Source organism: Dipodomys merriami, unplaced genomic scaffold (genome assembly GCF_024711535.1).
Source record: "Dipodomys merriami isolate MVZ:Mamm:240054 unplaced genomic scaffold, mDipMer1.0.p SCAF_158, whole genome shotgun sequence".
Lineage (NCBI taxonomy): Eukaryota > Metazoa > Chordata > Mammalia > Rodentia > Heteromyidae > Dipodomys > Dipodomys merriami.
The window spans coordinates 1,868,137-2,006,719 of NW_027202915.1; the positions used below are offsets into that span (position 1 = coordinate 1,868,137).

The following is a 138,583-nucleotide window of genomic DNA, read 5'->3' on the forward strand; positions in this document are numbered from 1 at the left end:
CGAGGGTCCGAGTGAGACACTTTGGGAGAAATCAGAGGTAAAGTCTTCAATTCTTCTAAGCTCCCGGGTCCAGGAAACATCCAGAAATCTTTCTTTAAAGACAGGCAGGTGCACATCATGTGTGTGCCCCATCTGACTCCTTCCACGTCCCCATCTTCGTTCCCACGCTGGCCGGCCACCTCTATCCCCTGCGAGGGGTTTCCAAGGTGCTCTCAGAAAACGCAGGCGACGCTGAAGCCACGGAAACGGGGTTTGCTTCTCTCTGCAGCCACTCAAGACCTGCTGAAAATTCAGCAGGACGGAAGCTTTTGCCACTCCAGCCTTCAGGGCCCAGGGAGATGGGGTGGCAGGTTGAGGGTCAGACGGAAGGCTCAGGATGGAGTCTAGGAGTTCTGCTTGGGTGGCAACAACGATTTCAGAGTAGGTGCTGGCCTGGAGGCCCAGCCAGTGGGGCTGGGGGGGCGGTGGCAGAGATCCAGGCCTGGAAGCCCAGCCAGTGGGGCTGGGGGGCGGTGGCAGAGATCCAGGCCTGGAAGCCCAGCCAGTGGGGCTGGGGGGGGGGCAGAGATCCAGGCCTGGAGGCCCAGCCAGTGGGCTGGGAGGGGGCAGAGATCCAGGCCTGGAGGCCCAGCCAGTGGGGCTGGGGGGGGGCAGAGATCCAGGCGTGGGAGCAGCCCAGGAGCCCCCCACGCCACCCTTCCCCGACCTGCACCCGTCTCCCCAGCACGGCTAAACCCTTGCCAGCTGAGATTGGCCTCTGCATCTTTTTCTTTACATATCAATACTCAAAGGAAATAATTCATACTTTCTAAACATGTTTGACCACCAATTAGATATTACTTGAAAGAATAACTACTTCATGAAATAGCTATGTTAAAAATTTTCAATAATTGTTACTGACAATAGCTCATTATTGATAACCAATCTTAGTTTAATATTCTTCAATGCGAATGAAATTCAACCATGTTATGTTTAAAGAACATTGCTGTAACCCTCCACCCATGCACCCTCCCCTACTCATACACCCACCCCTTTCCACTCCCACCTCTCCTCCCTTCCCCCATCCATCCATACCCCCACTCATACCTACCTATCTACCTGCTCACTCACCCATCCATCCATCCATCCATCCACCCCTCATCCATCCATCCACCCACCCCTCATCCATCTATCCACCCACCCACCCACCCACCTACTCACCCATCCATCCACCCACCCACTCATCTACCCACCCATCCACCCATTCATCCATCCATCCATCCATCCACCCACCCACCCACTCATCCATCCATCCACCCATCCACCCACCCACTCATCCATCCATCCACCCATCCACCCACCCACCCACTCATCCACCCATCCACCCACCCACTCATCCATCTATCCATTCATCTATCCACCCACCCACCCACTCATCCACCCATCCACCCACCCACTCATCCATCCATCCATCCATCCACCCACCCACCCACTCATCCATCCATCCATCCATCCATCCATCTACCACTCTCCCTCTCCATACCCATGCACCTATCCATCCTTCCACTTCCCATTCACCCTTCTACTGACCCACCCACTCATCTGTCCATCCACCATCCACACACATCTATCCTATTTACCCAACCACCCACCCATCCACCTACCCATTTATCTATCCACCACCCACCCTTCCATTTACTTATTTGTTTTTTTTTGGGGGGGGTCCGGTCGTGGGGCCTGAACTCTGGGCCTGGGCACTGTCCCTCTTCAGCTCTAGGCTAGTGCTCTACCATTTGAGCCACAGCACCACTTCTGGCTTTTTTTTTTCTTATGTGGTGCTGAGGAATCGAACCCAGGGCCTCAGGCATGCAAGGCAAGCGCGCTACCACCTTCCTAGCCCCCTTTTACTTATTCCTATAGCAAGTATTGAAGTCCTCGTCCTGTGTGCTGGGTTACTGGTGGCCCTGAGGATGTGACATGCAGCGATGTCCTCCTGTCCATAGGGTAAGGGACTCTGGACTCTGCAGTCAGGACGCCGGACTCACCTGTAACTTTGGCTTCTTCACAGCTTTAGGCAAAGCCTTCCACTTCTCTGAGACTTCATTCTGAGCCCTGAGTGGTTATACAACTGGAGCACAGAGCTCACCTAGTCATTATCCCACCCTCAAAGGAAACGTATTCTCCAGGGCACCCCAGCACGGGCAAATTCATTTTCTTTTTTTTTTTTTTTTTGTCGGTCGTGGGGCTTGAACTCTGGGCCTGGGCGCTGTCCCTCAGCTCTTCAGCTCAAGGCGAGCGCTCTACCACTTGAGCTACAGCGCCACTTCCGGTTTTCTGGTGGTTTATTGGAGATAGGAGTCTCACGGTCTCTCCTGCCCGGGCTGGCTTTGAACCGCGATCCTCAGATCTCAGCCTCCTGAGTAGCTAGGATTACAGGCGTGAGCCACCAGCGCCCGGCTGCAAATTCATTTTCTATGATAAGTTCCTTCAATGTATACAAACACGGGATTGTGCATAAACACCGTGTTATGAGGTGTCAACTGTAACTACAAAACCAAAACTGGTTTTGAAATGAAATCTCTTCAACTGCCTCTCACTCCCCCAACAAATGGCCGACTCACTTCCAAGCAACGGAGAGGCAGAGGTGGCCGGCGTGGCCCCGACTCCTCAGCCTCCAGGGGTCTAATGCTATCCCCACTGCGCAGCCGCCCACTTTCCATCCTCAACTCTGACCCGCCCTGGGCCAGGACCCTGCACACACTGTGTCTCTACCTGGACAGCTCTCCTCTTTCTCTGCCTGGTAAACTCCTACTCAACCTACCCAGCCCAGTGAAATCACACCTTCTCCAGATCGCTCCCGGCCCTGTCTGTCTCATAGCCCAAGGCAGCCCACCACTGCAAGTCCTTGGTACTTTGAGACTTAGAATAGCATGGCTCTCCTTGAATTACAGCTCCATTTAAGCTTGACTCCCAGTCTGTGGGCACTCTGAAGACAAGTACGCTCTCTCTCCATTTCCTTGTCTCCCGCTCCGGCTGCTGGGACAAGCCAGCGAGGGGTGGATGAGTGAAGACCTGGCCTTCACGATAATGCCGGGAGCTGGAATGGGGCTCATAAATTAAGCAGTGGCTCAGTGGGCTGCGTGGTGGAAGCAGGGGCCCCACACAGCCTGCACGGTCCTTGTGAGGAGCAGGAAGCTCCGCTCTGCTCCCTCCCCGCGGGAGCCGGCCCAGCAGCCCCAGACGGCTCTGGGATGGGGAGGGGGGGCTCAGGGGCTTTCCTTGCTGAGCTAACCGGGATCTGCTGGGAGGCGCCACCTGTGCGTCTCACGCCGCTCGCCTGTCCCCACGCTGGCTTTCGCCACCCCAGTTTGTCCTACAGGGTCCCTGGGCGTCACACAGCCCAGTGATCCAGAGAAGGGTCTCCCGAGCTGGACAGCTTTCAACCGAGGCTGGGTTGGAGGTAGCACAGCGGCAGAGTCTGCCCAGCAGGCGCAAGGTCCTGAGGTCCATTGCAGCACCGCTCAGACCCCCAAGACAACATCAGAAAAATGGGAACAGACTTATAGTCCCAGGCAGGCCCCGCACAGGGAGGGGACCCACGGCGTCTGCGGTGTCCACCCTCAGCAGACCACTGGCAAATACAAAGATCTGCCACAGCCTTGCGTGTGAGTATAGGTTTTAAGTCGTCTAGGGTCACATCTTGGGATGAAAAGCAATCACGCGCCGGGCGCTGGTGGCTCACGCCTGTCATCCTAGCTACTCAGGAGGCTGAGATCTGAGGATCGCGGTTCAAAGCCAGCCCGGGCTGGAGAGACTGTGAGACTCCTATCTCCAATAAACCACCAGAAAACCAGAAGTGGCGCTGTAGCTCAAGTGGTAGAGTGCTTGCCTTGAGCTGAAGAGCTGAGGGACAGCGCTCAGGCCCAGAGTTCAAGCCCCACGACCGACAAAAAAAAAAAAAAGAAAAGAAAAGCAATCACGCCTTTTCAATCCATCTGTCACCAGTCCATGGTTGTTTCCAGACAGTGAAAAATGTGTATTTATAAACCGCTGCTCAGACAGTGGCTTGGCCCAGGCTCAGGCCCAGACTCTTGCTTAGTAGGAGTTGCAGCAAGCATCCAGCTGCGGGACCTGTGTTTACTAAGGTTGAAAAGCGGTTTGGAACAGGGTCCTTGTTCCCAGCCCATGGGGAAACAGATCAACCTGACAGTTCCTTAGGTTTCACTGCAGAAGTATTTCCAGCGTGGATTACCATATTGGATGAAGGAAGGAACGATAGTCCATTATAATACAGCTTGCGCAGGAAGAGGTCGAACTCAGACTGGGGATGGAGCAGGGAGAGCTCAGAGGGGACTTGCTCTTCCTCACAGTCTAGAATCCAAACATTTGCAGCTTATATTTGCTCTCCAGAGATGAACACAACTGAGTGTGTGCATAAGTCCACCTGTCTTCTCAAGATGCAGCCCAGGCTGGTCTTGACTTTGAGACCCTCCTGCCTCCCCCTCCCAAGTTCCGGGATTAGAGGAATAGTCATGGCTTTAAAGCAAGCCATCGCGCTGAGCACTGGTGACTCGTGCCTATAACGCTAGCTGCTCAGGAGGCCACCCCCCGGTGTGCAAGCCAGGGGTCCCCCCACCCCTGGTGTGTAAGCCAGGGGTCCCCCCACCCCAGGTGTGTAAGCCAGGGGTCCCCCCACCCCTGGTGTGCAAGCCAGGGGTCCCCCCACCCCAGGTGTGTAAGCCAGGGGTCCCCCCACCCCTGGTGTGCAAGCCAGGGGTCCACCCCCCCCCCCCGGCCATGAGCCAGAGGTCTGAGCAGCAGCAGCACTGGGAGCAGGACCCCGGGCGGCCTCTCTCCAGCCCCCTGGGGAAGGGCTGTGGGGCATGGATGTTGTTTAGGACCAGGAAGGCTGGGGAGCCGGAGCCGCAGACCCCCGCCTCAGGACTGGACAGATTGGCCGCTGTCCGGGCTCTCCGCTCTGTGGACTTGTCCTTTTGCACAGTGATGTGATCCATTGCTCGACTGAAAGTCCGTTTTTACAGTTATGACGTAGGTAAGTTGCACGTATTTAACATTTTGTAATTGGGGAAGTTTCCACACACACACATGCGCGCACACACACACGCGTGAACTCATCTTCATAATCATGATGGTGAGCACCATCATCACCTCCCAAAGCATCCCTCTACCCTTCCCTGGCCCCCCCATTTCCATCCAGCTACCAATCCACTTTCGGTTACTATAGTTTGTGTTTTCTAGAATTTTCTTAAATGAAATTATCTTTTTTGGTGTGTTTCTTTCAAGAAGCTTGATGACCTCTGCACCCAGCCTTGGAGAACAGCCACTGTTAGAAATGAAATCTTGCCTACTTCTCTCTGCCTGGGCCGACCTTGAACCATGATCCTCTGGTCTCTGTTTCCCAGGTAGCTAAAATTATAGGCTTGGGCCACCATGCCCAGCACTACCTAGCCTCCATTACTGAAGTTTTATAATAAGACATTTATAAGCCTTTCCACTTTTTAAGTTGTTTTTTGGCTATTTTAGGTTCTTTGCATTTCAGTATGAAGTTTACAAACTAAAAGAAAAATATAATTAAAACCTATGGGAATATTGTGATTACACTGAATCTTCAGATGAATTGGGGAAGACCGGCCTCCTAACAATACTGAGTCTCCGCATCCATGAACATGGTAGATATCTTCATTTATTGAGGTCTTCTTTTTCTCAATAATTCTTTGTCATTTTCATATTGAAGATCTTGAACATGTTTTGTCCTATTTATTCCTAAGCATTCCATGAATTTTGACATTATTATAAAGGTATTATTTCAATTTTTTATTACTCTGTGAGTACATTAACACACAACTAATTTTGGTGTATTGGTTTTTGCATCCTGTAATCTTGATGCTATGGGGTGAGTTAGAAATTCTAACCCTAGTACCTCAGAATGTGACTGTATTTTGAAATAGCATCTTTAAAATGGTAATTCAGGAGCCAGTGCTGGTGGCTTATGTCTGTAATTCTAGCTACTCAGGAGGCTGAGATCCAAGGATTGTGGTTCAAAGCCAGCCCAGGTGGGAAAGTCCGTGGGACTCTGATCTCTAATTAACCACCAAAGAGCTGAAGGTGGAGCTGTGTGCCAAGTGATAGAGTACCACCTGTAAGCAAAAACGTTCAGGGACAGCATCTAGGTCCTGAGTTCAAGCTCCGGTTCTAGGACTGGCAACCAAAAACCAAAAAGGTAATTAAGTTTAAATGAAGTCATATAGTGGGCCCTAAGTCATGTGATCAGCATCCTTACAGGAAGAATAGATTACAACATGTAACACATAGAAGAGAGATTATAGATATGTACTGAAGGGAACCATGTGGAGGTATTAGGAGGAGACGGCCCAGGTTAAAGACAGGCCTCATCTGAGTCAGCAGTCATTCTGGAGAGCACTTACCAGGCATTTGGATCTCTTTCTTCTTCCTCCTCCTCCTCTTCTTCCTCTTCCTCCTCCTCTCTTTTGGTTGTTGTTGTTGGTTGTGGGCTTGAACTCTGGGCCTGGGCGCTGTCCCTCAGCTCTTCAGCTCAAGGCGAGTGCTCTACCTCTTGAGCCACAGTGCCACTTTCAGTTTTTCTGGTGGTTTATTGAAGAGTCTTATAGACTTTCTTGACTGGGCTGGCTTTGAACTGTGATCCTCAGATCTCAGGCTCCTGAGTAGTTAGGATTACAGGCGTGAGCCACTGATGCCCTGCTTTCTACCAGGCATTTATAAGGCCTTGGGTTCAGTTCTAGCACAGAAGGAAGGAGGGAGGGAAAAAGAGAGGGAGGGAAGAAGAAAGCATGAAGGAAGGAAAAAGAAAAAGAGGGAAGGAGGGGGGAGGGAAGAAGGAAGGAACTCCAACATCTTTTTTTTTGGGGGGGGTCCGGTTGTGGGGCCTGAATTCTGGGCCTGGGAGCTGTCCCTCAGCTCTTCAGCTCAAGGCTAGCACTCTACCACTTGAGCCACAGCACCACTACCTGCTTTTTCTGCTTAAGTGGTGCTGAGGAATCAAACTCAGGGCCTCATGCATGCAAGGTGAATACTCTACCACTGAGCCACCTTCCCAGCCCAGAAATTTAGTTTTTAAAAGTTAATCAGGTTGTATAGTTTCCTATGGCAACTCTAGGAAAAAATTAACACTTACTAAAATTACTGATGACTTCTAATAGCTTTTTAAAGATAGATACCATACTATTTTCCAGAGACAATCATATCATTTAAATGAAGATGATTTTACTTCTTCACTTTCAATTTGGATATCTGTGACTTCTTTTACTCGTCTTGTCACCGGCTAGCACTTCAAATACGACATGAATGAATGTCCACAGCAGACATCCTGCCCTTGTCCCCGGGCAGAGGGCAAGCCCTCTGTTCCCCACCGCTAAGGAGGAGGCTGCCACCGCTTGCCGGAGCTGCGCTTGTCCAGTCTGGCCTGTATTCTTGGATTCATAGCCTCGATCTTCGCAGTTCTGTCTGGCAAACCTCTGCACGGTGTGGGAAAGCAGCCCGAGACAAAGAGTGACCAGCATGGACTCTTGTCTCCAGACTGCACTGGCGTTACCCAGCACATGCCAGGGGCCTCTCTGGACTTCAATTTCTTCCTCTAGAAAATGGGGCTCGTAAACCCTCCCTGGTAGGATTGTGAAGAGGACAAGATGGATATTTATAATGCACCTAAGATAGTGTCTGGCCAATAACAAATGCTAGGTAAAATTTCTACAATTTTGCCATTCTGGAAGCAACTAGATTCTGTGGCACGGTGCCAGCCCGGCAAGCTGGCTCCCAGCATTAGCTTTGATCTCTTTCCCTCAACCCCTGCTGCTCTTGGCCACAATTAAAATTTCACACTAGTAAAATGTTTTCTCACCTAGGCCTACCTGCATGCAAAGCCAGCAGTCTCTTCTGAGCCACACCTGCCTCTGTTGGGGGGGCCGGGGGGCTGGCTGCCAGGTGACAGGCTGGCAAACAGCTGGGGGGGCGGGGGAGGCCGAAGCTGAGCTTCTGAGGTCGGTGCCCACCACTAGGTTCTTTATCTGCTTCTAGGTGACACTGGCATTGGCATTTCCGGGGACCACAGCTGTCAGAGGAGCTCCAGTGTCTGGTGGGGTCCGGCAGTTTCTCTTTTTTGCCACTAGGGAATCAAAGTGGGGCCCGGACTGGGCTGATTTCTTAGCCTTAGTTTAAAGCCTGAATTCACTCTGGGCTCTTGTATTCAGCCTCACTGAGAGGAAGAAGGGTACTCTGTGTGTGTGGGTGGGGGGAGGTGGCAGAGATTAAATACAACCCTTTCATGGCACGTTTTAAGAAAATGAGAAAAGAATTGCCAGTATCTGACTCCCAGGAATTTCTGGCTAGAAGATCTCTTGTTCCAGATTTGCATTTTCCATGAGAAGTTTCTGGACTGAGAAGACCTGCTTTGCTTGCTTACACAGCATGGCTACACAAGCGACCAAGAGATCCGTGTGCTACAGGCAAAGTCAGACTTTCCCTCTAGTTTCAGCTGGTCAGGACGTCCGGGCTGACTCAGGCTCTGGATTTTTAAATCTCCTGAGCCTGGCAGCTGTTTGCCCTACTTCCACTAAATGCTGTAGTTTAAGAGCTGCGAGCTCTGCAAAACATACTTGCAGTGCCAAGGCTTAAAGGGGGGTGTGATCCCCTGGTCAGCTGGTGTTCCTGAGGGGGGCGGCGAGGCGGCTCCACACACTGCCCAGGCCATGCTGGGTCTCAAACTAACGTTTGAGGAGTAAATGCAACAGCATGCGAGTGCCTCCGCCGCTGTGCGCGTGTGCGGGTGAGATGCGCACACTAGGCGTGTTGCACACCCGGCCAGCACACCTCCAGCCGGCCGCCCGCTCGGCTTCCACGCCCCAGCTCGCGCGGCCCGAGGGGCCGCCCGGTGCCTTTGATCTGCGGCTCTGGGAGGCGCAGCTGTCTTTTAGGACAGGATCGAACCCACTCTGAAGGCCGAAAAAGGTCCCGCGCACTGTGTTGTTTGGCACTCAGAGCTAGTGTTCGGATTTCAGGACGTTTCTAGCCCATCCCGGCCGCCCGCTGCCAGCCCTGGCCGAGGTGGAGGGGCGCCGCCGTCGGGCAGGGGCGAGGCGGGCCGCGGTGGAGCCGCCGTCGGGCAGGGGCGAGGCGGGCCGCGGTGGAGCCGCCGTCGGGCAGGGGCGAGGCGGGCCGCGGTGGAGCCGCCGTCGGGCAGGGGCGAGGCGGGCCGCGCCGTCGGGAACAATGGAAACTTCAGCCGCCCGCCCCGCTCTCGCCAAGCAGCAGAAGTAAAAAAAAAAAAAGAAGAAAAGAAAAACTTGTTCCGCTGAGTTCACCGCCGCGCGGACTTCCTTCCTGCCCGCCCCTCCCGCCCCTCCCCGCCCGCCGCCGCCGCCGCCGCCCGCCGCGCGCTCCGAACAAACCCCCCGCGCCGAGCCGAGCGGACGCGGGCGAGCGGCGTCCGGGCCTCCCCGGCCCCCTGCCCGCCGCCCCGGCCCCCTGCCCCGGCCCCCTCCTCCCCTCGCCCTCCTTTCCGCTCCCGGGCCGCGGCCGCCTTCCCGCTCCACCTCGGCCATCCGGTCCTCCGAGCCCCGCGCCTGGGGATGTAGCCGCGGATCCGGAGCCGGGGACCTCGCGGGTAAGCTCGGCCCGGCCCCGCGCGGGGCGCCGGGGTCCGCGGACCGCGCCCGGGCCGCGGGCTCCTCCTCGGGCGGCGGGCGGCGGGCGGCGGGCGGCGGGCGGCGGGCGGCGGGGGAGCTCGGGCGGTTCTCCTCCGCCTTCCGGGCGCTCGGCAGCGGCTCGGCCCGGGCCCCGGCCCGGGGAGGCTGCGGATCCCCGGCCGGCGCACCTGGGCCGCCGCGGGCCGGGACTGCGCGGCGCGGGCGGGGGGCGCTCGTACAGACACACAGACACCGGGCGAGCACACGGACACGCACGGACACGGGAGACGGTACAGACGCGCACACGGGCTGCACACACGCACACACACACGCGCACACGGGCTGCACACACGCACACGGGCTGCACACACGCGCACACACACGCGCACACGGGCTGCACACACGCACACACACGCACACACACGCACACGGGCTGCACACGCGCACACACACGCACAGGGCTGCACACGCGCACAGGGCTGCACACGCGCACTGGGCTGCACACGCGCACAGGGCTGCACACGCGCACAGGGCTGCACACACACGCACAGGGCTGCACACGCGCACACGAGCTGCACACAGGCTGCACACGCGCGCACACGCACAAGAGCTGCACACACGTACACGGGCTGCACACGCGCACACGGGCTGCACACGCGCATACACACGCACACGAGCTGCACACGCGCACACGGGCTGCACACGCGCACACGGGCTGCACACGCGCATACACATGCACACGGGCTGCACACGCGCGCACACACGCACACGCGCACGCGGGCTGCACACCCGTAGACGTGCACCCGGGCTGCACACACGCAGACTGCACGGGGCGTGCACACGCGTACAGACGCGCACCCGGGCTGCACACACGCGTGCGCACACATCGCTGTGGGGCCACGGCAGGGGCCGACCGCTCAGCCTCCCGGGCGTGGGGCGGGGAGCCGGCGCCCGGGGAAGGCGGCGCCGGCCGAGGGTCCCGGGGCGTCCCCGAGGGCGGAGCCGGGCGGAGGCGGGCGCCCGGCCCGCAGGCCGGTCCTGACGCCTCTCCCTCCTTGTGTCTTCACAGCGCGCCGCGGCCGTTCATGGAGCTCCGGACGGGGCCCGCGCGCGCGGCGCCCCCGGCCGGCCCGGGCCCCGCTCCGCCCCGGGCGGCCTGAGGCGGGCGGCGGGCGGCGGGCGGCGCCGCGCCCCACTACTATGGCCGTGTGCTGCTGCGCGCTCAGCAGCCTGGTGGTCATGAACAGCGCGGACCAGGGCCAGGGCGGCGGCCCGGGGCCCGGCGCCCGCGCCGCCGCCCCGCCGCCCGCCGGCCCCGGGACAGGCTCCGCGTTCCTCTTCCCCCCCGGCCCGGCGCGGCCGCCCGGGGAGCCCTCGAGCCCCGCGGGCTGGCGCGGCGCCCGGCGCAGGCCGAGAGGCCCGGGCTGGGCCGGCGGCGCGCGGGGCGACCCGCCGCCGCCGGGGGCCGAGGAGGCCCGGCGGAAGCTGCGGGTGCTGCAGCGCGAGCTGCAGCACGTGCGGGTGGGCCGCGCCGTGGGCCTGTTCGAGGCGCACATCCAGGCAGGCCGGGCGCGCTCGCCCTCGCCGAGCCCGCTCCGCAGCCGCAGCCAGCCCCCCGGCCGCGGCCCGGAGCCCGGCGCCCCCGCCGAGGAGCGGAGGACCCGGTCCTGGGGCGAGCCGTGCCCGGAGGCCCCGACGGCAGGCCCGGGGCCGCAGGGGCCCACGGCCCCCGCGGGAGGACGGGGCCCCCGCGCGCCCTCCCTGGACCGGGGCGGAGCGGGCTGGACAGTGGCCGGCGGAGAGGCCGCGAACCCGCAGAGCCCCGCGCCGTCCGAGGCCCCGAGCCGGCCCAGGCCGCGGGAGGACGCGGGCGCCGCCCGTCCCGGGAAGGCCGGCAGCGGAGCCCCGGCCCCCGGCCTGCTCGGGGGCAGCGAGGCGGTGGCCGCGGGAAGCCCTTGTGGCAGGATGCCCGAGCCTCTGCCCTGCCGGGCCGCAGCGGACCCTGTGCGGCGGCCACCCCCGTGCCTTCCCGCGCCGCCTCTGAGCCCCGGGACTGCGCTGGGCCCCGCGGAGGACACTGGCCCGGCCCGGACGTGCGGCACAGGGCCGAGTGCGGACACTTGGGAAAGCCCTGCGTGTGACAGAGAGGCCGGGGACCCGGACACGACGTCCCCCAGAGACAGCGGCGGCCTCCCTGCCATCCCCGCCGTCATCATCACCGACCTGGGCGCCCAGGAGGACGGCGCCTTGGAGGAGCCCCAGGGGAGCCCCCGCGGCAGCCTGCCCCTGAGGAAGCTGTCCTCTTCCTCTGCCTCCTCCACCGGCTTCTCCTCCTCCTATGAGGACTCAGAGGAGGACATCTCCAGTGACCCCGAACGCACCCTGGACCCCAACGCAGCCTTCCTGCACACCCTGGACCAGCAGAAGCCCAGAGTGGTAAGTGGGGTCCTCGGGTTTTGTGGAATCCATGCTGCTATCAGCAGACCATGACTGCTCCAGTCTACCCCACCCCCAGTTTTCTTGCTTTCCACTGCGTTGTGGAGACTTGAGCAGGGCTCTGTGGAAGGCACAGCTCCCAGCATGTTCTCCGGCGTGTGCGTGTGTGCTGTGGCGCTGAGGTTCTGATCATACCCTCTGTAGTGGGGACAGTAGTGTGGTTTTAAAGGCACTCCCTACGGGATACCCTCTCCCTGGGAATATGAGTGTCACGCGGAACTTCCCGGTGAGTCCCCACAGTGAGCAGAGCTGCCTGATCGAGTGAAACACTTAAGCTGGGATTCGTTCAGGCTGACAAAGATGTCATCAAACTAACCTGGCCTTTCCTAGTAGGCCAGACGGGCGGGTGGTGATGGGAGGACAGGCCTGGCCCTGAAGATGCATTTGTGGTAGTCCATGAGAGAGCAGCCACAGGGCCTCGGTAGGGCTGGCCAGGACACGGCCGAATCCTGTGGTCAGTGTAACTGAGGTACAGCTTGATGTGTGAACTGAAGTGAAAACGATGCTGTAAGCCACGTGGTTTCCTTGGTAACAGTGTTGTTTGAAGTTGAATTGCCTGCAGCGGGCACCTTGGAGGTGACTCCTAAGGGGTACGCACCAGCAGGTCCCCTGCAGGTGTGTTTTCTAGTGCGTCTGTAGGCCTGTCTGTGTGGTGGATCATCATGGCCTGCTTGCTGTCTCAGGGGTCTGCTCCTTTCAGAAGAACATAAGACATGAAGTTTCTACCCAGTCTGGCCTTTCTCTTGGCCGAGTGTGGGGATTCCTTGCTCCCAGTATGAGGGCTTGCGCTGCCCGGAGGTGGCCTGTGGTAGTAGCCTTGGGATTTGGGCTTGGCTGACGTGGTCCACAGCACCTCAGTAACTTCCTCCTCCACAGATGAGGGCTTTGGGTGGCTGCTCGGCACCCTTTGTTCAGGGTTTTGGACTCCCAAAGCATGTTTCTCTCCTGCTTCAGCTTCAGAAATCTGAGTTCTTTTCTGGGAACTCTGGTTTCCGCTGGTGGTCTGGACCCAAGGATGAACTTGGTGTCAGGACAGAGCGCAGGCCCCCTGCACCTGTAGAGAGGCAGAGGAAAGCGCCCTGTGGCCAGGTGCCGCCCCTGCCCCCCAGCAGTCGAGGGCCCAGAGAATGAGGACAGCTGTGCGCCGCTCTTCGCTGCCCTTGCTTCTGGAACCCTGAAGCTTGGCTGCATGTCTGCGGCGCTGCAACTTGTTCTCCACCTTCCCGTTTGCCCTTTCTTGTGGTGGATCAGCAGCTCTCATTGGCTGGTTATCAAAACAGTTTGTATAGCCTGATGTTGGAAATGAGGTCTTGTCTGCAAATACACTGAAGATGAGATACACGATGACAGCTGATTTTTTTTTCCATTTGCTAGAGAGATTCCAAGTGGGAACCCAGAAGGGTAAGTGATGCTTTCAAGCCAGGTGAGACGTTGAGAGGAAGCAGTGAGGCTACCGTCATCTACCTCCCACCTGTAAATAGAGTTTTAGATGCCCACAATGTAGAACTAGGGGGAAAAAAACCTCTCACTGTCTGTCTGTCTGTCTGTCTGTCTGTCTGTCTAGGGGTAGGTAGCCAACTGGAAATTATGGCAGATAGAGGCTTTCGAGCTGTGGCTGCGGGCTTCTACCGTAAACAGACTTTTCTTGAATTGTGACGCTGGAGTTTACTTGTGAACGTGTGAACAGGTGTTCTTCTCTTTGGGTCACAAAGCACTTCTTGCTCAAGACCCACACTTTGTCTGCAAAAGGGCCAGACCCGGATGGATGGGCCCCTCAGGGCTTCTCGGTGTGCCATGGATTAAAGCTGAGCCCCCGTTCTCTGAGTTCTTCCTGAACCAGGTTGCTTTTGTCTATAACACTGCGGCATGGGCACGGCACGGCTCTGCCGCCGAGCACGCACATGCTCACTCTCAGGTGCGGCAGAGCCGGCGGTGTCCAGGGCCCCCGGTGGTATGTCCCATGTTCCTCTAAAGAATGGCTTTGTGTGATGCTGTGTGCCCCAGCCAGTGTGGCGGGAGGTCTCCCACAGGATCAGACTCACAGCTTGCTCAGCTGTGATGGTGCCACATGCCTGCCTACAGTGAGTGGCTTACATTTGGACGCGTGGACACTCTTCTGTGAGATTGAGTAATATGCCAAACTCGGGTGGTGTTCTCTCTCTTTCTAGACAAGGCAGATTCCCTCAGTTCTCCATGTTCCTCTGCTGGTCTACTTAGGAAGACCTGGGCCTCAGGAGGAAAGTACCTAGCTTGTATCGATTTTTCCAAAATTGTGCTATCAATTATATGTACACAAACAAAGCTGAGCACTGTAGCTCAAGCCTATAATCCTAGCTACTCAGGAGTGTGAGATCAGGAAGACCAACGTTCAAGGTCAGTCCTGGCAGAAAAGTGTGTGCGACTCCATCTCCAAAATAACAAGTCAAGGCTGGATGCTTGGGTTCAAGTGGTAGAGCCAGTTCAAAGACTGTCAAAGAAAATGAAAGTATTTGTCCACCATAAAATCCTTTCACATAAATAAGAAGCAAAACTGAGGTTGATTGTCAACATCGCTTGTCATGCAAATATTTAGGCTTTGCCGGAAGACTGCTGGACAGTTACCCAGCCTTTCGACTTACAAGAAAGCCTAATAAAGTAATGCTGCTTTCAGAGGCTGGGTTCACAGTTGCCATAAACCATCCTCAGAATGAGCCAAGAAGTCTACCTGCTACTGCGTTGCTTTTCTGATCTTGTTGGCACAGTTGTGAAATGTCGTGACAGATTAGATTAGTTTTATGTAGTTTATTTCTATTCCTAGGAGCGTTGATAACATTGCTTAGGCTTATTTTGTCAGGTGTCAACTTCAGCTTAGTTACTGAAAGAAAAAATTTTGAAGGATTTTGTACATAGTGGGGAAGTCTTAAGACTTCGGATAGTCAACAAGTGATTCACAATTAGCTCAGGAATTGTTCGCTTTAACCTGTGTTGACAGGACAGGAGACTGTGGCCTTGGATCCTGTGATGTGCTCTCAATCCCGACAAGTGTGAGCCTTACAAGGAAATTTCCCCCCTTACTAGGTAGAATTGGCATTGCGATTCAGGAGGAGTTCATTGCTTACAAAAGCACCCACTGAACGCTTCCACCATAGGGAAAGTCCCCTGGAGTGCCAGCTATTTCTTGGGGATTTTACACGACCAGTTGCCAGAGTGTCTCTTGGCTATCCATCGTTCACTGAACAGTGGAGGGTCACCTTGGAGACCTGGGGAAAGCGACCCTCTTGTTCTCTGCATTTCTCCCCATGTGCTCCTCCGTCTCAGGCCTGGTACTTCTCTGTGTGCAGTTTTGGAACTGGGGATTGTTTGAAGGCTCTATGAGACCTGGACGAAGAGCAGGTAGCAGAAGTGCCTGTTGTGTTCAAGTCTCAAGGGAAGAGGACAAGCGCGACCCCTGTTTGTAGAGTTTGTGTGCTGGGCTCAGGACAGACCCCAAGGCGGGGCTCCAGGCTCTGTGTCCTGAGGGCTGGATTCAGATAGTCATTTCATCCAACATTCCCAACTTGTCTGGTATGTTTCTCAACAGTTCTATGAAGAGTGCACTGTTAGAGGGCTGGAAGTATGGCTCAAGTGGTAGAGCAGCCCAGCAAGCATGGGTATCCTGAGTTCACGCTCTAGTACCACCAAGGAGGAAAAGAGTTCAGTGCTGGAAATCTGATCTTCTCCCTTTGATGAGTTTCACTTGGACCTTTTATTGCCTTGATAGCACGCAACAGAAACCCATCCAACAAAAGTCAGAGCACTACGTGTTTATATGCTGTCAAGGTTTTGATTCTCTTGTTTCACATTTCACATCAGCTGCTATGCTTTGTAACTAACCAGGGCTGGGGACACATCTCTGTTAGAACACTCGTGTAACACCTGTGAAGCCCTGGGTTTGTTTCTAGCAGTCTAAAATAGAATGTTTTATAAGGAATGAAAATAAGAGCACCGGGTGATGAGGTAGAATGAACCTGTGCACTTGTTATTTCTTGGGAGAGGGGGGCTAGATACTGTTTATCTCCCCATCTATGAGAATGTAGAAAAACGGCGCAGGGAGCCGGGCAGTCTGGCTAGTGTGGCTGGGGAGTGCATCCATAGTCCACTCTCTGTGAGCCTGGTGGCCTTGCGTTTTATTTTATAATCAGGTTCCGTGTGGAAAGGGAAAATGAAATGATCCAGACCCGCAGCTCCTCTGATGGGCGACAGGACCAGGGCGCACCTGTCCCAGCAGTGACGCACGATGCAAGGCTGGGCCCTTCCTCCCTGGTACCCTGCCTTTCTCAGTCAAGTTGGTCCCGGTGCATCCTGGGAGGGGACAGCTTAGATGTTTTGCCCTTGGCCTTTGGGCATTGATAGAAGTTTCTTTCATTACCTCTTCTGAGGGGTTGTCTATACTCAACCTCCTCCTACCCTCATCCATTTAAGCAGAATGAATAAATCCATTGTACTGTTTTCCAAGAAGCAGCTGTGATACGTTTTCTATTACCAGTGCTTAACATTTGCCTTCGCTGTGGGGTGTGTTCAGCTTGCGTTAGCAGGCCGAGTGGGGTTCCCTGATGCCTGGCGGTGCAGCCTACACTCCACTCAACCTGCCATCTCTGTAATTACTGCTGCAACTAGAGCTGGGGCAGGGCCCAACCCGGCCGGGGGACCCGGACCATTACGAGAGAGGTCACTTCCCCCCACAGTTCCCAGCAAGTGTTTTTCCAATTTCACCAACATTCTTTCCAGGCTCAGCTCAATTTGTTTTCCTCTTCACTATGGCAATTGATGACTAGGTTGTAAAACGTATAATTGGGCAGGATCTCCTGCTGAGTGCCCCAGTGGGTAGGAGCCCTGTTTGTCTACTCTCCTGCTTATGCACACAAGTGTAATATTTTCTTTATACACGTCGGTGATTGAAGCTGTAGGTTCGGTGAGACCCGCCTCCGCGCGGTGGGGCAGGGGAGGGGTGGGGCGGGACTCCTGTAATCCTTATCACACCTGAATCTGTGAGCAGGAAACTGGAAAGGCCGAGTCCACCAGAGATAAACAGTTTAATCTCCTGACAATGTCAAGTGGAAAATCCAACCAACTGCCAGGAGTCTGAGCAACGGCTGGGAGATTTTGTCAGGGCCAAATAATCCCAAGAAGCAGATTACTGAGTGGAGGGCGGGGAAGCTGGGGGCCGGGAGGTGGGGTGGGCGCAGGTGGGGTTTGTGAAGCCTTAACTAAGAAGCCCTTGGAGATGCAGCTTGCTGGTGTGGGTGCTTTAGGAGCATTATTATTGGTGTTTTAGTCTTGATGGGGCCCTGAGGCCTTCAGCGTATTCACCCTCAATCGTGCAGGACACCCCCGTTCTGGAACTTAAGTCGGTGACCCTAAGTGTCACACTAGTGGCCCTGGGCTGGGCAGCTGGCCTCTTTGGGCTTGGTGTCCTCATCTGTGGAGAGGGCAGGCGGCTAGCCCTCCACCTCCCGGGTCTTCACAGAGCGCTGCGTGGGAGAGCCAGCTCCTCCTGCCTGCGTTAGTTTTCATCACAAAACTATGATGTTCCTTTGGAAGTTTTCTCACCACGAGTTGCACCAGGGCACTAGGTCAGAAATAAGCTGTCTGCCCGGCACAGGCGGCTCAGGCCTGTACTCCTAGCTACTCGGGAGGCTGAGATCTGAGGATTGTGGTTTGCAACCAGCCTGGGCAGGAAAGTCCACGAGACTCTTCACTCCAGTTAATTGCTAAATGCTGGAAGTGGAGCTGTGGCTCAAGTGGTGGAGTACTGGCCTTGAGCAGAAGAGCCGAGGAAGCGCATCCAGGCAGGCCCTGAGTTCAAGTCCCCAAACTGACGCATACATAAATAAGTAAAAAATAAATAAATGAAGACAGAAAGCAGAACTAAGCTACACAAGCCTTCTGCCATGGCCGAGCCAGCTCTGACACGGGTGCGCGCGTGCACACTGGGCAGCAGGGAGGAGAGGGGCAGGCGTCTCCTTGTCTCGGGACCCTGGGGATGCCTCCTCCACCTGAGTGGCCTCCCTGGCCAGCGTGACCCTGAAAGCACACCGGTGGTGTGAGAGGCTCACGGCTTGAGCCCACGGGGGTCTGCGTGCCCCTCTCCTGGGAGGAACAGGAGGCTGCGCGCTGCTTGGGAGTTGAAGTATGGTATTGGGCACTGATTTCCCACCTGCCTCCTGCTGGGCCTCTCAGCTGGGTCCTGGAAAGGGAAGAAAAGGTTTCAGCCAAGTCTTCAGTTTTTAACATTAAACAAATCTGTGCTGAGTGCCCCTGGCCTGGCCCCAGGATAGGTCTAGAAACTCAGGGACTGGGTCTCCCTTGCAGTGGCTCTTCTTGCTGAGATGTGCAAGTTGCATCCCACAGAGGGCACCTGTGTGGCATTGGTGCAAGAAGATGCCGGTTGTTCCAAAGGCGAAGGGCCTGTCAGCAGGCACAGGGCGTTGGCAAAGCTCAGGGAGCCGTGGATCACTGCCGGGCAGGACACTCATCTAGTCCACATGTGGTGAGACGTAGAAGGCCACCGCACCCGCGGCAGAACTGGAGTAGATGAGTTGGGGAGTGAGCAGTGCTAAGGAGGCAGCCTGGGTTACGGGCCTGGGAGACATGCTCCTGCCGCCAGACGCGGTCGAGAAACAGGACTGTTTAAAGACTTCTGGCTTTGGGAGGCAACCTTGCCCACCCCAGGGACCTCAGACCCTACACAGACTGACGCCCAGCGCCTAGCATGCACATGCGCACGCGTGTGCACACACACACACACACTCACACTCCATCATCCAGGGCTGCTGCTGACAAGGTACTTCTCAGCCTGAGCCTGTCTGCCTACCTTGCACTCAAGCTCCGCCTCAGACTCCCAAACCTCCCTCTCTTCCGCAGCCTCCAGCGGGAGGCTCTTGCCCCAGCTGCTGTGAAATGACGGGAGTCAGTGTGGCTCGGGGACCAGGCCGAGGATAAAGGAGCGGCTCTTCCCTTCTCTCCTCTGGACCTGGAGCTTTCCTGAGGCCTGTCTACCCTGTGAGCTGCGTTCCAGACCTTTTGCTTTGGTTTGTCTTTTCCCATAGCGTCTTTTGTTTTTGCCCAGGTCTGGCCTAGGTCCTGAATCCTCTTATCTCCGCTTCCTGAGTCACTGGGGACCACAGGCCTGTGCTGCTCTGCCCAGCACTCAGTAGAGCTTTGAAGTGGGTCTCCAACTTGCTTCCACCGAGCATCCTGCCTGGCCATCCTAAGTGCCGCAGGCGCCCGGGGCGGGGAGGCCGGGGCAGCAGAACGTTTCTTCCCGAAGCCCTTGGTGGCAGGAAAGTCCTCTTTTTGTTACCAAGGCTCTGAGCGTGAAAAAGTTTCCAAAACAGTCCGCTGTTGGCACAGGGTGACAGGCCTCCTTTTATTCTGTTTTCGAGGTGAAAACTGGCAGAGGTCTGCTGGGCACGGAAGGCCCAGCGCTTGGCCAGGGAGGCTCGTCCCCTGCCCCCACCCCTTCTGCCCGCTTTCTGGTGCATCTTGTGGTGGAGGAGGTGCGCTGGAGACCCAGTGTTGCTGTGTAGCCCGGGCTTGCCTCGAACTCAAAAGCCTCCTGCCTCTGCTTTCTGAGTGCTGGGATTATAGGTGTGTACCACCATGCCTGGCACATGGGGTATCCTTTCGTTATTTGTAGCTTCTGAGGGGAAATGACTGGGATGGGACTCGTGTGTTTGTGTGTGTGCACACACGTGTGTGCACGTATGCCACTCTGGCACCGGCAGCGCCTGTGGACGAGGAGGCCTTCCTGAGAGGGCTGCCGTGGCAGGGGCCCTGGGGTCTGTGCAGCCCACTTTGCCCGCCCTGGCCGTGTTGGCCCTGTCTTTACGGGTCTCCCAGGGCAGGTCTTTGCCAGTGTAGAGACACCGGGCTGATGGGACGTAAGGAAAGCCTGGAGGAGTGGCTGGATGGAGCCCGCCAGGCCCAGGCGGCCGGCTCGGCGCTAGGCAGCCTTGCAGGGACACTTAGTGGAGATGCACTGCGCCCGAGCAGCCTAGACTGGCAGCGCATGGCCCGGGCACCCCTGCCTGCCACCCCAGCCCTTCTCTGCTGTGCAGGGGATGCAGGGGAGGGGGGTCCTCTGCCCGATGGACTGCGGTGTTTGTGCTTGGAGTTCCCTCTTTCCCGCCCCGTGGCAGGCCACTTCAGGCCTGTAGACCCTGACATGCTGCTGGGGGACTGCGCCCTCTGGAGTGCTACGTCTGCAGGGCTTGAAGGGCCTCCGGGAGGCAGGAGGAGGAGGCGCAGGGACCTCACAGGCAGACTGTGGCCAGTGTGCTAGACAGATGCTCCCTTCCTGCCCGGCTGGAAAGGTACACAGGACCGTGATTAGTTTTGATTTCCAGCAACAGCCATATGGAGCAGCGTCTGAGGTGCTGTTTACCTTGTGATATCATACTATATATTAAAAATCAGCACCCCCTGCCCCCAGCTGGCTAACGCAGAGGAGCCGTACCTAGTCCCGCTGGGCTGGGTGTGACCAGAGCCAGCGCACCTGCGGGGAGGAGGTCCGCCACGCCCCCCGGGCCTCGGGAGGTCCCGCAGGTCCGCCTGGCATCCTTCCCTTGGCATCGGGGCCTAGATTTTCTGGTCTGTCACCATCGGCCCCCAGGGCCACAGCCTGTGGGGGCTACGGTGGTGGAGAGCCCGTGGGCCACGCGGGCCACGCCAGCCAGCCGGGAGGACTGGGGGCACCGAAGGCTCTGGGTGGCCCGAGGCTGGGCCTTGTTCTGTGAGAGGCCTGGGCCTGCCCAGGGGATGGGCAGAGTCCTGGGCTCCATCCCACGCCTCGAGAGGTGAGGGCTGGTCACCGCTTCAGACACTGGCCCAGGGGGAGATGGTGTGTCTGGAAGCTGTCTGTCCCCGGCGGCCCTCACAGAGGTGGAACTAAAAAGAGACTCTTCCTTCTAAGAGAATGCACGTTTGCCCAGACACGGGGACCAATGGAGGCCTCTGTAGCAGCAGTACTTTTCTGGAGCTGCTCTACAGTCCTCAGGCTGGACTCTTCAGGCTAAAGGGCAGGGAAGTTCCAGCCCCAGGGTGCGGGGCGTCCACGGGGGGGGGGCGGGGTGCACAGCCTGTCACCCGCGTTTTCCCAGGGAGCTCTCGCAGAATGGGCCGAGTCCCAGCAGATAGGAGCCAGTTCTGCACGCGCCAGGGGCCTCCCGGCCTTGGCACGGCCGCGCCCACCGGACCCTGCACACACGCCCAGGCATCGGGAGCTGGTGGCCCAGGCTCCCATCCGTAGACCCCGCACAGGAAGACAAACCTGCACGCCAACTGAACTGAGCTACCCCACGTCCACAGGCCTCTCCCTGTCAGGAAACTTGGGTGATAAGAGGGAGGGGTTGCCAGGCCTTCCTGATGGGCGGTCTCGGGGTCACCGTCTCCAGGGGCCACTGCCCCTGGAGCCACAGAGTATTCTCCACGTAAGTGGGACCCCCATGGAGCATTGCATGGACTGCGTGGGCAGAGAGTGGCTGGGCTGGGGCAGGCCCAGGGCTCAGGGACTCCTGACCGGCCTGGCTGCCCCCTCTGCTGGGCATCCCTCAGGTTGGATTGGCGGTAGATAGGCTGTCACTTCCAGGAGGCACGCCTGTTACCTCCAGCTGTTGGAAGTAAAGCTGGTGTGACCGTCATCCCCACAAGCACAGCTCTGGGTTGGACGTGCCCCCGGTGTGTATTGACTTCATTTTATTTTTAAGTCGTCATGAGGCCTGAACTTGGCCTGGGCGCTGTCCCTCAGCTCCTAGCTCAAGGCTAACACCCTACCACTTGAGCCACAGCGACACTCACTTTCAGCCTTCTTGGAGCTTAGTTGGAGGGAGGAGTCTCACTTGGTACACTTTAGTTTTAGGCTCTCTGACTGGTATTCAGGGATTGAACTCGGAACCCCTCAGGCAAGATTCTACCATCGAACCCAGCCTTTAACATAAAGCTGCTCTGACTCAGTGCTCCCTAACAGCCCATCCCGGCACATGTGGGTTTATGCGCTTCTTTGCTATCCCTCCCCATGAAGGATCTGGCTTTCGACCAGAGTAGGAGGTGCGGGAGAGTGGGCAGAGCATCCGAAGGCCCAGCCTGGGGAGAGGGTGAGGGGGTCTGGTCCGGCTCTCCACATCCTCCGTCCCTCAGGAGCCAGTCTTAGAGGGAGCTGCGGTGTGCGGCAGCCCGGACGGCGGCTGGCCCAGGCACCATCACTCCCACGGCTCCAAGGACCCCGCCCAGCCCCGGGCGACTCAGGTGCTGTATTTAGGGAACATTGTCCAGAGGATTGGTGGGCCTGAAAAGAAAAAGAAAAACAAATGAATGCACAGTGTCCCTTCACCCCTTGCCTCTGCTTTCCTCTGGGCTTCTCGGAAAGAAATCAGCAGAGGAGAAGGAAAGGCCCGGATAGCCCCGCACCCTGTGGTCCCGAGCCTGCTGGCTCCTCGCTTCCCGGGACCTGTGCGTGTCTTCAGGAAGAATATTCCCCTGCACGTCTTTTGAAGGAGACCTGAGTCTGGGGACCAGAATGGGGCTCGTGGGACAGGAGCACTGACCTTCCACGCTTCCCCACTGCCCAGAATTGTCCAGCATACCCGTGGTCAGCTGATGGCCTAAGACCAGTGATGGAGTAGAGTCAGCCGTTGGGTTCTGATTCTTCTTCTTGTTCAATGTGTATCTTAAGGATTCATTTGAGATGCTGGTTTGAAGTTGCTCAATAGAGTTGGTTACATTCCTGATTCAGATCAAGATGTGCTGTTCGCGCTTGGTCTTTGAATCCATCATGCATAAAATGCCTGTGGTCATTTTCTGTTTTGATTCCCATCACTCCTCCGGGATAACATCTTCGTTGTAAAGTTTATTTGCTCTGAACTTGCATTCTTCCAGGATGGTTGTGTGTGTTTGTCTCCTGGTGTATTCTAAGAGTTCCTGTACTTGAATTAGTGCTTTGCAATAGTGGGCTTTGTAATCAGCAGAGGTCCTACAGAGCAGAATGCAGGCGTTTGTGTTTCTGGTACCTGGCAGAGGGTTTGGCCTGCTCCCTGTTGCCAGCAAGCTCTGCGGGCAGGCGGGGAGGGACACAGGCAGAGGTGAAGGTTAGGCGGCCTTCATTTCACTAGAGGAGACCATGGCAATACTTGACATCTGTCAGGTGTCCATGCTGTAGCTGGAGAGAGGTCACGTGAGGTGGCATGCGTGACGTCCCAATCATCAAGAGTCAGGCTGTGACTCAGACAGGCCCCTGTGGAGCAGGCTTTCCAGCCGTGGCACCCGGCTGCGTTTTGCTGTGGGAGTTTCTGTGCACTGAGGGTGCTGAGCGCTGTCCGGCCCAGAAGCGCCCTCCACAGCTGTGACACCAAGGCTGCTCACCCATCATCCAACAACGCAGGGGGCCCAGACAGGAGGTCTGCCCGAGGGCAGCCTGGGCCCCACCCACAGGGAGACCAGGGGTGTCTCCTGAGGGGCCATGCCTGGGCCGGAGCGTGCCCTTACTGCTGCTCTCCCAGCCCTCCCGGATGGGTGAGAGCGGTGCGTGTCTGCAGGGTCCAGGACAGAGGAGGTCAGTGCTCCAGGCGCAGAACACGAGGGTCGCTCTCAGAGATGGTGCTGTCGCATCCACCTGGTCAAGGGTGGGGAAGATGATTGAAAACAGAAGGCCTCCCGGGTGCCGGAGCACGCACGCAGGCGTGGCTGGCGAGTCTGCTGACTCCTCTTCCTCCCCTCAGGCAGCAAGCCAGGTTCTCAGTAGCAGTTATCATTCTCACGTCAAGTCTTGTACAATAGTCAGGATCAGTTAGTAGTATCAACCCCAGGAGCCTGGACTCCACCTGCCCTGCTGGCTCTAGGAAGATGCTGCTCACGGTAGAGGCCGAGGAATGGACGGACGATAAGTCACACGTCCAGTCTGCTTGCGTTCGATCAACAAGCAAGTGTCCAGTCCCACCTTTGGGGCCCAGTGTGGGGGTCGAGTGTGGTGAACGCACGAGGCCTTGTCTCCCCAGAGCCTGCGTGTCTCGTAAGGAGAGAACACTGGACCGTCAAGTGTCCAAAGATTCGTCTGGATCACGTCTAGGCCTCGTTTCTGTGTGCGTGAGGACCGTGGAGTGGGAGAGGGGAAGTTCTGAAGATGAGCGCTGTCTGCGCGTGGTGCCGCGTCTGGCGCAGGGCGGAGGGTCGCGTTGCTCAGGACACGGGCAGGCAGCTCACGGTTAACGTGGGAGGAGGTAGAAATGGCATCCCTGGGAATTGCCAGTTGAGTAGATGTGCCAGCAGTGGTGCCACAATGGTTCTAGGACACCTAAACAAACCCCTCTTGGAGCAAGGCGCCTTCCCTTTCGAGAAGCAACTCCAGCCCCAGGCTCTGGGATGAGAAGATAGGGAGCCAGCTACAGCCAGTCTAAAACGGGATGAGACCGGAAATGGGGAGGGCACCCCGACACAGGGCACCGAGGTCTTAGAAAACAGATAAAAATAGCCGTTGCTTGCCACTTCCCTTCCCACGAAGCGTCTGCTCCTGACCTGAGCTGTTTCTCCCATGATGTGTGGTGGACAGTGAGCCTGCCGGCGTCCACTCGAAGGGATACTGAGGCAGGCAGTCTGGCCCTCGGGGAGGGCCAGGCCCAGTGCTTCCTCCCTTCTGGGGCTTCCTCAGAGCCGGTGTGTGTGTGTGGCGTGTTAGTGAATGTGTGTGGATACACACGTGAGGAGTTGGTGTGTAGGTGTGCATTGCATGCTGTGTGGGTTTGCAGGTGTCTGTGTGTGTGTCTGGTATGGACTTGTGGAGCAGCTGCTGTGTGTGCATGCATGTGTGCAGGGGCAGGGGCATGGCTGTATCCGCACATGTGTCCCAGAGCCGTGGAGGCTGTGGGTGAGATGAGAGCACACCAACCTGGTTTGCTGACAGCCGGCTGCTCGTGTGGTGTTTGTCTTCTCCCTCCTCGCTCGCTTCTCCTTCCCTCTCCTCCCTCCTCCCTCCTCCCTCCTCCCTCCTCTAGCAGACACCCTGGATTCCGGATGCTGCTTCTGTGGCTCTCTGGTGTTTTCATACCTTGGCCTGTATGGTTTATTTCTCAGAGGGAGCCTCGACTCACAGAGGACAGGACCAGGGAATGGGGTGGGGGTGGGGGCGTGGAAAGCCTCCCCGGCGCTGGGGACAGGGACAGGCAGTGTGTGCAGATAGGTGTGTAGTGGCCTGCTCAGAGACAAGCCGGTGTGTGGGCCGCAGGCTGGGGTGCAGGCCCCCCCCCAGCCCAGCTCCCTCCTCCCAGTAAGTGCTCCGTGCTCCCTTTGTTTTCTCGGAAGCCTGGGGTGGGTCTGCGCTGGGAGCCGGCCGGGGAGGGGGATGCTGGGCCTTCTTCTTCAGTCTGGCTTAGGGGCCCCTTGTGGATGCACCACGCCCTGTGCCGTGGGGCCCCGTTTCTGTGGGACAGGAAGGCGGCTCCGCCCCTCCTCCCCTGAGCTGAGGTCTCCGGAAGGCGCAGGTGCTATATATAAAACCACCACCATGACCTCAGTCCTGAGAAGTTTCCACCCTCACGGGCCTTGCTGTGTGCTGTGGGGAGGAGACTTCCTGGAGCCCCTCTCCTGCGGCTTGGGGGGCCCCGGGGAGGCCTGGTACAGAGGTGCCCTGAAAACTGCCTGCTTCCTTCTGGCGAGCTCCCCGGCTGTGTGGGGCTGCCCGGAGCCAGCCCTGCCTGGGGCTGCCCGGCTGCGTGGGACTGCCCGGAGCCAGCCCTGCGTGGGGCTCCCCGGCTGCGTGGGGCTGCCCGGAGCCAGACCTGCGTGAGGTGCCCGGAGCCAGCCCGCCGCACTCTGCGGGAGCAGGGTGTGGACAGTGCTCCCAAGGAATGCCACCCTCCATGTGTCACCTCCTTGACAACACCGAAGCCTCCCGGCCCCTGCCTTCCCAACCACCTCTGCCCCAGGGGCGCTCTGGCGTCCGGGAGCGGCCTGGCCTCCCCACCTGGGACCCGCAGGCCGCGCATCCATCCCTGGAACTGACATCTGGCAGACATCTCAGGCAGACACAGCAGGCGCAGAGGGGGAGAGAGGGAGAGGACAGGCCAGAAATGTTCTGGAAGCCTGGGCAGGGTGTTAGCCTGGCTTTTACAGAGATGAAGTTTCATTTCCCTCCTGCTTGGGAGCACAGGGCCTCGTGGGTGAGCCGGCGGAGCCCGGCGGGCACTGGGTTTATCTGCGCCCTTCTGGTGTCATTAGTATTTCTCCCCCTGGGCATTCTGGGGTGAGGATGGTCACCCGGACCTCCAGCACACAAGGCAAGGCTTCCCTCGGGCCCTGGTGGGCGGGAGTGGTCAGCGGAGAAGGCTGCTGGCCCCCGGCCCCCCCCCGCCAGGAGCTCCAGTGTCAAAGGGCAAAGAAGCACCTGGCGGAGCGAGGAGGCGCTGCAGGCCATGCTCAGGCCTTCGCGACAAGGCGTCCTGCTGTCTGAACACCAGAAACATCTGCAGATGACGCGGCCCTGCTGATGTTCCCTTGTACCCGAAGCTTCCCCGTGGTCCCCCCATTCCTAGAAAGAAGCAGGGAGTGAGGAGAGGTCCTGGGGCGCACAGGTGCTCCCTAAAAGATCATGAGGATAGCCACTCTCCTCCAAACTTCTCAAGTCAGCGCCCGGAGGAGGTGGGGATGGAGGCGGAGGCGACAAGCGCGCCTGTGGCCGGCTGCTCCGTCCCGTGTCCAGGGGCGCTGTCCTGGTCCTGGGCTGGTGCTGGGCTGGGTCAGGACACGGGACACCAGGCTCAGAGCTCTGAGGGTTGTCTGGAAGCAGGTGACCCTGCTGCTCAGAGCTGGTTCACCCAGGGAATCAGCCGTAGAAGGCGGCCTGATGGGGAAGGGCCACCGTCCCCCGCAGTCTTGGGCATTCTGTGTCGGATGTGTGGTCTGGGCGCTAGCTCTGTGCTGCAGCTGAAGTCCTCGCAGCAGCAGCAGCAGCAGCAGCAGCAGCAGCAGCAGCAGCAGCGTGTGTCCCGCCGCCATGCTGCCCAGGCCCCCGCCACAGCCACTCTCAGAGGTCAGCCGCCTCCACCGCGTGACCCTCCACCCTCGCTCACATCTTCTCAGACTTAGTTTTGGATGATTCAATTCTCTCAACTAGTCCTTTACACCAGCAGGTTATTAAAACTCACTTGTCGTGTTAAAGTGAAAAGTAGCAGATTTTATGACCAAAAGGGTCACTTTAAAAGAACCTTGATTGCTATTATGAAGGTGATGGACAGGGCCCTCCCTACCTTTCCAGTGCCATCCTCTGTACATCACGCTTCCCCGGCCAGCGAGGCCGTCGGTGGCCAGGCCGGGGCCAGCTGTCCTCTCAGCCCACAGCATGGGGGGCAGGGCGCACCTCTGTGGTTGGCATGAATGCAGAGGTCCCTGCCCATAGCCAAGTGCCTGGCGGACATACCTGTGCTTGAAGCCATTCTCCAGCCGTCTGACATGCAGGAGAGCGGCACCCTGAGCGGCCTCCGGCCACCCACCCCGTAGGGCACTGTCGTGCGCAGATCCGGAAATAACAGCGCTGGTCGGAGGAGGCTTCGGAAGGCCCCCAGAGAACAGGCCGTGGTGAGGTCCGCGGCCCTGTGCGGCCTGCCGTGCCCCACACACACTCCGGAGCCCAGGACACACCAGGACCTTGCCTCCCCTGCGTTCTCCCCGAGGATGAGGTCCTGGCCGGGGTGGCCTGGGCCGTGGGGCTCCCTGCGGAGCCAGCTCCCTGCCTTCTAGGTGCAGCTGTGTGTAAGAGGAAGCGGGGCACGGTCACTGGGTGTCGGCTGAGTCCCAGGGTCCGCTGGGAACATGGAGGGAGAGGTGGCTCTTCCTGGTGGCTCCCAGCAGCCTCTCTGTCCTCTTGGACAGAACATGTTACATGCTTGGTTTTGATGCTTAGTGTTTACCCTTAAGAGTTTCTGGGAGGAGAATCAGGTGCACAAACAACTGCCATCCCTACCTTGCTCATTTTGGTTAGCCATAAAACCTTGAGCATTGCACAGTAAGGTGCTAATGAGAATCATTCCTAAATGACTTAATTCATTCTTAGCGTCATTCATTCACTTTCTGTACCAGGGCTTGAACGCAGGGCCTCAACTCTTGCCTTGCTTACTTGATTGTGGCTGGTACTCTACCACTTGAGCCATAGCTCTCTAGTCTGGTTAAGTGGAGATGGAGTTTCTAAGGCTTTTTTGCCTGGGCTGGCTTCAAATCTAGACCGTCCAGATCTCAGCCTCCCGAGTTGCGAGGCTTACTGGTGTAGACCACAGGTGCCTGGCTCAGCTTGGTCTTTTTTATAAATTAAATTTGTTTTCCATAGCTATAATCTGATCTACTTTTTTATCTCTTGATTTTATCATTTGTCCATTTCTCATTTTCTTTTTTTCCAGTATTGGGGTTTGTACTCAGGGCCTTGTGATTGCTAGGCGGGTTGAGCCACGTTTCCAGCTTTTGTTGCTTCGTGTGTGTGTGTGTGTGTGTGTGTGTGTGTGCGCGCGCGCATGTGTGCTGGTGCTGGGACTCAAACTCAGGGCCTAGGTGCTGTCTCTGAGTTTTTTTGTTCAGGTTTAGTTTCTACTACTTAAGCCAAAGCTCCATGTCTGGCTTTTTGGTGATTAGAGATAAGAGTCTCATGGACTTTCCTTCCCAGGCTGGCTTCAAACTGCAATCCTCAGATCTCAGCCTCCTGAGTAGCTAGGATTACAGATGCGCCACAGGTGCCCACTTTTGGTTGTTTTTTGAATAGGGCTCGTATGTGTGCCTGGGCCAGCCCTGGACCTCGATCCTCCTATTTTTACCTCTTTCATAATTAGTATGATAGGCACATCCCACCAGGCCCAGCTTAGTGTTTGTGAATGAGGTCTTTTGAACTTTTTGCCCGGGCTGTCCTCAAACAAACCTTCATTCTCCAGATCCCTGCTTCCTGAGCAGCTAGGATTACAGATAGGAGCCACTGTGCTTTGACATTTCACACTTTCTTTTTATTATTGACATAGATCATTTGCCTGTGGCTTAAATGAACACAGAATAATAACATCTCAGATTCATGGATTATCTCACTGAGACCTCATGTTCAATGGTGTGCAGTGAGCCCTAGGGTGAGCTGCACTCTGACCTCTGCCTCGCTGATGTCACCTACATTTACCACCAGTGGGCAGTTTCATCCTCGATGACAGATCGGCGGCGACGGGCTTGCTCCTCTCCGTTCAGTCACTTCCTTGGGAAATGTTCCTCTCTGGGGTAGTTCAGGGTCAGAGGGCAAGGGCAAGGCCAGGGGTGGCTTGCTTGCTTCCTTTTCCCACACTGCTCTCTGGGAAGGCCGGACAGTTTCAGGGCCACCTGCAGAGTGCGTTCTCCCTTTCTCCACAACCCCTGGGCTTTCTTTGTGGTTTGCCCGTGTCCAATTGTCCCTTAAAGTTTGAATTTGAAATTCTTCTGTTATCAAGAGCAGCTGGGCACGCTTCTTTGTGGGACGTTCTTTCAACGTACTCTTACAAGTTCCTGTCCCTCTGGGTGGAGGAGCCGCTGGCCGCAGGCTAGTGGGTTTTTTTTAATGGAGTAAGTTACAGGTTATGTTATTTACAGATGCATTCCATCCACTGCCTCACTTTGCAACAAAGCTTTGTTCCAAACTAGCCTAGTAGGTCCTTTTGGATTCCTTGTGAAATTGGTCTTAGTTAGCCTGGCCTGGACATGGAGACCAACTGGAGGCTGGTTTTTACTGACTTTTTTCCTCGGCAATCAGAAGCACTGAACTGTTTCCCACCTTGAGAAGACTAGGCTTCTCAGAAACTCCTTTTTGTGCCCCCAGAAGCAATTTGTCTGACAGCTGGTGTCTGGGTGCCACCTGGCTGGGTACATCCACCCACCTGAGCGAGTCCCTGGCCATCTGTACACCTCGGCTACAGAATCACACCGGACACGCCCAGGCCCAGAAAGCCAGACAGAGTGGCGCTGGAGCCTGCCCCCAATCCTTGTAATTAGAAGTGGAAACGGCGGTGTGAGCCCCTGTGGTTGGTGTCCTGCGCTCACAGGTCCCAACCAGCTTTAGAAGCTGATGTATAATTTGCTCTGCTCCCTGGAGTCCGTGCTGAGTTTTCTGGGTCTTATCTGTGATAATCCAGAAGCTGGACCAGATCAGAGTTGTTTTGTTTATTATTGTTGTTTTGCCAGTACCTGGACTTGAACTCAAAGCCCTGAGCTCTCAGTCAGCTTTTTTTGATCATGGCTTTTTGCTGTCTAGTTGGAGCTAAATACGAGTCTCAGAGACTGTTCTGCCCAGGCTGATTCTGAACCTTGATTCTCAGATCTCAGCTCTTGAGTAGCTAGGCTTATAGGCATGAGCCATCTGTATCCAGCTCAGATAAGAGTTTTTCATCTATTTGGGGTCTGGTATCATTTTAAAAAGCCATTGAAAGCTGGAACCCCTTTTCCTAGAGAAAGGCCATTTCACGGGCCGTTCAACCCTCCAGGAGCTTTGAAACTTGAATCCTGTCTCAACCTGGTTTTAGAACTCAAGACTTGTTGATCTGTGATGTTCCTTTCTACTTACAAAACTGACTTCTAGAAGGTTCCCAGCGGTGGAGCTGAGCCAAATGGTGGCCTCTTAGACTAACTTGTAGGAAACGACTGTTCAGTCCAGAGAGTTTCACGACCAGGTGTTTCCATGGATTACTTTGGCATTTGTTGCTTTTCAGAGTTCACTTTCGTGGTACCTTGTTCGTTTTAAGTTGTTTATGCCTCTGATGGGAACTATGCTGGAGTCCTCCTCGGTGTGGTGTGGGAATGGGCCCTGTGGTCTTTGACCTTTGCCTCCTGGGAAGGAGGCTCATCTGGTAACTCCCAGCAGCTCTTGGAACTCCACCTCTGCTTCCTGTCAAAGCCCTTCAGCAGCCTGGAACGAGGCGAGGAGGCTGGTGGGTTGATGTTTATGTGAGCCGAGGAGTGCTTGCGAGTTAGAAAGTGGGAGAAACATCTTTTCCAGCTTCTCCATGACTGCCTTCCTAGCACTCCAGGTTTGCTTATTTAAGTTGACTGCCTTCCCTAGCCCACTAGGCTTGCTTGTTTTAAGAGGCTTTGCTTCATTTCCCAGAGCCTGGTGTTTCTAATTCCTCAGATGACCTCTCTGTCTAACAGGGAAGTCCAAGGAGTGATTTCAGCCTCAATGATCCGCTCTCAGACGTCAGAAGAAAACGTGCAGTGTCAGCTGGTGTAGCTAGCCTTTAGCTGTGGAGGCCAGCCAACCTCTGGAATGGGGAGGAGGCAGTTGCAGTCAGGAGTCTTCCAGGTGAAGGCCAGAGATGGGAATATCTGTACACATGTAAAGGCATTTTGTATATTTTGGTTTAGCCCAAGAAGCCAGTTAGTTGGTTTGTTGTTGGGTGTGAGGCAGGAGAGGGGGGTCTCTGAGCCTCAACTCCAGTGTTATATTTCTGGAATCTCTTTTATCCTCCTGTCCACTAGATTTAAAAAACAAAGCAAAACAAAACGAAATTTTAGGATGATTTTCCAGTGTGAGAGACTGGCCTTGAGTATGAAGAGCCCGTAGGTTGCTGACCTTGAACTTCTTTTTAGACCTTTTTGGTCTCTCATAGTTGCTGATGTTCTTTTCATCTGCTCCCTGTCTTGGAATTCATCTCAAAACGTTTGGCCAAACAAGAGCAATGCTGTGGCTCTTTAAAGCTCATACTCTCAGTAACTTTCCTTGAGGAATTTGTTCTGAAGAGGCAGTAGAGAGTTTGTTTAGGCTGGGAAGGTGGCTCAGTGGTAGAGCGCTTGCCTTGCATGCCTGAGGCCCTGGGTTCGATTCCTCAGCACCACATAAGCAAAAAGAAAAAAGCCGGAAGTGGCACTGTGGCTCTAGTGGTAGAGTGCTTGCTTTGAGCTGAAGAGCTGAGGGACAGTGTCCAGGCCCAGAGTTCAGGCCCCACAAGCGGACCCCAAAAACAAAAAAACAAAGAGTTTGTTTAAACTCACGGGAAGCTAGGTGAAGGGCGGGTTTTCTCACCAGCTGTGAAGGTGGAGACCTGTTGCTCCTAGACAGGGCATGCTTTGGGGACCATCCCTCCTGGACTGTGTAAGTAGCTGATGAGCTCAGAAATGCCTGCGTCAGGTGCCAAAGGACCGGCTGTTTGACCCCAGGCCCCACCACCTTTCTTCCCTGTTGGATTTATCTGCAGGTGTTCACATCTTTCTGTTCATTGCCCACTCTGTTCATTGCCCACTGAGAAAGGGCCTCAACCCATTGACAGTGCTGTGGCTGCCTGTGCAGTCTGTGCAGTGGGGGTCTTCCCCAGTGACAGCTGTGGCTGCCTGTGCAGTCTGCAGTGGGGGGGTCTCATCCCCAGTGACAGCCGTGGCCGCCTGTGCAGTCTGCAGTGGGGGGTCTCATCCCCAGTGACAGCCGTGGCCGCCTGTGCAGTCTGTGCAGTGGGGGGGGGTCATCCCCAGTGACAGCCGTGGCCGCCTGTGCAGTCTGTGCAGTGGGGTCTCATCCCCAGTGACAGCCGTGGCCGCCTGTGCAGTCTGTGCAGTGGGGGGTCTCATCCCCAGTGACAGCCGTGGCCGCCTGTGCAGTCTGTGCAGTGGGGTCTCATCCCCAGTGACAGCCGTGGCCGCCTGTGCAGTCTGTGCAGTGGGGGGGGGTCATCCCCAGTGACAGCCGTGGCCGCCTGTGCAGTCTGTGCAGTGGGGGGTCTCATCCCCAGTGACAGCCGTGGCCGCCTGTGCAGTCTGTGCAGTGGGGGGTCATCCCCAGTGACAGCCGTGGCCGCCTGTGCAGTCTGCAGTGGGGGTCTCATCCCCAGTGACAGCCGTGGCCGCCTGTGCAGTCTGCAGTGGGGGGTCTCATCCCCAGTGACAGCCGTGGCCGCCTGTGCAGTCTGTGCAGTGGGGGGTCTCATCCCCAGTGACAGCCGTGGCCGCCTGTGCAGCCTGTGCAGTGGGGGGTCTCATCCCCAGTGACAGCCGTGGCCGCCTGTGCAGTCCTTACAGTGACCCCGGAGGGGAGAGCCGGGTCCTGCGTGCGCCCTATGCGTGTTCTTCAAGCACAAGTTCTAATCAGGAGTCCTCAGTGACCAGCTCTGTTGGCTTTGGGGTGTGACCAGCCTTGGCGGTGCGGGCCTGGGCGGTGCGGGCCGGGGCCTGGGAGGTGCGGGCCGGGGCCTGGGCGGTGCGGGCCGGGGCCTGGGAGGTGCGGGCCGGGGCCTGGGAGGTGCGGGCCGGGGCCTGGGAGGTGCGGGCCGGGGCCTGGGAGGTGCGGGCCGGGGCCTGGGCCTGGGCGGTGCGGGCCGGGCCTGGGCAGTGCGGGCCGGGGCCGGGGCCGGGGCCTGGGCGGTGCGGGCCTGGGCGGTGCGGGCCGGGGCCGGGGCCTGGGCGGTGCGGGCCGGGGCCGGGGCCGGGGCCGGGGCCGGGGCGGTGCGGGCCGTGGCCGGGCCTGGGCGGTGCGGGCCGGGGCCGTGGCCGGGCCTGGGCGGTGCGGGCCGGGGCCGGGGCCGGGCCTGGGCGGTGCGGGCCGGGGCCGGGGCGGTGCGGGCCGGGGCCGTGGCCGGGCCTGGGCGGTGCGGGCCGGGGCCGGGGCCGGGCCTGGGCGGTGCGGGCCTGGGCGGTGCGGGCCGGGGCCCCTTTTGGTTTGCACCAAAAGCGTGGAAAGGCACTGCGTCCATTTTACAAACGGGGAAACCGAGGCAGGAGCGCGCTCAACCCTTGCGCTCCCCGCGTGACTCTGCATCTCGGCCCGGCCCCGCCCCCTGCGGCCCGTTGCCTGGGTAACAGGCCCTCCCCCTCACGGGACAGGCCTGCCGCGGGGCATGCTGGGAGGGGTCGCCGCCTTCGGCCAGGTTTTCCTCGTGGTCAGGCGGGAAGGGGGAGAAGGCGGGGTGCCCTGCCGAGACGGGGGCGGCTGCGCGCGGGTCTGCTGGCCGGGCACCGGACGGACGGACGGACGGACGGAGGGCCTCGGCCCCGCTCCGGGCCGGGATTACCCCCCCTTCCCCGGCCGGGATACCCCCCCTCGTGCCGGCCCCCCCCCCCGCCGGGATCCCCTACCCCCCCGCCGGGATCCCCTACCCCCCCCCCGCCGGGATCCCCTACCCCCCCGCCGGGATCCCCTACCCCCCCGCCGGGATCCCCTACCCCCCCGCCGGGATCCCCTACCCCCCCGCCGGGATCCCCTACCCCCGGGCCAGCCCCCCCGCCGGGATCCCCTACCCCCGGCCCCCCCCTGCCGGGGTCCCCTACCCCCACGCGGGGATCCCCTACCCCCGGGCCCCCCCCCGCCGGGATCCCCTACCCCCACGCCGGGATCCCCTACCCCCGGGCCAGCCCCCCCCCCCCCGCCGGGATCCCCCCCCGCCGGGATCCCCTCCCGCCGGGATCCCCCACCCCCACCGGGATCCCCCCCATCCTCCCCCTCCGCCCAGATCCCCTACCCCCGGGCCAGCCCCCCCGCCGGGATCCCCCCCCGCCGGGATCCCCTACCCCCCGCTGGGATCCTCTACCTCGGGCCAGCCCCCCCCCCCACCGGGATCCCCCACCCCCGCCGGGATCCCCCCCATCCTCCCCCTCCGCCGGAATCCCCCACCCCCGGGCGGTCCCCCCATCCCCCCGAGCCGGACCCCCCTCCCGGGCCGCCCCCCCATCCCCCCCAGCTGGACCCCCCTCCCGGGCCGCCCCCCCATCCCCCCCAGCCGGACCCCCCTCCCGGGCCGCCCCCCCATCCCCCCCAGCCGGACCCCCCTCCCGGGCTGGACCCCCCTCCGGGCCGGGGTGCTCCCCCCTCCCTGACGCGGAGAAGCGGGCTCCTTCGCTCACCTCCGTCGCGGCTGGATTCCAGCCGTGGGTCCCGGGCGTCCGAATCCAGGCGGAGCCTCCCTGCGCAAGGCCAGTCACCCCGGATCGCGGCCCTGTGATGGGTGGCCGGCGCGGCCGGGGGAGGCCCGAGAGAAGCCTGGCAGAGGGGACGCCTCTGCTGCCCTCCTCAGCGCCCCCGACACCCGGTGCTGGTCTCTGTCCCTGGGGGGTGCGTCCTGGTCTTAGACAGGCACTTCCCGCCTTAGCCTGTTGGAGAAGGAGGAGGATCAGGGGGAAATGGCTGTTTGGTACCCTGGTTCTACAAAATCAGGGAGTGCTGATGGTGAGTGTGAGTGGACTGGGGATCCCCACTGAAGCCCCCTGTTCATGGGAGGGGGAAGGAAGGGAGGGGAGGGCCCGAGGCCTCGCCAGCCGCTTAAGAAGCACAAGCACTGGCCTCTGTGGCTCACGCCTGTTAAGCCAAGATACTCAGGAGACAGAGATCTGAGGATCCTGGTTCAAAGCCAGCCCAGGCAGGAATGTCTGTGAGACTCCTATCTCCAATGAAAGCCACCAGAAAAACGGAAGTGGCGCTGTGGCTCAAGTGGTAGAGCACTCGCCTTGAGCTGAAGAGTTGAGGGACAGCGCCCAGGCCCAGAGTTCAGGCCCCACAACCAACCAAAAAGGAAAAGAAAATGAAACACAAACACCCCCTCCCAACCCTGTCCCCCATGTTTTTGAAGTTGAGCTCTTGCAAGCAGTTAAAGCAGGGGGAGCCTTGCAGATACTTCATTGGAATTTCACTTTGTGTTGGCTAGAAAGGACATTTTCTTCTCTCTGACGCAGGAGCTAAGGCTCTGAGGAGTGTGCAGAGCGTTTGAAGTTGGTGGGAGGTGGGCGTGAACGTGAGCCATCCGCGTCCCTGGCAGCCGGCACCTGGGACAAGTCCATGTCCCTGCAGTTGCAGTCCACTCACGCTGTGCCGCCTAGATCAACGCTGCATGTGATGGGAAACGTGCAGACACTGGCTGGCCCGCTGCATATGATGGGAAACGTGCAGACACTGGCTGGCCCGCTGCATGTGATGGGAAACGTGCAGACACTGGCTGGCCCGTGAATGTCTTCACATGTTGCCAGGGCCTCTTGCATTGTCTTCCTCTCTTGCTAGGGTCCTCTGGATGAGACATGCTCACGCAGGGTAGAGGCTGGTTAGCAGTGGCGGCCTACCTGTGGGCAGAGAAAGCAGCTGGCCGGTGAGCAATATCGTCTTAGGCAATATACTTACCTCCTGTGAAAATAATACGCCCCACGTGGGCGGGGGCTGGTGGTGGCGGGGCTGTGTATGCATAGGAACGTGCGTATTGTTTTGACTGTCAAGGCTGTACTACGCTTACTGTGTTGGAGACAGCCCTGTGAGGCCTCTTACCAAAGAGCTGCCAGTGAAGGTGATGCTGGCTGGTGCTTATAGGTGCTTCATGAATGCGGGCATTACTCCACGTGCTCCGCTTGTATTGACTTATTCAATCATCTCTATGGTCTAACGAAGCATGATTAATATATCTTTTTGTCAGATGAGGAAACAGACACAGAAAGGCTAAGTTTCTCAGGGCAAGAGAAAGTTCTAGTGTGAACCTTGGCTTCCTGCTGTAGTCTAGAGTCCCAGGGACTCCCCCACAGCCTACAGGTACCAGGGGGTGCAGAGACCCTGCTGCCGGGGTCTCCAGCTAAGCAGGGCTGGGCCTGCCCTGTGTCCTGCTGTCTGTCACAGGGTTGATAGGACCAGCAGGCCCCTGCTTTGCCATCCTGCCAACTGCACACATGGCCGAGGACTTCCTTCTTGGCTGAAGCCTTCCCTCCCCAGGCCTCCCAGGCCCTTATTATCAGCATGTTAGAAAGCCAGAGCTGTTTCCTCACGGGGGGTGGAGGGTCTAAGAGGAGGCCAGAGGGCCATGCAGAGTTCAAGGCACCCAGGAAAAATGGGCAGCATTGTTCCCAACCCTCAGTTCTTCACTGGGTCCTTCCAGAAGTTGCTAGTGTCCAGATAAGACTGGTTTGAGTCTGGTTTTCCCCCATCTTCTTGGGCCACCACACACAGCCCTCTTGCTTTTCAGCAAGTAGACACAGCAGGTTGGAGAGGGTTGGCTGCGAGATGGGCAGAGCCGAGGAGCTGGCCCTGCCCGGGGTTCTTCCTGGGGACCTGCGGATCTGTGAGTAGCCGTGCCTTCCCCCCCCTCCCCGGGCGGGAGGCCTGCGGGCGGATGACCCCCGCGGCTCGCCTGGCCCCTTCCTGCTCTGGCTCCACACAGCAGCCAACTTAATTTTGGGGTCCCCACCACTCCTCGAGGGACTTCCATTCTCCAGCTTCCCGTATGGGGGGACTCGGGAGCTTTGTCCTTCCCAGCCCTGGCCTGGGCCTCCGCTCTGAGTCTGGGGAGGGGGCGGGTCTGACAGGCCCCCTCTTCTGATGGGCTCTGAGCCCTCTGCCAGGGAGGATTCTTGTCTCGGAGCGTCACTGGCCAGCCTGCCTCTGGCCCCGGGGTCAGCCCTCTCAGTCCAGAGGTGAGCAGCCAAGTTAGGGAGCTCAAGGCATCTGTCACCACGCTCCTCTTCCCTACTAATAGAAATGTCCTGAACACCTGTTCGGAGCCAGGCATATCTGAGGGAGCTTCCCTCCAGGTTTGGTGATTCCCTTGGCGTCTTACCAGTTGCACCTGTGACGTGCATCGGGAAGCAGGCTGGAACCAGTCGCACGGCCACACCCTGCAGGCCTGGGGCGGTGCACGGTCCTCAAACCGTGTTGGGTCTGGTGTCCAGCCAGCCGTGTCTGTGACCGGAGCTGCCCCCTCTTCTCCTGGGGGGCCCCTTAACATCAGGTGTGGCAGCCCGCCCGCCAGGTGAGGCACAGTCCCACGCACAGCCCCCGTCCGGGGCCCAGGAGGCTGAGAACCGGAGGCACAGTCCCACGCACAGTCCCCGTCCGGGGCCCAGGAGGCCGAGAACCGGAGGCACAATCCCACGCACAGCCCCCGTCCGGGGCCCAGGAGGCCGAGAACTGGAGGCACAATCCCACGCATAGTCCCCGTCCGGGGCCCAGGAGGCTGGAGTGTTGTCGCCACATGAATGTCACGTGGGCCCGGCTCTGCGTTTTCACCCTTGCCGTGGCCAGGTGAGGGCCAGGGTCTTCCACGCCTGTCGTGTGACCGGCGCTGTGGAAAGGCAGGGCCTGCCTGCACCACCCGTGCTCAGCGGCGGTGGCCAGGCATTGTTGGCACAGGCCAGGGGCCAGAGCCCTCTCCCGCCGTTGCGCGGTGGGCACAGGAGCTGGGACCCTGCCTTGACCAGGTGTTGTCAGGCATTCCCTTAGGGTGCGGTGGCCCTCAGCAGTGCCGGCGAATGCACTGGAGATGGGCTCCGCTTGCTAATTAGTGGAGAGGGGGGAGAGGCTCCACATCTCTGGAATATTCCTGATTATCTAGTGTCCCCTTAAAAGCAGCATGGCTGAATTACCCCTCCAGACCGCTGTTATTAGCACCTCCATCTGGCAGGTGGTGACACTAATTCAGAGGCAGATCAGGTGGCAACAGGCACGTCATCCGATTCTGGCCCTTTTCCAGACACTTGCTGTGCTGGTTTTGGTCTGTCAGAGGACACAATGTGTCAGCTTGCTCAGATGGACAAGTTTGGTGGCTGGGGTGTACCCGAAAGGCCTGGATACGTGAACTGTGGGTTGAACGGTGTCCCCTCTTAATCAGGGACTGGAACCATCCTTCCTAGAGGGAGCTGACACGGAGTGTGCCTGTGCCCCGTGCACTTTCCCACAGTGGGCAGGTGTCTTGCCAGCATTGCACACCTGGCGGGGGAGGGGGTCAGCCATGTCACCCCCGCAGCCACAGAGAGCATTTGGAGAATGATAGCCTTCAGATGGCCGTTGGTTCCAATAGTCACCAGCATCTGAGGGCCTTTCCAGCGGCACTGGCCGGTGGTGAGGGTCTTCCTGCCACATGCGGTGTGGTGGAGGGCGTCACGAAGTCAGGCATGGTGGGCATTGCAGATTCTGCATGCCCCACCATGCCCTTGGGAGCGGGAGGGGGAGACCCTGGAACCCTGTTTGGTCCCAGCTGCTCTGCGGCAGGGCAGGTGATAAGTGTGCGTGGTGTGAACTCAGGGTGGCAGGCCTGCAGCACCTCTGGAAACTCACCGTTCAAATGGTTTCCTCTGACTGTCTTTAAGGAAGCTTTGGGACTTGTTTTATGGGATCTCTTCTTGCCTTGTCATGTGACTGGGAACAAAGCAACTGAGGTGACACTACTCGATGGAAAGTTGGGCCAGGCTGGGGCCGTGGAAAACTTTTTTTCTTTTTCCTTCTGAGAGGCAGCGGAGAGGAATGGAAAGTGTGAAGTTCAGTCAAATGACTTAGGGTTGACACTTAGGTCTACTCCTTGGGTATGTTGCTGAACTCTTCCATTTTCTCATTGTAACACTTGAACGTTATTTTGAAAACTCAATTAAAAAAAAAAAAAGACACAGCAGCGTGCCCTTGGCAACCGGGCCACGGAAGCCTGAGATCCTGGCAGGCTTCCGCCTTGTTGCCCGGGATGGTTACTTTGCATCCTGGCCCATAGGTCATGCATGTGACTCGGCGCCCGGGCACCAGAACCGAAGGACTGCGGGAAGACTCCAGAGGGTCCTAGCGCTGGAATCTTTGATTGAGATCCCCCCAAACCCGCCTTTTGCAGCCAGGGCTGACATATTGCTGAGGTCGTACAACCAACAGTGTGGCGTGAGAGCCTTTCTTTTTATTAGGAAAGCTTGCAGTTGGGCAGAGCACAGTTTTCCCTAAGACACCAGCCTTAGGACAAGCAGGCTCCCTTCCTTGTTCCGTCGTAAAAGTTTGTTTTCTACTGGGCCAACTGCGCTAGCCACAACTACTACTTTTGTAATTTTCGGGGGGTAGATGCAGATTCAGAGGATTTGGGGGGTCTTCCTGGCCTGCCCTACCCAGCCTGGCTCTGAGCTTGCGCATCCGAAGCCTTCTGACCTGAGCTTGGGATGAGAATGGAGGACGCGCACCGTAAAACGTGCCCATAGTTCCTCTCGGAGAGGTTATGCTTCAGTACCCCCAAATTCAAGAAATCTTTTTTTTTTTTGGTTAGTCATGGGGTTTGAACTCTGGGCCTGGGCGCTGTCCCTCAGCTCTTAAGCTCAAGGTGAGCCCTCTACCACTTGAGCCACAGCGCCACTTCCAGGTTTTGGTAGTGAATTGGAGATAAGAGTCTTAGAGACTTTCCTGCCTAGGCTGGCTTTGAACCACCATCCTCAGATCTCAGCCTCCTGAGTAGCTAGGATTACGGGCAGGAGCCACCGGCACCTGGGAAGAAATCGATTTTTTAATTGTGGAACAAGTTACTTACAATAACTTCACCGTTTTAACTGAGAAGTTAAAAATGTGGCATAAACACATCCACACTGTGGTGCAAGCACAATGAGTTCTCTGGAACTCATTCACTTGCAAAACCATAGACGCTGTGATTCACACAAAGACCTGGGTTCCGTTCCCAGTACCGAAGACCACAATCGCCCTAAGTGAGTCTCTCTTCCTTGTCCCTCCTCCGTCCGGGCAGCCACCATTCTGCTTTCTGCCTCTGAAGCGGGTGGCTCCCGCCTGGGCATCACACAGAAGTGGCCCTTTTGTTTAGCTCCCCTCACTGGGCACACCGTGTGTCCTCCGGCTCATCCATGCCCTCACGTGCGTGAGCACGGTCTCCTTGTAAAAGAGCCAAAGCACGCTCCTTCCTGTGGAGGGCTGTGGCCATGTTCTTATCCACTCACCCCTCTGGGGACCCCGGGTGGTTCCCACCTTTGAACGACGACCGTGGAAGCCAGTCTAGCAGTCTGCTGGTGCTGCCTGTGCAGGCGGTGGGTAGGTTCAACCGACAGGTATCCTCTGCGCGAGCGAGCAAGGGTGTGCAAACGTGCCTGGGCGTCCATCTGTCTTCCTCAGTTGACGTAAACAGTGGGAGCATAAAAGCCCTGTTTTATATCTGAACACGCAGCATGTGCCTGCTGGGTTTGTCTCCTGATGAAAAGGTAAACAGGAGGTGTGGTGCGTGATGTAGGACAGGCATGGCCCGGGGGGTTGTGTTCCCCACTGCCCACCGCCCCCCTCCACCGGCCCTCTGGTTGGCTGCCCTGGGTGGTGGGGGCCAGCAGCCCTCCCCAGGACCAGCCGTGTCATTTCCTGGTTGTGTGATATGTGCTGTCACTTTAACCTCTGTCAGAGTCAGTCTTTGCCATTCAGAGGACTGGGGCACGCTGAAATGAAATGTAACACCAGGAGCGTTGCTGCCCAGGCCCGGCTTAGGGGACTTTGTCCTCTTCATCCCCTTCCCCACCGCACTGACAGTGCACCTAGTCAGGGACAGTCCCGTTTGTTGCCCGCGGGAGCGCCCACCCTGCCCGCCAGCCTCACTCCATCAGCTCTCTCCAGGCCCGGGGACAGACTGCCCCTGACGGTCCTTCCCAAAGGCTTGCTGCAGCAGCAGCAGCAGCAGCCTGAGTGGGCAGCGCTGTGCAGGGAGGGGGGAGGGCAGGGAGCGGGAAGGAGTTTTGCACAGAGCCTTCCTTATTTATTTGGATGGCTAAATTCTGGCTTGTTTGAAAAAACAAAGCCCAATGCTGGCCTCATTACTTTTCTGGTCCTCCGCTGCCTCTTTGTCTGTAGAGGGTTTTTAAGAGCTTGCTAGTTGGGACTTTAAAAATAGGCCAGTTGTCAAATGTCTTGGCAAGAGAAAGGATCCCAGTGGCCTTAGGAATGTTCATAAAGCTAAACATCGCTCCTCGGAGAGAGCAGCCTCAATCGCCAGCCTCTGATGCTCTGAGGAGGTCACAGAACAGACTAGTCCCCACCAGGGCGTGGACAGAGGCTGGACGGCAGGAACGTGGGAGAGAATGTGGCTGCGGGGGGAAATGGAGTGGTTTGGAGTGGGAGCAAAGAAACGTTCCCTTCATTCTTCCCGGACACCACCCCTTCTCCCCTCCCATTCCTGTCTGGGGTGACCCGGTGTGGCACCGGCGCTGTGGGGAGGGGACAGCGCTGGAGGAGAAGGGCGGGACTGTGGGTGGGCCAAGGGCAGGTGGAGGTGCAGAGCATCAGGGCTCTGCCGTAGGGTGTAGAGTGCCAGCTTTGCGTGGAACTGGATAGGCCCAAGTGCAGCCAGTACCGATTACATTAATTAAAACCGCAGAGCTCTGCGCCCCCTGCGTGTGTGTGCACAACACCCAGCACCATACCACAGGCAGTGAGGGAAGTTGCAGAGAGGCCGGTCAGCGGCCCTGGTGATGTCTGCGTGGCCCCCTGGGCTGGAGCAGAAGGCTCGGAGGCACAGAAGTGGCCCCCTTCAAAATGAGGGGTGGTTGTGATGTTGCCCAGCGGGGGACCCAGCCGGCACCTTGTGGCGCGTCCTGGGCAGGGCCTTGGGAGGTGTCTCTGGGTGAGCACCTGCATGTGGAGCTGCTGGCCATCACGGGCAGCACCTCCATGTCTGGCAAGCCAGGCGGACTGCCTTGCGGCATGCAGGCCTGTGTGGTGGCACCAGGGTCTCCATGGGCAAAGCTGTCTGAGGACAGAAGGCCAGATACCATTCCCCAGCTGGCACCAGGCAGAGCAGCCCCGGGACCGGTGTGACAGACCCGCAGCAGAGGGCAGATCAGACTCGGGCCTGCGCCCCCCCCCCCCCCCCCCGCGTGCCATGGCGGCCCTGTGCGGTCCCCTCACCTGGGCGTGAGAGCCACTGGCTGCCCTCCCTCTCCCCTCTCCCCTCACTGCCCTCCCTCTCCCCTCGATACCCTCCTCCTCCTCTCCCCTCCCTCCCCTCCTTCTCCCCTCCCTCTCCCCTTGCTGACCTCCCTCTCCCCTCCCTCCCTCCCCTCTCCCTTCCCTCCTCTCCCTCTCCCCTCCTTCTCCTCCCTCTCCCCTCCCTGCCCTCCCTCTCCCTTCACTCCCCTCCCTCTCCCCTCCCTCTCCCCTTGCTGCCCTCCCTCTCCCCTCCCTCTCCCTTCACTCTCCTCCCTCCCCTCTCTCCCCTCCCTCTCCCCCTCTCCTCCCTCTCCCCTCCCTCTCCTCCCTCTCCCTTCACTCCTCTCCCTCTCCCCTCCCTCTCCCCCCTCTCCCCTCCTCCCCTCCCTGCCCTCCCTCTCCCCCCTCTCCCCTCCCTTCCCTCTCTCCCCTCCCTCTCCTCCCTCTCCCTTCACTCCCTCTCCCCTCCCTCCCCTCCCACTCCTCTCCCTCTCCCCTCGCTGCCCTCCCTCTCTCCTCCCTCTCCCCTTCCTCTCCCCCCTCTCCCCCCTCTCCCCTTCCTCTCCTTCTCCCCTCCCTTTTCCCTCCCTCTCCCTGCTCTCTCCCCTCGCTCCTCTCCCTCTCTTCCCTCTCCCCTCCCTCTCCCCTCGCTCCTCTCCCTCTCCTCCCTCTCCACTCCCTCTCCTCCTCCCCTCCCTCCCCTCCCTCTCCCCTCCCTCTCCCCTCACTCCTCTCCCTCTTCTCCCTCTCCCCTCCCTCTCCCCTCGCTCCCCTCCCTCTCCTCCCTCTCCCTTCACTCCCCCTCCCTCTCCCCCCATTCCTCTCCCTCTCCCCTCGCTGCCCTCCCTCTCCCCTCCCTCCCCTCCCTCTCTTCTCCACCACAGTTTATTTTAGCCAGTGTCAATGACACCATAGAAAGTTTCCTTTTTTAGGCATTCCTTCCTGCTCACTGTCTGCAAGTAAACTAGCAACCCGAAGAGACAAATGACCTGGCCCCTGCCGAGTGACAGGGAGTTGGCCCAAGGGGACAGGCCTCCCGGGGAGTTCAGACAGCAGCCCCTGATTGCTGTTTTTCCCCCTGAAGCTTACTTTCCCTGTCTGCCTGGAGCTTTGGCCATGTTCTAGAGGCCAAGGCGCACGCGGCTCTGAACCTGCCTGGGAGGACGGGGCCTGGTGGCATCTCTGAACCCTCCCGGAATTCCTCCCTCTTTCTTTAGAGATCTCAGTGACCTCCTTTCCAGTCAGTCCCCGTGTCCAGAAACTAGGTGGGACTGGAGACCTTCTCTGGAGCGCGGGCCTGTGGCAGCGCGGGGCAGCTGGTGTGGGTGCCGGCAGGGCTTTCCCCCAGCTCCTGCTGCATTCCCTGCCCGCCCATGCCTGCCCCGCAGCTGTGAGTCCCGGTCTCCTTCCTGTAGCAACTTGCCTCCTTAACTGGGTTTGGTTTCTGTGATAAGACTCCCCGGTTATCTTTGTCCTTCCACCATTTCCATCTCCTTATTCTCAGCCCAGAGGAACACCTGCTCTCTTGCTGGCTTGCAGCCCAGCGGTAGGGAGCACCGGGAGGTGCGCAGCCAGCGGCCCGCACGGTGCTCCATCCCCGGTGCGCCAGGCCCACGCGGCCTAACTCCTTTCCTTCCACAGATGAAGCACCCGTGATCCAAAAATCCAAACCCCAAGACTTTCTGAGCACCGATACATAAGTGGAAAACTATACTCCTTTACGTGACGACGGGTGGCAGTCAACACAGGCACGCTAAAAATACTGTGTAAAATTACTTTCAGGCCATGTAAGAAAGTGTACATGAAACCAAAGAGTTCCACATCAAGACAGGCTCCACTCCCAAGATTTCTCATTATGTGCCTGTAAGTACTCCAGAAGCAGGGGGATCTTAAAATCCAACACATTTCTGGTCTCAAGCATTTGAGTTAGGTTTACTCAACCTGTACGTGTCCTCAGACTTTGCAGTAGTCACTCATGTGTTCATTTTATAAACACTGAACTGAACACCTGTTACATGCTGAGCAGTCCAGCCGAGCAGGCCCCCGGGAGCCGGAGGTGTCGACAGAGCCAAGCAGTCGGATCACTGAGTGTAGGAGCTTCAGGGAGGTCCCAGAGGGCAGGGCCAGCTGGGGCCACTCCTGCCCCAGGAGGGCTGGGAGGCTTTTCAGCCAAAGCTCATCTGTGCAGGTTCCATGGAAGAGGAAACAGTGAAGCCAGGCTTTGCCTGTTGAGTTTGGTGGCACTGAGGAACTCTGATTCCAAATCGGAAGATCAGTGTGAGCAATGGCTAAGAGGCCTGAGAGGACTTGGCAAGACAGGGAGATGGTAAGTGGACCACGTTGCCAACACCTTAGAGCAGGTGGATCTCGGAAGCACCAGGGTCTGTATGGATTGAATCTGTGTGTGTGTCCTGGTCTGGATACAGAGAGAGAGAAAGAGAGTGTGTGTGTGTGTGTCCTGGTCTGGATACAGAGATACAGAGAGAGAGAGAGAGAGAGAGAGTGTGTGTGTGTGTGTGTGTGTGTGTGTGTGTGTGTGTGTGTGTGTGTGTGTGTGTGTGTGTCCTGGTCTAGATACAGATTGTGTGTGTGTGTGTGTGTGTGTATCAGACACAATCTTTACCAATATCACTTGGTACAGATTGAATTTTTGTGTGTATGTCCTGGTCTTGGGGTTTGAACTCAGGGTCTGGGCACTGTGCTGGAGTTTCCTTTGCTCAAGACTAGTACTCTGCCTTCTCAGTTCCATTTTAGGCTTTTTGGTAGTTTAATGGAGGCCATAGTCTCATGGACTTTCCTGCCTGGGCTGGCTTCAAACGACAGTTCTCAGATCTCAGCCTGCTAAGTAGCTAGGATTGCAGGTGTGCGCCACTGGCGCCCAGCTGCACAGATTGAATTTTGAAGTGAGACATTGTAAGGCAGGTAAAACAACCTGTGGACTGCCTGTGGGTGCCCAGATGCTATGTTAGCCGACCGGTTTCGAAAGGGACAGCCAGGCACACAGAAGTAACTCTGGTGACAGACTCTGGATGGAGGTCCCATTGCGTTACTCCCACTGAAGGACTGTTTCCTTGCTGGTGTCAAAAAGGTGACTCCCTCCCTCCCCCCCCTCCCCGCTCTCTCTCCCTTCTTTTCCATCCTAGCTTCACTATCTGCACAGGCTTTAAAGGAAGAAGCTGGGTGAGCTGTGTGTCTATGAGGCTAAGGTCGGAGGTCTGCTCGGGCTTGGGAGATCATGGTCAGTTTGGGCAACAGTGAGACCCTGTTTCTTAATACAAACCAAAAAGACACAAGAGAACGTGGTATGAAGCCCGTTGTTTTTCCTGGCTGTGGACAGGCTGACTCGGCCGATGATGGCCCAGTGTGCAGTACCGTGTCGGGGTGCTGGCCCGTGGGCAATAATGCAGGATCGTGGGGGACACGGAGGCCTGGAGCGCAGCCCGGGCTCTGTCCCCTGCGCATCAGATGCCATGACTGCCTTTGGCACCGGCTGACGAAGGTGTGATGCCAGGTCTGTGTGTATGGAGCCGAGGTACCTACCCTGCCTCCAAGAAGTACATCCTCTCATTGGGGAAGAAGGGAGCTTCGTAAACCTGGGTTGTGGGCATTTCCCACAGCGAGGGTGGCTGTGGGCTGTGCTCCCGGGCTCCCGTCTGTCTGTCTGTCTGTCTGTCTGTCTGTCTGTCTGTCTGTCTGTCAGTCTGAGCCTCCTGGCTGGCCCAGGCTCTGCCGTGGCTGCATTCACCCCCCCCCACCATGTTCCCCTCCTCCGTCTCTCATCCCCTTCTGATGGCTCCGGCATCACCATCCACTCCAAGAGTGGAGAGAATTCCCCTCAGCTTAGAACCTGGTGCTTTTCAAGTTCACCTACATCTTCCTTTTCCCCTTTCAGAACTGGGGAGTCCGGTCGGTGGCCTCTTGCATGCTAATAAGCAAGCACTCGAGCCACACCCCAGCATCATTACTCAGTGGATGGGAAATTTCCTTCCCCCCTCTAGAAAGCCAGATGGTTGGTCCACACATGTGTTTATGTATCTTGGTCTTCTTGGATAGGACCTCAGCAGTGCCCACTGGGGACCAGAAATAAAAATTCAGAACGCCTTGGGACACCCTCCTTCCTTTTGCATTTTAAAAAGCCGTCTGGTAAGATGAGAGGTGCATCTTGTGACAGAGGCCTGGGAGGCGGCTTGGTGGTTGCTTTGGTCCTTCTTCACCCTGCTGTGAGGCAGGTGGCTTTGACACTTCCTGGATGAAGGAAGGAGAGAGGCTAAGGAAAGAGGGAAGGCTGTGTGGCCCACGCTCCATGTTTAGAACTGATGATGTGATGATGTAACCGTGGGTCAGAGCTCAGCGAGAGCTTACATTCATACTCGCACCCCCCCCCGCCCTCCCCCTTACATCACACAGTGACCGAAGGCCTCGGTGTGCAGAGGCCTCTGACATAGGCAGAGGGCTGGAGGACGGGGGAAAGAAGGGGGTTCTTGACTCACAGGCATGAGTTCAAGTCCTGGTCCTGCCTTTGGTAGGTTCTGTAGTCTTGAGACCCGCCTGAGCGCTTGTTTTCTCACTGGTGAATTAAGATGGCCTTGGCCCGTCCCCCAGGGCTGCTCTGCGCCTTACTAGAAGTCATGGTGCACAGAGCTCCCTCTGGGGCGTGGATGTTACCAGACAGGTGACAGGCAGGAGGCTCAGATGGAAGCTTCTGCTTGACTCCTGGACTTTGCTTTGCCGGCCACCATCTATTTCACTACCCAGGGCCTTCGAGCTGTCTTTGTCCTCAAGAGCTAAAGTGGGCGAGATGCCAGTGGCTCACATCTGTAAGCCTAGCTGCCTGGGAGACTGAGGTTTTTGAGGTCATGGTTCAAGACCAGCCTTGGCAGAAAAAACAGTTTTTCAGACCCCTTCTCAAAGTAGAGCTAGATGTGATGGCGCATGCCTATTATCCTAGCTACTAGTAAGGCAAACACAGGTGACACTGGGGCAGGAGCCGACTCTGTCTCAAAGACAGTGAACAAAAACCAGGGCTGGAAATGAGGCTCTGCACTAAGATCAACTGTGCAGTCGGATCGCGGGGCGCGCGGTGCCACGTGCAGGTGGGTGTCCCCTGGGGAACATTCTGGGAGGCTCAGGAGGATCCGCACATCACTGTCAGACTGCATTCCAGGCCGGTTAGGTCAGAGCTGTGGGAGGAGGGGCGGCCACACGGTGCTGCTCCCCGATCTCGGTGCTGCTCCCCGATCCTGGTGCTGCTCCCCGATCCGGGTGCTGCTCCCCGATCCCCGGTGCTGCCTCCCGATCCCGGGTGCTGCTCCCCGATCCCCGGTGCTGCTCCCCGATCCTGGTGCTGCTCCCCGATCCCCGGTGCAGCGCCCCGATCCCGGGTGCTGCTCCCCGATCCCCGGTGCTGCTCCCCGATCCCGGTGCAGCACCCCATCCCCGGTGCTGCTCCCCGATCCCGGTGCTGCTCCCCGATCCCGGTGCTGCTCCCCCATCCCCGGTGCTGCTCCTCCATCCCGGTGCTGCTCCCCGATCCCCGGTGCAGCACCCCATCCCCGGTGCTGCTCCCCGATCCCCGGTGCTGCTCCCCGATCCCGGTGCTGCTCCCTGATCCCGGGTGCTGCTCCCCGATCCCCGGTGCTGCTCCCCGATCCCGGTGCTGCTCCCCGATCCCGGTGCTGCTCCCTGATCCCGGTGCTGCTCCCCGATCCCGGTGCTGCTCCCCGATCCCTGGTGCAGCCCTCCGCCGCCGGGAGCAGGCCGCGGGTGCTGCCCTCCAGATCCTTTGTGACTGACTGTATTGGATGCCGTCTCTCATTCAGGCTTAAGAGTGGCCTGACCTTGAGCTTGGGCTGAGGGACAGGTGCCGGAACAAAGGGTGCACATGCGTGCGCGTGCGCGCTGGGGCGTGCGCGTGGGCCTGGTGCTGCCCCGAGGCCTGCGGCTCCGGCTCAAGGCCAGCGCCACCTCCGGAGCCGCAGCCTCACTTCCCGGGATGAGGCACACGGGCCTTCCTGCCCGGGCTGGCTTCGAACCGCCGTCCTCGGGGCTCAGCCTCCCGAGCAGCCGCCGCGTGGGCCCGGGCCCAGCCGTCCTCCAGGGGAAGGGGCCTCTGGGAAGAGGGGCCCGGCCCCGACCCAGCCCCGGGCCGGCGGGTGACCCCGCGGCCGCTCCGGTCCCGAGGCCCCACAGCCCTCGGCCTTAGGCCTCCCGGCGCAGGGCAGGGGAAGGGCTGAGCGAGAGCGCCACCGGAGCCGCTCCCCAAAAGCCGGAGCCGCTCCCCAAAAGCCGGACGCCAAACTCGGGCTGCTCCCCGCCCGCCGCGCGGCCACGCCCCCGGGCGCCATGCCCCGCCCCCGCGCCTGCCAAGCCCCGCCCCCACATGCCCCGCCCCGGGCGCCCAGTGCCCGCCCCACCCCCGGGCGCCCCGCCCACTTGCCGCTCCCACCCACCCCACCTCCTGAGGCTCCGCCCCAGTCCCACCTTTCCTCCCTTACGTCAAGGGAAAGGGCGGGGCTGCAGTCCTTGGCCCCCTCCAGGCTCCGCCTCCGGACGTGAAGCCCCGCCCCCAGGGCCCCTGAGTCCTCGGCGGGAGTGGGCCCCAGGTCCGCGGTGCCAAGCGCCAGCGAGCAACGCCGGGCCTGGGCCTGGCACCCCGCCTGCCCGCCGGGCCTGGGCCTGGCACCCCCCCCCCCCCCCCCGACCCAGAGCCGGATGTCAGACCGAACATGCCCTGTAGAAATGCGCCGGGAGTTTTCTTTGGAAGTTTGGTACATTTTACTTTTGACAAACAGAAACGGGGGACGTTTGTGAGGTTCTGCATAGGTGACCGGCAGGGAAAGGTGTGGAGGGGCCGGTGGAGTGAGCGTGAGCCCGCGGCCTGCCTCGGACAGCGGCGGGCCGGGCCCTCCCCCGACCCCTCCGTGTGGGTAGACCCCTCTGTGGGTGCTCCCGCCCTCCCCCGACCCTCCGTGTGGGTAGACCCCTCTGTGGGTGCTCCCGCCCTCCCCCGACCCCTCCGTGTTGGTAGACCCCTCTGTGGGTGCTCCCGCCCTCCCCGGGCCCCTCCGTGTGGGTAGACCCCTCTGGGTGCTCGGGCCCTCCCCGGGCCCCTCCGTGTTGGTAGACCCCTCTGTGGGTGCTCCCGCCCTCCCCGGGCCCCTCCGTGTGGGTAGACCCCTCTGTGGGTGCTCCCGCCCTCCCCCGACCCCTCCGTGTGGGTAGACCCCTCTGTGGGTGCTCCCGCCCTCCCCCGACCCCTCCGTGTGGGTAGACCCCTCTGTGGGTGCTCCCGCCCTCCCCGGGCCCCTCCGTGTGGGTAGACCCCTCTGTGGGTGCTCCCGCCCTCCCCCGACCCTCCGTGTGGGTAGACCCCTCTGTGGGTGCTCCCGCCCTCCCCGGGCCCCTCCGTGTGGGTAGACCCCTCTGTGGGTGCTCCCGCCCTCCCCCGACCCTCCGTGTGGGTAGACCCCTCTGTGGGTGCTCCCACCCTCCCCCAACCCCTCCGTGTTGGTAGACCCCTCTGTGGGTGCTCCCGCCCTCCCCGGGCCCCTCCGTGTGGGTAGACCCCTCTGGGTGCTCGGGCCCTCCCCGGGCCCCTCCGTGTGGGTAGACCCCTCTGTGGGTGCTCCCGCCCTCCCCGGGCCCCTCCGTGTGGGTAGACCCCTCTGTGGGTGCTCCCGCCCTCCCCGGACCCCTCCGTGTTGGTAGACCCCTCTGTGGGTGCTCGGGCCTCCCCGGACCCCTCCGTGTGGGTAGACCCCTCTGTGGGTGCTCCCGCCCTCCCCGGGCCCCTCCGTGTGGGTAGACCCCTCTGTGGGTGCTCCCGCCCTCCCCGGGCCCCTCCGTGTGGGTAGACCCCTCTGGGGGTGCTCCCGCCCTCCCCGGGCCCCTCCGTGTTGGTAGACCCCTCTGTGGGTGCTCCTCCTCACACAACCCCTTGCCAGGACAGCTAGGGAAACCCAGGGGGGTCTGCGTGGAAACCCCAGGCCGCAGCCCTGTGGTGACTGACTTGGAATGGGACATTCTTGCTTTCTTCTTCCACAGCCGGGCTGGTGGCCGTGGTGGCCCAGGTGGTGGCGATGCTGATGACACTTGGATTGTGTTTAATGACAGATACCACCTCATAATCGTGTGTAGCACCAGACCGCGCACACATTGCCTGGAGCTGCACTGCGAGGCCACGGCTGGAGGCCACAGGTCCCGGCCCAGAGGCCATCTCCTCCCTGGTGCGCTGTGAGAGGCCCGCAGCCTTTTCAGGGAATCTTACTCTCACCCAGATGTCTCTCTGTGCCCTGCCCTGAATGCGCCAGGCCAGTTGTTGTTTTGGTTTCTGTAGACCGGCTCTGTCTTGGCTGGTAAGTAAATGTCACATACTTACCCGTTCTTTTGTAAAACCTTCTCACATGAATGACCTTCCAAAAAAATAGTGTTTGTTAGCTTTCATATCCTGGTTTGGCATTTGGACAAATGTGGCCAGAGGTGCATTCTGGAGTTGGGTGAATCTGTCTAAATTCATGTTCTACTGTTGACTAGCAACGACTGCTTTCTTTTTAATTCCTTCATTTGTTTGTAGGTAGTTTTGATGATGTTGTTGAGTATTAGAGCCATGCGCACCCAGCCGTGGGAGGTCTGCAGGGGTGAGGGGGGACACCGGGGCCTGCCCTGCAGGTGTGGTGCTCCTCCCCTCCCCTCCAGTCCCCACTCCGGGTCTTCAGGAAGTGTGAGCTGCACATGCTGCCGCAGTCACTGCAAGATTGCCTGTCTGTCGCACTGGACGCTGCTGAAGGGGCTGGGGGACCCGTGCGGCAGTGGAGGCCCCGTCCTGTGCCCCTGGGGTTGCCGCTAGCTGCATCTTTGCCAGGATGGAGGGGTCTTCCGTTTTTTCCACTCTTGCTCATCTCTACAGGTTCCTCCCTACTTGCCACCTCTGGCTTAGCCCAACCCTCCCAGGGATCAGGTGACTCCAGGCTGGGAGCTGAGGGGCAGGGATGTACCTCCTGCCACATTCAGGGTGGGCCAGTTCCTGGCTTCTGAACCCAGGCCGGGCGCATCTGTGGTTCCGTTGAGGTCGGGGAGCTGAGGGGAGGAAGGAGAGGCTGCTGGGAGCTCCACCGACCTTGCCAGGAGGAAACCTCAGCTTCACCTGCTTCTCCCGCACACCTCTTCCTGCCTCCTCCCCTGGCACAAGGGCTGTCCCCAGCCCCGGTGGCATCTTGCCCGGTTGCTAATAATAGAGTGCACCTACAGGGCCATGAAGCAGAAGCCTGCTCAGTGCTGCTCATTCGAACTCGTCCTGGCAAAGCCTCATGGGCTGAGTTGGTAACTATCTCTGAGTAGAATACACCTTTGTGCATCCCGGAAGCCCCCCCCCCCCCCCGCGGCGGGGGAGGTGTCGCATCCTCTGGGAAAGAAGATTGATGATGGTCTGCCTTCACAATCTTAGCTGAGCAACATTTCAAATAGCTCTAGGTTTCCAAGGCAGCCTGGGCTGGTCAGAGAGGCTGGCTCGTTTGAAGGAGCTACCCAAGGAGGAACAGAGAGGCTTCTGGGAAACTACATGCAGTCTGGTTATATTTGCAGGAAAGTAAAAGATGTGTCGTTTTCCTGTTACCTGTAAGCCATCTACCCAGTTCCGTGGCTGTTTGCACAAATTGCTCAGAGAAATAGTTAGAAATTAAGAATACTTCAGGGTAGTTACCCTAAGTTCTCCCTGCCCCCTCCTCCCCCCTTTTCTACTTTTTTTGAAGACAGGGCCTCACTCTAGCCTGTGTGGCCTCTGGATCCTCCTCCATCAGCCTCCAGAGTGCTGGGATTACAGGTGTGTGGCACTGTACCTGGTGCCCCTGAGTTTGCAAATCAAGGTTTCCCTTAGTGAAATAGAGCACAGAAACTGCAGGTCCCTGGGGGGGGGGGTCGGGGGGGCTGCGGGACAGTGCCTGCCCGGGGACAGTGCCTGCCCAGGGGACTGTGCTTTCCCTCGCCACAGCCATGTTTCCTGGTGCAGAGCACTTCCACCTCTGTTTTCTCCCTGGATTGTCATGATAACGTTGGGAGCGGGGCCCAGCATTGTCTTCTGCTTACCCCCAGCTCACGAGGAGGAAGCCAGGGTTGGCAGAAGGTAGTGCCTCTGCTCAAGGTCACCGGGGCAAGGTGGTGGAGAGGGAGACCCAACTGTCTTTGCTTCTCTATCTTGCCTCCTGCTGAGATCAAAGAGCTCGTTGCTGGGGTCTAAGGCCTCTGTGAACTTTTATTAAACAACTCTGGTTAGCTGGGAGCTGGTGGCTCACGCCTGTAATCCTAGCTTACTCAGGAGGCTGAGATCTGAGGATCCTGGTTCAAAGCCAGCCCGGGCAGGAAAGCCCGTGAGACTCTTATCTCCAATAAACCACTAGAAAACTGGAAGTGGTGCTGGGGCTCAAGGGGTAGAGCACTCGCCTTGAGCTGAAGAGCGCAGAGACAGCGCCCATGACCGACCAAAAAAACTCTGGCGCTGTTGGTGAGATGATGTGGGCCTGGTAACAGTGGCTTTTCTGAACTGCGCCTCTTGGTTTGCTTAGAATTGGTGCGGTAACTTTGAAGTGGACATGACCGGCAGTGCCGGACCGCCCCTGGCTTTGTACCGTGTGAAAGAGGCAGGAGGTGGCCTGGGCTCCCACAGGGTGAGTTTCTGCCCCGCTCTGCACACCAGACCTCCCTGCAGATAGCATCCCGTAGAAGACCGTGCAGAAATCGCTTCCCTCGGCAGCCAGCTGTGCATTTTACTCAGTGGAAAATCTGACTCAGAACAAGGCCAGTCTGGGCCTGTGAGCAGGCCGCTGGCCATTGGGGATGCAGGCTGGGCCTCTGGATTGGGAAGAATGTGGGAGGAGGCAGCCTGGGTTCAGGGGTTAGTCTTTCCACTTCTGTTTTTGGTCTTGGCTCATGCCCCTCTCCCAGATGTTAAGAACAGCAGAAGCCGGGCAGGACTGCACAGGGGCCCTGGAAGGTGGGGAGCGGAGGGCTCCAGTGGGGATGTGTGAGGCTGGGTTTGGGGAGTGGCGTCAGGGCAAGGGAAAGCTCCGGGATGTTGGCATTCTCCGTGATGGCTGTGGGATGGGCCCAGGGTCCCCAGCAGGCCAGGGCAGAGCAAGCCCATAGCCCCGCAGGCCAGTGGAGAGCCCCTCCACGCACCATCCGCCCTCCCTGCCGCCTCCTGCAGCACCCCGGGGCCAGGTCTGTGTCCACGGCTGTGTGTTTCTGTGTTTGTGTCCTTGTCCGTGGCTGTCTATGTCTGTGCTCATGTCCTTGTCTTTGTGTCTGTGTCCATGTCTATGTCTGTGCTTGGTTCCATGTCCATGCCCCATGTCTGTGTCTGGTTCCGTGTCCATATGTCTCTCTGGGTCCGTGTCTGTGTTTGGTTCCATGTCCATGTGTCTGTGTTTGTTTCAGTGTCCATGTCTGTGTTTGGTTCTGTGTCCATGTGTCCATGTCTGTCTGTGTCTGGGGCTTGAGTGCTGAGGTTGAGCCTCCAGGTCTGACCTGCTACTCGGACTTGTGCTGTGCTAGTGTTTCCAGTGGGGCTGGCCTGAGGCTGCTCATGGAAAGTACTGCAAGTTCCGTTTTCCTGTCCCCCGCAAGCGTTTCCCCTGGGGTTACTGCACCACTTCCTCCTCCGCACAGGACGCTGGCTGTCAGTAAACACCAGCCAGGCAGCTCAGGACCTCCCTGGCTTCCGCGTTTTGTCCTTTGTCTTTAAACAGCCTCCCCTCCCCCATCCAGTGCGAGTCCTGCCGTGGCCTTGGACGGGCCTTGCACTTCCCTTCACTGCCACCCTCACGGGGAGGGGTCAGTCGGGGTCATTTTGGTGAGAACACAGTCCACAGATTCCAGGGTCCTTTAGAAGGATCCGGAAGTGGGGTGGGGGATGGGAACAGAGCAGGACTTGGGGGGCAGAGGTGAAGAAGGGCGTGGGGTGGTAAAGAGGGTGATTGAAGGGTGTGTAACTCATCCTCTCATACTGTGGGAGATACTTGTCACTGCTGGCTTGCAATGACAAAAATCTGAATCTGCCTCAGTTTCTCTCGGAGCTGCTCCAGTCATAGATACATCCCAGGCCTGGGCCAGAGCCCCTGAATGAGGAGGGGGTGTGAGGCTGGGTGGGTAGTGGGGAGCTTGGGGCAGCTGTGACTACCCTAGCCTCCCAGCCCCGTCCCCAACCATCGCCAGCCCAGCCACAAGAGCTCAGCCATCGTGCATTCTCGAGGACAATGGGACGGAGGCTGTTGCTGGCGGGATCTCCACAGCTCTGGGAAGGCTTCAGGACAGACCAGGTATAGCAGCTTCCCGTGCTGACGTGCAAGGTGCCTGTCTGGTTTCCTACTTTGTGAGGAAAGATCATAAAGTAGGAAGGCCAGGAAAATAAACAAGCAGCCTGCATCTGTCAGGATGTTCGTGTGTGTGCGTCTCTGTGTACTGAAGCTGCGGAGGGGCGGTGTCCCGGCCTGCACCGTGTGCCCCCTCTGCTACAGCCGAGCCCTTCCGCAAACCATCCATGTTTTCCAGGTGGCTAGAGAATGGCCAGGACCCATTACAGGGATGGCGTAGATGGTGGGGACACAGCTCCGCCCAGGAACGGTATCCCTGCCCCCATGTGTTGTCCGCCTCCCCCCTCCTTCCCTTCATGCCTTGTGCGTATTGTGAAGCTGTTCACTGCTGTCTGGGGGCTTCACAGGGAAGGCCTAAGTCCCGGCCTTAGGGAAGGGGCTCCTCAGATCGGGGTCCTTGGAGTGAGCATAGCTCTCAGACCAGACTTGGGAAACTCAGAAGGGCGAGATGAGGTCTAGCACGTTGGTGTCTCCTGTCTGCTTGATGATCTGTGTGTGTGTGTGTGTGTGTACACATATGTATATGTGTGTGTGTGTGTGTGTGTGTGTGTGTGTGTATATATATATACATGTTTCAGAACTGTACGAGCAAGCTGCCCACAGCCCAGAAACTTTGAAACTAAAGAAAAAGAACACGTATCACCATAGCCCTCCTGTACTGATTCTGTGGACTGTCAGTCAGCAGCTCAGCTCAGAAAGAAAGGATTTGCGGACACCCAGAACATGTTGCGTACAGTACAACAGGAGATCTAAATAGAAAGCAGCAGCTGGGTGGTTGATTGAGTCCTACAGTTAACGTGCAGAAATGCCTCCTCACGTTGCCTGTGTGTCTTTCTTTTCAGACTTAAAGTCCGTACGTTGTGGCGACAGTTTAGTGCTTGCTAGACACTTACCTGGCGTGAGTGGGGCCCATCCTGGGCCCGATCCTCAAAATGCATGAACAACTGGATAAATACAAATAAACATGCATGTTTTCCATGGCCTCTCCTCCTCTCTCCCTGCCGATTATAGTAAAAGTCTCCGTGTCTCGTTCTAATCCTTGGCTGGTGGTCTGCTCCATGACCTGACCAGTCCTCTATTGTCCAATGTCCAGTTGTTTTTCAGGGCTATTTTAATGGGAAACAATGGCTTAATTAACATTTTTGTGCGTGTCACTTTTTCCATATCTCAGTGCGCTTCCTTAAGGAGGTTTCCAGAGGCAAAATAAGTAAATGAAAGGTTGAGACATTTTTATGGCCCTGGAAACATTGCCGGGCTGTTTTCCCAAAAGATCACATGCAATTTTGGACAGGTCCCAGAAGTGGGCTGGTGTGCTGCTCCGGCCCTCCCCCGCCCCCCCTCCCCCCTCCCCCTGTTCTCCCCGCCATCTCGGCGATGTGCTCGCCAGTGTGAAAGGCATGGTTTTCAGCGCATGTACACAGGGCTCTGGTTTACACAGGGAGCTGCCATATAGATACCAGCATCCTCACGATTTGCTTGTGCCTTTGACAGAGTTCTGACTATGCAAACCTGTTTAATCCCTCAGCCATATACATTTTATGCAATTGTTTCTCCAGCATACTTGACTTGCTTTTCTTTGTGGGCTTTTTGCTTCTGACGCTGAGGTTTTACATTTTTGATAGTCAGGGGGTTGGCAATTGTTTCCACCATTCCCAGAGTTCATCTGCATGCACAGGAGGCCCTGATGGTCTCTGGTGATCCAGGCTTGGTTATTCCTTCTCTTTTTTTCCCCAGTGCAATCATTTCCCCCAGTGGTTTCTCATAGGTTTGGCACTGGGAGCAGATACTGTTTTCAACAGTCCCCTCTTTGTAATGATGGTATCTTCACTAATTAATGAAGGAATAAAACAAGCAATAGAAAAGAATCATTGAAGTGAAGCTTTTATTCCTGAACCTTGTGTAGAGGGTGGTGGCTGTCATGGATTTGATCCTTGCTGATGACATTCTGCTTACTGAGGAAGTCACCTGCCTGTTTTCACTCCTGTGAGTTGGTGAGACTCCTTGGTCCATCCATGCTGTCTCTCGGGTGCAGGCAGACGTGGGGTGAGCTGGGCTGTCCTCAGGCAGCCTGGCCCCCACTCTGGTCTGTTTGCCCTCTTGAGCAGGCAGGGCAGACCTCGAGGTGGCAGAGCACTGTGTGTTCATCCTGAAGACTTTCTCCTGCTTGACGCAGCGATGTCATAGAGGTGCTGTGGCAGGAGCTCGTGACAGTGGCGCCCTGTGTTCCCTTCGACTAGACCATTCGTCTGTGCCGGTGAAATGGCACAGACTTGGCAGGAGGGCACAGGCTCGGGGGACAGGCCACCCCGACGCTTACTTGGCATTTAAAGAACTCAGACAATGGGCACAAAACTCTAGGAGGTCGATAGACACCTGAGCCCGTGTGTATAACACACACACACACACACATTCACACACACCACACACACACACACACGTTTCAGTATTGAACACACACACACACGCGCGCGCACACACACACATACACACACGTTTCAGTATTGAGTCCCAGGCTGGCCCCCTGGACCGCAGGCTTCTGGGATTGAGGCCTGAACTAGAATAGACTGAGTGGGGACCGGGACAGGTGGGGCTGGACGAGGCCCGGATGGCCCCTCCTCTGGGCTGTGCCCGCTCACGCTCCTCCGCCTGGACTTGGGCGCCCACGCAGGGCTCCCCGGGCTCTGTCCTTCCGCTGCCAGCCCAGCCTGTGTGTCCAGGGAGAATGCAGCCGGCTGTGCGGTCTGCAGCTCCACCGGCACTCATGCTGGAGAGCGCAGTGGCCTGGTGGGGCTCCCGGCCGGCCCAGAGCTGCCTGGCCGGCACTGCCTCTGGGGTTTGCTCTCTGCCCTGTCCCCGGGGACTGCCCTGGTGGTGGCACTCCCACGAGCCTTGGATGCTGTGGCTTCCAGTTCTTGGTTTCCCATCCTGAAGCCAGACCCTGGGTTAGGGCCGGGGATTCTGAGCAGCCTCTGCTACCTTCCTGGGGCCCTAAGCAGCACTCCTGACCCCCGGGGAGAGTCCACACTGGACACCACTGACCCCTGGGGAGAGCCCACACTGGGCCCTGCTGATACCCAGGGAGAGCCCGCACTGGACGCTGCTGACCCCGGGGAGAGCCCGCACTGGACAGTGCTGACCCCCGGGGAGAGCCCACACTGGACGCTGCTGACCCCGGGGAGAGCCCACACTGGACAGTGCTGACCCCAGGGAGAGCCCACACTGGACAATGCTGACCCCCGGGGAGAGCCCGCACTGGACAGTGCTGACCCCCGGGGAGAGCCCACACTGGACGCCGCTGACCCCCGGGGAGAGCCCACACTGGACAGTGCTGACCCCCGGGGAGAGCCCGCACTGGACAGTACTGACCCCAGGGAGAGCCCACACTGGACACCGCTGACCCCCGGGGAGAGCCCACACTGGACACCGCTGACCCCCGGGGAGAGCCCACACTGGACGCTGCTGACCCCGGGGAGAGCCCGCACTGGACAGTGCTGACCCCAGGGAGAGCCCACACTGGACAATGCTGACCCCCGGGGAGAGCCCGCACTGGACAGTGCTGACCCCCGGGGAGAGCCCACACTGGACGCCGCTGACCCCCGGGGAGAGCCCACACTGGACAGTGCTGACCCCCGGGGAGAGCCCGCACTGGACAGTACTGACCCCAGGGAGAGCCCACACTGGACACCGCTGACCCCCGGGGAGAGCCCACACTGGACACCGCTGACCCCCGGGGAGAGCCAGGGCCCTTGTGAGCGGGGCAGCACCGAGGCCCCGTGAGCAGCAGGTGGGCATCTGGGGGCTTGGGGCACTGGGCAGAGGCATGTGGAGGGAGGAGGTGCTGCCTGGCCTGGTTTAGAGCAGGAACTGGAATTCCCTGGCAAGTTCGGGCAGGGGAATTCCAGCCAAGAGGCCAACACAAGCAGCGTGGTGTATCTTGAACACATGTGGGACCGGGAGCTTGGTCTTCGGGGCGTGGAGAAGCTGCTGGAGGCCTCACGGGGGGACCAGCCTGTTGGGATGGGCGCGGCCAGCCGGGGGGCGCAGCGTGGGCTGGCGCTGCACTCGAGAGACGGGATGGCCTGGGGAAGTGGTTAGTCACGTGGCTGTGGTCTGTGGTGTGTTCCCTCCAGAGGCTCCGCTGGGGCCTCCCGTGTCCCCACAGGGGTGAGCGCAGGCCTTAATTCAGTTTGAGGTCATTTGTTCAGTCTGCCCTCATCGGCCCGTGGGGTGAGGCCCCAGGCCCCATTCTCCCGTGGCGGTGGCTCCTGGTGGTGGCAGGTGGCGCCCCATACCAGGTCCTCCTGCGCACCTCCGTGCCCCCGCGCAGCGCCCCCGCGCAGCGCCCCCGCGCAGTGCGGCCGAGGGCTCTGCCCCGCGCTCAGCCTGGAGGAGGCTGCCCAGCCTTCCTTGGGTCATCGCTCTCATTCCTTTCTCTTTGGCCGGCATGGGGGGGGGGGAGGGCCGGCCTTGGTCAGCTCTGAGGTGGCGTCATGGGGGTGGGGGCGTCTATGGCAGTCAGTGCCCCACACTCACAGTGCCCCACACGCCCCTGGCACGTCGAGGGCTGAGTTTCAGCTTCCTTCCTGACCGTGGTCGGGCAGGACTGACGGTCCCATTCCCGGTAAGCAGGCCGCACGAGGTGAGGATGGTTGGGTTTATGAACCGCTGGCTTCTGTGTCAGCTGTCCGAGGCCTCTGGGTGGCCCCTGCCCCTGCCCCTGCCCCTGCCCAGCTGCTGCTTTAGCCCCAGGAGGCTGGTCGTGTGAGCCGCGTTCGTCTCTCATGCTCAGGGCCACCTTTCCCCACTCTCCTGTGAGGGGCAGGGCGGGGGAGCGATACACAGACCGGGACCGCCGACCCCGAAGCCAGCCAACAGCTAGAGCCGTGCGTCAGGGCTCGTCATTTGAGATGCTGCCCACTAATGTAGAAAAGAGAATTACACTGAACAAGTAAGTGCCTTCCATTGGCTGCTGTCACTGACCAGCTTGCCTTCCCGTCCAGCCGCCCTGGGGCCTGGGCGCTGTCCCTCAGCTCTTCAGCTCAAGGCTAGCGCTCTACCACTTGAGGCACAGCGCCACTTCCGGCTTTTTTCTTTTTGCTTATGTGGTGCTGAGGAATCGAACGCAGGGCCTCAGACATGCAAGGCAAGCGCTCTACCACTGAGCCATCTTCCCAGCCCCTTGGTTTTCCCTTTTTATTCAGAAAAGACGTGCCCTAATAATAGCATCGAGAGTTAGGGGATAAATCAGCCCAGCTGCTCTGTTCCCTAGAAATGAAGTGATATTCCCCAGAGACCTCGAGGGGCTGGGCCTCCGGCTGTGGGATGGAGGAGGCTTGAGACGTCAACTTCCTGGTAGTGGGGTGGAATCCTGGGGCATCTACTTGGTCCAGTGCGCTCTCAGGACTCCTCCACATCCCCAGCTCAGAGTCTGCGCTCTGACCTTCAGCATCACCGGCACAGTACCCAGAGAGGGCGGGTGGACTCTGTGCAGTACCCGGAGGAGGGTGGGTGGACCTTGCACAGTACCTGGAGGAGGGAGGGTGGACCTTGCACAGTACCTGGAGGAGGGAGGGTGGACCTTGCACAGTACCTGGAGGAGGGAGGGTGGACTCTGCGCAGTACCTGGAGGAGGGAGGGTGGACCTTGTGCACAGTACCTGGAGGAGGGAGGGTGGACCTTGTGCACAGTACCTGGAGGAGGGAGGGTAGACTTTGCACAGTACCTGGAGGAGGGAGGGTGGACCTTGCACAGTACCTGGAGGAGGGTGGGTGGACTCTGCGCAGTACCTGGAGGGCGGGGGGGTGGACTCTGCGCAGTACCTGGAGGGCAGGGGGGTGGACTCTGCGTAGTACTTGGAGGAGGGCGGTGGACCTTGCCTGGCCCCCTCTCTTTGTGGACTGTCCCCAGCGGTGCCAGGTCAGGCCCTGTGCAGAGTGTCCATTCCTGTCTCCTTGGTCCGGCATCCCTAAGCCTGCCCTCAGCCTCCACCATCCAGAAGTGGTTTCAGATGACACGGTCTGGACCCCCACCCAGTAGGAAGGGGGCAAAATGGTCTCAGAACCTAGAGCCTTGGGTAACTCCTGACACAGGAAGGTAGCCTAACCAGCAGGGCTGAGCCAGCGGTGTGGATGTTGATTTGGTTTTCTTGTAGGTCTGAGAGGCCACAGGGCCTTTGCCAATCCCTAGCAGGAGAGCCGGCCTCAGTGCTGTGTGGCCTGCACAGTATCTCAATGTAAAACGATGCTGAGTCTCTAGAGAAACTTGGACCACTTTCTAATGTATTCTGTTTTTTGCTGTAAAGATTATAGATTGTGTGTGTGCACACACACATGCGCAGATGTGTATATTTTAATACTGGGGTTTGAACTCAGGATGTACCTTACCTTCACTTGGCTTGCTAGCCTGGCTGGTGCTCTACCGTTTGAGCCACGCCTCCAACACTATTTAACACTGGTTATTTTCAGAGACTTTTCTTCCTGGGCTGGCTTCTAATTGGGAACCTCAGAGCCCAGCCTCCTAAATAGCTAGGGTTCAAGGTATGAGCCATAGGCGTCTGGCTTTTATTTTACTCGTGCTCGTTCCTGTACTGATTTGTGAACTTGAAACAGGTACATAGGCGTTTTTTAATTATTAAACTGGGATTTATTAGCAACATCCTCATAATAAATAAGATGCTTTAACTTTTAAAAAGACGCTAAGTCATTGCTACCCAACACAGAAAGCCAAAATAACTGGGCCCCCTGCACCCCTGGCGGGCGGTCCCAGAGCAGCCGTACCCTGTGCCCACTGCTCCCCTGCCTGCCTCGCGGGGGAGGGCGAGGGGAGCCCCCCAGGCTCCCCCCAGCCTCACACTACAGAGAAGGAGTGCTAAGTAAGCACCCAGCCGCTCCTGGGCTCAGATGGCCGGGCAGGAGTGGGGGGACCTGGCGGCCAGGTCTTGCTCGTGTTGGGGTTCGCTGGTGTGCCTTTGTGGCTACCCGTGTGACCCCCCATTTCCTGTGCCCTGGGCAGCCTCCCTGTGAGCGAACAGATGCATGGCTACTGGGCGGAGAGGAGGCCTGGGGGAGAGGGAGGCGGCTGCCTCGTAGTCAGGGTCTGTGTGCCGCCGCTCACCGCAGAAGCAGCTCGGGGTCTCTGGCTCCCGGTGGGCTGCTCACCCACGCGCCGTGCCACCACGTGCCCAGCGTCATAGCCACGGGCAAATCCCTGTCATCTCTCTGAAATGTAAATGGCACCAATGTGCTGTATCTCGCTTGGAAATCACTTCTAAATACAGCTACCCATGTGCTGCTGCGCGCGTGCAATTCGAGGCCTTCCTGAAGCGCTGCCTTGCTGGCGATTCCCTGGGGGGGACTCCGCGGTGGGCGTGGCGTTGGGCCAGGGCAACCCCTACCGGACCCCGGCCGAGTGCCATGTTCCGGGGCCCCGGGCATGGCTGTGGGCCGCACGGTGCCCTGCGAGGTCCTCTCCCCGTGCCAGGTCCGGCGGCGCCGGCGGCCTGGGTGATTGCGTTGGAACCTGAGGGCTTTTCCTCCTGGGCCTGTCTTGGGACACGTCGGGGGCTGGCCCCGCGCAGGGCTCCTCGGGCAGGGCCGGGCTGTGCAGGCTGGGCACAGAGGCGGCATTGCGAAGCCCCCTTCGCTCCTGGGGTGGGGGGGAGTCCTCTCACCTGCCTGGCCTGTAAACGTGGTCCTGCAGCAGGCTGGCTAAGCTGTCTGTGTGGCCGCAGCGGCTCCCGTGTCCTCTGTCCTTGTCCCCGGGGCAGTGGGTGGAGCGGAGGGGAGGCTGGCCCTCCACAGCCCTGCCACAGCCTTCGAGGCTCAGGGCCTCGGGAGCAGAGCTGCGCCGCGCCCGCCTGCCCGCCAGGCCCCTGCCCGCCCGCCCGCCCAGCCCCTGCGTGCCCAGCGTTTCCTGTGCCCTGGCTGGTCCGGCTCCCGCTCTGCCTCTGCCTCTCCCCTCCATTACTTTTAGTTCCCGAGAGGAGGATGGACTCCAGGAGGGAGAAGAGCCAGAGACCAGAGAGGGCAGCCGCTGGGCCCCGAGGGGTCTGGAGGCTGAGGGAGAGGCCGGGAGCCCGGTGCACTGTGTGGTGGAGGGAGCGTCCCGCCTGTCGGGGAGGGAGAGGGGTCAGGACGAGGCCCTCTCCTGAGCCATGTCCCAGCTGCCTTGCTCAGAGACCCGTCACACCGGAAAAAGGCAGCCGAGCAGAGGACAGCTGGGTGGCCCCGCCATGTGTGGTCGAAGGAGGGCGTTGGTCTGCGGGCCACACACAGCCCACCAGGGCCAGCTCCTGCCCACGGGCGGGCCGCCTCCAGCCTGGCCAGTCCCACACGCCGCGCACCCGAGCCCACGCTCTCCAGCTGGTCCCGGAGGAGGCCCAGGCTAAGATGCTCCTCAGATGTCCCAAGGTTGTAAACTCGGCAGCGTGAAGGAGAGGCTGCGGGTGGAAAGGTGCATCTTCGCTGACTCTGGCCCGTGTTGGATGACCTCCGACCTCTGAGCCACGCGCACGGCTCCCGGCGGGGCTGTGGGGACAGGCAGGGAACCGACCCTGCCCCGTCTGTGGTGAGCACCAAAGCTCTGAGCCCCCGCCGTGGGGGGTGGGGAGAACCTCCCTGGAGGTAGGAGGAGATGCGGGACTCATCTCCATGGTTACAGGGGTGGGGCTCATCTCCATGGTTACAGGGGTGGGGCTCATCTCCATGGTTACAGGGGTGGGGCTCATCTCCATGGTTACAGGGGTGGGGCTCATCTCCACATGGTTACAGGGGTGGGGCAGTTGGTCCTCAAGCCCCTTGTCCTTTGAGCCAGAGCTGCTGGCCCTGCCAAGCCCTGGGCATTGTTTTCCCAGTCTCAGTGTCTTCCTTCCTTTGGGGTGGGACGGGGTGGGGGTGTTTCTGAGCCGGATCCAGGGCCTACCTGCTTGGCCTCGGCTCTATGCCCTCCTCTTGGACTGGCCGGGAGAGGCACCAGGCCCCCATGGTGCCCTGCAGTCAGGCCAGGAGAGGAGGAAGGAAAAAAAGCACTGATTCCAAACATGGAAAGCAGGGAGGAGCCCTCTGCTCAGCACACCTCCTCCCAGAGCGCGCCAGCCCGGTGCCGGCTGGGGGCGGTGCTTGTCCCGGCCTCCGCATCTGAAAGGTCGCCAGTGGACAGAGCCCGCGCTGTTCCCTGGCTGGAGGAGCGGCAGGGGCCCTGTTGGCTGGCACAGGTCCTCAGGACGGAAGGCACCCTCCTGGGGGCTGCGTGTGCACGGGCCACTGTGGTCAGGGTGGAGGTGACACTTCCCACCAGACCCCAGCATTGTGCCCGGTGACCCTAGGTCAGTGCAGACGGCCGCACAGCGCAGATGTCGGGCTCGTGGCTGGAAGCCACGGGTACGGGGACCACTTCCCTTCGCGTGTGTTTTAGAGATGTCCCTTCCCCCCTCCAAGTCCTTTAAAAGGTGGAGAATCTTTCTCTCTTCTTTCTTGTGGCTGGTTGTGAGGCCTGGGCGCCGTCCCTGAGCTCTTTTACTCGAGGCGAGCGCTCTCCCGCTTTGAGCCCAGCTTCATGTCCAGTCTTCTGGTGTTTGCTTGGGAGATGAGGGTCTCGGGGACTTTCCTGTGCGGTCTGGCTTTGAGCCGCGATGCTCAGGTCTCTGCCACGCACGTCTCTGGGCACGAGGCTGGGCTGGCTGCAGAGGGGGTGGGGGGCGGGACCCTGTGGGCGGGGTCACCTCCCTGGGCGGAGGGCAGCCGCTGTCAGCCTCCAGAGCTCCAGAGCGTTCTCAGGAAGCCGCCAACAGTTCCAGCGCCCTGGGAGGCCCCCATGGAGCAAGGCCACTCCTGCCAGGGGCTTCCTCTGGCTCCCCGAGCCCACGGTCTGTGGGCGCTGTGCAGCGGGCCGGCCCGCGGCCTGGCAGGGCCTCTGGTGCTCAGTGAGAGCTGGGGTGAAGCCGGTGGGGCTCCCCGACCTCGGCCGCTCCCCACCGCCGGAGGACACCCCCAAAGGCAGCTTCCCGGCGGCCAGGCTGCCCGTCCTGAAGGGGGGCAGGCTGAGTGGGCGGGGCCTGCCGTGGGGCAGCAGCAGCCACCTGCCCCAGCAGGTGCCCGGGAGCCATGCTGACCCGCAGGCGGCGGGCGGCCAGAGGGGCCGGGGCTGAGCCTGGGCCCGGGGCCCGGCCCAGGCGGGAGCCGGCTGGCCCAGGGCGGCCAGAGCCCTTCTGGGGGGCTGGGCTCGTGACGGCTGGCCAGCCGGGCCCCCCTCACCCCAGGCCAGGGGGCGGGAGCATCCCCACGTGAGCAGCCCCGCCCCCCGCCTGCCGCTGTGGAAACACCTCGGGGAGAAGCCCCACGTCGCTGCCAGCCGGCGTGCGGCAATCTGCCGAGCAAAAGCCTGGCCCTTCTCCAGAATATTCCAGAGCCTTCCAGAGGTGGGCGACCCTCTGGCCTTGGCCGAGGGAGTGGGGGGGAGTTCTGGTTGTGAAGGAGCACCTCCAGGTTGGGAGTGTGTGGGGACAGGACTCCCCGTTCCGGGAGTCGGGAGCACTTGGATCCCTTCAACCCATCAGGGGCCCCCAGCTTGGAGCACCCCTTTCTAGTCTCGGACGCCAGAGAAAGATGCTGTTGTGTGGCTTCACATGGTCCCACTGGACGCCAGCCACCGGTCCCGCCACCTCTCCTCCGGGCCTGCTGGGTGTTGGAGCTGGGGAGGGGCTCCTGCCGAGCCCTTCAGTGCCAAGGCTCTGCTGTGCCCGGCCGCCCGCCGCCACGCAGCGTCGCGTGTGCGCAGAGCTGGTGCTGCGGTGCCTGCCCTCCCCAGCCGCCCGGGGCTGGAGCCAGCCTGGCCTGCTCGTGGTCTGCCCTGGCCTCGGACTACACGGCCTGGTGGTAGGATGAGGGGTAGAAGCTGGGGTGTGAGTCAGAGTTGCCAGCTTCTCTCTGGAGAAAATGCCTCTCCTTGGGCAGATTTGAACCTGAGACCTGACGGAGCAGCCAACAGGAGCGGCAGAGATGGAGATCTTGGCTTGAGGCCCTGCGGCCGCCGTGGGCTCCGCAGGGCCTGCTGGGCATTTCCGGGCAGGGTGAGGGGCCCCGTCCTCAGGGGTCCCCAGCAACCAGACCCTGTCCTGTCCTGCAGAGTTCTCCTGGCTTCTTCCCAGGTCTCAGGCTCATTTGTGGCTTTTGCTGCTCAAGAACACACTTTGTTTTTACTTTTGAATTAACATACATTAACAGTATAAGACTGGGCTGGATGCCAGCGTCATCCTAGCTACTCAGGAGGCTGAGACCTGAGGATCACAGTTCAAAGCCAGTCAGGGCAGGAAAGCCCGTGAGACTCTTATTTCCAATGAAACACCTGAAAACGAAGTGGTGCTGTGGCTCAAGTGGTAGAGCGCTCAACTTGAGCTGAAGAGCTGAGGGACAGCGCCCAGGCCCAGAGTTCAACCTCACAACTGACAGAAAAACAACAAATAGTGCATGACTGTTTCACTGTGATAATTCCTATGTCCAGTGTGCTCTGAACAAGTTCTCCCTCCTCAAACCTCCTTCACCCTGCCCGGAGCACCCTGACCTTGGGCAGCCTGTGGGTGAACAGGGCAAGGCCACGTGGCACTGTACCTCTCAGCCGCACGGTGCTCAGAGCACACCCAGGGCCTGGCGGCCACAGGCAGTGAGTTCTCTTGCTTTGAATTCATTCTGCTCAGAAAGCACCAGCTGTCCTCCTAACGTAGCACTCTTGCTTTGCTTGCTTCTAGAGCAAGTCATGGAGGAAAATCAAAAACATGGTGCACTGGTCTCCCTTTGTCATGTCCTTCAAGAAGAAGTACCCATGGATCCAGCTGGCGGGACACGCAGGTAGAGCACCCCCCCCCAAGAGGCACCCAAGGAATGTGGGAGGGCTTGGCCATGGGGGGGTTGGTCACGGGGGAGGGGCTTGCCATGGGGGGGCTTGGCCATGGGGTGGGGGTCCTGGCCTGGATGCTAGGGGAAGAAAAAGTCCCCCACTTCTCTGGGAGGCGTCCTCATCTGAAGGGCAGTGGCCTGGTAGGTGAATGCAGACCCTGCGAACGCCCCGGTACACCCCTGCCTCCCAAAACACACACCCCCTCCAGCCCTCTGCCTGTCTCTTCCTCCTCCCAGTCTTTTCTTTCTGTGGCACTCTTCCAGTTTTACTCCATTCATGAGTGGTGAGGTGGGTAGTGTGTAGCCTGCCCACCGTGGCCACACTGGCAGGGCCGCCTCACTCACGAGCAGCTACTGTGCTGTGTCCCGGGCGGCAGCCGTAGGGGGCGTGGCCTCTGCCCCAGAGGAGCCTGGGGCTGGGAAGCCACCCGTGAGTCCCCCCACATCCCAGAGGAGCCTGGGGCTGGGAAGCCACCCATGAGCCCCCCCACATCCCAGAGGAGCCTGGGGCTGGGAAGCCACCCATGAGTCCCCCCACATCCCACGTCTCTGTGGGGAGGCTGTGGTGGGTGCTGGGTTGGGGGGCGCAGCGTCTTCTCCTGCTGGTGGCACTTGAGTGGCTGCCTGTGCACTTGGCCTGCAGGTTCCATGGCCAGCCCTGGCTCCGTGTTGCTTCTTCTGGGGTGCTGGAACTCGGGGCTTGTGCTTGCTGGGCAGGCCCTTGACGGCTTGAGCTGTGCGGCTGGCCCTCTTCACTTCGGTTGCTTTCCAAATAGGGTCTGACTTGTGCCCACACTGGCGTGGACTGCGGTTCCTCCGTAGGCTTCCTTTACAGTGGGGAGACGAGCGGGCACCGCACCCTGCCCCGCCACACGGCGGCTGGCTGAGACAGGGTCTCGTGACTGCTTACTCAGGCTGTCCTTGAACTACAGTCCTCCGGACCTCCGCTTCCTGCGTAGCTAGGCTCCCCAGGGCTGCCCTCACGTCCCTGGCCGTGTTTGCGACACCCGGACGGGCGTCTGAGGCTCGGGAGTGCCGCGCAGGCCCTGCACCCGACCTCTCAGGCTACCGCCATCCCTTCCCGCCACGGAGTCCCGTCCTCTGCAGCCTCTCCTGAGGAACCTGCGCCTTGGCGCCTGGGGAGCAAGCCTGGGACTAGGCTAGGCTGGGACGAGGCTAGGCTGGGACGAGGCTAGGCTGGGACGAGGCTAGGCTGGGACGAGGCTAGGCTGGGACTAGGCTAGGCTGGGACTAGGTTAGGCCAGACTCTAGTGGTGGCTGAGAGGCGACAATTCCCCCCTGCGGCCTCGGTGAAGAGGGGGGCAGTCGGCGGGTGGGGACAGCAGGATCGGCACTGCCTGGAGGAGGCGGGCCAGCCCCGTGCTGCCCTCCGGGGGCTGCCCAGTGGGTGCTGGGTCCCTGACCACCATGGCTGGGGACTCAGGCCCCCCCTCCCCCCACCCCCCGCCCCCAGGGAGCTTTAAGGCCGCCGCCAACGGTCAGATCCTGAAGAAACACTGTGAGTCGGAGCAGCGCTGCCTGGACCGGCTGATGGTGGACGTGCTGAGACCCTTCGTGCCCGCTTACCATGGGGACGTGGTCAAGGACGGGGAGCGCTACAACCAGATGGAGGACCTGCTGGCCGACTTCGATGCGCCGTGCGTGATGGACTGCAAGATGGGCGTCAGGTGAGCCTGGCGCCTCCTGTGCGGGCGCAGGGGTGCAGCCGGGGCCCGCAGCGCGCCCCCCAGGGGAGCTGGGCGCAGGGGTGCAGCCGGGGCCCGCAGCGCGCCCCCCAGGGGAGCTGGGCGCAGGGGTGCAGCCGGGGCCCGCAGCCACGCCCCCCAGGGGAGCTGGGCGCAGGGGTGCAGCCGGGGCCCGCAGCCACGCCCCCCAGGGGAGCTGGGCGCAGGGGTGCAGCCGGGGCCCGCAGCGCGCCCCCCAGGGGAGCTGGGGCTCTCTGTGGGCGAGGCCAGGGCCCTGCTGCTGAGCACCCCGGCCCTTTGCTAGGCTCCTATTCTGCAAACTCTCCATTTCTCTCTCTCTTCAAGCTGTGGGCCCACTTTTCACAGCAAAACTCTAAGAGAGCTATTTGTATGCTTCAATGTAATTGAACATACATGTGCACACAAACACACACATACACGTCTATGTATAATTGGTTATGTGTTAAATAGAAAAGGAATTGCTGACGGAGGCAGATGGAGTAGCCAGAGGGCAGGAAGCAGGGGTCCCCCATCCGGGGCTGCAGGGAGACGGGGACCGAGGGGGACACAGCTCTAGCCGGTGCTGTACCCTCAGCGCGGCCTGGGTGAGAAGGCCAGGCCGGCCTTGGCATCGTTAACCGGGCCCCTTGGGACCTGGTTTTTGGGTGTTCTTGGGCTGCTGCCCCCAAGGAGCGTTGGGCGCTGGGGTGGCCTCTGCTGCCCCCTGCTGGCTCCCTGTGGCCTTGCTGCCTTCCCACCCAGCCAGGGGCTGTGCCCTGGGGGCCTCTCTCCCAGCTCCCCTCCCCCCACCGTGGGGGATGGGTACGGGGTGGGGGACTCCCCAGACCAGCCCTGGGCCCTTTCTGGAGAAAGGCTGGTGTGAATGGGGCTTGACAGCTTCCTGCTTGAAGAGCCACTGATAGCTCTCTGCGGACGTGCGGCCTCGGCCCACCCCGCAGGAACTGCCTGGGCCCCAAGGTGGAGCCCCTCCCACAGCACACACGGCCCGGCGTCCAGTGCTGCCTGTCAGCATGGCCTGCCCCACGCAGGGCGTGGGGTGTGGGCCTGCCCGCCCTGTGTGGGGCGAGGGCCTGCCCTGCCCGGCACGGCACGCAGACCCCCAGCCAGCCACTGGTACCCGCTGGGTCTGATCTCCTGGAAGGTCAGGTTCACACCCAAGGATTTGGGGTTCTCCTTGCCTTTTTCTTTCAGTACATATGTGAAAACCCGCCATCTGTAAGGTGTAGATTTTGTCCAGCCTGTTCTGGGTCTCAGAGCCGCAGTCTGGAGCGGGTTGGACACGTTTCTGGGGATATGGGGGGCCCAGGGGGCTCTGAGGCACCTCTGCCTGCCCCCCCCCACTGGCCACAGCCGAGACCAGCTGCTCGGGGTGCTCGTTGTGGGTGGAGGGGTTCCCAGGAGTGGGGGCAGGGAGAGTCACCCCTGCGGGTTGGAGGTGAGCGTGGGAGCCCGGCCCTGGCTGCTGGCCGCCTCTCCAGCGCCTCTGGTCCCTGCAGCTCCCAGCTGCCCCCCCATTTGTGCCAGGGAGGAGCATTTCAGGGCGCTGAGCCCCGCCCCAGGCAGGCTCCTCAGCCCCGGGGTCCCTGCCGCTGTCCGGCTCTCAGACGCACTTTGGAGAGGTCCGGAGGCGTCGAAGGCAGGCTCGGGCTCCGGCCACCCGGGGACAGGGAGACGGCGGGAGGACGGACCGGCCTGATGCCCGCGTGCCGCACAGGACATACCTGGAGGAGGAGCTCAGCAAGGCCCGGAAGAAGCCCAGCCTGCGGAAGGACATGTACCAGAAGATGGTGGAGGTGGACCCCGAGGCCCCCACCGAGGAGGAGAAGGCGCAGCGGGCCGTGACCAAGCCCCGCTACATGCAGTGGAGAGAGACCATCAGCTCCACCGCCACCCTGGGCTTCCGGATCGAGGGCATCAAGGTGGGGTTCGGGGAGCGGCGCCAGCCGCCCGCACGCAGCTCCGGGCTGGCCCCGTGAGTGGCCCTGCCCGCGGTCAACCCTGCCCAGGTCCCCGCCTGACCCGGCCTGCGCTGGGCCCAGAGGAGCAGCTCCTTCAGTGGGGTACGCCGAGGGGCGCTCCGCGGCCTGTGGCCCAGGGCTCAGGCTCCCTCCTCTGCCCGTGCGGCTGGCCCCGCCGCCGCACACGTCCCTGGCCGGCACAGGGCCAGAGCCAAGGCCAGGCCCCTCCGCAGGGGCAGGGGCAGCTCCGCAGGCCCTGGGCCTCCGCCCTGCGCACCGGCCTCCGCGTGTGGGTGCAGGGTGGGCGGCGTGGTGTCCCCCTGCAGCCTCTTCTCAGGTGGCATCTAGGCAGGAACTCCGGCGGCCACCGTGCGCCCCACGGCCTGGCCCGGCTCCCGCGGTGCCGGCCGGTCACCGGGGCCCAGAGTCCTGGGGGGGACAGGACAGCACTCAGTGCTGCGGCCACTGCAGGGTGGAGCGTGGGCCCGCCGCTGCCCGCTGCCCGCGCCCGCCCTGGACCCTCTGCTGACGCGGGTGCCTCCCCCACCTGGCAGAAGGAGGACGGCTCTGTGAACCGCGACTTCAAGAAGACCAAAACCAAGGAGCAGGTCACGGAGGCGTTCCGGGAGTTCACACAAGGGGACCACCGCATCCTGGTGAGTGCCCGGGGCCGCTGTCTGCTCTGAGCCCGTGCCGGCCCCGCCCGAGCCGGGCCCCGGGCTGGCCCCGTGCGGGCACCCGCTGGGGTGGGCAGTGCGCTGTGCATGGAGCGCGGTCCCGCTGCCAGGGCTCCAGGAAGTGCTGTCCAGCCCTGCCCAGCTGCTGACCACTGCTGCCCAGCGGGCATCCGGACCCCTGTGGCATGGGCACCCAGCAGCCCCGGCCGGTGACTCGGAGCTGGCGCTGGGGGGACCGTGCTCCCCGGAGCGGTGCCACAGCGCTCGGGCCCCGCGGCCAGGCCGCAGGTCTGCTGGCCTCTAGTGAGACCCCGCCGCTGTGCCTGGCTATCTCCCTGGGAGGAGCCATTCCCAGCCTCTCCGGACGGCCACGGCCTTGTTGGCAGATGAGGCTGGAGCTGGTGGCATGGCGCGAGGTCACGCCCACTTCCGCGCCGCCGTGCGGAGCTGCCTAAGCAGAGCCCCCCTCCGTTCCAGGTCGCCTACCGGGACCGGCTGAAGGCCATTCGAGCAACCCTGGAAATCTCCCCCTTCTTCAAGTGCCACGAGGTAAGCACGCTGCCTTCTCCTGCAGATCCCGGGGACAGCCATGAGCGCACACAGGCCACAGGGCCCTGTCCCTCAGCCCGGGGCTCCCGGGCCTCACGGCCATCGCCCTGTCCTGCCCTTGTCTCCAGCGACTGCACGGGGACCAGGCTGGGAGGCCTGTGGCGCTGTGTGCGGGCCGTGCTGTGTGCGGGCCGTGCTGTGTGCGGGTGGTGCTGTGTGCGGGCCGTGCTTTGTGTGGGTGGTGCTGTGTGCGGGTGGTGCTGTGTGCGGGCCGTGCTTTGTGCGGGTGGTGCTGTGTGCGGGCCGTGCTTTGTGTGGGTGGTGCTGTGTGCGGGTGGTGCTGTGTGTGGGTGGTGCTGTGTGCGGGTGGTGCTGTGTGTGGGTGGTGCTGTGTGCGGGTGGTGCTGTGTGCGGGCGGTGCTGTGTGCGGGCCGTGCTGTGTGCGGGTGGTGCTGTGTGTGGGTGGTGCTGTGTGTGGGTGGTGCTGTGTGTGGGTGGTGCTGTGTGTGGGTGGTGCTGTGTGCGGGCGGTGCTGTGTGCGGGCGGTGCTGTGTGCGGGCGGTGCTGTGTGCGGGCCGTGCTGTGTGCGGGTGGTGCTGTGTGTGGGTGGTGCTGTGTGTGGGTGGTGCTGTGTGCGGGTGGTGCTGTGTGCGGGTGGTGCTGTGTGCGGGTGGTGCTGTGTGCGGGTGGTGCTGTGTGCGGGCCGTGCTGTGTGCGGGCGGCGCTGTGTGCGGGCGGTGCTGTGTGCGGGCGGCGCAGCACAGGGGAGGCCTGGCCTCTTGTTAGCCCTGCAGTCACCCAGCGCTGCGTGGAGCCGGGCATGGAGGGGTGGGGGGTGAGGTCCCAAGGCTCCGTGTGACCTGGAAATAGAAAGGCGCAGGCTGGAGGGGCGGGGTGTGCCACCCCCAGAACCGGGCACCCCACGGCTCACGGCCGCCCGCCTGCAGGTCATCGGCAGCTCCCTGCTCTTCATCCACGACAAGAAGGGGCAGGCGAAGGTGTGGATGATCGACTTCGGGAAGACCACGCCGCTGCCCGAGGGCCAGACCCTGCGGCACGACGTGCCCTGGCAGGAGGGGAACCGGGAGGACGGCTACCTCTCGGGACTGAACAACCTCATCGACATCCTGTCGGAAATGTGCCGGGCCGGCCCGCCGTCCTGAGGCCGCCCCCCTGCCCTCCACCTCCTCTACGCACCCCGCCCAGGCCCGCACCCACCCGAACTGCACTACCAGACACTTTGTTGAAGAGGAGAGAGATTTTCTTGTTCTTTCTCTAATGTGGAGCTTAGAGGTGATGTTTCCTCTTCCTCTCTTTGTAAATAGAACCACCTTCTAGAAGAGATGCTAAAGCCCAGGGTCAGCATCATCCTGGACAAGTCCACTGAGCTCAGAGCTGGGGGGGAGGGGGGGGGAGGGGGGAGGCTGAGGAGGCCGCGGGGCAGCCCGGGCCCTGCAGGCCACTGGTGGAGGCTGCTGCCCACTAGTGGCCAGTTGCCTCCCAACCGGGAAGAATCTCTGTTGGCCAGCAGCATCCTGAGGCATCCTGGGCTTCTTCCAGAAATTCGGAGTTGTCCTGCCGGACAGCTAAGCCAGGACCCCAGCCCTGCCAGCCTCACCGGCCCCGGCCACCTGGTATTAAGCCTCCACCTTCAGGCCGACTCAGATTCCAGGCACTTGTGCAGGCCAGCCTGGCTGGGTGCTGCGGCCCCGGCCCTGGGGGCAGGACCCCAGCCTGTCTGGAGCGTCTGCCCAGACACCATGGGGCGCTGGCCGAGCCGGGCTGAGGGGTGCTTCCCACCGGCCTCACTCACGCCTCCCATTCTCGTGATGAGGCCTGTGGCCTGCTCAGGACGCGGCTCCAGGACCCGTGGCTCTCGACCCCACCCCAGTTGGGCAGGATGCCGGTCCCCCATCGCCCGGCACCCCGCTGCTAAGTGGCCAGGCTGTGCGCCAGGGCCTTGGCGGGGGCCGGGTCTCTAGCTGTTGTGGGGCTGGGGCCGGTCCAGGCCAGCTCTAGCCGGAAGGAATCAGAATTCTGTCTTCTGGCACCATTTCTGAGTCTCCCCAGAATATACCCGAGAGCTTAGATCCCAAGTTCCCCCGCGTCTTGGGTGGGGCTCGGGGGTGGCTGGCGTCCCCAGCCTCCCTCTCTGGAGTCTGTGGGCCGTCCCCTCGGCTGGTCAGCTGTAAAGCAGGCCTTGCTGAGCGGGCGGCGGAGGCTCCACGGGCTCCATCACCGGGCGCTGTGCCCAGGACTGCGCCTCCCGCCCGGCCGCGCTCCCTGACTGCCACCTGGTCAGGAGAGGGGCGCCTGCCGGGCTCCCCGCCCTCGGGTGCTGCTCAGAGGCTGTGGTTTGGGGAGTGAGCACCAGGCCTGACTGCTTCGGGAAGCTGTGCGGGCTGCGGCCGGCGGGGTGGGTCTGCGGGTGATGGGAGCTTCCCGCTTCCCGCCTGAGGCTGAGGGGGGCAGGGCGGGGTGAAGGACACAGCGGAGCTCTCCCGGTCTGGTTCTGACCGTGCTGAGCATCTGCCTGGGTGGACTTGTAAAGGTCAGGCCCCGGCCCGGCCCGCTGGGCGCGAGGTCGTGTAACAGGCGGGATCGGGAAGCAGCGGTGCGTGGCGTGGAGCCTGGGCCGGCTCGGGGGGTTCGGCTGCGTTCACGCCGCACCCCGCCTCACAGGAGAGGCTGTGAACTCCCCGGTGACGGTTCAGTAAGTGCGGGCAGGCCTCGGTTTACCTGGGAAAACCCACTTCCAAAGCCAACTAATTACATGAACAAAACTGCGGGAGCATCGTAACGCAAGCACGGCGGCCAGGCAGCAGCCGTTGGCAGCTGACCCTTACCCTGGCTCCAGCCTGGGGTTCCGTCCCGTGTGAACGCGCGGTTCCTTCCTGCCGGCCTCCTTCGGGCTTTGTGTTTAGGGCGCTGTCTCCGCCCCGCCTGCCGCCGCCTTCTCCCGTGTCTGCGGACGGATGGCCTTGGGTGGCCGAGCCCGGGCGCCCAGCTGCGGCTGCCCACCTGGGTCCCGCCCGCCTGTCCGGCTGCGCCCCGACTTGCCCTTAGTGTCCTCAAGACTCTTTAAGTTATATTTATTTTGTTGGTTTTTAAGTTGCACAGAACACTAAGACCGAAAGGCTGGACTGTTCTCGCGAGCTTTGCCTTGCGAATGCCCGGCCCAGGGCGGAGCCCGGCCCGGCTGGGCCCCTGGGCGCCCTCCCGCCACCGCTGCCCAGGACCCCGCCCCGCCCCGAGTGCTCACCCATCAGTGCCTTTTCTGGGGGAGGAGACACCCCAGGCTCTGCACCCCTCTCCTCCGCTCAGGACCTGGGGTCGTGGAACCGCTGCACCCCTACCCCGTGTGTCTGTCAGACCACTGCTAGGGCCTCCGCCCTCCCCAATAAAGGCTTGGAGACCAGTGCTGGCCGCGTGGTGCTTGGGAGCCCTGGGGGGGGGGCCGAGTTCTCCAACGGTGGCCGTGAGGACCACGGGACTTGCACTGTGATAGCCTGGCCTGGGGAGGAGCTGACTGGGACCGGAGCCACGCGATTCGATGCTGCTGCTGCTGCTGCCATCTTTATCTGGGAACTGTGTGGCGCTGAAAACGCCTCCCGTCCAGGCCCTGGCCTTGAGCACCAAGTACGGGCTCAGCACGTACCAGCCCAGCGACGGCCGCTGGGGAGAAGCCCCACCCCCCAGCGAGGGTGCCCCGCCCCCGCGCCTCAGCATGCCTCCCCCTGCTCAGGCTTGCTGAGCTCCATTTACTTACTGGGGCTGAGGGTGAATCCATTACTTCAGCCTGAGGTGAAATACAGATGCCGAACACCTCAGGGCCTTTGCACCTTCTGCCCTTTGTCAGGTGCGGAACCAAGTTTGCACACAGCAACCATGCGCATTGCACACTTGTGTCGGCCTAACAGTGCTTCTGCACGCTCGGCAGCCAGCTCTGTGTGTTCCCACCAGCGAGGGCGGGGCCGGGCCAACTCAGCCCCAGCCAGGGGGAGCCGCCCACTGCCCAGGCCCCCCCCACTCCGGGAGGGCTCAGCGGCGTGGAGCGCTGGCGTCTGCACACCTCCCAGGAGAGTTTGGCGGGTGAGCTGCTCCCAGGGAGCCCGGGGCTGCCACACGCGCAGATCAGAAACCCCACGAGCTCCGGGGCCCAGGCAGGACGGCACAGCACCAGGTCCGGAGCCGTGTGGACGCAGGCAGAGACCCCTGCACCCCGCGGCTGGTCAGCTGGTGGCCGCTCCAGCCTGGAGCCCGCCAGCCTCCCACCCAACAGCGCTCCGGACGCAGGGCCGCAGGGCAGAGCGGGCCCGACCAGCTGTGCCCCGCAGCCACGCGCGGTCACCGCCACACTCCGCGCCCACCCGCTCCAGCGGCCCAGGCTGCCACCCCGCAGGCTCCACCCGGTCCTGGGGCCAGGGTCCTCCCGGGGCGTGCCGCCTGAGTCTCCCGGCAGAGGGCACTGCGGACTCTGTGCTGGAGAGGACCTAGCCGCCAGACACGGCCCACCCTCCCTGCAGCCCACCCCCTCCCCTCGGCCCACCCTCCCTGCAGCCCATCCCCTCCCCGCGGCCCACCCTCCCTGCAGCCCACCCTGCCCGCAGCCCTCCCTCCCCGCGGCCCACCCTCCCCGCGGCCCACCCTCCCTGCGGCCCTCCCTCCCTGCGGCCCACCCCCTCCCTGCGGCCCACCCTCCCTGCAGCCCACCCCCTCCCTGTGACCCGCCCCCTCCCTGCAGCCCCCCACCCCCTCCCTGCAGCCCACCCTCCCTGCGGCCCACCCTCCCTCCAGCCCCCCCCCCCGTTCTGCACACAGCGCCTGGGCATGGCTGCCCGGTGGATGGGGACACAGATTCCACGCCGCCCATCCCAGCAGCACCGTGGGCCCATCTTCCTCCCCACTTTCCAAACTGCCACCAGGCAGCCGTTTTTTAGGAGAGAAAAAATGAAATGATGTTGATTTCCACCATTCCCAACATGGCAACACACATGTGGGTTGTTTTAAACATCGTTTCTGCAAAGTATAGGTACGCAGTGGCAAGCTGGGCCCTGCGCTGCCGACGCGGCTCTGCTCCGTGATCGTGGGGAGCCGGGCCCTGCGCTGCCTCCGTGATCGTGGGGAGCGGGGCCCTGCGCTGCCTCCGTGATCATGGGGAGCGGGGCCCTGCGCTGCCTCCGTGATCGTGGGGAGCCGGGCCCTGCGCTGCCTCCGTGAAGGGGAGCCGGGCCCTGCGCTGCCTCCGTGATCGTGGGGAGCCGGGCCCTGCACTGCCTCCGTGATCGTGGGGAGCCGGGCCCTGCGCTGCCTCCATGATCGTGGGGAGCCGGGCCCTGCGCTGCCGACGCGGCTCTGCTCCGTGCGCACGGCGAGCCCCAGGTTTCAGCCATGCTGAGGCTCGCTCACCCAGCCTCGCGGGAAGCTGGGCACATCACAAACCCCTCAGACTGACGAGAGGCCCAGAGCCCCGGCCTGGACCCCGGCATCTCCTGGGGAAGACGACTTCCCTGGCTCTGCCGCCCTCTCTCCACCTCCCTGGCCTGCGGGCAGGCAGTGAGGCCACCGAGAGCCCCAGCCACGGGGGGCGCGGTGACAAATACACACAGCCACCACCCACATCCGCCTGTGCCACCGTAACACCCTACAGACCAGGAAACCAGTGCTCAGGGAGGGCGGGTGGCTAACCACAGGTCACACAGCTAGGAAATGCCAGAGCCAGGATTTGGCCCAGACGGCAGGCCTGGCGGGAAGTGTGGTGCGGTAGGAGAAGCACCAAGGCGGAGACCACAGGGGCTCACGTGGGCACAGGAGGCTGGACACCCTGGAACAGGGCCACGGGACCCCTTACCCCCGTGGCGGGTTCTGAGGCCGGTGGGAGCTGCCGGCAGGGGTGGGGTCTGGAGGTGGATGGACAGGACCTGGAAACACGGGCCGATGCCCTGCGGCGTCCCCGGCTGGAGCAGCGGCTCGGGGGTGGCGGGCGGGCAGGGCCGGGTCCCGGCCTGCGGAGCCGGGGTGAGGTGCGCGGGGCTTTCCCGTGAATGGCTGTTGTCCTGGGAGGCTCTGAGGCTGAGGGTCCATGAGTGACCGGCGATGGCCGGGGACGGGCCGGGGCCGCGCGGGGGAGGGGGGAGGGGCGGGGCCTCCGCCCGCAGCTGGGAGTGACGGGCGGCTGGACGGGAGGTGGGTGACGCCCCTCTGTCCAGGGGAGCTGGTGGGTGAGGCGGAGGGGGGGACACTCCGGGGTACCCGGGGGTCATCCGGCAGACTGCCCGGGCCGCGGGGCTCAGGCCTGGAGTCCCGGAGCCGCGGGGTGCGTCTGTCTCTGCGTGGATTGGCCGTGAACCAGGGCGGGATGGGCACCAGACTCCCGCTGAGCGCAGCAGGGCTCAGAAGCCCCGGGCTTGGGGAACAGCGGGTTCTTAGCAGCTGCGGTTTCGGGACCGGCTCCTGAAGGCATGGGGCTCGCTGCCACCACCAACCTGAGACACCATCCAGGGCGCCCCACTGCGGGGGCCACCACCGGGAGGCTCTCCGCACCAGGAAGGGACCAAGCTCCCACAATCCTCCTCAAGGACACGCCTCCAGGACCCAGCGACCCCCCAGACCCCCCCAGCCTGGGCCCCGAGCCCCGTGCAGGAGGCTGAGGGACAGGCAGCGCCAAGCCCAGGCACGGGTTTCCTTCCTCGGAGCTCCGTGTGCTCAGCCGTGCCCGGCCTGCAGGCCTGGCTTTCCTCGCCAGCACTGCCGTGAGTGCTCTATTTTGGTGACTGCTTCTGTGGCTAGGTCGTCTGCACCGCTGCCCGGCTGTGCCCTGCGCCCCTCCCTCAGTGCGCACGGCTACGCGGGGCGCGTCCCCAGGCCCCAGCCGAAGCCCCACTGGCTGCAGACACAGACACAGACACAGACTCAGACACAGACGCCTACAGACACAGACGCAGACACAGACGCCGACAGACACAGACGCAGACGCAGACGCCGACAGACACAGACACAGACGCAGACAGACACAGACACAGACAGACACAGACACAGACAGACACAGACGCCGACAGACACAGACACAGACACCGACAGACACAGACGCAGACAGACACAGACGCAGACACACACAGACAGACACAGACGCCGACAGACACAGACGCAGACGCAGACGGCTGAGGGTTGGCTGAGGGGCTGGGCGTGCAGCTCCGCCGCACAGCATGAACGTAGCCTGCAGGAGGTCCTGAGTTCCAGCCCCGGCTCTACCAAAACACACGTGTGTACACGCCACTGTGTGAAGGCAAAACCCACGCACTCAGCAAGCAGACACAACCCGGGGCCCCGGGACCTGACAGCTGGAGTGGAAACGCGGCGGCTGCCCCGGCTCGGCCAGCCCGGGGCTTGTTCTCTATGGAGCTCACAAATCCTTAGCAAAACCTGTTTATAAAGGAAAAGGGGGGGGGGCTGGGAAGGTGTCTCAGTGGCAGAGCGCTTACCTTGCATGCATGAGGCCCTGGGTTCAATTCCTCAGCACCACATAAGCAAAAAGAAAAAAGCCAGAAGTGGTGCTGTTGCTCAAGTGGTAGAGCGCTAGCCTTGAGCTGAAGAGCTGAGGGACAGCGCCCAGGCCCAGAGTTCAGGCCCCACGACTGGACCCAAAAAAAAAAGGAAAAAGGAAACTATTTGTAAATGCTAAACCTCTAAGCAATAACAAAGAGTCTATCAACACGTAAGTATGTTGTAGCTGTGCTATTTTATCTGGAACCGTTTGGCACTTAGAATTGGACATTTTAAGTGCACATACCCACAGACCCAGTAAAGCTGTCTGGGGTTTTATTTACAGAGACCATGGGTTCAAGGATGATGGTTTCCAGATGGTTCAAGATTGCAAACAGCCTCTTTGTGGTCATGGGGACGGCCCCGCACAGAGACCTTGAGCGGCTGCGGGAGGACGCAGTGCCCTGCCGGGGAGCGGACGGGGCAGAGCCGGTCCCGAGCAGCTGATTTCCCGACCCCTCTGCCGACGCGGCCGCTTCCCGGGAGGACTGTGAGTTGGGAAAGGGGGGGACGTGGGTCCCGCTGCAGTGTCCCCCAAACCAGGCGCTCCCACGCTGGAGACGTGAACAAGGAGACAGATAGCACACCAGCACAGTCCGAGCCGCTCCGGAAGCCCTGGCCACGGGTGGAGCTGGCCCCGAGCCAGGGTCCTCGGGGAGGAGAGCAAGAATGCTTCCCAGCTCAGCCGCTTCACCGCAGGGCTGAGGAGAGCAGCGAATGGGAGCAGCAGGAGGCCAGGCGGCCCCTGGGCCTGGCTCTGCTGGCCGCAGGGGAGGGGGGACGCGGGGGAGGGACACGCGGGGGGGGCACGTGGGGAGGTGGTGCTGGGGCTCAGGCCTGGCCACGGAGCCACTTGGGCTCTTCGGCTTGGGGCTCTAGCCTCCGCCCCATGGCGTGAGGCCACGGGACCCTGCGTCCTCCAGGCCCAGGACCCTCCAGGGGCTTTGCAAGTGGGGGGCCTCAGCCTGGGCCCCTCTGTCTCCTGCCTGAGCCCCAGCACCCCTCCCCCCGCAGCACATGGGGGTCAGGTGACAGCCCCAGGTGACATCAGAGGTGGGGGGAGCGATGGTGTCCGGATGGAGCAGGGACGGCAGCCAGCCAGAGTGAGGGGCGGTGGGGCCGGGCAGGCGGCGTCCTGAAGGCCCGGGGTCACCTCAGTGACAGTGGGACCCCCGTGGCAGGCTCCTCCACGCTCCTGCTCCAGTGCCCGCAGCCCCAGGCTGTCCGCCCAGCTGCCCAGGCCCAGGCTCCAGGCCTCACTGGCACGCCTGGCCCCCAAGCCCTGGTGTCTGGGAACACAGCTTCACCAGTTGACTTTGAGTCTTTTTTTGGGGGGGGGGGTCTGGTCGTGGGGCCTGAACTCTGGGCCTGGGCACTGTCTGTCCCTCAGCTCTTCAGCTCAAGGCTAGCGCTCTACCACTTGAGCCACAGCACCACTTCTGGCTTTTTTCTTTTTTCTTATGTGGTGCTGAGGAATCAAACCCAGGGCCTCAGGCATGCAAGGCAAGCACTCTACCACTGAGCCACCTTCCCAGCACCGACTGAGTCTTCTTATGTCTTCATTTTTCAGCCCAGAGCATCTGCAGGGCTCAGGGGCACAGGGCGTAGGCTCAGGGCTCAGGGCTCAGGGCTTAGTGCTCAGGGCTCAGTGTTCAGGGCTCAGGGCTTAGTCCTCAGGGCTCAGTGCTCAGTGCTCAGGGCTCAGGGCGCAGGGTGCAGGGCGCAGGGCTCAGGGCACAGGGTGCAGGGCTCATGGATTAGTGCTCAGGGCTCAGGGCTTAGTCCTCAGGGCTCAGTGCTCAGGGCGCAGGGTGCAGGGCTCAGGGCTCAGGGCTCAGTGCTCAGGGCTCAGTGCTCAGGGCGCAGGGCGCAGGGCTCATGGATTAGTCCTCAGGGCTCAGGGCGCAGGGCTCAGTGCTCAGGGCTCAGTGCTCAGGGCGCAGGGCGCAGGGCTCAGGGCACAGGGTGCAGGGCTCATGGATTAGTGCTCAGGGCTCAGTGTTCAGGGCTCAGGGCTCAGTGCTCAGGGCTCAGTGCTCAGGGCGCAGGGTGCATGGCGCAGGGCTCAGGGCACAGGGTGCAGGGCTCATGGATTAGTGCTCAGGGCTCAGTGTTCAGGGCTCAGTGCTCAGTGCTCAGGGCTCAGGGCTTAGTCCTCAGGGCTCAGTGCTCAGGGCTCAGTGCTCAGGGCACAGGGCTCAGGGCTTAGTCCTCAGTGCTCAGTGCTCAGGGCGCAGGGCGCAGGGCTCAGTGCTCAGGGCACAGGGCGCAGGGCTCAGTGCTCAGTGCTCAGTGTTCAGGGCGCAGGGCTCAGTGCTCAGTGCTCAGTGTTCAGGGCGCAGGGCGCAGGGCTCAGTGCTCAGGGCGCAGGGCTCAGGGCTCAGGGCTTAGTCCTCAGGGCTCAGGGCTCAGTGCTCAGGGCGCAGGGCTCAGGGCTTAGTCCTCAGTGCTCAGTGCTCAGGGCGCAGGGCGCAGGGCTCAGTGCTCAGTGCTCAGTGTTCAGGGCGCAGGGCGCAGGGCTCAGTGCTCAGTGCTCAGGGCGCAGGGCGCGGGGCTCAGTGCGCAGGGCTCAGGGCGCAGGGCGCAGGCCTGGCGTGGTCTGGGGCCAGGCATGGGTGGCACAGCCTGGCCGGAGCCTGTGCAGGGCTTGTGTCCCCATGTCACTTCGTTCCTTCCTGAAGAAGGCCCTTGTAATCCTCCTGCAAGCCTTCCGTGCTCCAGAATGAGTGCTCCCCATGCCTGGTGCCCAGATCGGACCCGCGCCCGCTGCCGTTTTCATCAGGAGCTCATGCACCCACTGTGAGCAGACAGAGGCACTCGGAGCAGCCCAGCAACCGAGGGGGAGGCTGGGCGGGTCCTCCGCGCTTTGTGGGGAGGAACCACCACTCACGGCGTCCCCCAGGCAGTGTCTTCTTCAGCAGCGCCAAGTAAATCATTTTGATCCACAAGAGCAGAACTCCAAGTAACAGCAACATAAAGAGAGTCGCACTCACAGTTAAAAGCTCAGAGATAAGTAGGAAAGTCTGGAAGGTGATGTGCTGTGTGTTCAGGTGACGGAGGCGCCCGGGGGCAGGGGACAGCATTCCCAGTGCGATGGAGAGAGTCAGACCAGAGTCAGACCGCATGACAGCCCTGGCTGAACAAGCCGGGCAGGGCTGGGACGCGGCTCGGCGGATGCCTGCCCAGCACGGCGGCGTCCGGGGGCTGCGGGAACGACGGCAGAGCCTGTTGGAAGCATTACCACCTCTCCCACAAAACCAAACACCAGGAAGCCGAGAGCTGAGGAAAGATCTCCAGAGGAAGGCAGCTGGCTGCGACGGTGACTTGACCACACACAGAGCTACGAGCACCAGTGGGAAGACAACACAAATGCATATTCCCCTTACCAACTAGCAAAAAAGCAATTGCACAGAACAATATGTAAAAAGCTATGATTAGCTCTGCAAGATACGGCAAAAACAGCTGAAGATGTGTGGGTTGGAGCAAACCCGCATCGCAACAGGAAAACGCCTCCAGGCGGGAGCCCGGCTGCACAGGAACAAATCAAGAGCTGCAAGTGGTAAACAAGAAAGCTAAGGGGGCTGGGAAGAGGGCTCGGTGGTGGAGCGCTTGCCCTGCATGCATGAAGCCCTGGGTTCCATTCCTCAGCACCACATAAGCAGAAAAAGTCAGAAGTGGTGCTGTGGCTCAAGGGGTAGAGCACTCGCCTTGAGCTGAAGAGCTGAGGGACAGTGCCTAGGGCCTGAGTTCAAAAAAAAAATCTATATTAGTTTTCTTCTTTGCTTGTTTAGAATACATTAAATGGACAGATGCCAGTGGCTCATACATGTAATCCGAAGCTGAGGTGTTCAAAGGGTAGAATATCTGTGAGACTCCTATCCTCAACTACCATCAAAAAGCTGGAAGTGGTGGAATGCTCGATGTTGATAGGATGCTAGCCTTAAGCAAAAAAGCTCAGGTCCTGAGTTCAAGCCCCAAAACTCAAACACGTGCGTGCGCACGCGTGCGCGCGCACACACACACACACTTAAAAGACACAAAGTAATAGCTATAATAACACATTCTTGGACACAATAGGCAATTGTCAGATAAATTTTATATATAATCTAAAACAATGAAAGAGGGAAAAGAAATAGGTTATACAGTCATAGTGCGTTGGGCTGATGACAATCTAAAGTAACTCTCCTAAGCTGTCACACACACACACACACACACACACACACACACACACACACACACACACACACACACACACACACACACACACACACGGCCTAAAACAACCCCTAAGAAATAACTGAAAACACATGGTGAAGAAAATCGCTAAGACCACTAAAACGTTCTGCAAGAAAACATCACTTCGTGTAAAAGAAAGTAATAAAGGATGAATAAAATACCATGGGCCATATTTTAAAAAAAGAGTTAACACCACATAAAAATGTAATGACTCCGCAGAGCTCATAGAGAAATTCATAGCTCTAACTGCCTATGTTAATGACGAGGACAATCTCAGCTCAATAATCTCAACTCCTAATTAAGACACTAAACACACAGCCAAGCAACCCCCCAGGAGTCGGGAAGGGATGATAACAATCCAAGAGAAGGAAATGGGGACGGTAGAACAACAGGGAAAGTCCTTTCCACCGTACTCAGCGCAGACCAGTTCAACCTGTGCCTCCTGCCCTGAGACGTGAGAGCAGGAGCAACCGCGGCCTTCCTGTGGACAGAGACAAAGGGCACCGCCCCGCCCCTGCCCAGGCACCGCCCTGTCCTGCCCAGGCACTGCCCCGCCCCTGCCCAGGCACTGCCCCGCCCCTGCCCCAGCCCTGCCCAGGCACCGCCCCGCCCCTGCCCAGGCACCGCCCCGCCCCTGCCCCGCCCCTGCCCAGGCACCGCCCCGCCCCTGCCCCAGCCCTGCCCCGCCCCTGCCCAGGCACCGCCCTGTCCTGCCCAGGAGAAGCCTCTCCCCCTCCTGAGGGAGCTGCAGCTCGGAAGCTTAGAGACTGTCCAGGGTTTGCTCAGCGTCTAAGGTGAGAAAGCAGGGCAGAGCCAGGACGGAGCTGTGGCCTCTTCTAGGCTCTGTGTGTGTGTGGGGGTTATGTCCCCTGAGCCTGTCCGGTGCGCACCCCCCCAGTGCCGCGGGAGCTGCGTGGGGTTCAAGCATCTTGCCGTGGTCTTAGGGGAAGCCTGGGCTCTGCACTTCTGTTTGGCGCTGGACATTTGTCTACTGAAGTTGAAAATGCATGTCGCTATAATGAACTTGAAAGAAATCTTGTATCAGTCATTCTGCAGAGAAAGCTCCGGGCCCCTGTAGCTTTACTGGGGAATCCTAGAAAACACGGAAGGAGAAACTGTAGCTGCTACTAACTTTCCCACACAGTCAAAGCACAGGAGGCTTTCCAACTCATCCAAAGAGGCCAGGACCTCCCAGGACCTAGACCCACACCTCGTGAAAACCACAGGGCCTCCCCACGCCTCCAAGACCACAGGGCCTCCCCACGCCTCCAAGACCACAGGGCCTCCCCACGCCTCCAGCGACCCATATCAACTCCCAGCCAGCGGGGTGCAAGGGCATCTGGGAGGGAGGAGCCCCAGCCTGGCTCACGGTGTCCTTGGATCTGTCCTACAGAGCAGAGAGCAGCACCCAAGCAGCTCCGGTCACGGCTGCCGGGAAGCACAGCCACCGGAGAGAACACGGTCCTGCCCTGGTGACCCATCTCATCCAGCCAGATCCCACCTCTAGTTTCCAGAACCTCCCAAAAACACTGCCAGCTGGAACCACGGGCTCAGTGCAGGAGCCTGCGCAAACATTCACACTGAACCATGACAGCATCCCCACCCTTCCCTAAGGCCTGACTATTCATTCACAGGTTCTGTCTGTCTGCTGGCTGTCTGTCTGGCTAGCTAGTTTCTAGGTCCAGAGGCAATTCTGTGAGTCCCTGGGCCTGTGCTTATTTGCACAACCAAATAATCAATGCTTCAGATGGGCAAAAAGCCAAGGAAAACCTTCTGCTTCAACATTAGGTACAGTCTTTGTACCTAATTCTTTGCACAAAATATTGGGCGGGGGGGTCAGGGTGCAGGTGCAGCCCGACTCCCCCTCTTCTGTAAGGTAATAGCACAGGGCCACGGCTGCTGGAGGAGCGAGCAGCTGAGCTCATCGGACCGGGCAGAGTGTGGGTCTGGAAACCCCTGCGTTGTGGAGAATTTGTGGAGAATGGCCAGTAGGCCACGCTGAGGGCCTGGGACGTCACCCCCGCAGCCCGGGCCCTCCCGAGGCTGCGCCGCCTGCGCTCTGTGCTCCCAACCGAGCCGGGCGATGAACGCCTCTCTGGCCTCCGGAAAAGGGCCACTGAAGGACCACTGCCCCCTTGAAAACCGTGTCTCTACCATTCATTCCGAGGAGCTGGCGGTGCCAGTCTTCAGTGCAGAGATTGAGGAGGGGATGCCATGGATGGATGACAGGTGGATGAAGAGGAAATCTCATTTCTGTGTGTACAGGGAGTGCATCGAAAACGGAAAAGTCAGAGCAGCAAGCCCCCTCCCCCACCCCCCCTAGCCGTCCGCAGTGGGGATAGGAGGGCACGGGTCCCCCCCCCCCCCCGCATCCGCAGCTCTGGGGAGAGGCGGAACGGGAGGTCCTGGGGGCAAATGGGCGTCTGGGGGCTGTTCCAAGTGCCCTGCGCTTTGAGTGAGCCTAAGTCCCATCTCCTGTTGTGGAATCTTCGCCCTCGGGCAGCAGCGCAGCCTGAGTCACGGTCTGGACTTGGGACCTTAGCGAAGGCCGGATGAGCTGGAGAGGCTGGGGCGGCTGGGGGGCGGCTGGGGGGCGGCGCGGGGCAGTGTGGGGCGGCACGGGGCGGCGCGGGGGGCGGGGGGCGGCGCGGGGCAGCGGGGGGGGTGGCACAGGGCAGCGGGGGGCAACGCGGGGCGGCGGGGGGCGGCACGGGGCGGCGCAGGGGGCAGGGGGGCGGCGCGGGGCGGCGGGGGGGTGGCACGGGGCGGCGGGGGGCGGCGGGGGGGTGGCACAGGGCAGCGGGGGGCAGCGCGGGGCGGCGGGGGGGGGGGCGGGGCAGGGCCGTGCTGAGCCCCCGTGTTCCACCTCCCGGTGGGAGACAGACGCGACGCTTCTACACGAAAATCCTTCTCCTCTCCTGCGCTGTGAGCCTGGCCTGTCGTGAGAACCCTGAGCTGCTCGGGTCGGGGTCTGAGTCCCATGACTCGTGGGAGCAGGAAGCAAAGGAAGCTGATCACCGTCCACCATCCTCCCTTCTCTCCCGCGAACACCCTGACTGGCCGAGCTGGCTGAGCGCTCCTGACACGCCGACCAAACCCCCTCAGACCTCAGACGTCCTGCAGGGAACCTCTCCCCCTGGCCGGCCCGGCGGACAAGAAAGTGGGCTCCGTGTCCCCACGTGAAAGCCGGAGCCCCACGCGGAGCACACGCTCCCGGCTGCCAAGGACCCAGTGACGGGGGAGGGAGTGTGTAGGGACCCCCCCCAAAGCCCGGGGAGGGGGAGGACGCTTCCAGCACAGAGGAGGGTCTGTGGCTAAGCGGGGAGGGCTTGCAGCAGCAGTCAGATCGAAGCCAGAACGTCCTGCCAGCCCTGCTTTCCGGTTGCACCTCCCTCGCCCTACGCCGCCATCTCGGGGTATCCCGGCTGGAATGTGGGGAGGCCAGGGCTGGAATGTGGGGAGGCCAGGGCTGGAATGTGGGGAGGCCAGGTCTGGGGAGGGGAGGACAGGGCAGGCCCCCCCCCGCCCTCCCCCCCACCCTCCTCCCCCCCTCCCCCCCCCCCCAGCGCCAGGCGTGGGCCGCAGAGCTGCTCTCCCGTGGGTTTGGGCCTGGGGCTGCCCAGGCGGCATCTGGGCCAGGGCGGGACCGGAAGCTTCCCCAGCCCCTGCCAGGGGCCAAGGCTGTGGCCCTTGGAAGAGGTGGACTGGGGGAGGATGGAAGCGTGGTCTGAGGACCAGAAATCTAAGCAGCTCCGAGCACAGAACAAAGAGAGGCCAAACAAGCCGCTCGCCACACCAGGACGCTCGCCCACCGCAGGGCAGCCTCCGCGCGGGCTCCACGGCGCACCACTCTCATGTTTTACACCCGCCCTTAGGAAAAATGGCACCACACACAGTGGCAGGAACCCAGCCTGGGGAGAGGCGGCCAGTCCCTCGGGGTCCAGCGTGGCCCCTCGGGATTTCTCCCTGTGGAAATGTCCCCCCCCCATGGTTCTGCAGCAGGGCGGAGGTCATAGAGACAGAGGGCTCATAGGGCAGCTGCTGTGGCGCCCAGGGCGGCCCCTCCCCACCCAGCCTTCCCACGGGAGTGACCCAGAGCTGCTCACAACTGAGTCGGGGGATGTGGGGGACACCTGCATGCGTGTGATTCTGTGGGGGGTGCCTGCATGTGTGATTCCGTGTGTGTGCACCTGCATGTGTGCATTTTTCTGTGTACATGCCTGCGTGTATGTGTGATTCAGTGCACGCACATGCATGTGTGATTCAGTGTGAGCACCTGCATGTGTGCATGATTCTGTGTGTGCACCTGCATGTGTGTGATTCTGTGTGCATACATGCATGTATGTGTGATTGTGTGTGCACATGCATGTATGTGTGATTCAGTGTGAGCACCTGCAGGTGTGCATGATCTGTGTGTGCACCTGCGTGTGTGATTCTGTGTGCGTGTACCTGTATGTGCATGATTCTCTGTGTGCATGCCTGCATGTATGTGTGATTGTGTGTGCACATACATGTATGTGATTCAGTGTGAGCACCTGCATGTGTGCATGATTCTGTGTGTACACCTGCATGTGTGATTCTGTGCATGCACATGCATGTGTGCATGGTTCTGTGTGCATACCTGCATGTATGAGTCCACATGTGCATGTACATGCATGTATGTGATTCCATATGTGCGTGTACATGCATGTGATTCTCTGTGTGTACCTGCATGTGTGTGTGATTCTGTGTGTGCATGACTGCATGTATGGTGTTTCCGTGTGTGCACATGCATGTGTGTCTATGTGCTGTGGGCCCATGTCTGTGTTTGTGATTGCATGTGTGTCTAGTGCGTGTGCAGGCATGCGTACGTGGACATCTGCACGTGTGTGTGAAGCCGTGCTCGTGCTGGCGTGACCTCTTCTCCTGTGGATGTCTGGCCGCTTTCCACCCGGAGGAAACGCCCACACGCGGCTGCTTCTCCCTGTCTTCTCTCACAGGGGTCTGAATGCTCCCCGCTGTCCCCAGCCTTGGCTTCCTGCATGGACCCAGAGCCGACTCCCTGCCCCCGCCTGTGTCCAATGCCTGAACGCTGGGCTGGGCGTGGGGACGTGGCTTCCACGCCTTCGCCAAGCCCCTTCCTGGGGCCTTGAGTGAGGGGCACCGGGCAGGGGGGGAGGGCTCCGCTCCCTTCCCAGGAACTTCTTCCTCTGATTGGTTTGTCCCCACTCTCCAGAGCAGGGTCATGCAAGGTGGAGGCCCATGAGCCTCGGGGGTCAAGGCTTACTGGGCGTCAGGCCACGGCACAGGGCCCCTGCAGGCAGGGCCCACTGCTGAGGCAGACCACTGCCAAATCTGGCCGCGGGGGCTGGGCGCACATGGGGGCGGGGCACTCGGGGAGGCAGGGCACTCGGGGGGCCAGGCACGCGGGGGGGGGCCAGGCACACAGGGGGGGCACTCGGGGAGGCAGGGCACTCGGGGGGCCAGGCACACGGGGGGCCAGGCACACGGGGGGGCACTCGGGGAGGCAGGGCACTCGGGGGGCAAGGCACACGGGGGGGGCCAGGCATATGGGTAGGCCGGGCACTCGGGGAGGCCGGGCACACGGGGAAGCCAGCTGGGCACACGGGGAGGCCGGGCACTTGGAAGACTCTGGGCACTCGGGGAAGCAGGGCACGCCGGGAGGCCGGGCACACGGGGAGGCCGGGCACGCGGGGAGGCCGGGTACGCCGGGAGGCCGGGTACGCGGGGAGGCCGGGCACGCGGCGAGGCCGGGCACGCGGCGAGGCCGGGCACGGGGAGGCCGGGCACCGGCTGGGCCCCGCTCGCTGCCTGGGTCCGGCAGCGCACTCGAGTGAGGTGCACAGCTCCAAGCACAGGGAGAGAGCTGGCTGCGGCCACCTCGTCCCTGGCCGTCCCCCCCCCAGCCGCTGTCACCACCACCCCCAGCCGCCGTCCCTCCCCCCGGAGCCGCCGTCCCCCCCCCGAGCCGCCGTCCCCCCCCGAGCCGCCGTCCCCCCCCCCGAGCCGCCGTCCCCCCCCCCCGAGCCGCCGTCCCCCCCCCCGAGCCGCCGTCCCCACCACCCCAGCCGCCGTCCCCCCCCCCCCGAGCCGCCGTCCCCCCCCGGAGCCGCCGTCCCCACCACCCCAGCCGCCGTCCCCCCCCCCCCGAGCCGCCGTCCCCCCCCCCGGAGCCGCCGTCCCCACCACCCCAGCCGCCGTCCCCCCCCCAGCCGCCGTCCCCCCCCCGGGGCCGCCGTACCCCCCCCAGCCGCCGTCCCCACCCCCCCCAGCCGCCATCCCCCCCCAGCCGCCGTCCCCACCCCCCCCAGCCGCCATCCCCCCCCAGCCGCCGTCCCCCCCCCCCAGCCGCCGTCACCACCCCCCAGCCGCCGTCCCGAGCGGCCAGCGGGCACGGGCGGCCCGAGGCTGTGTCCCGGGCTGGAGGCCGGGCGGCCGGGGCCTGGCAGACCCGGTGCGAAGCCGGCCCGCGCCGGCAGTCTCGCCACGTCCCAACTCTGCCGGCCGCGCCCCTCCGGACCTGCGTGGGGGGAGGGGGACACACGGGGGGCTGCGTGGGATGGGGGACCCGCGCCGTGACCGCCGGCCATGGCCCAGGCCGCCCCGCCGCGGCCTGCCACGCAGCCAAGCCCCCGTGGACGGACGGAGATGCCAGGAGCAGCGTCGGGGTGTGAAGACGCAGCAGGTGCCGGACGTGACCCGCCCGCAGCAATGGAGAAAGGACGGGGTGGGGCACGGCGTGTCCTGGTGGGGGGGGGTCTGCCGGTGGCACCCCGCCCCCACCCTGCGGGGGGGCTGTCCCCCACCCCCGCCCCCGCCCCCACCCCCGCCCCCACCCCCGCCCCCACCCTGCGGGGGGCTGTCCCCCACCCCCGCCCCCACCCCCGCCCCCGCCCCCGCCCCCACCCCCGCCCCCACCCCCGCCCCCACCCTGTGGGGGGGCTGTCCCCCACCCCCGCCCCCACCCCCGCCCCCGCCCCCGCCCCCACCCCCGCCCCCACCCCCGCCCCCACCCTGTGGGGGGGCTGTCCCCCACCCCCGCCCCCACCCCTGCTCCCACCCCTGCTCCCACCCCCGCCCCCACCCTGCGGGGGGGCTGTCCCCCACCCCTGCTCCCACCCCTGCTCCCACCCCTGCTCCCACCCCCGCCCCCACCCTGCGGGGGGGCTGTCCCCCACCCCTGCTCCCACCCCCGCCCCCACCCCTGCTCCCACCCCCGCCCCCACCCTGCGGGGGGACTGTCCCCCACCCCTGCCCCCACCCCCACCCCTGCTCCCACCCTGCGGGGGGGGCTGTCCCCCACCCCTGCCCCCACCCCCGCCCCCACCCCCGCCCCCACCCCTGCCCCCACCCCTGCTCCCACCCGCATCCGGCCGGCCGCAGGCCAGCTTCAGCCTCGGCCGCCCGGGCTCGGCCGCCCAGCGCCGCGGCCGTGGCTGGTCCTGACGGAGCCTCAAGGCCGGTGGGGCCGGAGCCGGGCTCCGGGCCAGATCTGCGTGCCGGCCTGCGCGCCCACATTAAAATACAGAGGGGCGAGAACACAGGCCCGCAGCGCCAGCCCGGCTCTCCAGTTCTGGGGTTCCGTCCTCTTCGCTCTGGTCACGGCCCCGCGGCCCCAGGCAAGGGCAGCCCCCGAGGGCCAGCGTCGGGGCGCGGCCGCGGGCCTCTGCCTCAGCGCCGCTCAGGGCCTGGCAGCCCCGCTGGCGTGCGGAGCCGGGCGGTGGGCGGCGCGGGCTGTTGGGCGTCATGGGCTCACGCACGGGCTGTGCACGGTTTTTATTGATCCCAGCCGACCGGGGGGAAGGGGGGGCAGCAAATGGACGCTCTGGCCTCTCTCAGCCAGAGTTGCTGAACTCAGAGAGGAGACGGAGCGGGTGACGGGAGGGCGCCATCCTGGCCCACGCGCCGCATGTGGACATCTGGAGCCCAGGTTTCCGGGCATGGGAGAGGCAACCAAGTTGCACACCCCGCCCCTGCGGGGGGGGGACGCCGTGGGGCCCATGCTGTCCGGGTGACCCCGCCCGGAGCCCTCCCCCACCCCAACTCTGCTGCCGCCCGGGCGTCGTGATTTGAGTCGGGGGTGGGCAGGGAAGTGTCCCTCCTAGGCCCTCCCCCTAGCAAGCCACGCGTGCCCGGGGCACTCTTGGGAGCCCATGGCCGCAGGCGCCCGGTGAGGGGTAACGGCTGCCGCCGGCGGGTGAGCCTGGCAGCCTACGCCTGGCCGCTCACGCCTGGCCGCCCCACGCCTGGCAGCCCATGCCTGGCAGCACCCATGTCTAGGCCTGCGCCGAGCGGCCGCGGCGCCCCAGCCTGCTGAGAAAAGCGGGTGCGTCTTCAAAGAAGTAGATTTGAAATATCCGCGGTCCCTCATCCCGAAAGCAGGGGAGGGCGGTGGAGCCTCCGGCGCCCCCGGGCCTGCGCCGCCGTCCACGCTCACAGCTGCTGCGGGACGCCCTGCTCCTTGTACCCTGGGGAAGGAAGCAGAGGGGAGGCTCAGCCACTTCCCGGCGACTCCGCCCGCCACCCTTCCTGAGGCCGCCCAGCGCCGCCGCGCGTCTCCCAAGGGCCCGGGCTTTGGAACAGAAAATGGAAGGGATTGCGGGATACGGGTTTCCTGGGAACACACAGAAGGGTGTGTGGGTAGAGGCCAGAAGGCTAATGTCGTGGCTGGAAACCCGCACAGGGCCGAGTGGCACCGCCGCACCGGTGGGGATGGCGCCGCACGGCAGAGCGGAGGGGGTGGGTTCGGGAGTGGGCGGCAGGTGCTGGGCTGTGGAGGGGTGGAGACGGCGTCCAGCGTCCGGTCAGTCTGGTCAGCCATCTGGGGCCCGGCCGGGGGTGGGGCCTGCGGTGCGTTGAGCCCTCAGAACAGCATTGCTCAGCCGCGCTGCGCTCGGGGGCTCACGCCTGCCGCCCCAGCTCCTCAAGAGGCTCAGATCTGAAGGTTGAGGTTTGAAGTCTGAACAAACAAACCTCCAGACTCTTACTTCCAATGAAGGAGCAAAAGGCCAGAAGGAGAGGTGAGGTTCAAGTGGTCAAGTGCCAGGCATGAGTGTAAAAGCAGGAGAGGAATCCTGTGTATCCGCACAAAAGCTAAAAACAATAGGAAAAAATAGCCCCTTCCCTACCCCCAAAACCAGCATTGAGAAACAAGGGCTGAGGGCCTTTGGTTGTTTTGGTTTTGTGGGGATCTTGTTTTCGGTTAGATCCTGGGGTTCAAGCCCAGCCCCGAGGCAGGCCAGGCAAGCGCTGCCCCCCGTGGGAGTTTCAGCGTTTGATATTAGGGGCTTGCTGGGTTTGGCCTGTGGCTGCGGGTGCGGGTGTGGGCTTGCTGAGCCTTTTACCCGCCAGCCCCTAGCAGCATGCCGGGGTCCTCCTGGCTCAGCACGGCTGCCACGCACCTGGGGTCCTGTAACCCGGTGCACACGGGTGCTGGACAGCCCTGGGTGGTGGACGCTGGAGAGGGCATTAGGACACGTTGCACTAGGTGCTATTTTGTCTAACATTTTCCAGAATAAACAGGGAAAATTAGAAGTCTATCAATGAGGGAGTGTCTGCGTATCAGAGGTGAGGCTGGGTGGGGGTAGAGGCTGTAGATCTGAGGCTCTGGCCTGGAGGCCACAGCAGGAGGCCCTGTGAGGCTGCACACACACCAGACTCACCTTGGGAAACTGCAGCACAGACAGGAAGGGCAGCAGGGGAGAGAGAGAGAGAGAGAGAGAGAGTCTGCAAGCAGAAGCCAACAGAGGTCTGACATCTGACACCCCAGAGATGCGCCTGCCATGAGCCCTTGTCCTCAGACAAGGGGCTCAGTGCCCCGGGGACCATCCGCCGGCCCCTGGGACTGCCTCACGCCCACGCTTCCTCCAGGGGAGTTCTGTGCTGCAGAGCCCAGGCCTTTCTGTGGTCAGGGAGCCGAGGCCCCAGGGAGAGCAGCTCAGGACCAGGCGGTCACCCGGGAGCAAGTGGGCGTGGCCCGAGGCCCGAGCGCCAGGGTCATGATCACCCAGTGGAGACCGGCGGCAGCACGGAGCTGTGGTGCCAACCTGGGTCCAAGCCCATGCCGCTCTGTGAGACTCAAACCCACACCCTCCCCCGAGACTTCCTCCATCTTCCCAGAAAGGGTCCAGCATGACCCCCGGAGCAAAGCCTTCTCTCTAACCAGGACAGACATGCCACAGTTGCCACAGTGCCCCCGGGACACACACATACACTCGCGTGGCAGTTGCAGGGAGAGCGGAGGTATGTGCTGCTGAGATGGAGGCTGGGCCTGTTGGCTGGGCAGGGCGAGGCGGGGTGGGGGGGGGAATGTGACTCATTTTCTTTTGTGTGGCCCTGAAAAGCATTCTCCAAGGTGAGGTGAAGGCAGCGCCTTCCACCCCTCCCGCCTTGCGGTCCCCACCTGTGTGTCCTCTGACCCCGGTGATTTGCCAGTGGACAGTTTTGCTGGGTATAAAACCAAAGGGAGAGGTGCGGGCAGAGCGCAGGGTGCGGGCAAGGCCTAGAGGACTGTGGCTGAGCCCTGAGAGCCTCAGCCTTGTGGGGTGGGTACCAGGTGGAGATACGGGCTGGGCACCCCTTATTGGAGGCGGGTGGTGCCTCATTTAAGATTTGTGAGGGTCTCTTTTTAGGACAATCAAGTTGTTCTTGGTAAACTTGATCTTATAACTTTACACCCGGTGCCCCGGGTCAAGTGGCTACGCCTTGGGGCGGGACTCACTGGCGAGGATGACCATGTCCATGCCCCAGAAGATGCTCATGATCCAGCCCACCATGACGATGGCTGTGAGGACCTGGATGAGCGCCGCCGCCACGTTCAGACAGAAGACGCAGCACACGTGCCTGTCAGGCAGGTCGGTGCGGGCTCCACACAGCACCGCGAAGGCCGAGAGGAAGGTGCCTGCGGGGGTCAGAGGGCGGATGTCAGAGGGAGGCTGCCCACCCTCCCCCGAGGCAAAGAGGTGGCAGCACCGGCAGCCATGCCCGGCAGCACGCACCGCCTGTCCTGGCCACGCTGGAGGACAGGGCACCACCTGGAGACGCAGCACGGGGCCGCACCGTCCCCGGGCTGGGAGACACCCTGTGACGGGCAGCGGAGGCCAGGAACGACGGCCAGCCCCGCAAAGGCACGTGGTGTGCGGGCATGGGCGTGGCTGGGTGAGTAGGGACCGGCAGGCCCGGGACACGGGCCCCGCACTTGTGTGCACACACACGCACACTGATTGCCGAGACCCAGAAAGGACCCTGGCTCCTCAGCTGCCCCGGTGTGGCCGGCGGGCAGGGCACACACACGGCCCACCACAGAACACTGCACCGTGTGTGATCTCACCCACACGCAGATGCTGAAACATCCAACAGCAGAGCTGAGCCCCCCGAGCCGGGAGCCGGGACACCGGGAGACCCTGGCACCATCCGGGATGAACAGTCTGGCTGTGGAGACCCTGGCACCATCCGGGATGAACAGTCTGGCTGTGGAGACCCTGGCACCATCCGGGATGAACAGTCTGGCTGTGCCGCGCTCATCCCCAGGCTTGCTGGGGGCGTGGTTGCCGAGCTCCCACCACATCACAATGCAAACGGGACCTGCTTCCCAGAGCCTCACTTCACGGGTAAATTTGCATAGTGGGAGTGCTCATTTACATACACAGATGTGCATAACAAAATGAATACTCCAGACAAGTTACTGTGTTGACACAACCTTGTACATCCGCAATCTATACCTTTTTATTTCAAACACTGAAAGATGGGAAAGCCCTCTAGCCGACGGAATTGCTAGTTTAAAAGAAGTCACCATGGGGAGCGGTGCAGCCGCTGTGCAGTCACCCAAATCCTGCGGGAGGGAGGATCAGAAGCAGGCTCAAGAGCCAGAGCAGGGGCGGAGGCTGGAGGGGTTCTTGGGGGACATGGTTCAGCAAGGCCCGAACACCGTCCCCTGGCCTGGACTCTGCTACGAGCAGGTGGATCCCTGCCGTTTAACCCAGCTCGAGTTGGTTTCCTGATACTTTTAACTGAGAGTCGTGACTCATGCAGCACCATCTGGCACGAAAGCTCTGTGTGTCTTTCCCTAGGCAGCAAGCCTGTGGAGATGGCGGCGTGGTGGCATCAGAGACACCGAGACAAGCCTAGGGACATAGCTGGCCTGGCCACGGGCAGGACAGACACCGCCAGCAGGCAGCCTGCCGGCCCTCAGCAAGCCTGTGGAAATGGTGAGTGCCCCTGCCGGATCATCACCGGAGTACCGCCCCTGCCGGATCATCACCAGAGTACCGCCCCTGCAGGATCATCACCAGAGTACCGCCCCTGCCAGATCATCACCAGAGTACCGCCCCTGCCGGATCATCACCGGAGTACCTCCACTACACGGATCATCACCCGAGTACCGCCCCTGCCGGCTGTGGACTGCAGGCCAAGAACAAGCACCCCAAGGGCACCTCTCTCCTCCCGGCCTGGCCTGGGGTCAGGTGTGACCGCCTGGCCACCCTCTGGAGGTGGTGAGGAGGGAAGGGGGATGCCTCCTGCGGCCAGTCAGTGCCAGCCGACTAGGCTGCCGAGCTCTGCGCCTGCCGCCGCGGGCCCCAGCGTCCTTCCTGCATGGCGGGTGGTACCCTGGCATCCTCGGATGTGTGTGCTTTGGATGAGCCCCGGTTGCTAGGAAACCAACTCCAGATGTTCCTCAGCACAGAGTTCCAGAAAAGCACACTCTTCCTCACTCAACCCCACCTTATCTTTCCTGGATTCTTGATCAAGAGCAAGGGCACTCGCCAAAGACCACATCTGGAAAACCCAATGAATGCTCCAGTTACGCAGACAGAGCTTTGACGGCCTGGGACAAAGAAGAATCCATGACGGCACCCACAGCCACCACAAACACCAGGCCAGGCCGCGGAGCAGGGCGGGGAGGAAGGGCTGGGGTGTGGCAGGCAGGGGAGAGGCTCCCCCACCGCGCCCAACCAGCGGGGAACCAGCGAGGAATTCCAGAATACCAAAGCACCAGCCCTGCTCTTCCTGCGGAACGGCTCCAAGTTAAACACAGTTTAGATAAAATGCAACCGCCTCTTGGATCCATCCAGAACATCTGCGTGTGGCACCCCCGTCCTCTCAGGCCGGGCGCTGAGTGGAGGGCAGTGGCAGCTTGCTAACAAGAGCTCCTGCCCTGGTTCTTCTCTGCCTCGATGCCAGGCCGGGGGTCACCGAGCACCAAGGCTCCCAGGAACAGCATCAAAGGAGGGCGTTCCCGGCACCGCCAGCCCCCTGGCCTGCCCACCCCCGCTCTGCTAGAACCCCCAGGGCTCCCAAAGCACCAGGAGGTCACCATGGGGAAAGTCAGCCAGGCCCTGACTTCCTCTTCTTCAAGATAACTGAGCTCGGGCAGTGGGCGTCACGGAGCCAGGCTGGAAAGGGCAGAGCCGAGAGAGAGCCTGTCCTGGACTGGACAGAGCAGCCTGCTGGCCCTGCTGCTGTGGGAGGCACTGGGCCCTACGGAGTGAGCAGAGCACCACAATGAAATGCTGGGGGGGGGGGGTGAAGAGGAGGGGAAGGGGAAGGGAAGGTGGCTCAGGGGTAGAACGCTTGCCTTGCATGCATGAGGCCCTGGGTTAACTCCTCAGTACCACATAAGGAGAAAAGCCGGTAGTGGTCCTGTGGCTCAAGCGGTAGAGCGCTTTCCTTGAGCTGAAGAGCTGAGGGACAGCACCCAGGCCCAGAGTTCAAGCCCCATGACCAACATAAAAAAATGCCAAGGGTAATACTAACTCTATTTAATCCACAGTAGGCCCAATTATGTAATAACTCATCTTCAAGAAAGGCTAACAAGATGAGTGCTATTCTTATCCCCAGTTCCACATGAAGAAACCGAGGCACACAGCTATCAGGGGTGAGACCTGGGAAGTCCCCCTTCAGATGAAATGTGACACCTGGAAAGCGCCAGCATTTCCAGTGTCCTGGCTCCGGGACCGGCCGTCACCCACGCAGCAACCTGTTCTCGAGACCACCCGGGAGCAGGGCAGTTGTCTGCTTTCCGTTGCTTCTCAGAGTGGAGTGAGCTGGCCTCCGTCCTGGCTGGGGGGACAACTGCCCTGGGGTCGCTTCCCAAGGCACTGTCCCTCAGGACCAGGCGCGGGACTCCGCAGGGCAGCGGGAGGCGCACCCGCCACAGGCCCCGGCTGGGCGCTCTGCTGGCCGCCCACGGCGCCCTGCAGGCTTCGAGGCTGAAGAAGCCGGGCTTTGCTGATGTTTTGAGTTAAACTGTCCTGTGGGAAGCAGGGTGCGCTGCCTGTGTGCTGTGCGCCGGTCCCAACCTCCACCCTGGGCATCCAGCAGCGGTCCCTGCCAGATTCCTCCGAGCTATTTTAGAGCAAGCCAAAAATGCCTGGAAGTCCTGGGGAGCCCTGAGCAAGTCCCCCTCCGCCCCGGGCTGAGCCGCCAGGCGCCCCGGCAGGATGAGACCAAGGGGCTCCAGTCAGAGCCTCAGCCGGGGCACCCCGGAGACGAGCCTCAGGCCGGGCCACACGCTCCCCCCCCCAGCACACACGCTGCCCCGCCCCTCCCCTGCGGCTCTCCTTCCTGAAAACTCAAGAGCCACAAATCACAAGCGAGCAGCGGGCAGTGGGGTGGTGTGAGACGCGCCCTGAGGGGCAAATGTGCAAATGTCCCCACGTGCCCCCCCAGCACCTGTGGGACCCCGGCGTGCCTGCGCACATGCCCGCTCTCTCACACACACGCGTGAGCGTGCGCACGTACACACACACACACACACGCACACACACGCCCCTCTCCTGGCATCTCGTGCTTGGCTCCCAAGCCGTGGAAATCCACTCTGGGCCTGTGTGGAGCCTCATCCCCCACAGCCTGCACAGCCCAGCACCACGTAAATGAGATCAGCACGGTGCCAGTCGCTCACAATCCCTCACAGCTCACGAGCCGGTCCGTTCCAACCCTCGGCTCTACACAGGTGCTCAATTAGGCAGTGCCTGGGACCAAATCCTGACCAGCCACGGGAGGCCGGGGCTAGCGAGACCACCTCACCCGCTCCTCTGCCCCTCTTCTCTGAAGACACAGCAGTTATTAGAAAACTCTCCCTCCACCCCCGCCCCGTCTCCCTCTACTTCTTCAAATAGTCCACTCCCTGGGAATCAGAGTAATGGTGAGCCAAACCAGATGCCTGGCATCGCTGATAAAAGATGGTGCTGCTCAGCCCCCTGGGACCATCTGCCTCTTCTGCTAACTCAATCTGCTTTTCCTTAACTGCGTGCTTTCAACATGCACATAAAGCCACTTCTTTTCTCCTTCCTTCCTCCCTTCCTCTCCCGCTCCTCCCTCACCCTCATTTTTTGAGATGGCCTAGAACCCATGATCCTCCTACCTCAGTCTCCCTAGTGCTGAGATTACAGGCATGAGCCACAGCACCCCGCCAAAATAACATACTCGCTGTTTTCCTGCCTTCAACAGCTAATGTATTTGCACTTTTCCTGGTTTTCCATGGCGAGTGTCTGGCACCTTAGCAGTGTCATGTATTCAGTGGCAAATTGGGCTGAAAACGAGAAGGCACCCCCGGCTCCTCACCCCCTGGGCGGCTCCAAGCTTGGAGTCCCAGAGGACATTGAAACCAAGAGACAACGGGCAGCAGAAACTCTGAGACCCACCACCCAAGCAGCTGCATGCCAAGAGCAGGCCGGGGTGCTCTCCTCCCCCGGTCCTCCAGACAGAGCTCCTGCCAACAGCAGCGCGTGGAGACCCAGCCGTCCACCGCCTAGGCTCACGGTGCTCAGCTGCAGCATCTGCAGGGAGCGGCCATGGGCGGCTGCCAAACCCCACCCACTCCCCACCCACAGCTCAGCCTCGCCCTCAGTGTGCAGTCCCCACAAAAACCATGTGTATGGAAATTACATCACCATGGCAACAGTAAAGGTCTCACAAGTATTTTTAAAATAGCAAATTAACAAAACCCACTTCTAAAAATCTGAAATCTGTTCCTTTATGGCCATTAGCGAACAGAGATTCTAAGAACACAAAATGTGTTTGGTTTCGGGAAAAAAAAAGCCAGTAAAAGGACTCTTGACCCAGGACTAATGGAGGGCACAGAGAAGAATCTGTGAAAGGAAAGTTTGAGTTCTGAGAGGAGGCTGCACTCTGGAGGTATTCCGGAAAAATGACACCAAGAGCTTCTGGAGCAGAAAAGTGCGGGGAAAAAGACCTGGACTGCTAAAATTCTATTTTCACATCACCAATATTATTACCTGCTCCGCTCAGAAAGTCGGTTCCATTTTTAACTCAGGTTTTCAGCAGCTGCATAAGCCTCTGCTGCTGTGTTAGCCGGGCTGAAACTGTGACAAACCTGCTCTCAGAAGTCTGCACAGGAATCACACCGCGGGGAAGGCCAGGTTCACAAGCACCCAGCCAGAACCGCTTTGCTTTTGAAATATAGGATGGGTGTGGCCACCAAAGATGATGTTTTTAAGTAGATGATGCACGAAGCTTTGGTGCCTTCGTAAGATGTAAAGTGTAACTGGCATATTTTGATGACTCTTCTCATAACACAGAATCATTGGGGTTTTAACAATGCAAACAGTGGAGGATCTTTTTGTGAGTGAGGAAGAAAAACCAACCCATGCAATTGATTTCTGTCTTGCCTGGCCTCGGTCTCCACAGGAGAGAGGGGAGAGAGAGGAGCAAGAAAGCAAAATGACTGGGCTCAGAGCGGGAAGGATGCAGGCTGAGATGTGCTGCTTCGGACGCTTCTGCTTGTCACAAGGAAACAGAGACAGAATTGCCACTAAGCCAGAGCTCTGACCGGGTAGCAGAGGCCACAGGGCCCCAACAGGGTGGAACAGAACTACGGGTCCTCTGCTGGGGTCCTCAGGGCAGGAGCAGGCTGACAAAGGATCTGGAGCCCAGCCCCAAGGGCCGGAACTGCCGGTGAAGAGCCTGGGCCAGGGGTCCCACCCAGTCCCTGACTAACGCCTTTCCCCGGCCACCTCCTCCAGCCCCCTGGGACGGTGGTAGCGAAGCAGGGGAGTCGTGTGGATGCTGAAAGCACCCAGGCTTCTTCGGCTGCAGGAGGCTCGGGCTCCACCAACAGGCGCTTCCACAGCTTCTGAGAGCAAGACTGTTAGAAACCAACTTCTTCAGGGAAATCGGGGGCAGGGAGTGGCAGGAGGGGGGATGCTTTTCAGGGCTGGGGGTCCCGAATCCCAATCATCTCTATGCTCAGGGGCTCTGGCAGAAGTGAGGGCTCTTGGATGGAATGCCGGGCAGGAGGTGACCACTGTCCCCACCCCGGCCTAAGAGGCAGAGGAAGAGCCGAGCGGAGAGCAGGAGCAGTTGTGGGAGTGACTAGAAGACCCTCCCCCCCATCGCAGACAGTGCCACCCTCTGACGGGTCCTCAGGCCAGAGCAGGACGGGAGAGAGCCTGGCCTCAAGCCACTCAGTAGGGAAGGCAGGGGGTGGCCGGGCTGGCTCTCCGCTCCGGTCAGCGGGATAAGCTGCTTGAACAGAGCTCTGTCCACTTCTTGGGAGCACGGGGCCCAGTTTGATTTCTTCAGCTCTCTCGGCATGAGGAAGGACTGGTAGCCCGCCCCACTTCGATCGGTACAACCCGGGGGGGGGGGCGAATGTTGCCAGGACAAGAGCAGTTATGACCACACCAGAGCGGAGCGCAGAATGCCAGGTCTCAGCCCCAAAGGCGCATCTTCAGCTCAGTGCCAGCCAGCAATGGCTGGCACCCCACTGGGCGCTCAGAAAGTGCCAAACAGCAGAGAGACACATCCACACGATCAGTCAGAAAACCCCGCCAGGGTGACGGTAGACCAGATGTCCGACAGGGCGGCTCCCTAATCCTGGGGTCACCCTGTCTCCTGCCCCCACACTGGCTGCCTCCTGAATGTGGGAATCGCCTGTCTTTTCCCAAAGGTGGGAGGGAGTGAGACTCAGGTGAGGATCCTGGCAAACATGAACAACGAGGCTCTGGAGGAGCCCCGGGGAGATGAGCACACCCCTCCCAGGCCATCTTCCAGGAGCACAGGGGCGGGCGTCCAGCCCCTCCAGACTACCCGCCTTCTGACACAGACAACCTACTCCCAGGGCCGTGGGGACTCTAGAACTATCCGTGGAGTAGGCTGCATGGGACAAAAGAGACCACACTGTGGCCCAGTCGACTGGGCATCTCGCCGGACCCCTGGCTCTCTGACTCCGCTTTGGTGACTTTCCGAGCACCAGGGCTCTGGCCGGGGAGGCCCGGCCTCTGAGTGCCGCCGGGCTTCCTGCCGCTGACCTGTGAGCAGCCTAGCAGGGCTGCTTCCCGCCGGCCTCAGAGCCTCAGCTTTTGGGTCCTAAAATGGTCATGTTTACTTTTTTCTCTGGTGAGTCAGGCCACCGAGGGTTCTGGAAAGACTCCACTTGCATGTTCAACCCCCACAACCCTGCAGAGGAGCCAAGGTCGAGGCCTCTCTCCCACGCCCCCCGCCTACCCCCAGCGGGACAAGCGCGGGCTGCTGGTCTGAGTTGGCTCCCTCAAGGCCTGTGGATGGTCTTGAACTCCAACTGAGGTACTAAAAAGGAACAACGAAGAAAATAAAGACCTCTCCCAAGCAGACCTGCACGGTGCGACATGTTCTGGCTCCAAAGAAAGCACTCAGCACAGTCAGCACCTTCCAGACCCCGGCTTACCCCCAGCACACCCCGCCTCCCAAGGCTCCCCGCACCCCACAGCACCACCGGCTGGTGAGTGTGAGTGAGTGTGAACAAGAAGAGCAGGCAGCCTGGGGAAGGCTGGGGACCAGGAGAGTCTACCCCTCACCCCAAGAAGACGATTTCACACTCAAGGACCTGGACAGCCAAAAGGAACAGTGATCTGAGAGGTCCACAGAGGAGACACCGCGACACAGCAGAGGCGAAGACCAAGGGCCGTGGAGGGCATCTGAGCAGAGCCGGGGGCTGGGCCGGCGCTGGACAGCGAGAGTGAGGGGGTGTGCTGGCAGAAGACTCCGCGCGAGCAGCACCACACGTAGATCAAATGGGGGGCACCGCACTCGGGACGCAGCATGGCTCCGTGGATGGTGGGGTGCTGATGATTTCACAGCGTGCTCTTCGACGGAGCAGATCAACGCCACAGCCCCCGAGATGTCACCCCCCAAGTCCGGTCCCACGGGGACGGCTGCTGGGCCTCCCTGCAGCAGCTCGGCCTCCAGTGACACCCTGCAGACACGCGGGCGGGCACCCATCCGTGCCGGAAGAGGCCGCCCCAACCGAGACCAGCCCCGCGCCGTGCACTCCGTCCCTCCGTGGAGAAAGGCCCTGGGGGAGCGGCTTCTGTTCACCGCGCCGCCAGCCTCCTCTGGGCCGTCCCTCCTCCATGCCAGGGGCCGGCCCTCGGGACCCCAGGGGCGCAGGGCAGGGGAGTCCCCGCCCACCCCTCTTCCTCAAGAGCACTGGGTTCAGGGCTGGACTGGTGAGACTGCGAGCGGGACCAGGAAAGGGCAAGACACCAAGAGAGCAACAGGCCAAGCTTGCTGAAAGTGCGGGGGGGGGGGGGGGGGGGGCTCATGACACAGTGTCACACACGCCACGTGGCTTTACAGCTCCACAGCGGAGCTACCAACTCTACCAACTCGTCTGGTACAGGGAACAGCTTCCAGCGGGGCTGAGCGGGGATGGGGGGGGCCTGAGTGGGGGGGGGCAGGGGGTGGGGGGCAGGGGGACGGGGCTGAGCAGGGGCAGGGGGGAGGGCAGTGGGGGGCAGGGCTGAGCAGGGGCAGGGGGGAGGGCAGTGGGGGGCAGGGCTGAGCAGGGGCGGGGGGAGGGCAGTGGGGGGGCGGGGCTGAGCAGGGGCAGGGGGGAGGGCAGTGGGGGGCAGGGCTGAGCAGGGGCAGGGGGGAGGGCAGTGGGGGGCAGGGCTGAGCAGGGGCAGGGGGGAGGGCAGTGGGGGGCAGGGCTGAGCAGGGGCGGGGGGAGGGCAGTGGGGGGGCGGGGCTGAGCAGGGGCGGGGGGGGCAGTGGAGGGGGGCTGAGGGGGGGCAGGGGGCAGGGCTGAGCAGGGGCAGGGGGAGGGCAGTGGGGGGCGGGGCTGAGCGGGGGCGGGGGGACAGTGGGCGGGGCTGAGTGGGGGTGGGGGGCAGGGGGGGGCTCTGGTGTGGAGCTCTCCGGGCTGCAGACTTACTGCGATGGAAGTGAGTGCCGCTCTACTTGGTTCACCAGGGGTGCCTTCATCCTCAGGTTGTTCCCGAGTCTTTCTCGGAGTGACTCGGGCTGGCCGCAGCATTCAACAAGCACCTCCCTCTCTTCCAACATCCTGATGCCATGTGAGTATCTTCGTCCTGTGTGTCTCCAGCCTCCGAGCGAGTCCCGTAAGTATCCATCATCCTGGTCCCCTGTGTCTCCAGCCTCCTGGTCTCAAGAGTATCCAACATTCTGGTCCCATGTCCCTCCAGCATCCCGGTCCCATGTGCTTTCATTCTCCTGGTCCCATGTGTCTCCATCATCCTGGCTCCATGCATCTCCATCATCCTGGCTCCATGCATCTCCGTCATCCTGGCCTCATGCATCTCCATCATCCTGGTCCCGTGTATCTCCAGAATCCTGGCCCCATGCACCTCCAGCATTTTGGTCCCATGAGTCTCCAGCATTCTGGTCTCATGCCTCTCATCTTCACTCTTTATAAGTTGGTCATCTCAGGTGCCCAGAAGGAATCCCCAGGCAAAGGAGATGATGTCACTAGCATGGACAGGTTTGGCAGCCCTTACAGGTGTGGCGGCCACGCTGCCTTGCGACCCAGGGAGGGAGGTGAGGCCGCCGTGCGGCTGAGACCACTCCATCCATCTGACACAGCTCAGAGGGCTGAAGGCCATCAGGCCACAGTGCTGAGAAGCAAGCACCATAATGCCTTGAGGCATCACGACTCTGGCGTGGAACTGGAAACACTGAGTACCCCGCAGCATCCTGCTCATCCTGTTGCTCGTTCACTGCGTGTGAGATAGCTCCTACAACATAGCCCAGGCTGGCCTCAGCCCAGCTGGTCTGGAACTCTCCACCCTTCTCCCCCGGCCTTTCAGCACAGGGGTTACAGAAAGTACCACCATGCCCAGCTCTTTCCCAAGTCACCAAGTTTGCCAGGAAAGCATTTCTCCACTGCCACAGACCAGACCAAAAGCGCACACCCGACCACCTCTGTGTCCACCTGCCCTGCAGGCCGCGAGCTCCGTGCCCTCTGACCCGGTCCCCTGCTCCTGCGCAGCCCCGGCACAGAGCAGGTGTGGCGTTCATATGCCGAGAGGGAAAGGCAGCTGGTGGCACCCAGCTAGGCTGCCGCACCAGCGAGGAGCCGGCTCCGCACCTTGCAGGAGAAACGCCGGTGCGATCGGCGCGTCCGCGCGAACCGGCGCTGGAGCTGCAACCAGGAAACACGCCGGACTACTACCGGCGCTGGAGCTGCAACCAGGAAACACGCCGGACTACTACACGAGGTAAGTGAAGGGTCATCTTACTCATTCCTTTTGTACATCTCACAATACAGCAACAAGATTTAAACTTCCATACAGGATGGCACTATAACTACGACATGGAAGCCCGGTGAGCGTTTCAAAGTAAAAAATGACAAGGCCTGACTCACTCGAGTTGTTTTAGTTGTGTGTGTGCGCACGTGTATGCACGTGCACGTGTGCGCACATCAATACAAGGCTTGAATCAGAGCCTCACGCGCTTCCTTGCCTTTTTCACTCAAGGTTAGCGCTCTCCACTTGAGCCACTCTACACTTCCAGACTCTCAGATCCATCTGCCCAGGCGGATCCTCAGATCTCAGCCTCCCAAGTAGCTACGATTCCAGGTGTGAGCCACACCCAGGTTTCAAAGGATTGCTGTGGCTGCCCCCACAGAGAACAGACTGCAGGAGACACGGCACTAAGGAAACAACTCAGGAGAAACGGAGGCTCGGGCCAGGAGCAGTGGAGAGCAGTCAGCTGCTGGACAGGTTTGAAAGTGCAGTGGAGGTGTTTCTTGACTGGCCACGGGGTGTGAGGCGTCACAGATGAGTCTGTGTTTGGTCTGAGCACGGGGAAGGCTGCGGTTTGCTGAGGGCAGGTGTGGAAAGACCAGCCTTGGGGTAGGAACATCGTGTCTACAAGCTTCTGGTCCACAGCGGAGCTAGGAGACAACTGGACGGACGACTCCTATCCAGGGCTGAGGGCGTGAGCCACAGCAGAAGGTGAGGAGGAATGGGGCAGAGATCCAAGTCAGGGGTGCCCGGGGGTACCCAGAGAAGCCATAAGAAACATGGAGGCAGAAGCCAAGTGAAGACCATGTTTCACCATGAGCAACGGTGCCGGGCGCTCCTGAGAGGCCCAGGAGGAAGACAGACCGGCCCGGGGTGGGTGCCTGACAGCAGGAGCCCCAGCGCAGCCGGACCAGAGGCGCCACACACCGAGTTCTCAGGGTGACCAGAGCAGGAGAGGCCACGGCGCCACACACCGAGTTCTCAGGGTGACCAGAGCAGGAGAGGCCACGGCGCCACACACCGAGTTCTCGGGAACTGCCATAAGAGGGCAAGGAAACGTCAGGGTGGGGGTCGGGACCGAGAGGCTACTCTGAAGACAGAGACGGCTTGGGTGTGCAGACACTGCTGGGCACGGCTCGGAGAAAGAAAAGCGGGTGACGCCAATCAACCACGGCTCCTTCCCTTCCCGTCTGTTCACCTTCAGACCTCCTCCATGGCCGCCCCTCCGCTGTCCCTGGCCGTCTGACTCCACCGGGCACGTGGTCCCGTTTTCCTAACACGTCACTCTGCCGTCTATCCGCTGGTTCATCCCCACTTCCCACCCCGAGAGCCTCCTCGGCCTCAGTAACATGGCAAGCACCCCCAAGAGCTCAGCGACTCGGGCTTCCTTCAAACAGCACCTCTGCCGGCAGGAGCCCAGAGGGAGGAGAAGGCCCCCCCTGAGGCCCCCGCCCCCCAGAAGTGGAGCCGGACGCGCAGGGCCCTCCGCCCTCACACGCTCTGCGCCGCACGCCAGTCCCACTCATCCAATGGCCAGAGCTAAACCTGCCACCAGCGCACAGGGGACAGGGCGCTCTCCACAGAGACGGGCAAGCCAGGGGCCCTGGGCAGCGAAGTTCGATCCCCGGCCAGGGAGGACTGGAGAACGGGAGCCCCAGCGCCACCTCCCAGCCCTCCTTCTGTTCTCGGACGCCACAGCCGACCTGCGTTTTCGCCCTAAGTTGTCCGGGTGGGAAATCTTTCCCTTCCCTTTTACAGCTCTGCTCAGGTAGTGCCCAGTGCTTTGTGCTTCGTTCTAGAAGCTGAGAACGACTGAGCTGAGCCACCGACATGCCAGGCACAGCTGTCACATGACCTGGGTCATGCAGACTTAAAAGTCATTTTTACAATCTACCGCCTGCATTCTGCCACTCCAAATCGGGCCATGTTTTCGATTACTTCATATTTGGTCTATACCTTTCACGAACCTGTTTTTGTTTTCCTGAACTTTCTGATTGCCTTTCTTTTTTCTTATTGATATCATCCTATCTTGTTGCTCCTCCAAATTCCTTCTCGCTCCAGTTATTGTTGGGAATCTTCCTATTCTTTCCTGAAGCCTGCTGACCTTCTGACCTAATTAGGCAGGATGATTTCCATTTTGATCTTAAAGCGACTGCGTGACCTTTTGCCTTTCTTGTAGTTACCAACTTGCTTGCTGTGTTTCGTATTGTAGCCTTGATTCCCTACACTGTCTGCCTGCTCCACTGCACGGGAGCGCCCTGCCTCCCGCCACCCTCAGAACCCGTCCTGGGACGGCCATCCTGGTACTCTACGGCAGACAGACCACTGTCAAGGCCTGCCAAGCCATTCCCAGTGCTGCTGTTGGTAGCTGACCTGAGCAGCATCCACTGATCCGGTCTCATGTCTCCTCTGCACGGTGATACACCACGTACCTTCTCTTGAAGGGCTGAGTAGGGACTAACTTCTACGGCTCTTCTGCCTTCCGGCCCTCTCGCTTACACATACAATAAAGGCATTGGGTCAGCTGACCGCTCACACCTGTAGCAAGTGCACAGTTCTGTCAGGGTGTGTTCACAAAAAGCATACTATTTCAAGAAGAAATTTGAAAGTAGTTGCTGTTCTCAGTTTACAATCTATTTAAACAGGCAATGGATAAATGCTCAGAACAGTATCCAGAAGTCATCTACAAAAGAGATGCTTCAAGTCGCAGTGCGTGGAGAACCAGTCTGAGCCTTCGGTGGTACTGTCCCCAGGAAGGGGCAGAGGACGAGGGAGGAACACACAGCACCAGATTAACGGCCACCTTAGGTGGGCTCCCTGTTCTGAGTCACGATAGACAACCGGAAGCCCAGTGCCTGTCCTCAACAGACAGACGGTCTGACGGGCTGAGGGTGGACAAGTCCCTCCCGTCGTGAGCGTGAATAACGGGATGCACACCTGCCAACGTCCTCTGCGTGGAAGGCCAAGCAGTGGCCGGGTCTTCGGGAAGGTTTGTGGAGGAGGGCCAGGGTGACGCTCCTTCCTGCCACTGGTGAAAGTTGTTTTGTGGGGGAGGAAAGCTCCGGTTCTACCCCTACACTGACCATGAGGCGTGACCACCGACGCAGGCATCTCCTCCCCCGCAGAGGAGAGGAGGCCACCACCCTGGGCCCCATGCCTGGACAGAGAAATGGTAGCACCTTTGGAGCGGCGGCGGCAGGCTCCCTGGGGCAGGGCCTGCAGATGTGGCGGACCTGAGACAGAGCAAGGACAGGCTTTCGTTCAGCCCCACGCGTGCTCATCCAGGCTGCCTACAAGAGGACATGGAAGGAAAGCAGCTTCTAAAAGAGAGACAGGGTCTTTGGATGGCAATCGAGCAATTTCCAGAGCGGAAGTGCAGAGCCTGGTAGGCTGGTGGCAGGCTGGCGGGGCCACAGGACAGATGTGCCACCAGGCCAAGGCACACTGTGCCTCTTCCAGGAGCATCTACCCCACCCCACCCCACCCCCGCCCCCCCCCCCCGAGGATAATAGCATCCTGCCTGGTTTATTCATTCTCACAGCCCTGGGCCCCGTGCCTGGTGGCTGTGAGTGCATGGGCTGGAGAGCAGTATCTCGTCCAAGAGCAGGACCCTGTCCGCTGTCCGTTGTCAGCAGAGCCTTGGCTGAACCAGGAGGCCTTGGTGGAGAGGATCTGCTCCTGGGGGTTCCACCAGCTACAGCATCCAAATCACGCTCACGCCAGGACAGGGCTGGGCAGGGCAACAAAAGAAAGTGGGGGATCTGTTGGGCACTTGTGGCTCATCCTGCTCAGGAGTCTGAGATCTGAGGATCACAGTTCAAAGCCAGTCCAAGCAGGAAAGTCTGTGAGACTTTTATCTCCAGTGAACCACCAGAAAACCAGAAGTGGATGTGGTGGCTCAAAGTGGTAGAGCGCTCACCTTGAGTGAAAAATTGCTCCTAGTTCAGGGACAGTGCACAGGCCCTGAGTTCAAGCCCCGTGATTGAAGGGGGGGGGAGAGGGAGGGAGGAGGGAGGGAGGGAGAGAGAGAGAGAGGGAGGGAGGGAGGGAGGCAGGAAGGCAGGTGAGAAAGGCTCAAAGGAGTGGGGGAGAGGGAGGAAGGCACTGGGGGTTCTGAAGGCAGCACAGGAAGGCCTAGGACAAGCACAAGGGCCGTGGGTGGACACAGGATGCAGGGGGGCGGGGGGGCAGAGCACCGCTGCGCAGCCCCCACGGGGACGCACTCAGCCCTGCAGAGCAGCAGAGTGGAGGACCAGGACCGCCCCCAAGCCCTGCAGAACAGCAGGGTGGAGGACCAGGACCGCCCCCAAGCCCTGCCGAGCAGCAGGGTGGAGGACCCCCGCCCCCAAGCCCTGCAGAGCAGCAGGGTGGAGGACCAGGACCGCCCCCAAGCCCTGCAGAGCAGCAGGGTGGAGGACCAGGACCGCCCCCAAGCCCTGCAGAGCAGCAGAGTGGAGGACCAGGACCGCCCCCAAGCCCTGCAGAGCAGCAGGGTGGAGGACCAGGACCGCCCCCAAGCCCTGCAGAGCAGCAGGGTGGAGGACCAGGACCGCCCCCAAGCCCTGCAGAGCAGCAGGGTGGAGGACCAGGACCGCCCCCAAGCCCTGCAGAGCAGCAGGGTGGAGGACCCCCGCCCCCAAGCCCAGGCCACCAACGAGCCAAGGGCCCACCCGGTGGTATTACCTGCCACTTACAAGAACGCACAGGCCTCACGCAGAGCCCCAGCAGATGCTGGAGATCTGAGACACATGACCCTAACCTCCTGCCGCCAGAAAAAACCAGCGGGGCTACCCTCGCCTTCTTCCCAGACAGCCCCCAGCAGCCACGAGAACCCTGCAGGCCCGGGGGGGTCAGGGGAGGCCTGGGGGGTCAGGGGAGGCCTGGGGGTCAGGGGAGGCCTGGGGGTGGGGGTCTTGGGGGTGGGGTCCCTGGGGGGTCAGGGGAGGCCTGGGGGGTCAGGGGAGGCCTGGGGGGTCAGGGGAGGCCTGGGGGTGGGGGTCTTGGGGGTGGGGTCCCTGGGGGGTCAGGGGAGGCCTGGGGGCGGGGCCGGCTGACCCCCTTGGAGCCCGGCGGCCGGCCTCGCAGGCCCCCCAGGCGGGTCTGGGAGGGAGGGTCAGGAACCCTCCCGCGCCGCCCTCCCCTCCACCTGCGTCTCCACCTAAGTGTGAGGCCCACGAGGCCGAGGCCGCCCGGCACCGCGGGCGTTCACCGTGGGAAGCCCACGACAGGCACCGAGTTCCAGTTCCAGCCTCTACCCTGGCCGCCCGGGTCCGTCCCGGTCACGGTCACGGCCCGTCCCCGCGGCCCCGTCCCCGAGACCCCGTCCCCGAGACCCCGTCCCCGTCCCCGAGACCCCGTCCCCGAGACCCCGTCCCCGTCCCCGAGACCCCGTCCCCGCGGCCCCGTCCCCGTCCCCGCGGCCCCGGCCCCGTCCCCGCGGCCCCGTCCCCGTCCCCGAGACACCGAGACACCGTCCCCGCGGTCCCGTCCCCGCGGCCCCGTCCCCGAGACCCCGGCCCCGTCCCCGTCCCCGAGACCCCGGCCCCGTCCCCGTCCCCGAGACCCCGGCCCCGTCCCCGTCCCCGAGACCCCGGCCCGGCCCCGTCCCCGTCCCCGAGACCCCGTCCCGCGCCCCGTCCCCGTCCCCGTCCCCGTCCCCGAGACCCCGTCCCCGTCCCCAAGACCCCGTCCCCGAGACCCCGTCCCCGTCCCCAAGACCCCGGCCCCGGCCCCGTCCCCGAGACCCCGGCCCCGTCCCCGTCCCCGAGACCCCGGCCCCGTCCCCGTCCCCGAGACCCCGGCCCGGCCCCGTCCCCGTCCCCGAGACCCCGTCCCGCGCCCCGTCCCCGTCCCCGTCCCCGTCCCCGAGACCCCGTCCCCGTCCCCAAGACCCCGTCCCCGAGACCCCGTCCCCGTCCCCAAGACCCCGGCCCCGGCCCCGTCCCCGAGGCCCCAGCCCCGGCCCCTCCCCCAGCGCTCGGCGGGACAGAGCTGAAGACCGCTGCCCCAACGCCGCGGGGTTCGGGTCCGCTGAGCCGACAGGGAGAACTGGAGAGCCCAACCGGCGGGACTGACGCCGGCCCCGCCCCAAGAAGTTTCTAGACTTTCCTGACTGGAACACAACCCTCGTGGCGGGTCGGAAACCCCTGTGCTCCCGCCTTCCCCGCGCCTCCCCGCGCCCCAGCCCTCCCCGCGCCCCGCGCCTCCCTGCGCCCTCCCCGCGCCCCGCGCCTCCCTGCGCCCTCCCCGCGCCCCGCACCTCCCCGCGCCCCAGCCCTCCCCACGCCCCGCGCCTCCCTGCGCCCTCCCCACGCCCCAGCCCTCCCCCCACGCCCCAGGCCTCCCCACGCCCCGCACCTCCCTGCGCCCCAGCCCTCCCCACGCCCCGCGCCTCCCCGCGCCCCAGCCCTCCCCACGCCCCGCGCCTCCCCGCGCCCCAGCCCTCCCCACGCCCCGCGCCTCCCTGCGCCCTCCCGGCGCCCCGTACCTCCCCACGCCCCAGCCCTCCCCGCGCCCCAGCCCTCCCCGCGCCCCAGCCCTCCCCACGCCCCAGCCCTCCCCGCGCCCCGCGCCTCCCTGCGCCCTCCCCACGCCCCAGCCCTCCCCCCACGCCCCAGGCCTCCCCACGCCCCGCACCCCCCTGCGCCCTCCCCGCGCCCCGCACCTCCCCACGCCCCAGCCCTCCCCACGCCCCGCGCCTCCCCGCGCCCCAGACCTCCCCACGCCCCGCGCCCTCCCCGCGCCCCAGCCTTCTCCACGCCTCGCGCCTCCCCGCGCCCCGCGCCCTCTCCATGCCCCCGCGCCTTCCTGCGCCCTGTGTCCTCCCAGGTCGTGCGCCTCCCCGCGCCCTGCGCCCTCTTCACGCCCCGCACTTCCCCACGCCCCAAGCCCTCCCCACGCCCCGCGTCTCTCCACGTCCCGCGCCCTCCCCGTACCCCTCCCCGCCCCGCGCCCTCCCCACGCCCCGCGCCCTCCCAGCGCCTCCCCGCGCCCTCCCAGCGCCTCCCCGCGCCCTCCCCACGCCCCGCGCCCTCCCCACGCCCCGCGCCCTCCCCACGCCCCGCGCCCTCCCAGCGCCTCCCCACGCCCCGCGCCCTCCCCACGCCCCCTCCCCACGCCCCGCGCCCTCTCCACGCCCCACGCCCTCCCAGCGCCTCCCCGCGCCCTCCCCACGCCCCGCGCCCTCCCCGCGCTCCGCACTTCCCCACGCCCCGCGCCCTCCCCACGCCCCGCGCCCTCCCCACGCCCCGCGCCCTCCCCACGCCCCGCGCCCTCCCCGCGCTCCGCACTTCCCCACGCCCCGCGCCCTCCCCGCGCTCGCGCTTCGGCTGGGGCCGGGCGGCGGTGTTGCGGGCCGGGCGGGCCGCGCCTTACCGAGCCCCGGCACGAAGGTGTTGAGGAAGAGGCAGAGCACGGCCACCGGGAACGGCAGGTACGGGATGGCGGCGCGCAGCGGCCCCTTCTTCTCGCGGACCTGCACCACCACCCCGCTGGACGCGGGCGCCGCGCGGGGCTCCGCCGCCGCCGCCTCGGGCTCCTTGTGCGAAGGCTCCATGGCCGGGGCCGGGGCCGGAGCCGGGGGCCGGGAGCCGGGAGCCGGGGGCCGGGAGCCGGGAGCCGGGGGCCGGGAGCCGGGGAGCCGGGAACCGGGGAGCCGGGAGCCGGGAGCCGGGGGCCGGGGGCCGGGGAGCCGGGAGCCGGGGGCCGGGAGCCGGGGAGCCGGGGAGCCGGGAGCCGCCGCCGCCGCCGCCCGCGCTGCGCCCAGAGCCCTGGCCGAGGACGCTCGGCGCCCGGCTCCGCCCGCCCGCGGCCGCACTCGCGGAGGGCGGGCCGGGCTCGCTCGCCGCCCCTCCCCTGCCCGCCTGCCCCTCCCTCCCTTCCCCTGCCCGCCCCCCCCCCCCCCCCCCCGCCTCCAGTGGGGAGGACCCGGGCGCGCGGGAAGAGCTGCGGAGGGGTACCCGGGACTCCCCCGCGCTGCGCGGCCCCTGACGTGGGTCGGGGCCCATGCAGAGCCCGGCTCCACACCGGTACCCGGCCAAGCCACGGAGAGGAGGCGGCCCTAGGTCCCCGGTAGCCAGCTGGGCCGCCCACCACGGGGGACCCGTCCACTGGCGCGTCCGCGCGCACCCGCGCACATCCACGCTCGACCACCCACACGCACACATTCGGAAAGCGGAGGGAACCTGGACCACCCCGGGGTGCAGCCCTTCTCTGTGCGGTGCAGGACGTGGCAGGCAGGCAGGCCGCCGGCAAGCGGGGCGCCAGACCCACGCGGAATCTGACGCCACCTCGGCCGCGGCCCGCACAGGTAAATGACAGGGACCATCTCTGACAGGCCAGCTCCAACGGGGACCACCTCCAACGGGAACGACCTCCTCCTACAGGCCAGCTCCCAACGGAGACCACCTCCGACCGGGGCCATCTCAGATGGCACAGACATCCTGCAAGTCTGCTTCCTGCCCAGGAACACTTTCTCTTGCAAGAGCCCCCAGTGGGTACTGGATCCCCCCTGGCTGCAAGGCGAGGGAGAGAATCTGGGGTGCGTCCAGGGTACCTGACCAAATTACCACATAAGCAAATGGCCAGCAGCTACTGGTGATGCACACAGCCTCAAGCACACAGCTTAAGCCTGGAAGGTTCTAGCTTAGAACACTGATGGCTCCTAAGGCTTGTCAGGCCTCCTCGGAATTCGAGTTACTGTGTGTGTGTACAGTCAAAGCAAGATTCAATTCAGTACAGATTCACTGAAAGCAACCTCAAGGTCGGGGGAGAGAAAAATGGATCAAATCCAGGCTGGAGAATTGAGTAGCCACAGGGAGGGGTGATTTCAAAGATAGTGAGGTGTGGGCGGCTGAGGGCAGAGATGTGGCCACGTCAGCCTTCAGCAAGAACACAGAAGCTGCCTGCAGTTCTTTCTTATTCCAAACAAGCAGTGATTTACCCACCATTTCCTGCCAGGCACCATTTGGACCACCTTAAAAACTTCAACACATTCACTATTGCCTTAACTGTATGGTTTATGTTGCTTATTACCATTTTCTGGATGGGGAAGTGGAAGCACACTTACCTGCTCCCACTGCTCCTGTTGCGGCCGTCTACTCGACCAGCGAGGAAGAACGACCACCACACCAGGAGTCTTCTCAGATCACACTTTATTGGAGAGCCTTCTTACTTGTAGGAGAGCTTGAGCGCGAGAGAGCGCGCACAGAAAACATGGCCGCTTATATAGGGAATAGGGACACGTGTCGTCCTATCATTGGTCGTCTGCCTTTCACCGTCACCAGGTGCCACGGGATTGGCTGGGGATTCTACGTGGCTCGCGCATGCGCAAAGCCCAGGACCCACCATCCCGCCAAGCACTGCCTAATATGGAGTTGTTTACCTCAACGCTGGAAGGGAGTGGGCGGTGGGCGGAGTCTAATTGCGTTCGCCCCGGCTCCCCACAGTTCCCCCTTTTTGTTTTTTGGCGACAGGTAAGAGTAGAGGTTGGGCCTCTGTCTAAAACATTAATGAGAGGACCTTGCACTGGTCTTCGCCTGAGGGGCGCCTTCCCCAGTGATGACCAGGCCCGTCCGATGCCTTTTTTGCAGAGGTGGGATCTTGGGCATCAACCCACTTGCAACCCAGCATGCTCTTCTTGAGGAGATGGTCCTCCTCAAGTGCAGTGCACTTGCCTCGCACCCTGTCCCAAATTACAAGTTGCATACCTGTCCTGGTGCAATGGGATCCCCTGATCCCTCGGGGTGCTAAGGCTATGCAGGATGGTAAGGCTTAATTGCCTCTCAGGGCCGACAGCCAGGTCTGGGGTGAGGATCCACTCTCCAAAGCGGCTAATGCTTGCGAGATAACAACTTTGTCCCTTCTGGTTTGGGCTCGAAGGCGACAGACCAACCATAGGCAGACCACGCATCCTCCCAGGCAGCAGGCTAAAAACATTCCGACTCCCACCCACTCTTTAAACCAAGAGACTGCAGAGGAGATCCAAGACTGGAGTCCCTCCACGAATCCAGGGTCCACTCGCGTTGAATTCACGGTCACAATGGCAATCCGCAGCTGATCCAGCATTTCATCAAACTCACCAGTCCAGTTACCTAGAAAATAACTCGACAACTGTTTAGATAAGTTTGCAGCTCGGGTAAGGTTATCATACTGAATGCTTGTCACACATAACCCCTCATACTTCCACTGACAGCCAAGCTGAGCAATTTGCCAAAGGGTGTCCACTTGTTCCTGGACGAGATCAATCCTTTGGTTGACCACCATTAACCCTCCTCGCAACTGAGAATTAATGCCCTCTGAACTGGACCCATAATTTGCATTTGTCCATTGATTGCACACAAGTCATGTAGCAATCTCCACTTTCCGGATTTCCTTTTTATTACAAAAATAGGAGTATTCCAAGGAGAAACAGAAGGCTTAAGGTGCCCCAGTTCTACCTGTTCTTGTACTAGAGTTTGAGCAGCAGCAAGCTTTTCTGAGGGCAGTGGCCACTGAGGCACCCATACTGGATCCCCCGTCTTCCAAACTATGGGAATGCCCGCCCCAGTGGCCGCTATGAAAAACCCAGTCCCTGTTTGTCTAACTTTTGTTCGTGAGTCTATGAAACTTGAATCTTTCTACTATCTTACTATATCAATCAAGAAATTCAAAACACTTAGGATCCAATTAAAACTAATCAAAATTTGTGTTTGAGTTATAGGAAACTTACATTCAAAATCAACCTGAATCCAAGCATTTTTTCCTCAAGTTCCTGAGCAGGAACTTCGAAAATAAAGTCATTAGAAAGCTCACAGCAGAAGAGTCAATTTAAGAAAGGGAATTATAAGCTATTACTGGCCTACTGAATTTAAAGAACTTCTAGCTTTTATTTCTAATTAGGTATGAAAGAAAATAGGCCTGCAGTTTGGTTATGTTTTGTCCAAATACAATGCTAATTTAATAGATCCTTTCAATATCTAAATGCTAGTTACAAGGTATGACAATGATGAGCAGTAAAATATAACTCTTTCAAATATGATTCTCAGCGGCCCCTATGAAAAACCCAGCCCATGTCTATCAAGTTTTCGGTGGGCATCAATAGGCTCTTTACAGCCTTGCAAGTTTTTTCCCAGTCCTTGCCCTGGGCAGTAGCCCATTTGTAACATCATTTCCTTTGAGGTAGGGCTCCCGGACACTGTGAACCAAGGAGCTACAATGTTGCGTTCCTCAAGGAACCTCCGTAAAGTATCCTTTTTTAACTTTAGTCCTTTTGAGCGAAGCAGCTCTTCCAGGGCCAGAAAAATTGGATGTGACGTGGCGGCGCCCATCTTAGTTCTAAAAGTTCTATTTTTTTGTTACTTTCACTTTAGGCCTGTGTTTTATTTCTTCCCGGGTTTCCGCTCTCTCTTTTATCTACCGAGACGAGCAAAAAATCCCTCCCGTTTTTATCGCGGATCCCCTCTTACCTGGGAACTTACCCCCGCTCTTGTCGCGGATTCCCCCTTTTCCTGGGAACTTACCGGTGCACCACCCTCTCCGTGTGTTGAGTTCTGGCTCCTGTTCAGCCTCTCGCGCGGGTCCCGGGTTTCGGCACCACTTGTGGGGAACGCCTTCTCGACCAGCGAGGAAGAACGACCACCACACCAGGAGTCTTCTCAGATCACACTTTATTGGAGAGCCTTCTTACTTGTAGGAGAGCTTGAGCGCGAGAGAGCGTGCACAGAAAACATGGCCGCTTATATAGGGAACAGGAACACGTGTCGTCCTATCATTGGTCGTCTGCCTTTCACCGTCACCAGGTGCCACGGGATTGGCTGGGGATTCTACGTGGCTCGCGCATGCGCAAAGCCCAGGACCCACCATCCCGCCAAGCACTGCCTAATATGGAGTTGTTTACCTCAACGCTGGAAGGGAGTGGGCGGTGGGCGGAGTCTAATTGCGTTCGCCCCGGCTCCCCACATGCTCCGACGGCCCAGCCCCAGGTTCTGGGTGCATGAACGACTGTCGCTTTATCCAGACACCTGGGGGATCATCGCCGCGTTCTCAGGGTTTCTGTGCGCAGAGGGCTCGGGCGGCCGAGGGTCACTCCATCAGCATGACTTCGGGAGGAGCAGGATTTCCGGGAAGCAGCTCGATTTTCATCCCTCAGTTTCCAAAAGCGTTCACGAGTGTCCACTCGCCTTCCTGGTATCCATGCAGAAGGAGCCTGGGAGGGAAGCACCGCGGGAGCAGCGCTGCGGGGCTCCGGGCGGGTGTGGCCTGGGTTCTGTTGTCCCTGCCTTGTGACCGCTCTAGTTACCATCTGCGGCAGGAGTGCGGGCCGGGCACGGCTGGGGGAGCGGGGGCAGGGCGGGCCCACGGACCTGGGCGCTGCGGGGCTCCGGGCGGGTGTGGCCTGGGTTCTGCTGTCCCTGCCTTGTGACCGCTCTAGTTACCATCTGCGGCAGGAGTGCGGGCCCAGCACGGCTGGGGGAGCGGGGGCAGGGCAGGGCCCACGGACCTGGGCGCTGCAGCAGCGGGGTCACTGGGCCCACTTCTGAAAGGCTTCTCAGGTCTCGTGGCTGGACTGGGAGAGCCTGAGGCCAGCTCCCGGGACAGTCCCGAGCACCGCTGTGAGCTGTCCACCTGACCTGGACTGCCCACAACATGGAGGCCGGGGTCTGAGAAGGAGCTTCCCGAGAGGGGGCTCAGAGGCCAGGCGCACGGGCAGTGGGGGCTGCCTGGACCAGCTGCCCCCACCGAGGTCACCCCGCAGAGGTCACCCCACAGAGGTCACCCCGCAGAGGTCACCCAGCAGAGGTCACCCGCACAGAGGTCACCCCACACAGAGGTCACCCTGCAGAGGTCACCCAGCAGAGGTCACCCAGCAGAGGTCACCCCGCAGAGGTCACCCCACACAGAGGTCACCCTGCAGAGGTCACCCCGCAGAGGTCACCCCGCAGAGGTCACCCACACAGAGGTCACCCCGCAGAGGTCACCCAGCAGAGGTCACCCGCACAGAGGTCACCCCACACAGAGGTCACCCCGCAGAGGTCACCCGCACAGAGGTCACCCCACACAGAGGTCACCCTGCAGAGGTCACCCCGCAGAGGTCACCCCGCAGAGGTCACCCACACAGAGGTCACCCTGCACTGAGGTCACCCCGCAGAGGTCACCCGCACAGAGGTCACCCCACACAGAGGTCACCCTGCAGAGGTCACCCAACAGAGGTCACCCCGCAGAGGTCACCCCGCACAGAGGTTACCCCACACAGAGGTCACCCCACACAGAGATCACCCCACACAGAGGTCACCCCGCAGAGGTCACCCCACACAGAGGTCACCCAACAGAGGTCACCCACACAGAGGTCACCCCGCTGAGGTCACCCCGCAGAGGTCACCCGCACAGAGGTCACCCCACACAGAGGTCACCCCGCAGAGGTCACCCGCACAGAGGTCACCCCACACAGAGGTCACCCCGCTGAGGTCACCCCGCAGAGGTCACCCGCACAGAGGTCACCCGCACAGAGGTCACCCCACACAGAGGTCACCCCGCAGAGGTCACCCAGCAGAGGTCACCCACACAGAGGTCACCCTGCACAGAGGTCACCCCACACAGAGGTCACCCCGCAGAGGTCACCCGCACAGAGGTCACCCCACACAAAGGTCACCCACACAGAGGTCACCCCACACAAAGGTCACCCCGCAGAGGTCACCCCGCTGAGGTCACCCACACAGAGGTCACCCACACAGAGGTCACCCCGCAGAGGTCACCCCGCTGAGGTCACCCGCACAGAGGTCACCCCGCACTGAGGTCACCCGGCACTGAGGTCACCCCGCACAGAGGTCACCCCCCATAGAGGTCACCTGCACAGAGGTCACCCCACACAGAGGTCACCCGCCCAGAGGTCACCCGCCCAGAGGTCACCCCGCACAGAGGTCACCCCGCACAGAGGTCACCCCACACAAAGGTCACCCGCACAGAGGTCACCCCGCACCTGCTCTGCAGCTCTCCTGGTTGACGCATTCACAGGCCTGCCCAGCTCTGAATAGAAACCAGCCCTGCCCCGTGGAGGAGCAACGCCCAAGGCCAGGCCTGGAAACCGTGGTGTGGGCGGTGGCAGCCGTGGAGAGACTGGTCAGGAAGGCTGGACAGGAGAAACGGCCCACGGGAAGTGAGCAACGACTCAAGTGGTCAAGCACCAGCCTTGAGCAAAAAGGCAATGGGGCCCTGAGTTCAAGCCCCAGCACTGACAAAAAACCCAACAAACGGAGTCCCGTGCCCATGTGGACTCTGGGTGTGCGGGAGCAGGATCAGTACAATGAGGGCTTACTAGCACCAAGACCAAGGTTGAGTTTAGGGCCTGCCATGACTCAGATGCCAGCACGGGCCCTCGTCAGACAGAGGTGGCTCTAGGCTGCAGTCGGAGCCGCGCACAGTCGTACGCTGTTGGTGAGGAATAAGCCGAGGAGAGCCTGCGGAGGGGCTGGAGGCAATAAGCAGGAAGGGGCGGGAGGAGGAGGCTGGCACGGGACGCTCACCACCGTGGGGTGGGTGTGGGCAGCCGTGGCCATGGCGGCGAGGGCCAGGGGAAGCCCCAGAGGTCTGCAGCCGCATCAGCAGCGACGCGGCTCAGGGCTGAGGCCCTCGGCCTTGATTTCAAGGAACTTGTTCCTTTTGTCAAAGTCTTAGACTTTCCTGGCATGAAGTCCCCTGCTGTCCCCCGGTTATCTTCCTTACGCTGTCAAATCGTGATGATGTCTCTCGGTCTTTCCTTGCCGATGCGACCCCTTCCTCAGTCACTCCGGGGAGTCGTCTGCAGGGCATCGGTTGGACACCGGGAGTGTGGCTGACAGTTGCTGGGGAGCAGGAGCGCTAAGCTACCTCGCCGAGGAAGAGGCCTCCACCAAGGAAGTGAACACCATTCCCCAGTGACACAAGTGCCAGAGAGACAGATCAAAGCGCGGTTACGTCAGCCACAAGCATGCATCTGGGTCAGCCCTTGGCCTTGTTCTATCACAGCTGAAGGAAGAACTCGGGCCTCTTTGCACCTGAAAATGACATTGGGGATGTCAGCGTCAGACTGACATCCTGGAGAGGCTACAGGCCGGCGGGGAGGCTCTGCTCCGGCCAGGACGCTTCCTCTATCAGCAGTGCCAAGACACTTCATGTGTCCGAGTAAATCCCGTAACCTCCCAGAGCCTCCACGCGTGAGGACGCGGGTAGAAATGTGCTGCCGCTGGGCCAGAGCCCGTGCATTGTCCGTGATGGGAGCCAACTCAGGTGGAGCTGATGGGGAAAAGGAAATGAATGGACGGGGTGGCCCTTGAGGAGCCTGGGGTGAACTGCCCGAATTCCCCCTTTAACCTTGGCCGCAGGGATTATGCTCTCCCCAGCGTGGATGTGGGGAACATTGTGTGGTGTTCACAGCTTCCCTGCGGCTGTGACTCCACGGGCTGTGGTGAAGGGGGTCAGTGTGAATCACGTGAGTTTAACTTAATCAACACGAGGTAGTCCCAGGGGGGTGTAACTGAAGCTCTTCTGTTGTTGTTGTCGGTCGTGGGGCCTGAACTCTGGGCCTGGGCGCTGTCCCTGTGCTCTTCAGCTCAAGGCGAGCGCTCTACCACTTGAGCCACAGCGCCACTTCAGGTTTTCTGAGTGGTTTAACTGGAGATAAGAATCTCACGGACTTTCCAACATTGGCTGACTTTGAACTGTGATCCTCAGATCTCAGCGCCTGGCCACTGAAGCTCCTAAGGAGGATGGAAAGTTTGAGACCAGCCCCAACAAAGCAGCCTCAGCCTGTTCCTCAGGACACTGCCCAGAAGTCTTGGCTCAGCATTGGCTTCCTTGTGGTCCCAGGTCTTTCTTCCGGCCTGCTGCTGAGGACACACCTGACCTCCACCTGGGGTCCCTCCCTGGCTGACTGTGGGTCCCATGGACTTGAGACTTAACCATTTAACTCCTGCCTCGGTGTCTCAGGGGAGGGTAAGCCCCTCTGATCTCTGTCTGTCTGTCTGTCTGCCCACCATCTCTGTATCTATCGCCATCTCTCAGCTTTGCTTCCCTGTGAGTGGCTTCAGTCGGCAGTCTGGTTCTCTCTGTGGGGAGGAAGATGGTCTCTAAAAACCCCAGAACTGCATCCTGCTCAGCAAACCCAGCAAAAAGAGACCCCCTCCTTTCTCACAGAAAAGTGCTAGGGGGCTGTGGCGGGGACTCGTGTGAGCCGGCTGGCCTGTGATAGGTGGGATTCTGTGATTGACAGCCCCCATCACACCAGCAGAACACGTGTAAGTACTCTAACCAGCCGAGGGCCTTGGGCAAGGCACGCACCACGGGTCTGTGGCAGCAGGGACCAGTCTACTGCACGCACAACCCGTGGCCTTTGCAGAAGCCACAGATCTTGAACGTGAGCCACTGTCGCCCTGTGCGTTGCTGACTTCTGGCAGCTCACCTTCTGGATCTCAGAAGAGATCTGCCATGGAGGACCAAGCCCCACCCTGGCGTCCACGCACATCTCCAGACCCCAGCTCCAACTGAATCAGCGTGAGTCCACACCTCCATCATCCACTCAGTGAGCAGGAATTCCACCCCTAAAAGGCTGTCACTGCAGAACCAGATTATAAATTAGGGCCATATTATTATTTCAGACCTTTGAATCCGAGGGCTCATTTCCTCTGTGCATAGAGTTCCCTCTTTTCTTAAATGACATTTTCCCTTCCCACTCATCCCCTGAAGACAAAGTGCTGTAATGACTGTGAGGAAGTGGGATTGGGGAAAAGAACGCTTTCAAAGCCAAGGCCAGTGAGCGAGGGGAAGGACTAGGAAAAAAGAGCCATTAGGGAAAGAAATGCTTTCAAAGCCAAGGTTGATCAAAGAGAAGACACGAGTCCCATCCTACGCCTTCCCATCGGCAGAGTGCCGGATCTGCGCTGGCTGGCTGGACCCCCCTCCCCCCCCCCCCGGCTCCAGGGAGTGCTCCCCTCCAGAGGGTCTCTTTTGAAATGTTCAAAATCAGGATTGGCAACCTGTCGGTAGAGAAAAGGGTCAGCCCAGAGCGTGGAGGTTTGGCCACTCATAGAAGACTGGAAATCTGAGTGCACAGGGAAGTCAGAGAGCAGGGGAAGGGTAGCAGAAGCCAGCCATTTTGGCAGAAGCTGAGCACGGACACAACACGTCTGTCTGGCTGGGGGAAGATGGGGCCCTTGCCCCTGCTCCCGTGTCCTGAAAGGTTTGGTTGCTGGAATGGCCGTGGCAGGTGGGGCCTCGTGAGTCTTTAAGCCCTGGAAGGGGACTGTGGGACCCTGCACGCCCCTCCGCTCTGCTTTTTGCTTCCTAACAGTAAAATGAGAATCTGGCTGTGCCCCATGCTCCAGCCGCTGCTGGCCGGCAGCCCCCGCAGAGGCCATTGGGTAGCAACAGAAACCTGTGATACCAGGTGCAGGATCCACCTTTGTCTTCCGAAGATGAGAAGCAGACAGGTAAGCACCCATTAGCCCTGCCCTGCACTCTCCTGGAGGACCAAAGGAGCAACCTGCGCCGCCCTGACCTGAGCACCTGGCGATCCGGGGAGTTGCAGTTTAGTTGGAGACCGCTGATCCTCTGAGAGTCCTAAGGCAGACCCTCAGAGCCCGGCTCCGCCCTGACAACCCTGGGACTGGAGGCGTGGCTCAAGTGTGAGTGGAAAAGCTGAGCGACAGTGGGTGGCCTGGAGTTCAAGCCCTGGTACTCACTCACACACACTCACACACACTCACACACACCATGATGCAATATCCAGGTGGTTTAAGCCGGACAGTGGCTTCCGTCTATCATAAAATTGTAGGTGAGCAAAGTATTCCAGCCCCCCCAAGTCAAGGAGGCTGGGGAACTTTATCTGATCTAAAATTAGAAATGTGTGACTGGAAGAATGGGAGAGTGGATGTTGGGACACGTAGCAATCATCCGTGGCAGCTTCACGAAGCTCCAGAGCCAGTGTCCATCCAGTGCTCTCTTCTGCTCTGACCCTCCTTTCCCATGTCCACCCTCTTCCTTTTATCCCACTGATGCTTCACCCACACCAGGCCCCAGATTAGCTTTCCATGGCTGTGATGAAATACTAGACACAGTCCATGTAGGAGGAAAGCCATAGTTTTTTGTTTGTTTATGTTGATTGTGGGGCTTGCACTCAGGGCCTGGGCGCTGTCCCTGAGCCTCTCTGTGCTCAAGGCTCCTGCTCTACCACTTGAGCCACAGTGCCACTTCCCGTTTTTCAGTGGTTAATTGGAGATAGGAGTCTCATGAGGACTTTTCCGCCCAGGCTGGTTTTGAACTGCCGACTTCGAATCTGAGCCTCCTGAGTCACTAGGATTACGGGTGCCTGGCAGACCTTAGATTTTAGCTCACAGTGTTGGAGGTTTCGGTGCCATGGTGGCTGCATCGGGGAGGAGGCCTGTTTCTCTCATGGTGATCAGGAAGTAGAGTCCCACAAGCTCTTCCAAGGGCGGGCTCCCGGGGCTTCCACCGGGCCCGCCCCCTCCACCGAGACCCCACAACCTGTAAAATCTGTATTAACTCTGCCCATCGCCCAGAAGCTCACAAAAGGTGTTGAGTCCTGTTTAGCTCCTAAGAACCAGCAGAAGGATGGAGCCCGAGGCGTTCTCCCAATCCCACTTCCTCGCTGGGTCCCAGCCCTCTCCTTCTCCTGGGAGCCCCCCTGCTTCCCTCAACTTCCCACTTCCTCGCTGGGGTCCCAGCCCTCTCCTTCTCCTGGGAGCCCCCCTGCTTCCCTCAACTTCTCCCTTCCTCCTCCACCTTGCAGCTTTTGTCTTTCTTTTCTGTCTCCCAGAGCAGCAGGCTGGCTTTGCTCAGCCTATTATGGCTCCACTCAGCTCATAATCAATCTACAAATCAGCTCTCCTGATTAAGCCTGGTGGTGATTAAATCTGAGCTTCTCTGTAATTACTGCCAAAGGCCTGAACACTAAATCAAATTGACTGGCAGGGGAAAAACTGGGGTTATCTCAAGGTACCTCACGGTATCTCAAGGTTTCCCCCACGGTTCTCCTGGCTCTGACTGCAGGGGGACCCCACTAGGCCCCTTCCCAGTCCCTGAGGCACAGGGCGTGGGGACCAGACTGGAGGTCAGGACCCTGACCGCCTCAGGTCTCCAAGGGGGGCAGGAAGCCGTCCAGAGCCCCCACATGCTTCTCGGGAGAGCCCTGCCTGGCCCCTCCAGCCTCCTTCCCTCCAGGTCTCGCTCCGTGAGGGCACAGGGAGGCCCGCCGGGAGTCAGCCCCGGCAGTCTGGAAGCTGCCTTTGCTGGAGGCTATTTCTGGCAGTGACAGAAGGGCGGGCGGCAGCCGCGGGCGGCAGAGGGGCACGTGCAGGACAGGCTGAGAGGAGCCGCCGGGAGGCTGGATGAGGAGGATTCTCAGACAGCATCCATCTCCGCTGCTCGCGCTCAGACCGCGTTGAGTGGGTGCCAGCCAGCGCGCTGCAGACGGACCCCACTCCAGGTCCCAGTGCCCTCAGCGTCAGCCTGGGCTGCGGCGGCCCTGCCCGAGGCCCTGCCCGAGGCCCCCCAGCTCCTCTGCCTGACTCCGCCCACACGGGCCCCGCAGGGGTGCAGCCCGGGAGCGCTCCCACTCACCCAGGCACCAGCAATGCCCACGTCCCCACAGGCAGCTTGGATGACCCAGCCCCCAGACGCCCCAGACGCCCCCCCAGTCCACGGCTGGCCAGCTTCTCGGGAGCAGCGGGAGCCCCTGAAATGATGACTGGATCCCATGAGAGGGAAGCCGGGAGGAGGACCCCCGTGAGGAGAGGGGGAGCCGGGAGGACTCCAGAGAGGAGAGGGGGAGCCGGGAGGACTCCAGAGAGGAGAGGGGGAGCCGGGAGGACCCCCGCGAGGAGAGGGGGAGCCGGGAGGACCCCCGCGAGGAGAGGGGGAGCCGGGAGGACCCCCGTGAGGAGAGGGGGAGCCGGGAGGACCCCCGTGAGGAGAGGGGGAGCCGGGAGGACCCCCAGGAGGAGAGGGGGAGCCGGGAGGACCCCCGTGAGGAGAGGGGGAGCCGGGAGGACTCCAGAGAGGAGAGGGGGAGCCGGGAGGACCCCCGTGAGGAGAGGGGGAGCCGGGAGGACCCCCAGGAGGAGAGGGGGAGCTGGGAGGACCCCCGTGAGGAGAGGGGGAGCCGGGAGGACCCCCGCGAGGAGAGGGGGAGCAGGGAGGACCCCCGTGAGGAGAGGGGGAGCCGGGAGGACTCCCAGGAGGAGAGGGGGAGCCGGGAGGACCCCCGTGAGGAGAGGGGGAGCCGGGAGGACTCCAGAGAGGAGAGGGGGAGCAGGGAGGACCCCCAGGAGGAGAGGGGGAGCCGGGAGGACCCCCGTGAGGAGAGGGGGAGCTGGGAGGACTCCAGAGAGGAGAGGGGGAGCCGGGAGGACTCCAGAGAGGAGAGGGGGAGCCAGGAGGACCCCCGTGAGGAGAGGGGGAGCCAGGAGGACCCCCGTGAGGAGAGGGGGAGCCGGGAGGACTCCAGAGAGGAGAGGGGGAGCCGGGAGGACTCCAGAGAGGAGAGGGGGAGCCGGGAGGACTCCAGAGAGGAGAGGGGGAGCCGGGAGGACTCCCGTGAGGAGAGGGGGAGCCGGGAGGACCCCCGGGAGGAGAGAGGGAGAGAACACAGTGGGTGGGGCGGCGCAGGGGGCACACCAGCCGCAGGCTCACCTCTGACCTCTGACCTGCAGGGAGCACACCAGCCGCAGGCTCACCTCTGACCTCTGACCTGCAGGGAGCACACCAGCCGCAGGCTCACCCCTGACCTGCAGGTCGGCCTTGCCAGGCCCACACGATGGTCCTGCCATGGCTATCCACCACTGCAACTAAATGCTTGAGAGAATCGACGTACAAGGAGAAAACGGTTATTGTGGTTTCTGGCATTGGAGGCCACAACCCCTGCTCAGCCCGTGGCCCATGGTGGCAGGGTGGCCCGCGGTGGCAGGGTGGGGCGTGGGCCCTCCAGGTGGCAGCGAGGGACCCCGGTGCCCAGGTCCCTCCCACGCCCCTCTTCCTCTGAAAGGTCACACCGCTTCCCAGGGCACCAAGCTGGGGACCAAAATTAAAACTTTTTTTTTGAGGCCCTGGGATTTGAACGCAGGGCCTTAGACTTTCTAATCATGTTTTCTACCCGTTGAACTGCATTTCCCATCCCTGTTTGTGCCAGTCTCGTGTCTGGCCCAGGGCTGGCCTCAGACGTGGACCTGCTGCCAGTACCTCTAGCATCACTGAAACTACAAGTGCACACTACCACACTTGGCTCGTTTTTTGAGATGGAGTTGGCTTTGGACTTCAAGCCACGTCTCCACAGTTCAGGTAGTCGGGATTACAGACACAAGCCACCACACCTGACCTCAGAGGACACTGAATATTTATGTGGTTAGATTTATGTGGTTATATTCACTACCCTGGCATCTAAACTAAAACACAACATCCTAGAAACAAGACAATGGAAAGGAACGAAGCCTGGCCAACCTCGGACACAGGTTCTGCCACCTAGGGCAACACCAAACCTTGGAGGACAGGCCAGAAGAGACCCTGGTCCCCTTGGGACCCCAGCCTATCCTAGCCCCTCTTCTGGCCCTAAGAGCGGGGGTGGGGGAGAAAGGGCAGCGGCCCCCAGCCCGGGACAGGCTCCCCAGCCTCGCCCGTCACTAGGCAGCACGGGGCCCGGGCACGTCTGCGCAGCTTGTGTGGTCTCCGCTTCCTGGGATGACACACGGGACACAGAGCTCTGTCCTTCTGGAAGGCTCCACAGACCGGTCCCTGCTGGCATTTCCTTCCTGGCGTAGGTGGATTTGTTTCTTCTCAACCACCCGGACCGTATGTCAGTCCCTCTGAGGCTGAGGCTCCCGGCTGCTGAGCTGGGAGCGGGCAGAGGCCTCGGGGGTACCCGCCCCCGCCCCAGCTCCCCTCATGCCCACTGGGAGCTCAGCAGGGTCCTTGCACCGCTGAGCCCCGCGCTGTGCTCTGCAGCCACACGGACACACGGCGTCCAGTGCCGAGGGAGCCCCACGCCCCGCGGACCAGGCAGCGCCACGCTGACCACTCACCACCCCGGACACTGAGAGGCTCATCTTCCACATTTCCAAACAGAGGCCACTCTGGTGCATAGAGGGTGGAAGGCCACATGGGCACTGGCACAATGCCTGGCACATAGTAAGTGCCAGCTAATGGCACCCATTCCCTTGGCCCCGTCACTAACGCCTTATCAAGGAGACAGGACACCCACCTTCGGGCCAGACACTGCACACCAGTCACAAGGCTGGGTGGACCAGCCGACTGCGCCCTGCAGGGCGGGAGGAAGGAGGTCTGAGCCAGGCCGGGCGCTGGTGGCCCCCGCCTGCCATCCCAGCTACTCCGGAGGCTGAGATCTGAGGATCGAGGTTCAAAGCCAGGCAGGCAGGAAAGTCCATGAGACTTTTGTCTCCAATGAACCATCAGAAAACTGGAAGTGGCGCTGTGGCTCAAGTGGTAGAGCACTCGCCTTGAGCTGAAGAGCTGAGGGAGAGCGCCCAGGCCCAGAGTTCAAGCCCCGAGACCGACAAAAACAAAAGAAAAAGAAATGCCACTATGGGGTGGCAAAGTCGCTGTCACCTCAGCAGTGCTGTTAAGAGCGGCCTTCCTAGCATCTAAGCAGACTGCCTTCCTTGCGTGTGTTCTACCACTGGAGCCACACCTCTAGCCTACCCTCTCTCCTTCTCTCCCTCCTTCCCTCCCTCTCTCCCTTCTTTCCTTCTTTCTTTCCTTCCGTCCTTCCTTCCTTTCTTTTCTGTGCAGGTCCTGGGGCTTGAACTCAGGCACTGTCCTTGAGCTTTTTTGCTCAAGGCTGGAGCTCTACCACTTGAACCACGGCACCACTTCCAATCTTTTGGTGGCTAGTTGTAGATAAGAGTCTCACAAACTTTCCTACCTGGCCTGGCTTTCCACTGGGACCTAGGATCTCGGCTTCCAGAGTAGCTAGGATTACAGGTATGAGCACCAGGGCCCAACAATATTCTAAAGTTTGTTCTTAAGCCAGAGTCTTAGGCTGTAGACTTGGCTGGCCTCACACCTCAGTCCTCTTATCTCCCTCATATCTGTGATTACAGGCATGAGCTACCTCACCAGGCCCCAGGTGCATAGTTTTGTGGGTCTCTAAACTCTGCAGAGGTTTCACGTGGTAATAACACACTCCACTGGGGGGGGGGTACTTTTTGAACCAGTTGTTATCTTGTCCACCAGTGGGGACAGAAGTTGATGGAGTCTTAGACTACGATTGCACAGGAAGGTCAGGAGTTGTGCAGAGGTGGGCTGGAGGGTCAGGGCAGCCGGGGAGAGGATGGATTAGGGCACCGAGCATGGGGTGTTGGAAATGGAGTGCAGAGGATGCCTGAGGGAAGCCCCTGCGGGTCATCCGCCGGCTCACGGGACTGCGCGGCCCTCACCAACCACCAGCCGGCGGAGGCCATCTCGAGGGGGCTCGTCCTGGTGCTCCTGCCGCTCGGAGGGGCCGCGCCCGCAGGAGAGGCCAGCGGGACGCCGTGGGTGCTGCGGGGTGCCCGGCCTGGCGCGGAGCAGCGAAGGCTGGAGCCTGGCAGTGCGCGGAGCAGCGGGGACACGGCGGGGACGCGGCACCAATGTGGCTTCTTGCACAGGGTCCACACCAGGAGGGCGCAGCCACCAGAGCCCTCCAGGAGACAACGTGCAGCTCCCACGGCTGTGGCAGGAAGGACGGACCTGGGCCAGGGGTGCTGCCGGCCGACCCCCTCGCCTGGCGCCACTCACCTGACCGCACGCGGCCGTCCAGGCAGAGATGCGAGCCGGCCTGGATGCTGGCCAGGACTTCCTCCCCGGGTCCCCTCCAGGACCTCCCAGCACTGGCCAGAGCCGGGGGGCCTGCCCCCACCAAGCCCCGCCCCTCCCTCGCTCCGAGCAGCCGTGCCAGGCGCCGACCCTGCCGCCTCCCTCCCTCCGCTAAGCCTGGTGACAGCCCACCTGGGCCGTGCCAGGTCCCCACATGCCCCTGCCCCAGGTCCTGCGGGCTGACAGCCTGAGGCCCATCCGATCCCTGAGCCCCTCCTTCAAACGAGCCCCGGAGCAGGTGCTGAGCACGCCTCCTTCCCGCCCGCCCCAGGGACCCAGGGGCTCCGCAGGCTCACTGCTGCCCACAGCCCAGGCCGGCCTGCATGGTGGCCTTTCGGGGGGCAGGGGGAGTCTTGATGACCAAGAGCGCATGGCCTGTGGAAGCCAAGCCCTGAAGATCCAGGCTGAGACTCTTCCCACCGGGAGACTCGGCCTGCCCGCACCCCTTTCCCGCACCCCTCCTGACGCACCTCCTCCCTCCCACAAGTGGCCCGACACGTGCATTGCTATCTGTGAGACAGACGTGCTCGGCCTGCCAAAGAGCTGGAAATAGACGCGGCAGTGGAAAGGAAATTCATTATCGAGTCCAGCTCCCACTGCAGCGGGAGTTCCCCACACACCCCACCCACAGACCGGCGTCGCTTCCGCGTAGACTGAGTCCCTTCCGGGTTCAGATTCATCTTTTCATTTATTATGGACTGTTGGAGACAGGGCCTTCTACGCCGCTCTGGTGGGCCTGGACCTTTCATTTCCAGCCTCTGTCTCCGAGCCCCTCGGCACCTGGCTGGAGTTGGTCTCTGAACACTTCCCTCGCTCATAGCCCAGAAGTCTCACTAGTAAGATCCGAATCTGCCTCCCTGTGCTCTCCCACCCTCTGCTGGTCCTCCGGGCTCGAAGCGTCTCTCCCCCCCAACGCCCCGTCCCCCCCCCCCCGTCCCCTCTCCGCCCCCACCCCCCACCCCGTACCTGTCGGTGGGATACAGAACATCCCAGGCCAGCTTGCCCTGTACCCCTCCTTGGAGGGCACTGCTACCTTACGCTGGTGGCCTAAGGCACCAATCACTTTCCAGCGCTCACTGGCTCTCAGACCGCCCATGTGACTTGCTTTGGCCAATGGGATATTAGCAAGCATAAGGCGCGTGAAGCACCTGCAGCTGGGGCTTCCCTCTCAGCACAGCCAATCGCCAAACCCCACGAAGCTCAGGAAGGCCGCTCACGGACGCCAGGCTTGAGAGAGTCGCAGAGACGACCCCCAGTGGGCAACAGCTGAAGGCACCTCAGGGCCCCCTGAGCAGCACGCAGGGAGAGAGCAGCCGCGCCCCTCGGCCTCGGGAGAGTCCCTGCTGAACGGGCCATGACAGAGCAGATCCCTGAAGACCACTTGCTGCGTTTCTCCAGGAGCGAGTTGCGGGGACGGGGAGGAGGATGGGGGCCCCGCCACGCAGGTCAGTTCCACGGTGCGGCAGGAGCCTCAGCTGGAGCAGCCGTCCGGGCTGGCTGACAGCTCCCACAGCGGCTGCGCTCTGCAAGGAGTGGAGCGGTTCGTTGGTTCCGGTTCCTGGCCACCTAAGACCACTCCCTGCTGAGCGGGGTCCCCCTGGCCACGCTGGCCCGGCGCCCGCTGCTGAGCGGGGTCCCCCTGGCCACGCTGGCCGGCCGGTTGGAGATCCTCCCACCTCGCCTGACTCACCCCTCCACGTTCCCACTGTGAGAAGCATGCGGCAGCCTGGGCGGCGCGGCCTGCTGCTCAGGCCCCCGAGGCACCTGCAGGGAACAGCGAGCCCCAGCAGCCCACGCGCCTCCAAGGATGCGGCTGCGACTCGGGCAAGGGTGGCACAAAGGCCGGCGGCCTTCCCTCCCCTCCCCTCCCCTCCCCTCCCGTCCCCTCCTCCCCTCCCCTCCCCTCCCCTCCCCTCCCCTCCCCTCCCCTGCCCTCCCCTCCCCTCCTCCCCTCCCCTTCCCTCCCCTCCCCTGCCCCGCCCCCACCTACCCCCACGGCTCTCCCCCCCCCCCCCCCCAGTCAGAACCAGAGCTCAGGGGAAGGCAGTCCCAGGGCTCCATCATCTCAGCCCCACCTTGCTACCCACGTTCACACCAGCCCTGAGCACAAGATGGAGTTTCCATTGCTCTTGGAGTTGAATGGCAAGCGGACCCGGGGGCTGAGGGAAAACAAGCTCATCACAGAACCCAGTGCTGGGTCTGCAGGGCTGCACCGTGCGGGGCTGAGGGGGTGGGCCGGCCCGGAAGGGGGGCCGGTCCCTTGGAGGACCAGCAGGTCCCCGCCAGGTTGGGAGGCTGCTTCCGGCCTCCTGTTCTGGCCTCCTCTACGCCTGGCCTTTGCTGAAGTCTCTAACTGTCCCTGCTAGTGTCTCCCAGGCTCTGGCTTTGCTGAAGTCTCTAACTGTCCCTGCTAGTGTCTCCCAGGCTCTGGCTTTACACGGTCAGCACGATCGTCGGAGGCCTGGCCGAGCAGGAGCACAGGGGGCGGTGACCGGACCCCGGGGCTCCCCGGCCGCTCGGTGGCTCAGAGCCGAGGCGGAGCTCCAGCCTCTGCTAGCCACGGCCCCAGCTGCACACCTTCCCAGCACCGTCTTGTGAAGCAGACATAAAATGCCACCCCATGCCACCCTGGAACACAGCCGGAGCCCACACCCGTCAGGGCCACTGGAGGTGGAGGAGGGGCTGTCCCCGAGCACGGCACCTTGGACTTGGACTGGACGAGGAGGGACAGCAAAGCAGGCTCTGGCGTTGCAGCTTCCTGTAACCGTGGGGCCGGGAGAAGAGAAGGAAGCCAGGGAACAACCTGAGGGAAAGTCCAAGCATCCAAGAGAAGCCACGCTCAGAGAGAAGGTGGGGGCTGGGCGCCAGGGCTGACCCTGCACCCTAGCGACTCACTCAGGAGGCTGAGATCTGAGGACTGCAGTTCAAAGCCAGCCCCAGCAGACAAATCTGAGACGTCCATACCAACAACTAACCAGAAAAAACCTGGAAGAAGAGGTGTGGCTCAAGTGGTAGAACGTCAGTTTTGAGCAAGAAAGCCAAACAAGAGCACAAGGCCCTGAGTCCAATTCCAGGACCAGAAAAAAGGGAAGAGGAGGGGAGGGGAGGGGAGAAAGAGAAGGGGGGAGGAAGGGAGGGGAGGGGAGGAAGGAAGGGGAGGGAAGGAAGGGGAGGGAAGGGAAGGGGAGGGACGGAAGGGGAGGGGAGGAAGGGGAGGGAAGGGAAGGGGAGGGATGGAAGGGGAGGGATGGAAGGGGAGGGGAGGAAGGGGAGGGGAGGGGAGGAAGGGGAGGGGAGGAAGGGGAGGGAAGGGAAGGGGAGGGACGGAAGGGGAGAGATGGAAGGGGAGGACGGAAGGGGAGGGGAGGCTACCGGAGGATGTACTGCAGCGGATCCAGCTGCAGACCAACACACAGAGACCAGTGGAGGCAGAGGCCACAGGCTGCCGCAGCAGGAGCGCAGGTCCTGGGGCAGCCTAGGCGCAGGGCTGGAGATCGGGGAGGGAGGAAAGGGCTAGGGGCGACGGTGGAGACTCAGGGTGGGAAGTGAAGTTACTAAGTGTTGACAGCGTCAGGAGCCGCGGAAGGCAGCCAGGGCAGGGATGCAGAACTCTAGGGACACTTTTTACAAAGGCGCTGTCAATCTCTGAGTAAACAAAGGAAGACAGGAGACAGAACTGCGGCAGGGAACCTGCGGTGTCAGGAACAGCACCGCCTCATTGATCAGGCCTGGCCCACTGGCTGCTCTGAAAACATGGAAGTCCCAGCCCTGGGTGGCAGAGGGAGGGAGACAATGGAGGAGAACCAATCCTTTACGCTGTTATGGTTCATCAACCAATCATTTCTAAACTGGGTAAGTCAAAGAAGCAACAGAATCCTAAGCAAACAGAGTTGTCTCAATAGCTGACTTCAAGCTAGACCACGCGGGGTCAGAGTCACAAAAGCATCATGGTACAGACACAAAAACAGACACATAGATGAATGAAGCAGAACAGAAGATCGGGAAGTGAGCCCACGCAGATACAGCCACCTGATTCTTGACAAAGGTGCTGAAAACATGCACTGAAAAAGAATAAAAACCAGCCTCGTTAACAGCAGTGCTAGCACACTGGAAGTCCACTTACAGAAGACTGAAATGGACTCCTCGCTCTCACTCTGTACAAAACCACCCAGATCCATCAAACGGATCAAAGACCTGAACTCTGAAAACACTTCAGGATCCAGCACAGGCCAGGATTTTCTGAATAAGGCTCTAACAGCTCAGGAAGTTAACAGCAAAAATCAACAATTGGGATTTCATTAAATTAAGGAGCTTTTCCACAGCCAACCAAACAATGACCAGAAGGAACCAGCAACCTACAGAAGTGGGGGGAAATCTTCGCCAGCTACTCATCTAGCGGGGTTAATACCTAGCTCACACAAAGAGCTCAAAAATCAAACATCTTAAAAAGAGCAAACGAGGATGTATGAACAGCCAGTAAATACGCGAGCAGACGCGGCAGCTCAGGCCTGTAATCCTTGGAAGGCAGAGATCCAGAGGTCCAGTTTGAGGTCAACCTGGCCAAAAGTTTCCAAGACTCCAGAACAACAAAAACTGTTCATAAACAGGCAAGCATAAATAAGCATAAATTGTTCTCCAGGCAAAAAGTGCTGGTGGCTCACGCCTGTAATCCTAGCTGCTCAGGAGGCTGAGATCACGGCTCAAAGCCAACCTGGGCAGGAAAGTCTGTGAGCGGAATGGAGCTTAGACCCCACACTGAGGGCCCTGTGGCGCAGGGCTCTGCTGCTGTGCCTCCTCCTCCCGCCGTGCCCGGGGTCTCCGGCAGACCGGGGCCCACCGGGATCAGACGCTCTGAGTTGTGTCTGCACCATGTACCGTCTGCTCTGCCTTTCTCTGGGTGTTACGTGGGTGCCTGACACCCCGTAGTTAAAGCTGTGTGTTGTGTAACGCAGCTCTGCCACTCTCTCCGAAGCCGCTCAGATCTGCCTTGTTGACTTGCACTAGGCAAAAATTAGTGAGCACCTGCTAGCTGCTACACACTGGCCAGTGGTGGAGACCCGTCAGCGAGGCAGAAGCCGCCCCTCCTCTCCTGGAGCTCCTGTCCAGTCAGGGGGAGCCGGCACGCCGTCAGAGGACGGGGACGGGTGGGCGAGCCAGTGATTCTGCTCTTGCTGCCCTCCCCCTCCTCGGATTCCCGCCTGTGTCCCCAAGGACTCGCTCACGGTGACCCCCCAAGTGTCTTCCTCTGACTGGACTTGGAGCGTGAATGCCTGCACGCGTGCGGTGAACGGGGTCCGCCCCGCAGGGAAAGCCCAGCGCCAGGCACCTGCCGCTCCCAGCCGAAACGCTCCACCCACAGCACAGGCTGAGCTGGGAGCCCCTGCATGGGAACAGAGGAAGCAGGCTGCTTCTGACAGGCCAGACCCTTCTAGAACTCAGTCCTAAGTGGAAGTCCCTTCTGCTACCTGGCTCAGAGCCACTCCCTCCACCGCTCAGGCCCAGGACTAAGTGCATCCTCGCCCCCCACGACACTGCTTCCTGGGTGTGTGGTCAGCCCCTCTCGGGTCCCCATGCCTGTACCCAGAACAGCGGTCCCCCTGTTTGACTCCCTGCAGCCCAGAGCCTGTGCAGGTGTGTGGAGGATCAGCACGTCTATTGCTGCTCTTCTGTCCCTGTGAATGTGGCTAAGGCTTGTTCGTGTCTCATCCGAATGTTCCCTGGCCTGCGCCCAGCTAGTCGGCGCTGGTAGGAGGTGGCACAAAGCCTCCCACGGAAATGACAGTGTTCTCGGGAAAATCGCCACGCTCTTCACAAAACTGCTGGATCCCGAGCTAGAGTGGATCACTTACAGACACTTAGATGATGAATTCAGAAAAGACGAACCCCCAGCCTGTGAAATGGAAATCAGCACACAGTGCGGCAACTGTATTTAAACGCACCGTGAAGGCCAACCTGGGGAAGCCGCACTGTGAGGGCGTCCCCGCTGAGCAATGGCCCCCGCCCGCCGGCGCTGGAGCCCTGCCGCCGCCCACCGCTGCCTCCCCTCCTGCTGCCAACCTTGAGAGCCCACGGTCGGTCCAGGCCCTTGCCGGAGCCAAGCACGCTCCAACCCTGTCACACCAGACCTCACTCGGTGGAGGCGAGGGGTTAGGAAATTGGCTTGCAGCTAAGGCTGGAGTTGCAACAGGGCTTAGAGTTCCCAACACACACCACCATTTACCTCTGCCTCTCCATCAATCAAAGCAGCAGGGCCAAGCAACCGTGGACAGAAATCTCTGAAACCTTTCTTCCTTGAAAATGGCTTATCTCAAGCATTCTGTCACAGCAAAGGGCGCTGACTATATAACCCCATCAGCTACAGGGATTATGATCGACATTCAGATGAGAGTCAGGGCCGGGCGCTGGTGGCTCACGCCTGTCATCCTAGCTACTGAGGAGGCTGAGATCTAAGGATCACAGTTCAAAGCCAGTCCAGGCATGTTAGACTCTTATCTCCAATAAATCACTAGAAAACCGGAAGTGGCGCTGTGGCTCAAGTGGTACAGCTCTCGCCTTGAGCTGAAGAGCACAGGGACAGTGCCCAGGTCCAGAGTTCAAGCCCCACAACTGACAAAAAAAAAAAGAGGCTGAGATCTGAGGATCACAGTTCAAAGCCAGCCCAGGCAGGAAAGTCCATGACTCTTATCTCCAATAAACCACCAGAAAACCGGAAGTGGTAGAATACTAGCCTTGAGCTGAAGAGCTAAGGGACAGTGCCCAGGCCCAGAGTTCAAGCCCTACAACTGACAAAATAAAATAAAATAAAAATGTAGGGTTAGAGTGGGTGAGGCCTAGGGTTGGAGTTGTTAGGGTTAAGGTTAGAATCAGGGTTCAAGTTGGAGTTAGTGTTAGGGTTACACTCGGGATTGGTAAATTCTGCTCTATCTTAGTATCTCCCCCTTTAATCCTCACAACTCTCTTAGGGAACAGTTTTATCATCCCGGCTTAGCCTGAGCTCCAGTCCTTTGGACAAGGCTCACAGGCTGTGAGGGGAGTGGCCCTCCAGCCTGGTCTGGTGGCCCGCGCCTGACCGGGGCGAGACGCCGCGTCCTGCGCCTGCTCAACGCAGTTTCCAGCACACGGGCTTGGTCTCTCACAGTTCTGGACACAAACACTATGGTTGGTATCCTGAAGCCAACGTCAGGGCGCGGCTGGACTGGACTCCCTCCCGAAGCTCCAGCGAAGGCCCCTAGATCCAGCTTGTCTTAGCCTGCGGCCACACCCCCTACTCAAAGCCAGAATCAGGTGGGTGGTGGTGGCTGTGGTGGTTTTGATATTGGGTTGTTTTAGGTTTTGGGGTGTCGGGATCTGATTCAAGGACTCACACCTGTTGGGCGTGCGCGTGTCACTGAGCCTCTCAACAACCTCCAGGGGCCTCCAGACCTCTCCGTCCATCTTCACACCACCTCCCGCTGCGGCCCCGGCCCCCTCCGCGGCCCCCGGCCCCCTCCGCGGCCCCCGGCCCCCTCCGCGGCCCCCGGCCCCCTCCGCAGCCCCCGGCCCCCTCCGCAGCCCTAGGCCCCCTCCGCTCCTACCTGTAAGGACACGCGTGCTTCCTCTCGGGAATGCAGAACAACTGCCTTGCCGCTCCACAATTCCATCTGCAAAGATCTTTCTAGTAGCATTTCAGGTTCCAGGGCTTGCGATGCAGCACCTCAGAAACAGTACTCGCCAAGTTCACACGTTTCTGCCCAGCGGTGCCCTCCGGGGTCACACAGCGCCTGTGCCACGGCTGTCTGTCTGTCAGGCCCTGGGGAGCTGGGTCAGGTGCCACGGCTGTCTGTCTGTCAGGCCCTGGGGAGCTGGGTCAGGTGCCACGGCTGTCTGTTAGGCTCTGGGGAGCTGGTTCAGGTGCCACGGCTGTCTGTCTGTCAGGCCCTGGGGAGCTGGGTCGTGCTCTAGGTGTGACGCTGTGTCTGAGGTCGAGGCACACTTTTCAGGTGAAGCAAGGGCCTTAGCACATACCCAGCTTGTGGTATTGTTACTGGCAACAACCCATCAAGAGGAAAACAGGGTGCAGAAGAGCGAGTGGCAGCCAACATCCTGGCACACATGACCGTTGCCTGAGACTCGGTTCAAGCCGGGCACTCGTGGCTCATGCCTGAACTCCTACTCAGGAGGCTGAGATTTCCGGGTTGCAGTTCAGAACCAGCTTATGTAGAAAAGCCTGTGAGATTGTTACGCTCAATTCACCAGCGAAGCCAGATGTGGAGCTGTGGCTCAGCAGTAGAGGACTACCTTTGAGCCCCCCCCCCCAAAAAAAAATGCTCAGGAACAGTACCTAGGCCCTGAATTCAAGCCCCAGCGCCAACTGGCACACAGATTAAATTCTGAAGCACAAGTTTCCGCTGACAGGCAAACAGATATGCCACAGGTGGTGGCAGTCCCACAGGGAAGGCAGGAAGGCAGGAAGGAGGGAGGGAGGGAAGGAGGGAAGGAAGGAAGGAAGGAAGGAGGGAAGGAGGGAAGGTGGGGAGGCGGGAAGGAGGGAAAGAAGGCAGGAAAGCAGGAAGGCAGGAAGGAAGGCAGGAAGGAAGGCAGGAAGGAAGGCAGGAAGGCAGGAAGGAAGGAAGGAAGGAAGGCAGGAAGGAAGGCAGGAAGGAAGGAAGGAAGGAAGGCAGGAAGGCAGGAAGGAGGGAAGGAGGGGAGGCGGGGAGGCGGGGAGGCGGGGAGGCGGGAAGGAGGGAAGGAAGGAAGGAAGGAAGGAAGGCAGGAAGGCAGGAAGGCAGGAAGGAGGGAAGGAGGGAAGGCAGGAAGGAAGGAAGGAAGGAAAGAAGGAAGGCAGGGAGGAAGGCAGGCGGGCAGGCAGGCAGGCGGGCAGGCGGGCAGGCGGGCAGGCAGGCGCAGGCTACAGCATGGAGCCCAGGGGGAGCGAGCTGTAGAGGCCACACTGGAATCCACTCATCCTGAGACCAGAGGCCACAGGCAGGAGCAGGAGCAGGAGCAGGAGCAGGAGCAGGAGCGCCACTGCGGGGGATACGGAGGACCCCGGGCGCCTTGGGGGTGGGGGCCTTGGGGGTGGGGGCCTTGGGGGTGGGCGCCTTGGGGGTGGGGGCCTTGGGGGTGGGCGCCTTGGGGGTGGGGGGTGACTCACCAGCCCCCACTCAGGTGCTCCCCTAGACTGCCATCCCTTACTCTAGGCTTCCTGTGGTCTCTGGGTTGACGGATGCGTGCGCGCACGCGCACTCACACACACACACACACACACACATGCACACGCACCCAGCTCCCTCCATGGGGAAGCAGGGCTGGGAGGAAGCCAGCCTGCCAGAGGCCTCTGTGGCTGAACCTCTGAGACACATCTCTCCTTTCTAACTCCCACCTAGCTGGGCAGGGCGGTGGGCAGGGCAGGGCGGTGGGCAGGGCAGGGCAGAGGGCAGGGTGGTGGGCAGGGCGGTGGGCAGGGCAGGGCGGTGGGCAGGGCAGGGCGGTGGGCAGGGCAGTGGGCAGGGCAGGGCGGTGGGCAGGGCAGGGCGGTGGGCAGGGCAGTGGGCAGGGCAGGGTGGTGGGCAGGGCGGGTGGGCAGGGCAGGGCAGAGGGCAGGGTG

At 61.2% G+C, this 138,583-nt stretch overlaps 2 protein-coding genes across 2 annotated transcripts; one reads left to right on the top strand and one right to left on the bottom strand.

Moving 5' to 3' along the window:
* The first annotated feature begins 10,844 nt into the window (after positions 1-10,844).
* Itpkb (inositol-trisphosphate 3-kinase B) lies at positions 10,845-75,325 on the top strand. The gene is made up of 7 exons (XM_070023222.1): positions 10,845-12,095; positions 66,847-66,946; positions 68,469-68,682; positions 70,436-70,640; positions 71,234-71,335; positions 71,834-71,905; positions 72,853-75,325. The coding sequence occupies exons 1-7, from the start codon at positions 10,860-10,862 to the stop codon at positions 73,066-73,068; spliced, it is 2,145 nt and encodes a 714-aa protein (XP_069879323.1). The 5' UTR covers positions 10,845-10,859; the 3' UTR covers positions 73,069-75,325.
* Positions 75,326-91,444: 16,119 nt separating this feature from the next.
* Positions 91,445-113,605, bottom strand: Stum (stum, mechanosensory transduction mediator homolog). Its single transcript, XM_070023144.1, has 5 exons — positions 113,437-113,605; positions 113,124-113,348; positions 112,540-112,980; positions 94,404-94,583; positions 91,445-92,151 (listed from the first exon to the last, which is right to left on the bottom strand). The coding sequence occupies exons 1-5, from the start codon at positions 113,603-113,605 to the stop codon at positions 92,117-92,119; spliced, it is 1,050 nt and encodes a 349-aa protein (XP_069879245.1). The 3' UTR covers positions 91,445-92,116.
* Between the last annotated feature and the right edge of the window lie 24,978 nt (positions 113,606-138,583).

What these genes read in the sequence shown, in the direction of transcription:
- Itpkb (XM_070023222.1), top strand. Translation starts at nt 10,860, where the DNA reads ATGGCCGTGTGCTGCTGCGCGCTCAGCAGCCTGGTGGTCATGAACAGC. An exon ending in CCAGCTGGCGGGACACGCAG is followed by an intron (nt 66,947 to 68,468) that starts GTAGAGCACCCC and finishes CCCCGCCCCCAG; the next exon opens with GGAGCTTTAAGGCCGCCGCC. An exon ending in TCCGGATCGAGGGCATCAAG is followed by an intron (nt 70,641 to 71,233) that starts GTGGGGTTCGGG and finishes CCCACCTGGCAG; the next exon opens with AAGGAGGACGGCTCTGTGAA.
- Stum (XM_070023144.1), bottom strand. Translation starts at nt 113,605, where the DNA reads ATGTCTGTGCCATCTGAGATGGCCCCGGTCGGAGGTGGTCTCCGTTGG. An exon ending in GAGGTGGCGTCAGATTCCGC is followed by an intron (nt 113,349 to 113,436) that starts GTGGGTCTGGCG and finishes GGGGTGGTCCAG; the next exon opens with GTTCCCTCCGCTTTCCGAAT. An exon ending in GCAGCGCGGGGGAGTCCCGG is followed by an intron (nt 112,981 to 113,123) that starts GTACCCCTCCGC and finishes GCCCTCCGCGAG; the next exon opens with TGCGGCCGCGGGCGGGCGGA.